The 127,688-nt window shown below is 44.8% G+C and overlaps 3 protein-coding genes and 1 non-coding gene across 6 annotated transcripts; 3 read left to right on the top strand and 1 right to left on the bottom strand.

Annotated features, from left to right (window-relative positions):
* The first annotated feature begins 4,321 nt into the window (after positions 1–4,321).
* Positions 4,322–43,485, top strand: ZHX1 (zinc fingers and homeoboxes 1). Of its 3 annotated transcripts, XR_005016999.1 has the most exons (5): positions 4,322–4,669; positions 12,204–12,320; positions 20,789–23,638; positions 24,025–24,121; positions 26,161–27,759. XR_005016999.1 is itself a non-coding variant. In XM_036830162.1 (4 exons), the coding sequence occupies exon 3, from the start codon at positions 21,014–21,016 to the stop codon at positions 23,633–23,635; it is 2,622 nt and encodes an 873-aa protein (XP_036686057.1). In that variant the 5' UTR covers positions 4,322–4,669; positions 12,204–12,320; positions 20,789–21,013; the 3' UTR covers positions 23,636–23,638; positions 43,397–43,485. The 3 variants fall into 3 exon arrangements, 2 of the variants coding, with proteins under 2 accessions (XP_036686057.1, XP_036686056.1); XM_036830162.1 differs by lacking the exons at positions 24,025–24,121; positions 26,161–27,759 and adding an exon at positions 43,397–43,485; XM_036830161.1 differs by lacking the exon at positions 24,025–24,121.
* On the top strand, positions 40,284–64,516 carry C17H8orf76 (chromosome 17 C8orf76 homolog). Its single transcript, XM_036830163.1, has 6 exons — positions 40,284–40,457; positions 43,397–43,492; positions 44,201–44,344; positions 48,704–49,161; positions 59,787–59,919; positions 64,193–64,516. The coding sequence occupies exons 1-6, from the start codon at positions 40,341–40,343 to the stop codon at positions 64,388–64,390; spliced, it is 1,146 nt and encodes a 381-aa protein (XP_036686058.1). The 5' UTR covers positions 40,284–40,340; the 3' UTR covers positions 64,391–64,516.
* A 13,298-nt stretch (positions 64,517–77,814) lies between these two features.
* Positions 77,815–98,898, bottom strand: FAM83A (family with sequence similarity 83 member A). The gene is made up of 4 exons (XM_036830720.1): positions 98,419–98,898; positions 88,443–88,610; positions 86,694–86,818; positions 77,815–78,349 (listed from the first exon to the last, which is right to left on the bottom strand). Exons 1-4 carry the CDS (start codon positions 98,896–98,898, stop codon positions 77,815–77,817), a joined length of 1,308 nt encoding a protein of 435 aa, XP_036686615.1.
* A 17,586-nt stretch (positions 98,899–116,484) lies between these two features.
* TRNAM-CAU lies at positions 116,485–116,557 on the top strand. Its single transcript has one exon. It is a non-coding gene; the product is annotated as a tRNA-Met (tRNA).
* Positions 116,558–127,688: the final 11,131 nt, after the last annotated feature.

Here is a 127,688-nt window from a genome sequence, read left to right on the forward strand (position 1 = left end):
TCTGCTAAGACTTTAAAAACGGACGCAAAGCGAACACATATATATGGAATCTAAAAAAAAAAAACGTTACTGATGAACCTAGTGGCAGGGCAGGAATAAAGACGTAGACATAGAGAATGGACTTGAGGACACAGAGGGGCAGGGTGGGGAAGCTGGGGTGAAGTGAGAGTGGCATGGACATATATACACTACCGAATTAAAATAGATAGCTAGTGGGAAGCAGCAGCATAGCACAGGGAGATCAGCTCCGTGCTTTGCCATGACCTAGAGAGGTGGGATAGGGAGGGTGGGAGGGAGGCTCAAGACGGAGGGGACATATGTATGCATATGGCTGATTCACTTTGTTGTACAACAGAAACTAACACAGTATTATGAACCAATTATAATCCAATAAAGATCTATTTTTTTTAAAAAGTTACATTTGAAAAAAAAAACAAAACAGACGCATTGCATGTTCTCACTCTAGTATTGCTTTCTAGTTGGCTGTTCCCCTAGAGTTATTTGCGTCCTAAGATTTTAGGTCAAAAACTAATACACTTAACCTTTTTTGCAGAAGTAGTGTTGACATAGCCACTAACTTTTTGGTGGAAATAGAGTACACACCAATGAATGACCCAACCCAGGTGACACCATGATTTTTTTAAGTGCATCAACATATTACTCTCTGAATAAATACTGGGAAATCAGTTTTTCCTGTTTTTCTTGCTTTGCATCTATAATCTTTATATATGGACTTATGCTAGTTACAGAAATAGGGGAGGAGAAGAGTGGGGAGGGCACTTACCAAAATACTAACTTGTTAACAAAATTAACTTATTTTTACTGTTCTTATCAATTACATTATTTTCACAAAACAAGCACTAAGAGGAATAGGAAATGACTTGACCCTAAATTGACTTTGAAAGTTTGTGCAATCTGAACTAGCTTTAAGCAGGAATGTTTTTGTTCACCTTCTGAATGTAGCCATTAGAGGGACTTCCCTGGAGGCACAGCGGGTAAGAATCCACCTGCCAATGCAGGGGACACAGGTTCGATCCCTGAACCGGGAAGATCCCACATGCCGCGGAGCAACTAAGCCCGTGCGCCACAACTACTGAGCCCACGCACCGCGTCTACTGAAGCCCGCGTGCTCTAGAGCCTGTGCTCTGCAACAAGAGAAGCCACCACAATGAGAAGCCTGCGCACCACAATGAAGAGTAGCCCCCCGATCAGCGCAACTAGAGAAAGCCCGCGTGCAGCAACAAAGACCCAAAGCAGCCAAAAAATAAAAATTAGAAAAAGAAAAATCGTTTGAAAGTAGCCATTAGAGAGAATAGTGGGAGTATTTTACTAGGGCTAAATTTTCAGGTTCACCTAGCTCTAGTTAAAAGTGTCTCAGTTTGATGTCTTTTTGGCTGATCTGTTTCATGGTATCATGTTTTTCAGAAGACATTTTCACCAAAAGTAGAAAAAGGAAAAATAATAACAGAAGGAAACAACTTCAAAAAGTAGGGTTGGAAGTCTATTCCTCTTCAGATGACACCAGTGCTTAGAACTTTTGATTCAGAGCTTTTCATTTCCTACAAATATTTTTTTTTCACTGTTCCAAAGGTAGAAGTGGCTCTGAATAGCAAAAATTCTGTGCTTTTTAAAACCTGCTGGACAACTTCTCATCTCTAAGAGTACTGAAGTTTTGCCACACCAGACTGTGTATGACAAATCACAAAACATATGCATAAAGAAATCTAGACTCTTCTAATTGTGCCGATCCGTGGGTAAAAAACTTACTTCTGGAGCCACAGAGCTGTTGAAATCAGTCATATTTACAATTTTTACAAATGAGTTTATTTTAATAAAAACAAGTTACTCTGTGAACATGATCTCTAAACAGATTTATGTGGGCTGGCACAATCTGCTATGCTAAACATATATTCATATGGCTTAGGTCTACAACCAGTTTTTTGGTTTTGGGGTGTTTGGGTTTTTTTGTTTTTTTGTTTTTTTGAGTGGTGATGATAACAGTCTTGCTTTGTACAAGGATACAAATAATTGGCAGCAATTCAGCTAAGGGCACTGTTCTCAGCACTGAGCTGTTGAAATTGTTTTCCTGGACAGAACTGCCCTCTGGGCATGGCCCTAAATTGGGAGGACTCTGGGCTGCTGGCACTGGGCAGTGAACCAGGCAGACAGCTTATAGAGGGAAGAAGGTGACTATAAACTGATGTTAAAGAAGAGGAGGGGGAGGGGGAGGAGGAGGATGGGTGGGAGGAAAGGAAGAAAGGAAAAAAGGGAGGGAGAGGGAGAGAGAGGAAGAGAGAGGTGAGATTTATATTCATTAGTCCATACCCTTAAAGGGGTCTCTATGTATTTCTCCTTGATCTTTCTGACTGCCCACCTTGCTTGAGGTTTTTATGCTCATGTTTTTTGCTTGGTTGCTAGACTGTAATCTCCTTGAAGACAGAAATATTGCCTGACTCAGCTTTGCATCTTCCACAGTGCCTGGCGTACACTGGTGCTCAAAAAACTAGTTGTTAAATGCATGAACAAAAGAATAAATTTCCATATCTAAAGCCTTTCCTTTCCTTAGAGATAAATCCTAAGTAGTTCTCAGTGGGCACAGCAGTGCCCCTAGGGGGCATATTGAAATTTTGTTGGGGCAGTTTTTGTACTGTAGTTCTCGTATTGGTGCCAGTTTTTCCATAGTGAAAAACATATTATTATTTTTATTGATATTAGTATAGTATTTTTAAATAAATTTATTTATTTATTATTTTTGGCTGTGTTGGGTCTTTATTGCTGCTTGCAGGCTTTCACTAGTTGCGGCGAGCGGGGGCTACTCTTCGTTGCGGTGCGAGGGCTTCTCTTGTTGCCAAGCACAGGCTCTAGAGCGCGCGGGCTTCAGTAGATGTGGTGCATGGGCTCAGTAGTTGTGGCTCGTGGGCTCTAGAGCGCAGGCTCAGTAGTTGTGGTGCACGGACTTAGTTGCTCCGCGGCAATGTGGGATCTTCACGGACCAGGGCTCCAACCCGTGTCCCCTTGCATTGGTAGGCAGATTCTTAACCACTATGCCACCAGGGAAGCCCAATATTAATACGGTACTTTAAAAGACATTGCTTTCGCTTATTTCACCTTTGTATTATTAGAATATTACAGTGTTTTCTTGCAGATAGTTTACATTATCAATAAATTTAATTCCAGGAGAGTAAAGTGGTGTTAAATTTTTGTTGTGTTGAGTAATATACAGGGTGTTGAGTATGGCAGGATTGAATACCTACGTTTACAAGATTAAGCTTTGCTTGCTTCTGCTTCCACACGTTCTAGGATTCTAGGACGAAACATGCAAGTAAAAGGAAGCTGGTGTACATTGATTTCAACCATCAGGCTTTCACTTTAAGCAACTGCATGTTTTAGGTTTCATGTGGCTCAATGGAGCGCTGTTGTCAAAGCACAGAGGGTCCATGACTGGGATGGGGGCGGGGAATGAACATCAGGGCACCAGAGAGTTCTCACACGTCCTGGCCCGTGAATCCATGCAGAGTAGCCTGGAGGGTGAGACGTTTCTCTTTGCTTTGGTCTGTATTTTTCTCCATTTTAAAAATGATGGGGGTGGGGGCTGCAGAGGGAAGGAGAGAGGTGGGAAGGGGCCATTTTCCCCAAAGCCTGGGTCCTTCGCTGGCCTCTGCGGGGCTGGTTCACATTGACGCTATCTGGATTTGAAGACCACAGCTTGAAAAGAAAACCCTCCAGAAGAGTGACTCGTAAGGGGGAAAAGGAGGGTTTTCGGGGAGCAGAGGGCGGCTCCGTCTTGCACCGCGGTTCGAAGTGAGGTTGAACCGAACTTTTGCTGTCAGCGAGTGGAGCGGCTGCTTTTGGTGGAGTAGGAGGCGAGAGGAGGCGGGACAGCAGTTGACAGGAGGTGGGGCTTCGGGGTAGAATCGAGAAGGGTCTCAGGAAGGCGGGGCTTCTGTTGACAGTGGGGGCGGTCTCCCGCCTAAAGGGGCGGGGCTTGGATCGTACTGCCGCCAAATGGGGCTTATGATGACAAGGGGCGTTTCTCACGATCTGGCGCTGAGACTAGAAAGGCGGAGCGCCCAGAGGGCAGGGCCACAACTAACAGAGGGCCGGGTGCCTTCTGGATTGACCTGAGTGAAGACCAGGCTTCTGCCAGTAGCGGGCGGAGCTATCACCGGCAAGGGGCGGGGCCACTTCGAGACCTGGAGAAGGCGGGGCTTCTGTTGACAGAGGGCGGAGCTTCCGTAGACTGGGGCGGGGCTTCTGTTGACAGAGGGGCGGGACGGTTCCCTACCTCCCGCCGTGAGGCAGAGGCCCGCAGAGGACCGGGTCGAACCCCAGGGGAGCAGGAGGGTCCGGGAGTGGAGAGCCAGACGCGGAGCGGGGTGGGGGCGCGCGGAGGGCGCGCGCGCGCGGGAGGGCGCCGCCTGGGTCGGCTCTTCCCCTCCCCCCGCTCCCGCCCCCGGTCGGCTGCTGGGGCGCGCGCCTCGCCTTGCACCCCCACCCCCGACTCCCTACGCTCCGCGGAGTTCGCAGAGCTTCCGAAGCCGTGAGCCGGCCCGCCGAGCGGTTCCGGGTGTAGGGTTCACAGGTCAGAGTTGACTCCCTGAAGAGTGTAGCCGGTTTGAAATGCAAGATGGCGGCGGCGGGGCTCTGAGAGGCGCGGCGGCCCCTGCAGGTAGCTGCGCGAGCGGGCTCCGCGACCAGCGGCCCAGGGCGTCCGGGGCTACGGGTGGGAACCGGCGGCGCAGAGTCCGCGGCCGGCGCGGCGGGCCGGACGGGGGAGGGCGGCCCCGGGGCAGAGACCCCGGGGAGCTAAGCGCGCTCGGCGCGGCGGGTGGCCGGGCGGACGGGCGCGGGGCGTCCGAGGGGCAGGGACCCGGCCTGCCTGGTCCGGGATCGCCGCCAGGGGACAGACCCTGAGCCTCCTTTGCGCTCTCGGGGTCTCTGCGGCCGCGGAAGGAGCTGGGGTGGGCTCTGTAAGGGGAAATTTCAGCCCCCCTGCCTACGAGAGGACTGAGCAACTTGGGATTGTTGAAGGAAGTGAGGACTGGGTCTCCCTAGAAGGGGGGCAGGCGCCGCAGGGATGGAACACCCCAGCAATGTTGAGGGTCCTAGGGGAGGTCGGGAGCCCTGCCCTGCGGGGGCGTGTGGCCTCGTGGGGACTTAGTCTCCCTGAGAGTCAGGAGAGATTCTCTTGCTGGAGCTGAGCGCACTGGTATTGGGGTTGGAGCCCGGAGAGATCCTTCGGGGAAGGGCTGTACCTCACTTCGGGGAAGGCTGGGCACCCATTTCGGGGCAAGACTCAGAGCTGAGTCCTTAAGAACTATATTAGCTTTTGAGGGAGCCCTGGGACTTAGGGAGAAGTAGATTAGAGAGAATGGAAATGTTATCCGTCCCTTTCAGGAGGGAGAGAGGGAGGCTGACCATGGACCGCTCCAAGCCTTAGGGCCTGAAGGGAACAACCTCCCGGTCTTTGCAGGGAATGAAGGGCTAGGAAGGAGCTGTGAGAGGAAGGGGGTCTAATGGCAGTAAAGAAGAACCCTGGCGGATGCTCTTTCCCTGTGTATTTACACCGAAGTTCTAGGAAACGGGACTTGAAATTCTTTGTTTCAATACGTCCCTCCCCACCTCTCTGTGGGTAACAGTAAGGGAAAAGCAAAACCCCGGAGAAGAAGAAGGAAAAAAAAAAAAGATAAATAAAAAAAAATACAAGAAAGAAAGAAAAAAATAAAGAGAAGAAAAAGGTTCCTTTGGATATCCTTAGCTTATGTTAGTGCAGGGTCAAGCTCTGGCGGGTTTCAGTGAGAGACTCGGGTAGGAGAATTAGGAAGCGGGAGAGGGGATGGATAGAGGAGGCATATGGGGAAGAGATTGGGCAGAGCGGGAATTCCACAGGGCTTTTCTGTCATCTCACCCCAGCTCTGAAGAAAAACATGAGAAGAGGCTAATCTTTGTGGGGAGAAAAAAATGTCAGGAAAACTAACTGATAGAGAATTTGTAATGTGTTTAGGTTGGGATTGCATGTAACTTGAAGGGAAGAAGCAGTTCTATTGGAGAGTGAGAGGATAGCAAAAAAGGGAAAATCACATGATTGGGAAATAGAGTAGTTCCCAGTTAGGGAGGAAGAAGCAGCTTTATCCCAGGAATAGTGAGTATTTGTTGGGTTGGAGTATATGTTTGTGCATAACCTACATGAGTGCACCTTAAGATTTGTCGGTATTGGTCATTGTTTCTCAGTCTTTGTCTGAAAGCTTTAACTTGTGTTATATGGTGCTACGTGAATTATCCTTGCTTCTGAAAAATTATCCTGAAAAAGTCGTTTGTCTTTATGCCCGTGGTGAGGATGAACAGGATTTGGTGTTAACAGAGATACTGACCCTAGCATATCCCATAGATTTTTTAAAAAATTTCTTAAGTAGCAATTCTGACTCTTGATTTTAAGCAAAAGAAATGTGAGTGCTGCCAAAAACAATAATGCTGTAACAGGATATAAAAGAAAAAGGGCTCTCATGAATATTTTTTCCTCTTAGTTTTTCCCTTCTTACTCTAAGCATTTTAGGGCTAAGCAGACTAATTTTGTGCAAAATAAGTTGTCAAACCTTGGGTCCTTTCAATATAGAATTGATAGCATTTCATTTATCAAGGACTCTTTTTGTAGAAGAATCTCTTCAAATGCTTTATTTAGTGATCAGGATTAAAATGAGAAAAAAAAGAATTAAAGTAAGACTTGGGTAACTGATGACAGCTCCGATTCATACAGATTTCTTGAACCATTCTAGTATTTTTTAAAAGAGCTTTAACGTCTTCAATAGAAGTGTTTTAAAAAACACATTTTAAGTATAAACTAGTTTAGAGCTACATGTTTGGAACATTGTTATTCATGTGTGCTGTTCTTTGGTTTCCCCAAAGTGCACGTAAGTCGAGTTTTATATTCAATTCTGACCAGATTAGGCTGGGTGAACCAGAAAGGCATTGCTGCCAGATGGTTTGAAAATATGCTAAGGCTGAAAACATAAATGTGCCTGTGCCGGTGAGCGCTCATTAGTAGATGTCTCTCCCTTATAGTGAGCTGATTATTTCACTGGATTGGAGGACAGTTCATGAATGATGCAGCAATTATTTCACCTTTAATGATACTTGTGTTATAAGTTCTTTTTTTCAATAAATGTGAAAAAAAGTTTTACAATTATTTTATTAATGAACTTGATAGCATAGGTGAGGTGGCTCATTTTGGAGATTTTTTCCCTTTTGTTATTATATTTCACATTGAGACTGAAAGGTGATGTTATGATATACTATACATTTTCCTTCGTGTAATGTTAAATAGGCACAAAAATGTGATATTTGGGACTTACTTAAATGGAAGTACTCTTAAAATTACTAAAATGATTACAAGTGTAGCTGAGGAAATAACCTTTTTATGTGCATTGCAGCATTGTGGATTTGGGCTCAAAAGACTCTACTTATTTGAATATTAACAGTATTGAAATTTCAGTGCCTAAGCTAGTTTTTAATCTAATATCATATTCAGTCAATTCAGGGAGGTGTCCAGAAATATCTATTGCACTGTTTGTGGTAATGGCCAGTATAGCACATTCACTTTTATGTCTAAATTTTTTCTAACTTAAAATCCTCTTAAATCATCCTATGTAATTTCAAAAGTAATTTAAATTACATTTATTTGAAGGGAAAAAAACTATGGTACTAGCCTTTGAGTAATAGCCAGTGTTTCCCTTATATTATTGTATCCTGTTGCTCTGATACATTAACAGTTGTAGCCCGTGAGTAACCAGATTCGCATGACTGAGCTGCTGATTAAATTACTAATCAGGATATACATTTGCATTTACATTTTGGAGATCTGTATTTTATACAGTTAATTTTTTTAAATATAGACTTTATTTATTTATTTATTTATTTTTTGGCTGCGTTGGGTCTTCTATGGCTGTGCGCGGGCTTTCTCTAGTTGCCGAGGGCTTCTCAATTGCAGTGGCTTCTCTTGTTGCGGAGCACAGGCTCCAGGCGCGCAGGCTTGAGTAGTTGTGGCTCGTGGGCTCTAGAGTGCAGGCTCAGTAGTTGTGGCCCACGGGCTTAGTTGCTCTGTGGCATGTGGGATCTTCCCGGACCAGGGCTCGAACCCATGTCCCCTGCATTGGCAAGCGGATTCTTAACCACTGTGCCACCAGTAAAGCCCTATACAATTAATTTTTAAAGTAAATATTTATGTAAATTTTTATGTAGGTTGCCAGGTTTTGGTCTTAAAGGGTACTTAATCTTTTCAGTTTATATAATCTGTATCCCATAATGTATTTGAAAGGTATAACGATGGTCTTATGTACCTTTGGTTTAAACAAATATGATGATATACTTTGGAAAAGAAGTATATATGAGCAGTTTAAGAGTGACGTTTATTCAAGGGAGTAAAAACTGAGTAAACCACTTTTTATACAGGATTTTTGTTTTCAGTTTTAAATTTATATTTTTAAAAAGTCATATTATCAAAGCTTATCTAAAAAATTAAACCATTAAAGTGATAGACATATCATATACATATTTATCATTTAAAATAAAATAACTTTGTCATTAAATTTTAGTGATTTAATATTTCCCTTAGGACTTCTGACTCCCTTTTTCCCCTTCCTAAAGGTCTTTTTCTTTTTTTGATTGTTGTGAGGAATGAAAGGACATAGGAATATTCTGATATTTCTAAGCACTTCACTCATATTTATGTTTTTCTTCTTTACTAAGTTTATTCCCTTTTACCTTCCGATATTGTGAAAAAGAAGTTTGTTAAAACTTGTCTGGGGGCTTCTCTGGTGGCGCAGTGGTTAAGAATCCGCCTGCCAATTCAGGGAACACGGGTTCGAGCCCTGGTCTGGGAAGATCCCACATGCCGCGGAGCAACTAAGCCCACGTGCCACAACTACTGAAGCCTGCGCGCCTAGAGCCCGTGCTTCGCAACAAGAGAAGCCACCGCAGTGAGAAGCCCGCGCACCGCAACGAAGAGGAGTCCCCGCTCTCCACAACCGGAGAAAAGCCCACGCGCAGCAACTAAGACCCAACGCAGCCAAAATAAATAAATAAATAAATAAAATAATAATAATAAAAACTTGGCTGGGCTTGGACTCTACTTGGGAGTGGGGGTTGGGAAAAAAAGAACACTCTCACTGTATTACTATAAGATTTACATCAGAAGTTTGCGAGTTCTATGAAACACCCCTTAAAACGTGTCACATATTAGTGATTCATCTTGAAGCTAAGGTCAGAGGAACTATGTGCATGTTGGGGTGGGGGGTATAAATTATGATTGATTAATGTCTACCTGCTAAAGCCAGCCTATTCTAGCATTGCTTAATATGCTCAGAGGTATGAAATGGAAAATAAAATGGATTGTTTTGTAGACTTTTAAAATATTTTATAATGTTTCAACATTTAGCAAATTGTGTGTGTGTGTGGTAAGAACTCCTAGGATTTCGTCTTTTGACAACTTTCGTATATAACGTAGAACAGTGTTAATTATATTTATCATGCTGTACGGTACATCCTTAGTACTTATTTATCTTATAACTGCAAGTTTGTACCTTTTGACTACCTTCATCCAATCCCCCCTCCCCCAAGTCCTGTACCCTGCCTCAGTAACCACAAATCTGATCTCTTTTTCTATGAGTTTGTTTGTTTTTTGAAGTATAACTGACCCAGAACACTATGCTAGTTCTCAACATTTAGCAGAATTTAAACAGAGACTTTCTTTGTTGTATAACTTAGTTAATACCTTAAATAAGAGTCAGAAAAATCTAATTGCGGACTTACTATGGGCCAGGAAATAGTCCAAGCACTTTACATGTGTTATTTCTTTCAATACTTACAGCAACCCTATTAAATAGGTACTATCATTGGCCCCATTTTACAGATGATGGGGCTATGGCACAGTCAGGCTAAGTGGCTTATCCGGGACCACACAGCTAGTAAGTGACAGAGCTGGGACTTGATGAACCCATGCACTCTGGTTCCAAAGCGCAAATTCTTCATCTTTATTTCCAGTCCGTCCTCTACTGCCAAAATAACTGATCTGTTTTATTACATAATGTATGTGGTTGAGATGACTTATTTAATTTTCGAAGTTCACTCTGTTCCTAAATTTTAAAAAGATACTTTGAATTTGAGAGGTGTCCTAAAGTACTCCCAGTATCAGGAACTGAACTAACACCAGGCAAGTATGCTTTTCATCCAGAAATACTGAGGAACTCATTCGTTGCTCCTCTAGTTGCCTTGTGCCTTTGCATGTCTTGGCAGCTCTTCTCAGAGACTCTGGTTCAGTAAAACATCTTGCAATTACTGTGTGATTTAAGAATGGATTCAAATAGATTACCAATTTCCTATAATATTAATAATTCATTTTGGAAAATAACCTCCCCGCTTTGGCAGCTGTTTCCTATCCTCTCTTCTAGTCCACATCTTGTAGATGGATGGCTGAGGAGTGTCAGAACAAGGAGGTACCAGGAAATGAAATTGTAGAATCCCAGGCTGCAGACAGAACAGAATGCTCCACTGGGTCTACCAAGAAAATGCTCTTTTGCTTTTCATGAAAATAGTGTAATTATTCAGCCTAAGCTTTAACTTACCCTACAAGTATTTTACTAAAGGACTGATATATTTACATGATTTCTTGATTTAAGTGGGCTCTTCATAAGCAATGCTAGAATAGGCTGGCTTTAGCAGGTAGACATTAATCAACATGCACCCCAACACCTACCCCAACATGCACATAGTTTCTCTGACCTAAACTTCAAGATGAATCACTAATATATGACACGTTTTAAGGGGTGTTTCATAGAACTCACAAACTTCTGATATAAATAATCTTATCATAGTAATACAGTGAGAGTGCTCTTTTTTCACCAACCCCCCACTCCCAAGTATAGTCCAAGCCCAGCCAAGTTTTTTTTTTTTTAACTTTTGGCTGCGTTGGGTCTTTGTGCCTGCGCGCGGGCTTTCTCTAGTTGTGGCGAGCCGGGGCTACTCTTTGTTGCGGTGCACGGGCTTCTCATTGCGGTGGCTTCTCTTGTTGCGGAGCACGGGCTTTAGGCGCGCGGGCTTTGGTAGTTGCAGCACGTGGGCTCAGTAGTTGTGGCTCGCGGGCTCTAGAGCGCAGGCTCAATAGTTGTGGCACACGGGCTTAGCTGCTCCGCGGCATGTGGGATCCTGCCTGACCAGGGATCGAGCCCGTGTCCCCTGCATTGGCAGGCAGATTCTTAACCACTGCGCCACCAGGGAAGTTCCCAGCCAAGTTTTAACAAACTTCTTCATAAAGTTGTATGTAATAATAGCAGGAATCAAAGGATGAGGTACTGAGGGAAATCATCTTCTTTAATATTCATTCACTATGGTTTTCAGAGTTTCAGTGCTTAAAGAACAATAACAAAAATGCTTCAACCCTTCAAAAGCATTATTTACTTTTATTTAATAAGACAAACAATTATAGTTTTTACTTAATTTTCCTGACTGGTTTAACAACTGTGAATAATATACCACAACATTTTTAGACACAAATCTGAGTTTTCAGAGAATTTTCAGTTTGCTTGATCTTGTACCATCTAATGCTTCACAATGCACTGATTGACAAACCAGTTAGTAGTAGCTTTCTTACAAAAATGAAATAACCACCAGTCATTCTATTAGATATACCATATGTTTAGGGGTAGAATACCACTAGTTTATTTAAGTAGTATTGGCATGTCCCCAGCATTAATGATCCACTTCATTTCAATTAATACGTAGTAAATTAGGGTACAAATATCACTAGGCTTATATGTAAACATACAAACACACACCGCCTCCCAACTCTTAGTTTAACTAAGTTGTCTATCGTAACTTTTGTGTACTAATTTTTTACAATCCCCAGTTTCTTCATCCCAGCTTTCATATTATAGACTGCATATATTCACCTTTTGAAAACTTTTATTGAAAATAGTACAATAGTGACTTGGTTGTTTTATAAAATATAAAGATATTTTGAAGTATAGTTTTCAGTTTTGAATTTCTTACTAAGATTGAGTTTGGCATTTCGATGATTCTTTTAAAAGTTCTGTGAGGATATGAAATTTTTTAAAAATTACATTTATTTTTAAAAAGCCAAGGCATAAGCTTAAAGTTTCCGAATAAGACTGAATCGTATCTAGAATAATAAAGCGATATTACTTTTCTTGTAGGAGATGGCAGATAGGTACTTTGGACCTGTTGGTAATGATGGCCTGAGCTAAACATCTCCTAATTTGAAGGGACACCCTTCTGTGTCAAAGAACAGAATGCGGAGGAAGCTATGGCAAGTATGTGTTTCATCGTTTTGTTATGGTAAAAACTCAGATACTGAATGTGCTCACTTAATATAGTGATACTATATTTGGCTAAAGTTTTAAAAGCTTTTCTTAAAAAAGCAGCAGATATATTCTTAACTCTTTTTTAAGAAATGTACTTTCAAACTTGAAAAATATAGAAGTATTGTCTGCTTTAATTTAAAAGGAAACAGCATCACACTTCATAATAAATCTATGTGGTATATTTAGAATTGAGTTTTCAGTCTATTCAGTACATTTGCTGACATCCACTGTGTATCAGGCACTGTACCAGGTGCTGTGGTAATAGTGGTGAACCAGACAAATGAAGGTCATGAGGGTAGAGACCTTTTCTGTGGGGAAATTGATCTAGAAATTTTACTATTCTTTTGCCTATATCCAGAAAAATTCTTCAAGACTTACAAGAACAACTCCTGAAAATATGTTTTCAGTATACAGTTCTCTAATAATAGTTAATTACAATTATAAAATTTAAGATATTAATAATTAAATACTTTGATTTAGGTTAAGCATACCACTATTTAAATATTTGAATATATTTGTACATAATTACTTTTATATTTTATCTACCTGATACGAGTTGGCTTTTATCAGAAGCATTAGATTACATACTATACTGTTGGAAATATTTATTTAGTCCAATTGTTATTGTATATGATTCCAGAAGGTACTAGGAAAGATTCCATAACCATTAATATGGTGGTTCACTTACATTTTTTGTGTTCTTACAAGTTGACATTACCAATACTAATTACTATTATCCTTCAAAGTATTTTTTTAATTAATTAATTTTATTTATTTATTTTTGGCTGCATTGGGTCTTCGTTGCCGTGCGCGGGCTTTCTCTAGTTGCGGCGAGCGGGGGCTACTCTTCGTTTCTCTGCGCGGGCTTCTCATTGCGGTGGCTTCTCTTGTTGCAGAGCACAGGCTCTAGGCGAGCGGGCTTCAGTAGTTGTAGCACGCAGGCTCAGTAGTTGTGGCTTGCGGGCTCTAGAGCGCAGGCTCAGTAGTTGTGGCGCATGGGCTTAGTTGCTCCGCGGCATGTGGGATCTTCCTGGACCAGGGCTCGAACCCGTGTCTTCTGCATTGGCAGGCGGATTCTTAACCACTGCGCCACCAGGGAAGCCCCCTTCAAAGTATTTTTAAAAATTGAATGATTATGTCCTGAGTGAAATAGGTAACAGTTACTTTATTTTATAAATGGGGAAGATAATGTAGAGATGAATGGCTTTTCAGCCTTTCAATGATAATCTCACTTAGAATCAAGAATAGCATTCTTGTGTAGATTGTCTGTGAAAGACTTAATACACTTCCTTGAGAAAAGTAGGGGAAAATTATTTTCAGCGGAAAATTACTTTTGGATCCTATTCACAAACTTGAATAATAAAGACAGGAGATTTCATTATAGGGCTAGTTTGTGTATCACTCTCATTATATGTTACATACCGACCTACATGCCAGCAGAAGGTGGAACACCAAGATGTTAGTGTCCTGGAGACCATTCAAAAAGACATTTCACTCCTCAAATCTGGAGTCAGAGCTTACCAGGAGAAATCTGTCCAGCTTAGATTCTTCTTTTAATCTTTAGCAGCGTTAAAGTTGGCTTTCTTGAGTAGAAAAAAAACAGGTAGGATAGAGTTTCTAAACCTTTAAGCCTTAATTAGCATTAGCAAAGGGATCTTCTGAAATTAGATAATCTTTGGCCACAGTTTCTTAGATGCTACTACTTGGATCATATTCACTCCCGTCTGTATTCACCTTGATCTTGAGTTTTTATTATCTTGAGACCATTTTGGCAATTTTCTTGAGATTTATCTCTTAGGTAATAATTCTAGGTTTCAGTAATTTTTACAAACGTTTGTTGTGGGTACAAATTTGGGTTGACAAATCGCTCATTTTTGTTTTTGAGAACTTGACTCTTGTTTCTAAATATTTTTATATTTTAGCTTTGAAAAATGCCTCAAGTGTGTAAAGACCAAAAGAAAATTTTGTAATTAAAAAAAGTATCCTCTTGGACACCTTTTTTTAAAAGAACATGGTAGATAGCATTTGTTTTAATTTGAGTCCATTATTCTTTGTTCCTACTATTATTTCAGGCATTCTGTGATTTTGGTGGATTTGTGACTTTTAGTTTGAATACAAACATGTAAAAATAAGTATTTTCAGCTGGCTAAACAGAACTCTGACTCAGAGAGGGAGAAGTGAAACTAAATAGAATACAGAGTCCTAAGAGTTCTCAGTTTATGTATAAATACACATTTCAAAGGATTCTTAGTTTGTATATTTTAGTTGTCCTAAGAACAGTTTTACTTAGTTGGTACTACGTTAAAACTACCACAGTACTTAAAAATTATAGTTATCTTCTAAATGTTCTTATTTGACCCAGAATTGGCCTAAAAACAAAGTTTGTTTTTATTCGCATAAAATCTTACCAAAATAACATGCCTTTGTGGCTAACTAGGCCAATAAACTGTTAATCATTTAATTTAAAGTACAAGACAGCCAGAAAAATAGAGGCTTGGAAATTCAGTGTAGCTATGGCCCTACTTATAAAATTTTTTAGACTTTTTTTTTAGCACTAAGCATAGAATTTGAAACAATCCACTAACTTTTTATAGTGTATTATATTGAGAACCTGTTTTTAAATCTCTTTAAAAATATAGAATATCATTAAAATATAGTTTTCTCTTATAGAGAAATAATGATTCTAAGTTCAGATTTGCACTTGCTATCTTTATAAGAACTGTGCCTTTTCTTCCGCATTCTACTGCAGGACTAATTCTTTGAATGAATTTATCATCCTTGTTTCATTTTTATATAGTCTACAAATTTAGATATACACTATTCACACATAAAACTGATTTGTTATGGTAGAATTATAGATATTGGTAAATATTTGTTGAATATCCATTGCTATATTTTAATAAATAGAGTGTTTTATATTTGAGCATGTTTTCATATTCTAGTGACTAAGGTAATTTTATTAGTAAGGATTTTACCAGTGAAAGTACTGTAAAGCGAGCACAGTTGTTCTTTATAGCTCCTCTATAAATGAGTGCTTAATGGAGTAGAATGTATGTTATAATACACAATACACATATATTTTAAAGCTTTTTTTTTCCCCAGCAAATATTATTGGGGACTTCATAGGCACTGTGTTTGGCCCTGGGAATAGTGGAGAGCTAAACAGACATTCTCTCTGACCATGTAAGAAGAACTACTTTTAGAACTGCTCCAGATTTTTATTCTGTGATGAAATAAATTTTGCTTTCACTAAATGCTTTTCTGCAGAGAAAATTTCATGTAATTATTTTCATGAGTTAAGAATCATGAATTGATTAAGGAGCATCCTACCCTCAGGAGAAGAACCAGTGCGCAGATAGAACCATGGAAATTGGCTTGGCCTAGATCTACACCCTGGAGATTATGTGTGGTCTTGCGGGCTCTTAGAACCAGTCTGACTTCTCTACTGTGGGGCAGCAGCCCCCAAAGATGTCTGGAATACCCCTGAATGCTGTACATACTCAGATTCTTCTTCTTCCTGAAGAAACCTTTATGTAGCACATGTTTTTGCTTTAAAAATAGAAAGTAAACTTTGTTTCCAGCTTGAGACAAATGACCATAGAAATATTTTAGTCTATTTGCAGTTTTAAGGCCTTGAAACTATTGTTTGTTGTATTTACAGTAAAGCAATGTCATAACAATATTAAAGAAAACTTGTAAATACCACACATAAAAAGATTTCACCCATAATCTCATGTGAAAATTTCATTTTTTATGTTCTCATCTAGTCTTTGTCCACATGCATACATATTTTCCCATAGTTATTTTATAATCAGTATACAAATTTTGTTCTGATTTTTAAAAATTTAACAGTAAATGGATACTTTACCATATTCTTTAATTACTTTTTTGAATATCATTTTTAATGGCAGTGTAATGGATTTGATCATTTTTTTTTTAAACGTATTTCTCTACTGAAAGATTAACTGAAAATAGCGTTCAAACAAAATTATATTTACAGTGCTGGATGCATTTAGAGCATAATTTTTTCTTTTATTGGCAGACTTCACTTTAATTATGTTTTAATTGCAAAGCCACCTAGCTCCTCAACTGAACTCTAACCCTCTTTTATAGGTAAATAGTGCAAGCTTCTGCAAATTGATTTTAAGCTTTTTTGAGTTGACTTTCAGAGGGAGGATGAGATGCCTGTCAGCTAATAGCAATGTCTATATGGCAGTTTTCCTGTCTCAGCCCCACTGCACTGTAATGACGAAAGGAGATGAATTGAAACCACACCATGGAAATTCTTATTCTGTATTTTTAACCCCTTTTGCTTTTTCGTTCAACTTGTGTGCCTTGTCAGCTGATTATGTTGCTTGAGAGATAGAAAGAAAGAGAATAATAGTAAATAAATGGTATTTATCCATTCCCAAAAGAATTTTTCAGGGACTGGGGGAGAAAGCATTAATTAGGCACCTAATGTATATCAGAGTGTGTGAAGCATTTTTATTTGATCAGCCTCTGAGGTAGGATACCAGTATTCTTATTTTCTCCAGGGCAGCCTTCTCTGCTTCTTTTCTAGAAGCCTCCTGTAATGTGCTTATATAGTTCCCGATACTTCCTCTCTCACTGCATTGATCATAGTTAGTCTAAGGAATTGTTTACTGCCTGTTTTCCTTGCTCAACTGCTAGAACCTGGCAGACCAGAGATGATTTGTCCTGGTCACTGCTATAATCCAAGTGCCCAACACAGTGCCTGGCACGTGGTTGACCTTCAACAAATAGTTGTTCAGTGGATTTGTTGAACTGAAGAATTTTGGTTTTATAGGTGAGAAAACTGAGGTTGATATGAGGTTGATATTGGGTAACTTTTCCAGTCACCTAACTACTAAGTGACAGAGGAGACTCTAAAACCTGTGGTTTTACCCTATATCACAAAGCCTCTGTGAACTTACCCCCTGGGCCTGGGTTTCTTCTTCCATAAAAAATGGGACGATTGTACTGAGGTCCCTGCTTCCCCCCCAAATCATGACTTTATAATAAGGACCACGAGGATGCCCTTGTTTGTGCTTTGATTTATTTTTAGGTTATATACATAATAACAGAACTGAGCCATTGGACCAAATTTTGAGGCTCTTTTGGGAACTCTTAGTCTCCCTTTGGAAATATGTTAAATAATATAGTGACTCTGGTTTGTTAGCAAAATGTGAGCAAACAGTTTTAGAAGTGAAGAGGAAAGAGTATTTCTCAGGTCTATGTAGTTGAGTATAGAAGTAATCCAGGTTGAGGCAACCTAGGATACTCAAAATAATCAGATTTTTAGTCTTTTGCATTACTGAAGATTTTTTTTAAGCCTTTCTTTTAAGTAGCTTATTTAAATTTAATTATAATTTTAAAATTATACATTTAATTTAAAATATTTAATTTAAATAAATTTAATTTATAATTTTAAATTTTCGAATTCCTTTCAAAGACCAGTACTTTCAAAGGAAAAAGCACAATTGTGTGTATATATCATTAGATAATAATATATGAATATTTTGTAATTTTCATGACTTTAGCAAAAAATATTTAAGCTTTTAAAATTTTATATCTGTTTCAGTTCTTACAAACTGACCATCCTGAGCTAGTGAACTATAAGGAAAAGAAATAAAAGTAATAATTTCGTAGCATATTCCTATTTTTATACTAGATAGGATAAAAAGTAAGAAGTTTAACCGAAGAGCTAGAGAACCAGAATAATAAAGGGATTTTAGCTCCTCAAGTTTCTCTTCTGTATCTTTTTATTAGTATGGGTTACTCTGTTCTACTCCTGGGCGCTCCAGGCCTGCCTTTTAGAGTGAAACAACCTGAAAGGACACATTAAATTCACTTTAGCTTTCACATTTCACTTAGCACTGGCAAGCTGAGGATTTTTGATGAAAGTATTTACATTTTTAAGGCAAAGGCTTCAGACACATCTCAGAACCCATCAGAGGTGGGAGTAGGGATTGTGGGGTCCGTGGGATGGGGTCAGGAAGTAGTTTAGCTTCTATACTTCTCCGACCAGTGGCTATATTCTTTAATCAGTTTTGCACTTGGGCTTCTCATAGAATTTTGTTTGAAGAAAGGGCTCTCCTGCTTACAACAAGAAGTTTGAAAACCACCACTTTCAGGAAATGTAGTTTCAAGAAAAACCCCTCTATCTTTGACTTCTGGCTGTTAATATACCCTAACTAAATATAATCTAAGATTCTATGAGAATAGCAGTCACAAAATAGCTTACTCCCCTGCCTTTCAGCAATTCTCCTTCACTGTCAAAAATGTGGGTGCTGCTCATTTGTTACTCTTCTGCTTGAAGTCTTATTTGAGGAATTCCCTGTTTCTAATGAGGAAAAAATGATCAAAACAGTGGTGTTCCCTATTGAATTGAGTAGGAGAGATGGTATTATCTTAGTTTATAACATTTAGTTAAGAAATCGTTTTAAATTTCAGTGATTTCTTTATTTTCCCTTAGAAATCAAAGATTTTTTTATAGAAAAAAAAAAAAACACTGACACTTTTGAGAGTGGGGTTTGGACTGTTGATACCATTATTATTACTAAGCTGATGCTCTTTATTTTGTAATATGGGAAATCAGGACATTTAGTCCGACTTTTGGTCCAACTTTCCATCTGTTGCTTGGATCCATCAAATGGATATGTAGTATATATTTGAATAATCCCAGTGAGGATGATCTTACCACCTTCAAAGGCAGGACATTCTCTCTTTGGACAGCTCTGTTTCCTAAAAATGTTTCTCCCTTTACTGAGTCATGGAGACCTAGTTTTGCTATAATCTTTGAAATAAACTTTTTCTCCTCATTCAGCTAGGACAAGGATTATGCTAGTAAATGAAAATAGTTCCAATTTGTGGTACAAAATAAGTGATACCACTTACTGTATTCATTTTCATTTGGTTTAGAATTTAGAAGCACACCAACTTTGATTTAGCATCAAAATTGTATTTTAACTATTTTGGGTACAAAAGTATTAAAATGTATTTGTATGAGCATAATTCACTTTTTCTTGATGATTCAAGGCCATTCTTGTGAATTTCAGCTACGTTTTCCATGGTGATGCCCTTAGGGCATTTTGAATTTTACAGGACTCTTTTTCTATTCATTCTAGTTCAGGTTGGAAGTAGTTTTGTGTGTGTGTTGGGGGGAGGATCTTAGTTCCCCAACCAGGGATTGAACCCCGGGCCACAACAGTGAAAGCACTGAATCCTAACCACTAGACCACCAGGGAACTCCCTAGTTCAGGTTAATAAGCATTTAGTGAGTCTCTACTTCCAGGCTTCTGTATGCAAAAGGAGATATAGAAATGTATGAGAAGTCAGCCAAGATAGCTCAGCTGGGAGAGCTTAGATTGAAGACATAAAGGAAATTGCCTCCATCCAGAGTTTCAGGAGCTTTGCTATGTCTCAAAAAAGCTATTACTTTAAAAAAGAAGGAAAAAATGAATAAGGAAACTGGAGGTTTCGGGACAGAAGTGTAACATTCCTCTGGTACAATATGGTAAGTGCTAGACTAGAAAATAAACCGGGGAGGAGGTTGGGCTGAGCTAAGGGGAGAAGGTGATCTCTCAGGCAAATCTATAGAGAGGTCATCACACCCAGTGCACAAACAAGTGTCCTGGCACAAGGAATGGCCTGCACTGAGAGTCCCTAGAATAGCAATCGTTTTTGCTCTGTGCCTAAAGCATAAGGAAATAGGAGTCAGGAGGGAGATGGTAGGAAATTGAGGTTGCAGCCAGGATGTGAAGGGAACTACATGTGGCTTAAGGAGTTTGAATTTCATTCTTTCAGCACTGGGGACCCATCATAAGCTTTAAGTCAGGAGACTGATACGATTAGATATGTTTTATCAATTTTGATAGCATTGTGGAGAATGATTAAGATAATGTTTCTGAAACTTTGATCATTTATATTCTGCCTTTGTTGCTTTTGCCATACTTGGGCATGCTTTTGGGATAAGACAGACCAGGAGGAAGAAGCGGGCATAACTGATGGATTGAATTTCTTATATACTTAGTGGTCATAGTCTTGAGTATCTGTGGCTGCTTTTATAGTTTTAAAGTTCCTCCCCTGTTAACAGATTATCATTTCACATTGATATTAGTATGCCTGCCGAAGCAGACTCTTTTTCCCCCTTCCCTTCCAATATATAGCTGGCTAGCTGAAAAATCCAAATAAACAAGCCCGTGGGCTGACCCATGAGGTACAGTACATGACCTTGAGTGAGTTGGCTTGGAGACATCTATTTTGATCCTTAGAGGACTTTTTTCCTGGTCTGGTCTTATTCTACATCTTTATAACTGAGCTCTCCAACAACTTCATGTAAGTGAAATATAACTGTAATTTGTTTAATAGATCATAATCACTCATTTAAAAACATTTTTTAATTTATCTTAATGTAGGTGATTGGAGTTGTGCTTCAAAAATTTCAGCAGTTCAGCAGTATTTTATTTGCCAACCATAAGCTCTTTACTTGATAGCACCATGAAAAAGCTGCTAATGAGACTTGTTGAGCACAAAGACAGACTTGAAGAACCAAAAGCCATTGTTTTCAAATGAAGAATACTGAACAGTTTTAAGCCCCAATGCTTTTTAATCACCACTGAGATTTCCCCCGTAACATCAGAATGGCAAGCAGGCGAAAATCCACAACACCCTGCATGGTCCTAGCCAGTGAACAGGATCCAGACCTCGAGTTGATATCAGATTTGGATGAAGGTCCTCCTGTACTTACACCTGTAGAAAACACCAGAGCAGAGAGTATCTCAAGTGATGAAGAAGTTCATGAATCCGTGGACTCTGACAATCAGCAAAATAAAAAAGTTGAAGGTGGCTATGAATGTAAATATTGTACTTTTCAAACTCCAGATCTAAATATGTTTACTTTTCATGTGGATTCAGAACATCCCAATGTAGTGCTAAATTCATCCTATGTTTGTGTCGAATGCAATTTTCTTACCAAAAGGTATGATGCACTTTCCGAGCATAATCTGAAATATCACCCAGGAGAAGAAAATTTCAAGTTGACTATGGTGAAACGAAATAACCAGACAATCTTTGAACAAACAATAAATGATCTGACTTTTGATGGTAGTTTTGTTAAAGAGGAGAATTCAGAGCAAGCTGAATCGACAGAAGTTTCTTCTTCAGGAATATCTATCAGTAAAACTCCTATCATGAAAATGATGAAAAATAAAGTGGAGAACAAACGGATTACAGTTCATCATAATTCAGTTGAGGACGTTCCGGAAGAGAAAGAGAATGAAATCAAACCAGACCGTGAAGGAACTGTGGAAAATCCAAGTTCTTCAGCTTCTGAATCGAATACAAGTACTTCCATTGTAAACAGAATACATCCAAATACTGCCAGCACAGTTGTGACCCCAGCAGCAGTTCTTCCTGGGTTAGCACAGGTTATCACTGCTGTATCAGCTCAGCAGAATTCCAATTTGATTCCCAAAGTCCTCATCCCTGTTAATAGCATTCCTACCTACAATGCTGCATTGGATAACAACCCCCTTTTGCTTAACACCTACAACAAATTCCCTTATCCAACAATGTCAGAAATTACTGTTCTTTCTGCCCAAGCAAAATATACAGAGGAACAGATCAAGATATGGTTTTCAGCCCAACGTCTAAAACATGGTGTTAGCTGGACTCCCGAGGAAGTAGAGGAGGCGAGAAGAAAACAATTCAACGGAACAGTCCACACTGTACCTCAGACCATAACTGTCATCCCCACCCACATTTCCACAGGGAGTAATGGTTTACCATCCATCTTACAGACATGCCAAATAGTTGGCCAGCCAGGTCTGGTCCTTACCCAAGTGGCTGGCACGAATACCTTGCCAGTAGCAGCACCTATAGCCTTGACAGTGGCAGGGGTTCCAAATCAAACAAACGCACAGAAAAGTCAGCTCCCGGCCGCTCAGCCTACTGCAGAGACCAAGCCAGCAGCAGCAGGAGCCCCATCCTCTCAGCTTGTAAAAAATGAAACCGCAGTGGCGAACCCTGATGCGTTCGGCGTTCGGGCAAAAAAGACTAAAGAGCAACTGGCAGAATTAAAAGTTAGCTACCTAAAGAATCAGTTTCCCCATGATTCCGAAATTATCAGACTTATGAAAATCACAGGGCTGACAAAAGGAGAGATTAAAAAATGGTTTAGTGACACAAGGTACAACCAGAGAAATTCAAAGAGTAATCAGTGCTTACATCTCAACAATGATTCCTCCGCCACTATTATCATAGACTCCAGTGATGAAACCACAGAATCCCCAACTGTTGTTACTTCACAGCAGAAACAATCCTGGAATCCTTTTCCAGACTTTACTCCCCAAAAGTTTAAAGAGAAGACGGCAGAGCAGCTTCGTGCCCTACAGGCAAGTTTTCTCAACAGCTCTGTACTTACAGAAGAAGAATTAAATAGGTTAAGAGCGCAAACCAAACTTACCAGAAGGGAAATTGATGCTTGGTTTACAGAGAAGAAGAAATCAAAAGCTTTAAAGGAAGAGAAAGGAGAAATAGAGGAAAGCAATGCAGGTAGTTCCAAAGAAGAAACTGGAGAAACTTCTCCTGGAGATGAGTCTAGTGCACCTAAGTCAGGGAGTACGGGCAAAATATGTAAAAAGACACCCGAGCAGTTGCACATGCTTAAAAGCGCATTTGTCCGAACACAGTGGCCGTCGCCAGAAGAGTATGACAAATTGGCTGAAGAAAGCGGGCTTGCTAGAACAGACATAGTTAGTTGGTTTGGGGACACCCGTTACGCTTGGAAAAATGGAAACTTGAAATGGTACTACTACTATCAAAGCGCCAATTCAAGCAGTATGAATGGTCTGTCTTCTCTTAGAAAAAGGGGAAGAGGGAGACCCAAAGGAAGGGGAAGAGGAAGACCTCGCGGGCGGCCCAGAGGAAGCAAGAGAATGAACAACTGGGACAGGGGGCCGTCCCTCATCAAATTTAAAACTGGAACTGCAATACTTAAGGATTATTACCTGAAGCACAAATTTCTTAATGAGCAAGACCTCGATGAACTTGTTAACAAATCACATATGGGCTACGAGCAGGTCAGAGAATGGTTTGCTGAAAGACAGAGAAGATCAGAGTTAGGTATAGAATTATTTGAGGAAAATGAGGAGGAAGATGAAGTTATTGATGATCAGGAAGAGGATGAAGAAGAAACAGATGACAGTGACACTTGGGAACCCCCACGACATGTGAAGCGGAAGCTTTCTAAATCAGATGACTGAAATGTAAGTTGTTAAGCTGCGTGTGCACTCACCAACCACATACATTTAGCACAGTCACCTTGTATTTGTCATCGTCACTTTTGACGGATTTTTTCTAAAATAGTTTCTCTTATGCCTCATAAGAGGACTAGGTGCCATGAGTATAGCCAAGAGATACGATTATCATGTGTAGTCTGATTCTTGTGATGGTTATGTTTATTTTGTAGAGTTTAATGTTGCCTTAATTATTTTTTATGTGAAATGTTCTTTACTTTGTTTTAAGGGAAAGTTACCCATTCTCTAAGAAGGAAGACTGGTGGGCGGGTTGGGGATTCACACATACTAAAGATAACTAAAATGTATTTCTTGCAACCCTCCTTCACTAAAGCTTCATTTTTTGCCTGTTTAAGGAAAGAATTCAAAAACGAAAACTAAAAAGAAGGGGAAAAGTATACCGAAGGAAAGACTTACCACAGGGGTGAAGATTGCTCAGTTTTAGGAAACTAGGTGAAAATGGCTATCTCTCTTTCTTTATTCATTGTATTGCCCCCCAAACTATTAGATTTTTAACTAGAGTTTAAAATGCTTTAAGTATTAAAATTATTCAATTTTTTTTCTATTAAAAGCCAAAGGTCTGTTTTAAGCGATATATAAATTCATGTTTGCTTAGGTGGCATCTGTCTTTGAAAACTGTGATATAAATTATTTCTGTTTTAGGGATCAGTGGTAAATAACAAATTTTATATTAAATTAACTCAATTGCCTAAAATGTCTTTTCCTTATTTGATATAAAACAAACCTGCTACCAGCAGAAACACATTATTAAGTTAAAAATATCTCTCTGTAGGCATAAAAGTGCAAGTATATATGCTTTAAATTTGAAAGGTTTGGCATGTTCCTTAACTCTTAATTCTTTTATAGGTTGGATTAATTAAAATTTCACTGTAGTTGCAAATCCAGATACCTGATTTGGAGTTAGAACTTGAATTCTTAATACTTTTGGAATTCAGTAGCATAGTTTGCTTCTTTTCTACTCTCTGTTTTGGAGTGTTCTAGGATAAGACTGTACTTTTTTTAAAAACAGTGCAGTTGTCATGAAGTGTTTGTATCTGTCCATCAGTAGTCCAAAAGCACCTTGTTGTCAGAAATCACTGCAGTGTTCTCAAACAGCAGGGGAGGAAAAGAGGCTTAGACCCTCATCATGTGAGCATATTTATTATACTTACTTCCATAGCTTTTTGCATCCCTACCCCATCTGCTACTTTTACGCTCTCTTATTCTGCACAGAATTTCTTTAATTCCCCCATGCCTTCCTCCCTGGTTTTATTTAGTTTTAACAGTTGTTTATAGAGAGCTTAATATGTACCAGGCACTATTCTTATTGCTTGGCAGTAAGCAAGATATTCTTTTTTTCCAGATATTCTTTTCATTAACAGGTTTTTTTTTTTCAGGCAGAAAAACAGATGAGACTAAAAATGCACCTATTTTAGAATGAATCTTACTCCAGGTTATAGAGCATAATGTATCCTTGTGAGTCACAAGAAGTTAAACAGCCTTGTACGGCTTTATCCTGAAACGCAGCCCTCCATTTCCTTATGTCAGAAATCTTCAGGACAGGCTTTTTTCTGACCCAGATGCAGAAAATATTTTTTACAGGCTTTTTTTTTGTTGTTGCTAAACACAAGAATGTGCACTCGGCCAAGATTGAATCAACAAATTTGTTGCTGCAGTGAATTGTTGTCATTGTTGTAGTAGTAATCTCTGCAGTGATTTTGGAGGAAGTTGTAATCTCATTCTAAAAATAATGTGAATTTTGTCGTACAGCTTAGTTTGACCTTACTTTAAGTTTGTGTGGATAATTCGTAAGTTATATATCAATATGCTAATGGACACTATGGTCAGAAAATTCACACAAAGCCATGCATGATTTTTAAAAAATTGTATCGTATATGTTATACATGTACTTTTGTGGTACCTATATTGGCATGCTCTAATTTTAAAATGTGCAAAAGTCTAAAATTATAAAACCCATTAATTAGCAAGTTATCATTGGTTTAACAAAATAATTTTTCATCTTATAAAAGGATTCACTGTAAATTTCCTCTAAACTGTTACTTCTTCATTTAGATACGGTTTAATTTACCAAAAAAAAGTAACCAAAACCTTTCCAAAATAGTTACTGCAAAAAAGTCATAAACACATATGTCTTTTGCACAAGCTAGCCCCGTATATAAATAGAAAAAAATACAAGTCTTTAGATTTCATAGTCTATTATGAATACAATGAAATATATACTTCCTACTAATATTTTTTTATAAATTATTACATGTAGGTAAAAAATGTCTATAAGCAAATCTGGTATATGCAGAACATATACACTGGAGTTGCAAAATCTGCATTACACAAGATACATGTGGCAAGTGATCTCAGGATTAATAAGCGAATACAGAGGATGTATTTTAATCGTTTTTGTTTCTAAAAGTGGTAAATGTTAAAATATGGTTATCTTTAAAATTTTAGTTTTTTATTATGTTTTTCTTTTATAGCTGCCTAAAACGTTGGAGGAGAATCAATTCTTCAACTCCAGATGTCTGGTTTACTGTGAATGGGCCCAATCTTTGATGACACTGAAAACGTTTGGGGGCATACACAATCTCAAAAAATAGGATCCAATACCCAAAAACAGTGGGACTCAATGTTGTGTCAAAGTTAAACTGCTGCAGACGGCAGAAGTCCTGCAGCGCACACAGGACACTAATTAAAACAACTTGTAAGAAGTCACATTTCAATGCAGTGCATTTTTATTCTGATATGATGGAGACATTCTGATTCTTAGACTTTCTGAGGGGGTTTAATGACCACTAGAGCTTGTCCTCATATTCTGTTCAGCTTAATACTGTATGTCTTGTAAGATGGGCCTTATTGCCTGTATTCTTTGATATATGATTAAGATTATAGCTTTGAGTGACCAAACATTTTACAGAGTAAAACTTGTTTGAAGCAGGAAAAAGAAAAATCTGATTTATTTCTGTGTCTCATTTCTCAGGCCCTGCACTAAGATTAAGGAGTTGTGCCTGGGTTTATGTAATTTCAATGTAAGTGAAAAACAGGCTGTGGACATATGTTGGAGCAAGAAGGTTTTGTGGTATCATTGGCGCTTAATGATTGGATCTTTCATTGAACACATTCATGGATACCACTATTACTACTTGTAATACTCTGTTACTTTTTTTCATTAGAAACTGAATTAGCTTTTTCTTAAACCCAACATAATCAGTACTGAAGAAGGGAAAGAAACTGGCATAAGAATTTGGATAGGGTGAAACTCTGAAATAAATATTGTACCAAAAATGTGAAAAAGAACCTGTAGTAAATATTAACTTAGTGTTTTCTTACAATCGTATAGAAATCAGAAATTTTGTACAGGTGTCAGATCAGAATTTTCAAGAATTATCTTTTGGTGAAATTCTTTGTGTAACAACTTCAATGAATAAAGAAAAAAATTCTGAACTGATCAGAATGAGTTAAAACTTAGCTTTTCACTTATGAACATGGCAGTGTTCACTGTTAACTCTTGCCATTTCAGGAGACTGAAAGTTCCTCCTAACTCAAACTTTGTAAAGACCGGTGCTGTTCATTTGTGTTGAGAAGGACCCTTTCCTTTGTGACTATAGGACCATTTTTCAAAATGTGCTTTCTTCATAGAAGAAATGTTCAGTTTCATTAGCTTTGGATTTTAAAATGTTTTTCTGAATGACCAGATGTAGTGGGCTTGGCCAGTTTATTTTATCTAATTTAATGAATAATAAATATTAAGCTCTTGTTTTTACCTAAATGTTTGTCATCTAATGAAAATGTTATGAAAAAGCCTTGACTATGCATGCTGCTTTCATTTTTATAAACTTTTCATTTTTTAACTATAGCTTTATTAGTAATTCCAAAATGCTGCAATTTAGCTTATTTCTTCATTCAAACAGCTGGCTTTGTGGGTGGCTTTTTCATACTACTGTTAACTTTTTTTAAGAGAAGCAATGTAAAGGCAGTAACGATTTAATGCACTAAACTGTTCTTTCTTTTACACGTTTAAAAACTTCTTAAAGCACTCTGTATTATAATGATTAAATTGCTCCCTTTTTTAAATCATTGCTAATGTGGTCTGAGTTTTGTTTGACAATAATTTTAATGTTTTCAAAATTTGAAATGTCAAGTATTGGAAATGAAACCTTTGAATATATTTATATTATGTTTCCCTTGCAATATGTTAACTTTGTATAGCTGTAAATAACTATTAGTAATTTTCCCCCAGTCTCTTAAGACTTGACACTTAAATCTGCTCTGATGTTTGCTAGCTTTTAAATATATTTATTTGACAGAGCAAAGAACCCTCTTCTCCTGGTTAACTGTGTCCTTGAATACAAAATAAAAGTTAGCAGTGATTAGTAGTTTTCAGTGATTTTTTTTCATTTTATTAACTGAATTTTCAAAAAATTATGGTAAAATATAACAAAATTTGCCATTATATCCATTTTTAAGTGTACAGTTCAATGGCATTAATTATATATACAGTGTTGGGCAACAGTATCCACTATTTCCAAAACTTTTCATCATCCCAAACAGAACTCTGTAACTGTTAAGCAATAACTCTCTATTGCCCCCTCCCTACAACCCCTGGTAACCTTTCATCTACTTTCTGTTTCTATGAATTTGCCTATTCTTGATATTTCAAATAAGTGGAATCATACAATCCTTGTCCTTTTATGTCTGAATTATTTCATTTAGCATAGTGTTTTCAAAGTTCATTCATATGGTAGCATATATCAGAATTTCATTCTTTTTTTATAAATTTATTTATTTTATTTATTTTTATTTTGGGGGGGCTGTGTTGGGTCTTCGTTGCTGTGCGTGGGCTTCCTCTAGTTGCAGCGAGTGGGGGCTACTCTTCATTGCGGTGCGTGGGCTTCTCATTGTGGTGGGTTCTCTTGTGGCAGAGTATGGGCTCTAGGTGTTCGGGCTTCAGTAGTTGCGGCACGTGGGCTCAGTAGTCGTGGCTCGCGGGCTCTAGAGCACAGGCTCAGTAGTTGTGGCGCTCGGGCTTAGTTGCTCCACGGCATGGGGGATCTTCCCAGACCAGGGCTCGAACCCGTATCCCCTGCATTGGCAGGCGGATTCTTAACCACTGAGCCACCAGGGAAGCCCTCATTCTTTTTTATGGCTGAATAATATTCCAGTGTGTATGCCCACGTGTGTGTGTATTCATCTGTTTATGGATGGACACTTGGGTTGTTGTCACCTTTTGGCTAGAAAAATGCTACAATGAACATCAGCATACAACTCATAATGTGAGTCCCTATTTTCAGTTCTTTTGGGTATGTACCTAGGAGTGGAATTGCTGAATCTTAGGGCAATTCTGTGTTTAACTTTTTGAGAAACCGTCAAACTGTTTTCCACAGTTGTGTGTAGCCATTTTACATTCCACCAGCAATATACAAGGGTTCTAATTTCTCAGCATCCTCACCAACACCTTTTATTTTCAGTTTTTAAAATTATTGTTATCACCATCCTAGTAGGTGTGAAGTGATACCTCACTGTGGCTTTGATTTGCATTTCTCTAATCTAATGACTAATGATGTTGAGCATCTTTTATGTGGTTACCGACCATTTGTATATCGTCTTTGGAAAAATGTCTATCCGAGTCCTTTGCTAAGTTTTTAATTGGGTTGCCTTTTTGTTGTTGAGTTTTAGGAGTTTTTCATATATTCTGGATGTTACACTCTTATCAGATACACGATTCGTAAATACAGTCAATCCTCATTTACAGATTCTATATATGCAGATTTTACTCGTTAAAACTTAACTGTAACCCCCGAATCAATATTCATGGCACTTTAGTGCTCATTCATGTGCTTGTGCATAGTGGCAAAAATATTTGAGTTGCCCAGTGTGTACATTCCCAGCTGAAGTCAAAAAAGGTGACGTTTTGCCTCTCGTTTCAGCTCTCAGACTGCAAAGAAGCATCCTTTTTGTAATGTTTAGTGCCACTTTAAAAATATTTTTGTGTTTTTTGTTGGTGAGTTCACTGTTTAAAATGACCCCCCAAGTGTAGTACCAAAGTGTTGTCTAGCATTCCTAAATGCAAGAAGGCTGTGGGGTGCCTTGTGGAGAAAATGTGTGTTAGATAAGCTTCATTCAGACATGAGGAATAGTGCTGTTGGCCGTGAATTCAACGTTAATGCATAAACAGTATATATCAATATATATTAAATAAGGTGTCTTTAAGCAAAAACACATAAAGCAAGGTTATGTATTGACTGATTGATGAAACTTATGACCAGAAGATCCCAGGATCTTTTTTTTTAATTAATTAATTAATTAATTTATTTATTTATTTATTTATTTATGGCTGCGTTGGATCTTCGTTGCTGCGTGTGGACTTTCTCTAGTTGCGGCGAGCGGGGGCTACTCTTGGTAGCGGTGCGTGGGCTTCTTATTGTGGCGGCTTCTCGTTGCGGAGCATGGGCTCTAGGCACACGGGCTTCAGAAGCTGTGGCATGCGGGCTCAGTAGTTGTGGCGCACAGGCTTAAGTTGCTCTGTGGCATGTGGGATCTTCCCCGACCAGGGCTCGAACCTGTATCCCCTGCATTGGCAGGTGGATTCTTAACCACTGCGCTACCAGGGAAGTCCAGATCCCAGGATCTTAACCCTAGGAGCATCTGTTCAGTATTCGTGGTGACTTTATAGAACATAATTACTGTAAGTAATGAGAATTGACTGTACTTTATCCCCTTCTGTGGGTTGTCTTTTTCACTTTATTGATAGTGCACACACAAAAATTGATGCACACACAGTTTTAATTTTGGTGAAGTCCAGTTTATTTTTCTTTCTTGTTGCTCATGCTTTTGATGTCATATCTGAGAATCCATTGCCAAATCCAAGGTCATGAAGATTGACCTCTATATTTTCTTCTAAGATTTTATGGTTGTAGCTCTAATATTTAGGTTAATCCAGTTTGAGTAAATTTTTGTATATGCTGTGAGGTAGGGGTCCAACTTCATTCTTTAGTATGTGGCAATCCAGTTATCCCAGCACCATCTGTTGAGGCACCTATCTTTTCCCCTTTGAATGGACCTGGCACCCTTGTCAAAAACCAGTTGGCCATATATGTAAAGGTTTATTTCTGGGCTCTCAGTTCCACTCCATTGGTCTATATGTCTAGCCTTATGCCAGTACCACACTGTTTTGACTATTGTAGGTTTGTAGTGCATTTTCAAATCAGGAGTACGAGTCCTTCAACTTTCTTGTTTTTCAAGACTGTTTTGTCTATTTGGGGTCCCTAGCAATTCCATATGAATTTGAGGGTTGGTTTTTACATTTATGCAAAAAAAGTTTTTGGAAGTTTGAATTATGAATTATGGAAGGAATTATGTTGAATTTTTAGATTGCTTTGGGTAGTACTAACATCTTGACAATATTAAGTATTCCTATATATGAACACAAGATGTCTTTCCATTTATTTAGGTCTTATTTAATTTCTTTCAGCAATGTTTTGTAGTTTTCAGTGTACAAGTCTTTCTTTCACCTCCTTGGTTACATTTATTTACAGGTATTTTATGCTTTTAGGATGTTATTGTTAATTGGAATTGCTTTCTTAATTTCCTTTTCAGATTGTTCATTGGTTGTGTATAGAAACACAACAAATTTTTGTTTGTTGATCTTGTAACCTGCAACTTCTCTGAACTTGTTTATTAGCCCTAGTAGATTTCTTGTGGATTCTTTAGAATTTTCTATATATACGATCATGTCATCCATAAATAGATGTTGTTTTACTCCTTTCCAATTTGGATGCCTATTATTCTTTTTCTTGTGTAATGGTTCTGGCTAGAACTTCTAGTACTGCGTTGAATAGCAATAGTGAAAGAGGGCATCCTTGTCTTGTTCTTGATCATAAAAGAAAGCTTTCAGTCTCACCATCAAATATGATGTTCTCTGTGGGTTTTTATTAAATGCTGTTTATCATGTTGAGGAAGTTCTACTCCTAGTTTTCTAAGAGGTTTTTTTTTTTAATTTATTTATTTTATTTATTTTTTGGCTGTGTTGGGTCTTCGTTGCTGCACGTGGGCTTTCTCTAGTTGCGGCGAGCAGGGGCTCGTTTCGTTGCGGTGCGTGGGCGTCTCATTGTGGTGGCTTCCCTTGTTGCGGAGCTTGGGCTCTAAGTGTGCAGGCTTCAGTAGTTGTGGCAGTTGGGCTCAGTAGTTATGGTTCACGGGCTCTAGAGCGCAGGCTCAGTAGTTGTGGCAGGCAGGCTTAGTTGCTCTGCGGCATGTAGGATCTTCCCAGACCAGGGCTCGAACCCATGTCCCCTGCATTGGCAGGCAGATTCTTTTTTTTTTTTAATTTTTTTATTATTTATTTTACTTATTTATTTTATTTATTTATTTTTTGGCTGCACTGGGTCTTGGTTGCTGTGCACGGGCTTTCTCTAGTTGCGGTGAGCGGGGGCTAGTCTTCATTGTGGTGCGCAGGCTTCTCACTGCGGTGGCTTCTCGTTGCAGAGCACGGGCTCTAGACTCACAGGCTTCAGTAGTTGTGGCTCGCGGGCTCTAGAGCGCAGCCTCAGTAGTTGTGGTGCACAGGCTTAGTTGCTCGGTGGCATGTGGCATCTTCCCAGACCAGGGCTCGAACCCATGCCCCCTGCATTGGCAGGTGGATTCTTAAACACTGCGCCACCAGGGAAGCCCTCTAAGAGGTTTTATCATGAAAGAGTTTTGGCTTTTGTCAAATGCCTTTTCTGCATCGATTGAAATGAGCTTACTTTTTTTCCCCTTCGTTCTGTTAACATGATGTAGTACATTGATTCATTTTCTTTTGCTGAGTCGCTCATATTCCTAGGATAAATCCCACTTGGTTATGGTGTGCCATACTTTCGATATGCTGTTGTATTCCATTTGCTAGTATTTTGTTGAGGATTTTCACACTAATATTCATAAGGGATATTGGTCTATACGTATCTCTTCTTGTGATGTCTTTATGACATATGGTAAAAGTATGTTTAGTTTTGTAAGAGACTGCCAAACTACCCTCCAAAGTGGTTATACCATTTTGCATTCCCACCAGCAATGAATGAGAGCTCTTGTAGCTCTGCATTCTCACCAGCATTTGGTGTTGTCAGCATCCTGGATTTGGGCCATTCTAATAGGTATGTAGCGGTATCTCACTGTTGTTTTAATTTACATTTCCTTGATGACATATGGTGTTGAGCGTCTCTTCATGTGCTTATTTGCCATCTGTATATCTTCCTTGGTGAGATTTCTGTTAAGGTCTTTGGCCTGTTTTTTAAATCAGGTTTTTTTTTTCTTACTGAGTTTTAGGGGTTCTTTCTATATGTTGGATAACAGTCCTTTTTTAAAAAAAATTCTATTTATTTTTTGGCTGCATTGGGTCTTCCTTGCTGCATGCGGGCTTTCTATAGTTGCGGTGAGCGGGGGCTACCCTTCAGTGTGGTGCGCAGGCTTCTTGTTGCAGAGCACGGGCTCTAGTTTTGTGGGCTCGGTAGTTGTGGCTTCCAGGCTCTAGAGCACAGGCTCAGTAGTTGTGGCACACGGGCTTAGTTGCTCCACAGCACAGGGGATCTTCCCAGACCAGGAATCGAACCCGTGTCCCCCCTGCATTGGCAGGTGGATTCTCAACTACTGTGCCACCAGGGAAGTCTCTGGATAACAGTCCTTTATCAGATTTGCCTTTTGCAAGTATTTTCACCCAGGCTATGGCTTGTCTTCTCATCCTTTTGAAACTGTCTTTCACAGAGCAGAAGTTTTTAATTTTAATGAAGTCCAGTTTATCAATTATTTCTTTCATGGATCATGCCCTTGGTGTTGTATCTAAAAAGCCATTGCCATACGGAAGGTCATCTTGGTTTTCCCCATGTTATTTTCTAGGAGTTTAATAGTTTTGCATTTTACATTTAGATCTATGATCCACTTTGTGTTACTTTTTGTGAAGGGTGTAAGGTGTGTGTCTGGATTCTTTTTTTTTTTTTTTTTTTTTGCCTGTGGATGTCCAGTTATTCCAGCACCATTTGTTGAAGACTATCTTGAAATACAAAGTACCTTAGTGGAATTAAGCTCTCTTTCTCCTAGACTTCCTTTGCACTTTATATTTCTCTTAAGGGGTTTCATTACTTTCAATCTTGTATTATATTCAGGCCCTTGTTCATTAACTGTTTTTTACACAGGTACACAGCTGCTTTGACTGAAATAATACATTTATGCTATTCCTTCTGTCTGGCTTGTTCTTCTGACGTCACCACCACCGTTGCTGCCCCCTTGAGGCCTCCCTCATTCCCTTCCTGCTCTAGTCAATACTGACTGCTCCCCCACATCTACCCAACAGGTCCTGGTTGACTCTGTATGTACATCTATTTCACTAGCTTATAGCACTTTGAAGGCAGAAACCACATTTAAAAAAAATTTTTTTAAGCTAACATTTATTGAACACTATGTGTCAAGCACTGGATTGACAGAGTTACATGATTTATTTCAATCCCCATGGATGATCCATGAGGTAGATATTATTATTACCCCCACGGTATAGATAAGGAAAGCAAGCCTCACAAAGGTTCAAATTCACATACCTAGTAAGTGTTGGAGGCATCAAACCTGAACTGTCTCCAGAGCTCTCACCCTTAACCACTGCCTCTAGTGCCTAGCCTTGTCGTCACAAAATTGTTGCTCAGTAAGTGTTCATCAAATTGCACTGAAGATTGCGAGTTTGGGAGCCAGGAGAGAAAAAAGCAATGCCGGCTGGTTGTGCACATAGCCGGTGTTGGCAGGCAGTGTTTGTCTTTGGGGCAACAGCCTGTGATACTGGAATGAAATGATCTCAGCAAGAGACAGTACACTCCACAAGTCCTGAGAAAATTTCATTTGGCTCAAGAGTTGCTGACCTGAATAAAAGGGCATGAAATTGAGTTTTGTAAAGGGAAAGAGGAAAGAAGCCAAAATTCAGCTACAGAGTCAGATCATATGACAACTGAGGGAGTGATGGCAAAATAATGCGACATCATGGGCACCAGACACAGTAAATACAATAAAATACAGCCAAGAAGCTTACTGGTACTGGCCACTTGCCAGATTCTGCTCCCCCAGGTCACTGTCTCCCAAAAAGGAGTGTCATCTGGGACCTACCAGGCTGCACTGAATCGATCTGGTTGTGCCTTACACACACACACACACACACACACACACACACACACACACAGGCATAATGATTGATTGCTTAGAATGAGTTCCTCTAGGATTACCTTTTTTTCTCTAAATTAGTGTTCTCTTTAAATTTAACCTTCAGTTTTGAGTCTCTTAGTTGGCTGCTGCATCAAATGATTCTTTGGTTTTACAGGTTGCCTCCCAGTGATGGCAGATGGGATCAGCACAGCCCCAGGTGCTAGTTGCTAATGCCTATAAAATACCACCCACCCCCAAAAAGGAGAATCATTTAACAGTTCTTTGGACTTCATCTTCAAAAGTAGCCAAAGAATTCAAGTGACAGGTTATCCCAGAAAATCTTTTGCAGTTAGTGAAGTTATGGTATAACTAAGAACATTCAGAATACTACACACAGAGTTTAGATGATCTTGGTATAGTGGTAGCACAGCAGTGATTATAAAATGTAAGTAACATGTACATGCTCTGTTGGGGGAGACTAAAGGGAAAGAGGTGTTCAGCCTAGAGAAACATTTCTCAGTGGATTTCCTATGAAGTCAATGTGTCTTGGGTTTAACTTTGAAATAAATTTAAAAATTTAAAAACTGGAAAAAAAAATACAGCCAAGAAGCTAGTAAGATGCAATACTTGAAGTTTGGGATCATTAGATCATTCGTTCATTCAATAAACATGTGTTGCGCACACGATTTGCTCCCTGCCTGGCTACCCGCTCTCCTGTCTCAGGCCACACAGCAAGCTCTCCTGCACGCTCGCCCGGCCTCAGCACCGTGGCTCGCTTCCCACTCCTCCTTCTTGCCTTGCAGTTTTTCAGATACTCTTGCCCCACATGTCCTCTTGGCCAGCTCCTTCTCTTCACTCCAGGCTCAGCTTTTCAGAGGCACCTTCCCTGGCCACCCTACATGAAACAGTCCCTTATACATCGTCCCTCAAATTTTCTTTGTAGCGCTTAACATGGTCTAAAACTACCTTGTTTGTTTACTTCCTTGTTTATTATTTGTCTGCCCACTACAACTGAAGTTCCATGAGAGCAAGGATCTCACCTGTCTTATTTATCACTGTATCCTCCACTCTTAAAACAGTCCTTGCTTATAGCAGGTACTCAATAAATTTTAGTTGAATCAATGAATGTACCTACTATAAAAATTTACAGAATATGGGAAATAAATGAGCAAGCTTAATATGGTAATATAAATTAATAAATACTCGAGAATTAGTGGGCTGGAACTCATGACAGTAATGGAAGGGTATGCTTTGCTCAAAAGAAACAAAAAGAGATGGAAAAGGAGGAAAAGCAAAATTTACAAATATCCATGGAAGCTGAGAAAGGGAGGTCAGAGGTAAACTGCTTGGGTAAGAAAAGGATAGGAAGACATGTGATTTCATCATGGAGGATGTTTTACACCTGCTAAGCCCTGTTATTCTCTATCCTAGCACTTTGACACAACCTGTAATTAAATAATTTGCTTGCTTGCATGTTTATCACCTGTCTTCCCCACTTTAATTTAGGCTCTTTGAAAGCAGGGACCATGGGTGGTATCCTCAGCCCCTGGCACAGAGCAGGCCCTCAGCAGTATATTGGGTGGCGCACAGAATGCAGAAGTGAATACTATGGACCAAGTGTTTCCCTAGAGGAGGAGGGGACAGTGTACAGGGGAGAGAATTCTGTGCAAACAGCTAATGATTAATCCATTCAGCAAACAGAGTGAGGGCCTACTGGGTGCCAGACACTGCTCGGTGCTACACAGAGAGAGAATGACCCAGTCCCTTCGAAGAACGAGCTCACAGTCTCCTGCAAGTGATGGACAAGTGAGCAAGGGCCAAAAAGCGAGCTTGGACAAGAGCTATCCGGGATGAGAAGCGCCCTGTTAGAGGAAAGCACGTGGCGCTATGTGAACCCAGATAGGGGCCATGTAGCCCAGACTAGGGGATCAGGAAAGGCTTCCAGGGAGTCAGCCAGATGGAGGGCACTGGGAGGGGCTTTCCTGACAAAGGAAATGGTGAGCCGGAACCTGGTAAGCAGGGAAGGTTGCAGGATGAGGGAAAAACTCAGGGAGAAGAATCTGGGAGGCGGAATCTGGGTAGGACCAGCCTGGGTGTAGAGCAAGGATTCAGTTAAGGGGATGGGGAAGAGGCGGGCGGGGATAAATTTTCAGGGGTGATGCACGTGTTCATCACCTTGACTTTGGGGAAGGTTTCACAGGTGTATACTTATATAAACTCCTCACTTTCAATGTGTGACGTTTATTGTTCCTCAATTATACCTCAATAAAGTTGTAAAAACTAAAACACTAAAATAATAATAATGAAACAGTATTGGTTAGGTTGGCAACAGGTTGTAGATGGCTTTGATTGCCTAGCTAAGGGGTGCGTAGTTAGAAAGGTGTCAGGCTTTGGGCCAGGCAGGAAAGTGCTTTGGGCCAGGCGGGAAAGTGCTAACCTCAGATACCCATCTTTGAGGGCTGGATAAGAACTTCCTCTGGCTCCCTCTTGCCTCACAGAAGGTCTGTATTTCTGGGCAATTCCAGAAATGCTCTGAAGACAACCAGTCTTCCCACCTTTGATTAAAGTCCATGGTCAAAGATGATATTTTGGTGTTCTGCAGGGGAGTACCTTTGAGAGGCAGAGGTGGAAATTGAGAGCAGCCCGATACTGGGAGGGGCGTGGAGGACTGCAATTGCTAAGTATAGTGAGAACAGTCCTATCCCTGGAAGCACCCCTAAGAGTGATGTGCTCAGGGCCTCCCAGCCAAGGCCAAGGCAAAGATCCCAGTGGTTGTAAATCCTGTAGACATCTATGTCTATTTGGCTTCCCTGTCGCCTCCCAGCCCCACAGCCTCTTCTGAGCAACCAGCAAAGCTCCAGAGCCTTCAGCTCTTTGAATGGAAGTAATAACGTCTAATTCAGAGAGAGAGAGATTGTGAGGATTAATTAAAATAAAGCTTATAGGTTGCCCATAGCACAACCTAGTTCATCATAGATGCTCAATAAATGTTCTCCCCTCCCCCACTCATAGAGAGGACATGAACATGTGACTTACAACTGAGAAGTGCTCCTGTCTGCTCCTTCTGCCATTTCTATCCATGCAACAGGCATTGATTGAGCTGCTCTGGGCCAAGCCCTGTCTGGGGGCTGAGTTTACAAGAGTGAAAAAGACACAGTCTCCAATCTCCAACAGTCCACGGTGTGATTAATGCCACAGTGGATAGAAGCATGGGGAAATTACAGGAAAGACGAAGGCGGGCTGCCTTGAGGAGGTGATAGCTACCTTGCCTGGGGGAACTCAATCACACCCCTCTATCTAAATTCAGATTTTTATAGATACAAATCTATAGAAATCAACTTTTATCACTTTTATCACCATCCATACCATTTTAGATGCTTACAGAACTTCCGTTGACTCCCTAACACCTGGCATTTCCTAGGTATGTGAGATGTATTTAACAGTTACAGAGTGCTCTTCTATCAGTTTACTCTCCTCTTTTAAAAAAGTATTCCAGGGCCTATCAATTGAGGTGGTGGTTTACAACCTGGGGTCCCAGACCCCGGGTCCTCAATAGTGATAGGGGTCTTTGAGCTGTCTTCATTATTGCCAAAGACCCAACATCAATCACGTTTAACCTTTCCTCAGGCTTCCCAGGGTCCTTTGGCAGTTACTTCTTTGCTTTCATAGAATCCTAACACACAGCGAGGCAATGCTGATAGGCTCAGGCTGGGCAGAAGCTTGGATTGGCTGTTATACAGGATTTGGATTCAATTATTTTTTTAAAGGAAAATGAAGCAAGCATTGGTTAATAAATGCAGTTTTATTGCATACACAAATCCTCCACTACTCTGGGGGAAAATAACTAAAAGGGTTCTTAGTGGTAAAAAAGCTGGAAACCCCTTAGCTCAGGAAGCCTGAGTTCAAAGAACTATTTTTTACCTGTAAACTGCCCTTCCATGACTTCCTGACCATTTCAGCAAAATATCTACCTGTTAGTTGTTGGGCCAGGAGGAGGTCAGACCTGGGGGCACCTCAGAACAGGAGAGGGTGGAAGTTCCAAAACCAAGGAGACTTCAAAAAGAGAAAGCTGAATAAAATCTCCCTGCCTGCCTTTGCTTTGCTCTTTGCACTTGGAACAGGAATTTTGAATGAACATGTATTACTCACTCGCTATCTGACAGGCACCTTACATGCATTATTTTAATCAATGCCCACTTCACGGATCAAGTCACACAGTTGACGAATAACTGAACCAGGACCATGAATCCAGACAAATCTGGTGCTTGAGGCCCTTTGACACTATGCTGTATTGCCTTTTGTTAGGACAAGGGCATATTAGAATTAGGGCAAATAGGTTTACCTTCTTTAGACTTCATTGCTTCTCGGTGACAATATTATGGATACCTTTTTTTCCTTCACTTTTTTATAAGTTCTAAATTTTTCCTAAGAACTTTTTCTTAATGGCCTTTCTATGGATGGATTCATCAGTAGTTAATGTCTGGAGGCTGTTCTGGTGGAGCTTTCCACCAAGGATATATGAGCTGATTCTAGATTTGGGGAGTCATCAGCAGAGAGACGGATTCTGAAAAATCGGGGAGTGAATTAGGTTCCCCTAGGGTGAATGTGTGGAGTAGAAATTTGGGTTGAGGAAAGAATCCTGGAAGACAATTGGTGGAAGAGAAGCTGGTGAGAGTGAGGAGAAATAGGAGGAAAACCAGAGAAAACCTCCATGTCTATTACCTGCTGTGTAATATGGCACAGTAATACTGTGCTGTGGAATACTGGCCGGTATTTTGTCAACAATCTCTACCTTCTTGTCTCAAGGAACATCTTGAAGGTATAAGAACTCTAGTAAATGTTGGTGTTAGAATTCTGGGATTTAGTGTTTTTCTAGGCAGAATTAATGCTCCCTGATGGAGTCCCCAGAGTAAATCTCCATGTTCTCTGTTTTACAAGTGCGTGAATTACTGTACCCTGGTCTTTATTATTGGTGTGTCTCTTCTATGGAGACACGGGGGTATTATTGACTCAATTCTTTTTTTCCCAGCTCTTTGCCACGTAATAATTGATCCTGAGCAAGATACGTAACCTCTCCAAGCCCCAGTTTTTAATGAGAATCATCGTGCAGTTCAGAGGTTGTTAGGAAAGGATACAGTAAAATGGAAGGAAAAAAAAGTGCTTAACACAGTGCTAGGAGTATGGTCAATAGTGAAAAACTGGTACCTACCAGTTTTGAACAGCTACCCTGAAGCTAGTGCTTTTTGATGCGTGCACGTAAGGATCACTCTGTCCATCTCCAGAAAAAGAGAAATCAAGTTCTGTCCTCGCGTCGTGAACCAGATAAAATCTCAGCTCAACGACTCCCAACTTGCCGTGGGCCAAGTCCCGGTCTGGCTCCCGCCCAAAGACTACAAGTCCCAGCATGCCGCTCGCTGGGCCTCGACGGCCCCGCCCCTTCCGCGTTGGCCCGCACGTGAGCGCCGCTCTAGGCACCGCCTCCTCTCGATGCGCCTGTCCTGGGCGCGCAATGGAAACCGGGTCTTGGTTGCTTGGCGGCGAGTTCGAGGACTCGGTGTTCGAGGAGAGGCGGGAGAGGCGGCCTGGACCGCTCGCGTCCTACCGCGCCAAACTCTGCGAGCCGCAGGTGAGAGAGCGGGGCCTCTCGGCCTCATCCCAGCCCCCGGGCCTCGCGCTCCCGTGTCCCGGCCCGACAGCGCTTCAGACGCCCCAAGGCCGCGTGGCCTACCCCCGAACCCAAACCCTCCCGGCACGAGTCCGGCCTCCCTACGTCCACGCGGACTCCCTGCCATCCCTTCCCCAACAAGAGCCCCAGCCGACTGGGCCCGGCCCCCTCTGCCCCCGAGGGAATCCCCGCGCCGTCGGCCATCAACGCGCACCTGGCGTTCGGCCGGCCGGTCTCCCCGAGGCTCGCTGGCCTCACGCCCCTGTTCTAAAATCTGTAGTAGCTCCCGTGGACCTTCACTGCTTCTGCTGCCGGGCAGTCAGGGCCCCCAGAAATCCAGCCACTGCCCACTTTTCAGACCTCGGTGTTGTCTGCTCCCTTAACCGTGACGTCCCACCCACGGGCCTGCCCTTGTTCACTGAGTTCCCCCTGCCCATGTTAACCCCGTTCAGATGGTCACAATCGTTCAATTATAGACATTTCTCAAGGCGCACCTTAAATGCCGCCTCCTCCAAGAAGTCTTTTCTGATTCCCCCTTCCAACTACATATTTTTTGTTTTGACTCCTTTTCCCTCTTTTACCTATTAAAGCAATTGTCAGTATCTCATAAAACTCTTAGACCCAGAATGCTTAACGATCACAGGAGCGTGCGTGCTTTATGTCCTCCGCAGTGCCTAGCAGTTTTTGTTCATAGTGGGAACTCCGTGAATATTTTGAATAAGTAGAGTATTAACCTGGTATTCTTTCATGTGTGTAAATCTCATCTCACCAATAATAATTCCTTTTTATCAGATAGTGTTCCAGGCACTGGGCAGGGTTCCTTTACACGTATTGTCTCATTTTTCCTTAAATCCCTTGTACTTACAGATGTCAGGTTCTCAGAAATTACTGAATTGTATTTTTGTTTTATTTCACTTACATTTTCTCCTTGCCACATGCAGTCTTTCAGAGCGACCTTTAGTACTTGATTGTGTAGACTAAAAGCGGGGAATGGGCTTTCAAAGTCATGTGGTACCGCATTAAAAAGCCATGGGTGTGAGATAGGACCCTTGCATTTAAGCATTGGCTTTACTGGTTGCCTTTCAAAGTGTCAGTTCCTTATTTGTCATTTGAGAAAAAATAATGTTTGCTGGCTCACAGGCTTATTGTGAGAGTGGAATGAGATAATACTTTGCCAAGGTGTGGTATGCTGTATACTTATAAAGTAAAATCCAAAAATCACTCGTCTTTAGAATTTATTTGGTAAATGGTAACTGCTCATAAATTCAGGCCTCATTCAAGTCCTCTTGGTTTCCGCAAGTGTAAAACCAGGAGTTTGGGTTAGAAGATCTGTGTTCCCTGCCTATTTGGTGTGGGACCAGGTGTTTGCCTTACCAGCACTTCCCTTCTTAGTCTCACCCTTGTTAACAGCTTTTCCCTCCTACTCTTATCAGAATGGGGTATTTAAAGCCATCCCCATCTGCGCTCTTGCGTTTGAAAGCCAATTTTGCTTGATTATTTCCCAGTAGGATGATGAACATTGGATGGAGGTTTGCAGTTATTCAGTTATTGTTCAAGAACTTGGAATTGGCTGATAATCTAATACAGTATGTGACTGGAGAGCAATAAAGTGCAAAGAAAAATTATGGGTTCAGTATATAGGCTGTTGTTGAGTTACACAGTACTTCAGGGAGAACAGAAAAACAGTGGTTGCTAGCTTTCTCCACAGTGATGGATCAGGCTAAGGAGGGAAGCGATATTACTAATTAACGATATTGCTAATTAACAGGGGGGCAGTGATACCCAAGTAACTCTTTTAGAAATAGAACCAAGAAATTTTGATGTAATGGTGGAACCATCACAAATGCCGTTACGTTTGAATTAATAATAGTGTGTAACTGACTTTATTCAGCCTCAGTGTGTTTTACTCTGAGTAAAAGGGAGGGTGGGGAACTTTCCTGGGGGCACAGTGGTTGAGAATCCGCCTGCCAATTCAGGGGACACGGGTTCAATCCCTCATCTGGGAAGATCCCACATGCTGCAGAGCAACTAAGCCCGTGTGCCACAACTACTGAAGCCCGCGTGCCTAGAGCCTGTGCCCTGCAACGAAGAGTAGCCCCCGCTCGCCGCAACTAGAGAAAGCCCATGCACTGCAACAAAGACCCAATGCAGCCAAAAAAAAAAAAAAAAAAGCGGTGGGGGGGGAGGATGAGATACTTCTTTGGAGCTGAAGAACTGGCACACAGAGTGCTTTTTGTCATTCCTGTTTTCTCATCTTAACGTTCTTTATGCAATAATCAAAAAAGATCTTTCTATCCATAGGGTTTAAATCAGTAGAAAAGTGAATAAAATATTCCAGATGGGCATTTCCTGAGACTTTTCTCCTACAGCACTTTGGCATTTGATTGCACAGAAGCCTCCTTTCAGCCTTCATTTCTATTTCCTCTTTGCTTCGATTCTACTTTTGGCTTTTACACTTTCATAATAGCACTATAATGACAATTCTTCTTTTCTATGTCCTCTCCATAAAGAGTTGTCAGTCGCTATGCCATCCACCCTAAAAATTTCTCTGCAGGAAAACATCTCAGTCTAAAGAACCATCGTGAACTGTGCTAGTTAAATGTAGGTTCCCAAGCATCACAACCCCAAATTGAAAATGCTATAGATAAAACCATATACTTTTGTGTTTTAGTAAAGAGGTATCGTATTATTGGTGTATTTATTACTTGTGATAATTTTCATAAAAACTGGGCCACCATTAAAATTGTCATTCTTCTTTGTCAGATGTTTTCCTGAGTCTTATCCTGAAGAATTATGTCTTTTTTGAGGTTTAATCAATTATATATGGGAAATTGCTTCTGAGTAGGGAGTGGAAAAGTGTAGTTTCATTCTCTATAATATGCTGTTTTCACAATTTCTAGTGGTTTTATGAAGAAATGGGGAGCAGTGATGATGTTGAAGCTCTGACTATCCAGAAATTCAAAGGGGACCTGGCCTACAGACGGCAAGAGTATCAGGTAGAATTTAACATATAGAAGATTACACCACTTGAAATGGGCTTTTGTTCTGTCTGTTACAGTATATTTAAATAACAGTATACTAAGTTATGAGTGTGTTGTTTGTGAAGGTGAATTTAATCTTTTGTGATATGTGTTTGTAATCTTAGAATCCCAAGTTTCTAGCTCTGTATAATTTGTTTTGTTTCCTGTAACTCCAGTATAGAGAGCTTGCTGGGATCCTTGTAGGTCTGTTTCCCCAGGTTCTATATCTCCTAATTATGTGGGAGCCTCTAGTACAGATACCTCATGGGGCCACAGGAACAAAGCACCCTAAAATGTGTAAGAAAAGGAAAGAACTAACAACTAGATGTCAGCTTGCTTTATTTAGAGACTTCATGTCATCTTCACAAGAGTCTGGTTGTTATTTTGCTGATGTGAAAAGATTATACAGCAAGTTAGTGGCAAACCCAGGATTCAAATTCTGGTCTTTTGGGCTCCAGAATGCTTTATTTATAGTCTCCAGCCATTTCTTCTCTACCTTTCAGAAAAAGAGTACTGACTAAAATGCTCCAGTCTTCCTTTAGTTCATTGTAGGGTCAGTTATAACATTACCTTCTGCCTAGGAAACACATCACCCCCATGACTGAATTCTTTTTTCTATTGTGTTTTCTGCCTTTCTTTTCATCCCTTCCCTTAATTTTCCTTTATTTAACAAATATTTGCCAGAAAGCACTGCAAGAGTATTCCAGTATCTCAGAAAAACTGCCATCTACGAATTTTGCCATGAAAAGGGATGTCCAGGAAGGCCAGGCTCGGTGTCTCGTTCACCTGGGAAGGCACGAGGAAGCCCTGGAGATTGCTACAAACTTGGTGAGTGGTTTCTGTGCTTATTTCCATTTGCTTCCCTAGGATGGCGGAATCATTTATTTTGTAAAAAACAAAACAAAACAAAAAACAACTTCTTGCAGCTAAATCTGTGGGTTTGGATAAGCAGAAGAAAATTGTCAGTGGTGGAAGAACTTTATTATGATGAACAGTTTGGAGGTCTAGACATAATCATTTGCTTGTAATATTTTTTTCCTGTGTTATGCTCAAAATTTTTCATTGCCTGAAAATCTCACTTGCAAAGGTTTTTTTTGTTTTGTTTTTTTAATTTTTGGCTGTGTCGGGTCTTAGTTGCGGCATGCAGGATCTTTCATTGAGGTGTGTGGGCTTCTCTTTGTGGTGTGCAGGTTTTTTCTCTTTCTAGTTGTATCACACAGGCTTCAGAGCATATGGGCTCTAGTTGAGGAGCGTGGGCTCACTAATTGCGGTGTGCGGGCTTATTTGCCCCGCAGCATGTGGGATCCTGGTTCCCTGACCAGGGGTCGAACCCACATTCCCTGTACTGGAAGGCAGACTTTTTAGCACTGGACCACCGTGGAAGTCTCACTTGCAAAGGTTTTTACTCTTGTTAGGAGTAAATACTCAAGAGTGGAAGGATTATCAGGGATCTGTTTTCTTCTTTAGGTGTTTTGTTGTTATTTAGATTTTTATTTTCCAAAATTTCTACAATGAACATATATTACTTTTATAAACAGGAAAAGAGTTTACCAAAAAATAACTAAATATCATACTAGGCCAAGCTTAATCCTTTTTATTCTTAAATGGAGTCTGCAGAATTTTTTTAAGGAATTTAATAAAAGCAGTTTTTTTTGCAATTCTAGATTCTGCTTGTTTTTGTTTCAGATTAAAGCACCTACGGTTTTTAATGTAAATTTTATATGGGGACAAGTCTAAGTCGACCAGTCCTAGTTTATAGATGACTAGTTTTCTTCCTCAGAGGGACTTAATGAGGCACTGAGGCTCTGATCTTGAATCCTGTGGATCTCGTTGACCAGAGGTCAGCCTGAAGTATGCATGCAATTGAGTTGTCCTCCTCCGTCTCATTAACTAAGAGAAATCCCACAATTTGCTTGCCGGGGTTCATTGCATAGGATTTCAGCCTCTTGCAGTGAGAGGAACCCTTGGTGGTAATTGTCTTCGGAACATGGAAAACAGCTGTGTTTTATTCGTTCTTTTTCTCCCCTCTACTAATTGGGGGTTAATTCTTAAGCTGGAAGATAAGATTACCCTGTTAAGGAAGCACATGGCATGAACACAGTGAACTTGGCGGGGTTTAATAGTGGTCAGTCTCCCTGGTCTGAAAATTAACAGCAACTTCGGTTCTTTCAGTTGCTTTTTCTGGACATCAGTCACCTGTCCTTCCTCACTGTTCTGCTCTCCCATCGCCTCTCTCTTCGTCACATCTCCTGCATATCACTGTTGTGCTTTGTCTTCCCCGCCTAGACCACCGAAGGCAGCGACAGGTAGATTCGTGTCAGGGGCTGGACTGGCTCTCGGGTTCCTTCTAGCTTAGTGAGTCTCTGCTGTTGTGGCTCAGAGAAGGATTTGTTGCTGGCAGATGCCATCCGGAGCTTGGGGTGGTTACCAGGCAGGAGGAAGGACCAGTCAGAAGACCCTCAGCTCCTCTGTCAGGACTTTGAGAACTAGTCCCTGGGCTGCTGGGCACCCTGGTGGGCAGGAGTGTTGGGGAAGAAGTGTCAGCGTAGGCTGCTAATAGGTCTCACCCCTTTCTTTGGGTCTCTTCACACGATCTCAGTGGACCCTGCCCATTTGCATGGTTTTCTCATTTCCTGATGCCCTGTGTTTTGTTTTCTTTTAAAAATTTCTTCCCTACTTGTAGGCCCTCTTCTTCTGTGACTCGCTCTGGCCCATTTCTGGGTTTTGTCCCCGTGGTTACTGTCCCCTCATGCTCTGTGGTGGGACAGGTCGTTATGCAGCACTGAACAGAACAGACCGTGAGTCTTGGAGTGCCCAGCAAGATGTGAACATTTTATGCTCACAACTTCTACTGAAGTTTATTCACCTCTCTTTTTAATAATTTTTGGATAAAATCTGTAATGGAACTTATTTCTTTATTTTATTTTAATTTATTTAATTTAATTTATTTTATTTTATTTTATATTTTATTTTATTTTATTTTAATTTTATTTAATTTTAATTTTATTTTATTTTGCCTGCCAACGCAGCCAAAATTTTATTCTTCGTTGCTGCGTGCAGGCTTTCTCTAGCTGCGGCGAGCAGGGCCTACTCTTTGTTGCAGTGCACGGGCTTCTTATTGCAGTGGCTTCTCTTGTTGCAGAGCACGGGCTGTAGGCACGTGGGCTTCAGTAGTTATGGTGCACGGGCTTAGTTGCTCCACATGTGGGATCTTCTCGGACCAGGGCTCGAACCCATGTCCCCTGCATTGGCAGGTGGGTTCTTAACCACTGCGCCACCAGGGAAGCCCTGGAACTTGTTTCTTAAACAAATAGCTTAAACATCTTATAGCGGCTGATAGGCTCATGTGATAAACTGTGGTAAGGAAACTGCTTTTTGACAGTTACTTTTTTTTTCCATTTATCACTTCACAAACATTTATTTCAGTCTTACCATGTGCGCAGTTCTGGGTTCAATGCCAAGGAGACAGAAAACCGTGTCCATACCCTGCCCATACATTGCTGACCTAGTGTCTAGTGGGAGAATCCTAAGCCAGCTAACACGCATCAGCTCTTCTGAAGTACCTTTTTTCTGTGACTTCTAGTGGGACCAATTGTAGCTCTGCTACTTACTAGCTGTGTGACATCAGGCAGCTTATCTGACTTCCCTCTTATGACTCAGTTGCCTCAACTATAAAATGGGGATAGTGGTAGAGTCTATTTTAAAGGATTATCATGAGGATTAAATGAGTAAAGCACTTAGAATAGTGTCTGGCATATGGTAAGCACTCTGTAAATGTTAACTATCGTCATCATCATTGCATTATAGAAGGAGTTGCAATATTCTGGAACACAAACTCGTTTAAATGGAATTTAGTTTCCAGAGAGTTCTTTACTAGTTAGGCCATCAGAACCAGCGCACCAAAACCATGGTCTGCGTGCTCCACCCTACCCCACCACATACTTGCTTCCACAATCTGAAAATGTTTGTAAACAGTATAGAGCACTATAGACTGTAGAGGAAAGGTAGCGTTTGCTGTAGGTAGTTTATACGTGTTGCTTTCACTATTATAAATAAAAAACATGAAGATGTATTACTCAACATTTATTACACATCTGCTATGTCTGAGGTGCTGTGCTCTCTACTAGGAATTCAGCACTGAACAAAAACTCTTCTGGAACTTAATGGTCTCTGGGGAAGGACAGAATACTGAACAATAGTAATAATAAAACCAGATCAGATCTGTCATCGGGAAGGTATAGTATGACTGAATAGGTTACATGGGTCTTTATTTCCTGTCTTTTCACTCAATATATGAATATTTAGAATCCTCCTCAAGCTTTCACTCACTGGTCAGCCAGTTTCTTCCAGCTGCATGCTGGGTAGTTTTACTCATATTTCTTGCTCAGTTCTATGCAGGGGCTTGATCTGAATACTAGTAGGCAAGGTTTTCCTTAGACTTAAAATGAACTGAATCTCTACAGACTTTAACTTAGAAAAAGGAGGCTTGTTTCCCTAACCCACAGGGCTTTTGCCATTTGGCAAGTTAGGCAAGAGGTGGTGGCTCTGATTAAGGAGACTTGAAAAGGATTTTCTGATCAGAAGGAAACCAAGCAATCCCCTCCAGCCAGAAATAATTGGCCCTGCTAATAGTTACCAGAGAGGGCATTTGGATTCAGTTACGATGCATCACGAAACACTGAGAGCTGCAGGGCCATCCTGTTTAGGATGTCTAGGCCAAGTAAAATTTGGAAATAGAGTCCATTTGAATCCTCAAGGAAATTACGATTTGGATTTTTAGAAAGCCTGGAATATTAAAATGGAGCCATTAGCCCAGGGTATAAAAAAGTTGGCTTGGGTCTTTCAGATATCTGGCTGAAGACAATAAAGATTATAATACAAATGGAAACTAAACTGACACAGAGGCTTTTGGTACTGAACTTTGCCAGGCCACTATCACCTGGATTATGTGACTGTTGTGACATTAGGGTGTTTGGGAATGACTGGTGATTATTTTGTTAGGTTAGTTTATATTTTTCTAGGTTTATGGTTTAGAAATGAGATCTATTGAAAAATATTTAATTCACCCTACTTGTGTGGCTACTTGTAATTTATAACATGTACAACTTGGATTTTTAGGCATCTTCATTTTTATATGGGCAACATTCTGTAGCTTAAACTTCCTAATCTTTTTTATTTTCTCCTTAGGAAAATAAGGCAACTAACACAGACCATTTAACCACTGTGCTCTACCTCCAGTTTGCTATTTGTTCAAGTTTGCAGAACTTGGAGAAAACAATTTTCTGCCTACAGAAACTGATTTCTTTGCATCCCTTTAATCCTTGGAACTGGGGCAGACTGGGAGAGGCTTACCTGCATCTGGAGCCAGCGCTTGCAGCGTTGCTTGCGTCATCTCAGAAACAGAACAGTTTCACCTCGAGTGACAAGGCTATCAAATCCTCCTGTCCCCACTCAGGAAAAGACTCTCTTTTGTGTTTCCCTGAAATGTTGCCCGAGAGCTCTGCGTTATCTGTGGAAACGAGCAGTGGTAATAACCAGAAGAATGAGAAGGCTTTTAAAAATATGCAAAACTGTATGGCAGAAGAGAGAGCAGCAGTGTTGCTAGAAACTCAGATGAAAGCCTGTGCCTCCTTTATACGAACCAGGTAAGCTACGAGTGCATTCAACACACATGGTGCTAAGCTCAGAGTAAAGGTTTTATTTTTCTAATTTTAAGCTTCTAAAAATTCTAGGCTACACACTTAGTATATGTTTTTGAGATTTTTCCCATGGTCTAGATAGAATCCTTTGAATGCGTCCTTTTAGTATGTAAAATTTAAAAGCAAAACTATGTTTGCTCAAAAATACAATTTGTATCATCACTCAAGATAAAAGGTTAAAATTGGCAGCCGTTAAAATTAGGAAAGAAAATTAAATGTATAAAACATTGACAAAGGGGGAAGCGATATATATATATATTTTTAACATCTTTATTGGAGTATAATTGCTTTACAATGGTGTGTTAGTTTCTGCTTTATAACAAAGTGAATCAGCTATACATATACACATGTCCCCATATCTCTTCCCTCTTGCATCTCCCTCCCTCCCACCCTCCCTATCCCACCCCTCTAGGTGGTCACAAAGCACTGAGCTGATCTCCCTGTGCTATGCGGCTGATTCCCACTAGCTATCTGTTTTACGTTTGGTAGTGTATATGTCCATGCCACTCTCTCACTTTGTCCCAGCTTACCCTTCCCCCTCCCCGTATCCTCAAGTCCATTCTCTAGTAGGTCTGTGTCTTTATTCCCGTCTTGCCCCTAGGTTCTTCATGACCTTTTTTTTTTTTTTTTTTTTTTACATTCCATGTATATGTGTTAGCATACGGTATTTGTTTTTCTCTTTCTGACTTACTTCACTCTGTATGACAGTCTCTAGGTCCATCCATCTCACTACAAATAACTCAGTTTCATTCCTTTTTATGGCTGAGTAATATTCCATTGTATATATGTGCCACATCTTCTTTATCCATTCATCTGTTGATGGACACTTAGGTTGCTTCCATGTCCTGGCTATTGTAAATAGAGCTGCAATGAACATTTTGGTACATGACTCTCTTTGAATTATGGTTTTCTCAGGGTATATGCCCAGTAGTGGGATTGCTGGGTCGTATGGTAGTCCTGTTTTTAGTTTTTTAAGGAACCTCCATACTGTTCTCCATAGTGGCTGCATCAATTTACATTCCCACCAACAGTGCAAGAGGCTTCCCTTTTCTCCACACCCTCTCCAGCATTTATTGTTTGTAGATTTTTTGATGATGGCCATTCTGACCGGTGTGAGGTGATACCTCATTGTAGTTTTGATTTGCATTTCTCTAATCATTAATGATGTTGAGCATTCTTTCATGTGTTTGTTGGCAATCTGTATATCTTCTTTGGAGAAATGTCTACTTAGGTCTTCTGCCCATTTTGGGGTTGGGTTGTTTGTTTTTTTGATATTGAGCTGCATGAGCTGCTTGTAAATTTTGGAGATTAATCCTTTGTTCGTTGATTCGTTTGCAAATATTTTCTCCCATTCTGAGGGTTGTCTTTTGGTCTTGTTTATGGTTTCCTTTGCTGTGCAAAAGCTTTTAAGTTTCATTAGGTCCCATTTGTTTATTTTTGTTTTTATTTCCATTTCTCTAGGAGGTGGGTCAAAAAGGATCTTGCTGTGATTTATGTCATAGAGTGTTCTGCCTATGTTTTCCTCTAAGAGTCTGATCGTGTCTGGCCTTACATTTAGGTCTTTAATCCATTTTGAGTTTATTTTTGTGTATGGTGTTACAGAGTGTTCTTTTTCATTCTTTTACATGTAGCTGTCCAGTTTTCCCAGCACCGCTTATTGAAGAGGCTGTCTTTTCTCCACTGTATATTCTTGCCTCCTTTATCAAAGATAAGGTGACCATATGTACGTGGATTTATGTCTGGGCTTTCTGTCCTGTTCCATTCATCTGTATTTCTGTTTTTGTGCCAGTACCATACTGTCTTGTTTACTGTAGCTTTGTAGTATAGTCGGAAGTCAGGGAGCCTGATTCCTCCAGCTCCGTTTTTCTTTCTCAAGATTGCTGTGGCTATTCTGGGTCTTTTGTGTTTCCATACAAATTGTGAAATTTTTTGTTCTAGTTCTGTGAAAACTGCCATTGGTAGTTTGATAGGGATTGCATTGAATCTGTAGATTGCTTTGGGTAGTATAGTCATTTTCACAAGGTTGATTCTTCCAATCCAAGAACATGGTATATCTCTCCATCTATTTGTATCATCTTTAATTTCTTTCATCAGTGTCTTATAATTTTCTGCATACAGGTCTTTTGTCTCCTTAGGTAGGTTTATTCCTAGATGTTTTATTCTTTTTGTTGCAGTGGTAAATGGGAGTGTTTTCTTAATTTCACTTTCAGATTTTTCATCATTAGTGTATAAGAATGCAAGAGATTTCTGTGCATTAATTTTGTATCCTGCTACTTTACCAAATTCATTGATGAGCTCTAGTAGTTTTCTGGTAGCATCTTTAGGATTCTCTATGTATAGTATCATGTCATCTGCAAACAGTAACAGCTTTACTTCTTCTTTTCCAGTTTGGATTCCTTTTATTTCTTTTTCTTCTCTGAGTGCTGTGGCTAAAACTTCCAAAACTATGTTGAATAATAGGGGTGAGAGTGGGCAACCTTGTCTTGTTTCTGATCTTAGTGGAAACGGTTTCAGTTTTTCACCATTGAGGACAATGTTGGCTGTGGGTTTGTCATATATGGCCTTTATTATGTCGAGGAAAGTTCCCTCTGTGCCTACTTTCTGGAGGGTTTTTATCATAAATGGGTGTGTTGAATTTTGTCGAAAGCTTTCTCTGCATCTGTTGAGATGATCATATGGTTTTTCTCCTTCAGTTTGTTAATATGGTGTATCACATTGATTGATTTGCGTATATTGAAGAATCCTTGCGTTCCTGGGATAAACCCCACTTGATCATGGTGTATGATCCTTTTAATGTGCTCTTGGATTCTGTTTGCTAGTATTTTGTTGAGGATTTTTGCATCTATGTTCATCAGTGATATTGGCTGGTAGTTTTCTTTCTTTGTGACATCTTCGTCTGGTTTTGGTATCAGAGTGATGGTGGCCTCGTAGAATGAGTTTGGGAGTGTTCCTCCCTCTGCTATATTTTGGAAGAGTTTGAGAAGGATAGGTGTTAGCTCTTCTCTAAATGTTTGACAGAATTCCCCTGTGAAGCCATCTGGTCCTGGGCTTTTGTTTGTTGGAAGATTTTTAATCACAGTCTCAATTTCAATGCTTGTGACTGGTCTGTTTATATTTTCTATTTCTTCCTGGTTCAGTCTCAGAAGGTTGTGCATTTCTAAGAATTTTCCCATTTCTTCCAGGTTGTCCATTTCATTGGCATATAGTTGCTTGTAGTAATCTCTCATGATCCTTTGTATTTCTGCAGTGTCAGTGGTTACCTCTCCTTTTTCATTTCTAATTCTATTGATTTGAGTCTTCTCCCTTTTTTTCTTGATGAGTCTGGCTAATGGTTTATCAATTTTGTTTATCTTCTCAAAGAACCAGCTTTTAGTTTTATTGATCTTTACTATCGTTTCCTTCATTTCTTTTTCATTTATTTCTGATCTGATCTTTATGATTTCTTTCCTTCTGCTAACTTTAGGGTTTTTTGTTGTTCTTTCTCTAATTGCTTTAGGTGTAAGGTTAGGTTGTTTATATGAGATGTTTCTTGTTTCTTGAGGTAGGATTATATTGCTATAAACTTCCCTCTTAGAACTGCTTTTGCTGCATCCCATAGGTTTTGGGTCGTCGTGTTTTCATTGTCATTTGTTTCTAGGTATTTTTTGATTTCCTCTTTGATTTCTTCAGTGATCTCTTGGTTATTAAGTGTATTGTTTAGCCTCCATGTGTTTGTATTTTTTTTTTTTTTTTAATACAGAGAGTCCAAAGGCCCCCATGTCAGCTAATTTAAATTTATTTATTTATTTATTTATGGCTGTGTTGGGTCTTTGTTTCTGTGCGAGGGCTTTCTCTAGTTGTGGCAAGTGGGGGCCACTCTTCATCGCGGTGCGCGGGTCTCTCACTGTCGCAGCCTCTCTTGTTGCGGAGCACAGGCTCCAGACGCGCAGGCTCAGTAATTGTGGCTCACGGGCCCAGTTGCTCCGCGGCATGTGGGACCTTCCCGGACCAGGGCTCGAACCCGTGTCCCCTGCATTGGCAGGCAGACTCTCAACCTCTGCACCACCAGGGAAGCCCCTTGTGTTTGTATATTTTACAGATTTTTTCCTGTAATTGATATCTAGTCTTATAGCGTTGTGGTTAGAAAAGATACTTGAAACGATTTCAATTTCCTTAAATTTACCAAGGCTTGATTTGTGACCCAAGATATGATCTATCCTGGAGAATGTTCCATGAGCACTTGAGAAGAATGTGTATTCTGTTGTTTTTGGATGGAATGTCCTATAAATATCAATAAAGTCCATCTTGTTTAATATATCATTTAAAGCTTGTGTTTCCTTATTTATTTTCATTTTGGATGATCTGTCCATTGGTGAAAGTGGGGTGTCAAAGTTCCCTACTATGATTGTGTTGCTGTCGATTTCCCCTTTCATGGCTGTTAGTATTTGCCTTATGTATTGAGGTGCTCCTATGTTGGGTGCATAAATATTTACAATTGTTATATCTTCTTCTTGGATTGATCCCTTGATCATTATGTAGTGTCCTTCTTTGTCTTTTGTAATAGTCTTTGATTTAAAGTCTATTTTGTCTGATATGAGAATTGCTAGTCCAACTTTCTTTTGATTTCCATTTGCATGGAATATCTTTTTCCATCCCCTCACTTTCAATATGTATGTGTCCCTAGGTCTGAAGTGGGTCTCTTGTAGACAGCATATATATGAGTCTCATTTTTGTGTCCATTTAGCTAATCTGTGTCTTTTGGTTGGAGCATTTAATCCATTTACATTTAAGGTAATTATCAATATGTATGATCCTATCACCATTTTCTTAATTGTTTTGGGTTTGTTATTGTAGGTCTTTTCCTTCTCTTGTGTTTCCTGCCTAGAGAAGTTCCTTTAGCGTTTGTTGTAAAGCTGGTTTGGTGGTGCTGAATTCTCTTAGCTTTTGCTTGTCTGTAAAGGTTTTAATTTCTTCGTCAAATCTGAATGAGATCCTTGCTGGGTAGAGTAATCTTGGTTGTAGGTTTTTCTCCTTCATCACTTTAAATATGTCCTGCCACTCCCTTCTGGCTTGCAGAGTTTCTGCTGAAAGATCAGCTGTTAACCTTATGGGGATTCCCTTGTGTGTTATTTGTTGTTTTTCCCTTGCTGCTTTTAATATTTTTTTGTTGTATTTAATTTTTGTTAGTTTGATTAATATGTGTTTTGGCCTGTTTCGTCTTGGATTTATCCTGTATGGGACTCTCTGTGTTTCCTGGACTTGATTAACTATTTCCTTTCCCATATTAGGGAAGTTTTCAACTGTAATCTCTTCAAATATTTTATCAGTCCCTTTCTTTTTCTCTTCTTCTTCTGGGACCCCTATAATTCGAATGTTGGTGTGTTTAGTGTTGTCCCAGAGGTCTCTGAGACTGTCCTCAATTCTTTTCATTCTTTTTTCTTTATTCTGCTCTGCAGTAGTTATTTCCACTACTTTATCTTCCACGTCACTTATCTGTTCTTCTGTCTCAGTTATTCTGCCATTGATCCCTTCTACAGAATTTTTAATTTCATTTATTGTGTTGTTCATCGCTGTTTGTTTGCTCTTTAGTTCTTCTAGGTCCTTGTTAAACGTTTCTTATATTTTCTCCATTCTCTTTCCAGGATTTTGGACCATCTTTACTATCATTATTCTGAATTCTTTTTCAGGTAGACTGCCTATTTCCTCCTCATTTGTTAGATCTGGTGGTTTTTTGCCTTGCTCCTTCATCTGCTGTGTGTTTCTCTGTCTTCTCATTTTGCTTAACTTACTGTGTTTGGGGTCTCCTTTTCACAGGCTGCAGGTTCGTAGTTCCCATTGTTTTTGGTGTCTGTCCCCAGTGGCTAAGGTTGGTTCATTGGGTTGTGTAGGCTTCCTGGTGGAGGGGACTAGTGCCTGTGTTCTGGTGGATGAGGCTGGATCTTGTCTTTCTGGTGGGCAGGACTGCATCTGGCTGGGTGTTCTGGGGTGTCCGTGGCCTTATGATTTTAGGCAGCCTCTCTGCTAATGGGTGGGGTTGTGTTCCTGTCTTGCTAGTTGTTTGGCATAGGGTGTCCTGCACTGTAGCTTGCTGGTCATTGAGTGGTGCTGGGTCTTGGCATTGAGATGGAGATCTCTGGGAGATTTTCGCTGTTTGATATTATGTGGAGCTGGGAGGTCTCTTGTGGACCAGTGTCCTGAACTTGGCTCTCCCACCTCAGAGGCACAGCCCTGACACCTGGCTGGAGCACCAAGAGCCTGTCATCCCCACAGCTCAGAATAAAAGGGAGAAAAAAAGAAAGAAAGAAAGAAGACAAAATAAAATAAAGTAAAATAAAATAAAGTTATTAAAATAAAAAATTTAAAAAAATTATTTAAAAAAATTTTTTTTAAGTAATTAAGAAACAAAAAACGGGGCTTCCCTGGTGGCGCAGTGGTTGAGAATCTGCCTGCCAATGCAGGGGACACGGGTTCGAGCCCTGGTCTGGGAAGATCCCACATGCCGCGGAGCAACTAGGCCCGTGAGCCACAATTGCTGAGCCTGCGCGTCTGGAGCCTGTGCTCCGCAACAAGAGAGGCCGCGATAGTGAGAGGCCCGCGCACCGCGATGAAGAGTGGCCCCCGCTTGCCGCAACTGGAGAGAGCCCTGGCACAGAAACGAAGACCCAACACAGCCATAAATAAATTAAATAAATAAATAAATAAAAATTTAAAAAAAAAAAAAAAAAGAAACAAAAAACGAACAGACAGAACTCTAGGGCAAATGGTAAAAGCAAAGCTATACAGGCAAAATGACACAGAGAAGCATACACATACACACTCACAAAGAGAGAAAAAGGGAAAAATATATATATATCGTTGCTCCCAAAGTCCACCTCCTCAATTTGGGACGATTCGTTGTCTATTCAGGTATTCCAGAGATGCAGCGTACATCAGGTTGATTGTGGAGATTTAATCCTCTGCTCCTGAGGCTGCTGGTAGAGACTTCCCTTTCTCTTCTTTGTTCGCACAGCTCCTGGGGTTCAGCTTTGGATTTGGACCAGCCTCTGCGTGTAGGTCGCCCAAAGGCCTCTGTTCTTCGCTCAGACAGGACGGGGTTAAAGGAGCAGCTGATTCGGGGGCTCTGGCTCACTCAGGCCGGGGGGGGGGGGGGGGGGGGGGGGGGGTATGGATGCGGGACGAGCCTGCGGCCTCAGAGGCCACCGTGACGTTGCACCAGCGTGAGGTGCGCCGTGCTTTCTCCCGGGGAAGTTGTCCCTGGATCATGGGACCCTGGCAGTGGCGGCCTGCACAGGCTCCCGGGAGGGGAGGTGTGGAGAGTGCCCTGTGCTTGCACACAGGGGAAGCGATATTTTAAACAAGGAATTTTTCACTCACATTCCACAGAAAGCTACCGAAGAAGGAAATCTGCTCGTGTTTTCAAATCACTATTAATAACGCAAATAAACAACGTTTAATTCATTCTACAGGGAATTCCCATGGTTCAGGGACTCCCATGGTTTTGGATCCATAGTGTATATAAGAGTTTAGGGAAAGGGGAGAATACACTAGACCAGTTCTGTAATTTATGAGAGAAACAGACTCTCTTAGGTCTCAGATAATACCAAAAAACGTGGCATTGGGTTTTGGTTTTTTTATTTTTATTTTTTTTAAACTCTGAAGAATTCAAGAAGTATTGATGTTAACAGTGAGTCTTACTGAAATCGGTATCTATTTGGCAGATTTTAAACTTCTTTCAGAAGATGTTTATTTAGCATTGCCTATATCACTTTAATTCAGAAGTGCATTGAACGACAGCTGGGTTCCAGGCACCTGCTGGGGCCTGGGATCATAAAGATCATCAAAAAAGAGTCCCTTTCCTTACACTACTCAGTGTATTGAGGAGAACATATGTGCAGTCAGTGACCGGCAGCACAGGTGCTAAACAGTGTGTCAGTGGCAGAGAACCCTTCAGGGACCAGTACCCGGGACCTGTGCAGAGTGGCAGGAAGAAGGACCTCCACAGAGGGAATGGGGCTCCTGGGAACATTTGTCAGTTGTGTAGATGAATGTGTACTCGATGCTGTGTATACATTATTTCATTTTAACCCTCACCACTCTCTGGGGTAGATGTTGGGATCCCAGTGTACAGACTGGGGAGCTGATTTGGAATCATGCCCAAGGTGGCGCAGCTGTGAAGTGCTGCCGGGATCTGGACCCAGATCTTTGACTCCAGAGCCTGTGTTCTTGCCAGGATATCTTGCGAGAGAGAAAGCACGGCCCAAGGAGTGGAAGGGCTGGCGTAGCATGGTGGTGTCACGTGGTCCGGTGCAGTGAGAGCAGCTTTGGTGGCAGGAGCCCGAGAGCTAGGCTGTGGACCCCGAGACCAGAACAGCATCGTGAGCAGGAGGCAGGACCTTGGAGTCAGATCCCAGTTTAAGGAACCTAATAAATCGTTGTTATTGAGGGAATAAGCCTGGGCTTGCGTGCTTGCTCGCTCACCATCTGACCTTACACAAATTACTTCACCTCTCCGATCTCCAGTTTCCTCATCTTGACAGATGGAGAAATGGGAGAAATGCCTACTTGGTGGAGTTGTGAGGTTTAAAGTATCTGAAGCACTTATTGTAGTATGCAGTGTGTGTAAACATTTGGTAAATGTTGTACTTCTGCTGTTTTGTTTTTATTAGCATGAGGCGTTAAATGTCATCTTAAAGAGTTTGGTCCTTATGCTGAAGGTCTGAAGAGTATTTAAATGTTTAAGTGGTGTGACAAGAGCTCTGATTTCGAGGGAGATCTGGTGGCTAGGAGGACGTATTAGAGGAAGGAGTTTGGATCCAGAGACAGCAGGGAAGGGGCTGTGGACTAATCGGTGGATGGTGCCGAGGCCCTGACCTAGCACAGTGCGGTGAGAATCAAAAGGGGAAATGGATGGCACTGAGGATGGAACAGACAGGACTTGGTGACGAGCTGAATGTGTGGGTAGGCCGGGGTGGGGAGGGGAGGACAGAGGAGTCAGACAACCCTGAAGAGTCTGCCTTGGGGGTGAGGGTGGATGGTGGTGCCTCCGCTGAGACAGGACAGGGCGGGAGAGCAGAGCGGATCGAGAGTGGGAATCCAGCTGGAGTTTTCCATTAGAAGTGGGAGCTGAGCTCAGAAGAAGGGAGGTAGAGGTTGAGGAGCTCCAGGAAAGATCAGCGATCAGATGGAGTGAGAAGAAGCTTTGAAGGCGAGAGGTCTTGTGAGACCTTTGAGAAGGCAATTCCATTAGCAATGCGGTGACAAGGCAGATTGCAGAGGACTGAGGGTGAATGAACATGAAATGGAGGCAGCAAGGGTAAGCAGTATTTTCAAGTAACTTCAGAAGCAAGAGAGAGAAAGCAAGGACATAAAGAGGCCACGTGTGTAAGTGCCTCCAGAGGCCAGGTAGGTGATGTGAAGAGTCAGAGTGAAGGCCAATGAGGTCATGTTCTTTTATAAAACTCCAGCGGCTTCCCATTGCACTTATGTAAACTCCACGTTTCTTTCCGTGTCTTGCAAGGGCTTATGTGAGTTGGCCCTGCCTGTCTTTTTCTCCTCTTTCACTACAGTTTTCTTCTTGGCTGTGTTCTGGCCACAGAGATGTTCCTGATTTTCAGACTCGTCAAGGTGGTTCTTATGTCAGGGCCCCCTTCCCCTGGCCAAGCCCTCTTCCCCGACATGTTCTTGTGGCTGGCTCCTCACCATTTGAGCCTTAGCTTGAGTGGTAGCTCAAAAAAGCCTTCCATCACTGCCCCATCTGAGGTAGACGCTTCGTCCACCCTGTCTTGAATTTTTGTTTCATCACTGCCTGAGATGATCTTATTTACTTGGGATTGCTCTCCTTCTGTTCCTTGAGGCCGAAACCTGTCTGTTTTGCTCACCAACATCCCTCAATGCCTAGAGTAGTGTGTGGGGCATTTCTCAAGGCAGGAAATGAGTGAACAGGAGAGCTGAGTGCTTCTGGATGTAGCAGTGAGGCCTGAGGGGAATTGGGAAAATCTACAGTCAGCATTTTAGAAAACAATGAAGAGAAGGAGGCGTGGGAGGAGAGCAAGAGGAGGCCAGGTCATGACCGTGATGGGGAGATCGGGGCGAGCCGGTTGCAAAGTGGTCATCAGAGGGTCATCGAAGGTTTGGCCCTGCTGCGGGTAATTGAAGCGTGCTAGAGATTCTGTTTAGTCCTTGAGGTCAGGTAGCCCTGGGTTCAGGGAGACGGAAGGGTCATAGAGCACTGACTTCAAAGAGCTACATCCTGACACTTCTGGGGAGGAGCCTTTGATTGGGAGGTTTGTTCTTTTCACTCTGAATTGTTTGTGCTTTCAATCTCTTGACTTCTACAGGAAGCTCTTTTTGAGGCTTGCTCTCTAAAGATTCCTTTGAGAAGTTTTGGTCTATGAATTTTAGAAAAGATAACTCTCCAGTGTAAAGTTGGGCAATTCGTTGAGAGTAGGAGCTTTAGGGATTCACATGAAGGTGAGGACCTTCTCTTTAGCCGAGTTGGACTCACATCCAGCCCAGTTGCAGTGCTGTGTATGAGCATGTCCTCACTGCTGTCCTTTATGTGAGCCTACACATTGGGACTTTCTGTTTTTCAGGCTTTTGCTTCAGCTCGCCCAGTCTCAGCAAACATCGTTTGCTTTGGAGAGGAACTTAAAGACTCAGCAGGAAATTGAAGCTAAAATGAAAGGGTTCAGCTTCAAAGAAGACACTTTGCTGTTGATAGCAGAGGTGAGTGTGTTCTCTAGGGTTTATGTGAAACAAAGTATCATAGATATTTTTCCTGGCTCGGAGACCATTTTTTAAAAAACAGGGCCAAATCGCATCTTCTAAAGGACTTCTGTCTCCCTCCTTTACGTGCCTTTTGATCACTTAACCCCCGAAAGCGGCCTCTTCATCCTTTCTGAGCAGTAGCCTGCTGTGAGGCAGGGGCTGTGTTTCGTTTACTTGTCAGTGCTTGTTAGTACCTGCCTGCTTGAACATCAGAAATGCCCCGTAATTGATTTGTGAGTGCTGAATAAATGAATGAATGAGTGACTTGACATTTGGGCGGCTCTTTTGTCTGTTTTTTCTCCTGTTCGTCCTCAGAACAGCCTGTGGGATGGGGGGGAGCTGGAGTGAGGCTCATAGAGGCTGTGACTTGCCTAAGGTCAGATTTTAAGTGGCAGAACTAGTTTGGAACCCATCCAGCTCCAAGTCCATTTTCTTTCTGCTCCACCGTGTTACTACTTTGATGGTTGCAGAGAAATTCAAATGTCAGGTTTTTTTTTAACTTGGTCTGTGGTAATTTATGCCTGAACTCAGATAGAGTGATTGCTGGAATAGATAGCTCTTTGGGGCCCCCCCAAAATTTAAAAATGTCTTATCTTTTCAGCTGGATTTTAAGTTCCTTATAAGTAAGACATCCTTACAAGATGTCTTAAACATCTTCATGTTCTTCCCCACGTGTGACTAGAATAGTAGTCCTCTGCCTGGACAATGCATGGGAAATACCTGCGTTTAAAATAGCTTTTTTAAAAAAATGTCTGGGCCCTCTTTGGGATGATAATGTGCATTTCATTTTGGCTCTGTTACTTTTACTTAACATTGTGACATGAGCATGACCCTGTATACTTTTTTTTTTTTTTAATTAATTACTTAATTTTTGGCTGTGTTGGGTTTTCGTTTCTGTGAGGGCTTTCTCTAGTTGCGGCAAGTGAGGGCCACTCTTCATCGCGGTGCGCGGGCCTCTCACTATCGCGGCCTCTCTTGTTGCGGAGCACAGGCTCCAGACGTGCAGGCTCAGTAGTTGTGGCTCACGGGCCTAGTTGCCCCGCGGCATGTGGGATCTTCCCAGACCAGGGCTCGAACCCGTGTCCCCTGCATTTGCAGGCAGATTCTCAACCACTGCGCCACCAGGGAAGCCCCTGTATCCTTAAGTATTTCTTAATTACATACTTTTTTCTTTTTATAGTTGTTTTATTTGAATTAGGGTCCATATAAGGTCCACATACTGTGTTTGATTCTTTTGTCTCTTACATCTCTTTAATTTTATAACAGTTCGCCTTCCCCCTCTTTTTTTTTTTTTTGGTGATAAAAAATATATCTAACATAAAATTTGCCATCTTAATTGTTGTTTAGTGTACAATTCAGTGGCATTAGTTACATTCACGGTGTTGTGCAACCACCAGCACTGTTTCCAAAACGTTTTCATCACTCCAAATAGAAACACTTTAACCATTAAGCAATAATTCCCATTCCCTCTCCCCCACCACACCCCTACCCCAACCTCAACCTCAACCTCTGGTAACCTCTAATCTGCTTTTTGTGTCTATGAGTTTGCCTGTGCTAGATATTTCAAATAGTGGAATCATAGAATATTTGTCCTTTTATGTTTGGCTTTTTTCACTTAGCATAATGTTTTCAAGGTTCATCCATATGTATCAGAACTTCATTCCTTTTTATGGCTGAATAATATTCCATTGTGTGTGTGTGTGTGTGTGTGTGTATGTGTATATACACACACACCCACACACCCCACATCCTGTTTGTCCATTCATCATCTGTTGATGGGCACTTGCATTGTTTCTACCTTTTGGCTTTTGTGAATAATACTGCTATGGACATTGGCATACAAGTATCTGTTTGAGTTCCTGATTTCAGTTCTTTTGGGCATCTACTTAAGAATGGAATTGCTGGGTCGTCTGGTAATTCTGTGTTTAACTTTTTGAGGAACTGCCAAACTGCATTTTATTTTATAGGCTGATATTTTTACCTAACATTGTGGTGTGATCATGACACTGTATCCTTAAATATTATTTGAGTACATAATTTTTAATGACTGGATAGTAGTCCAGTTACAGCTTTTGATGAGCTATCATTTATTTACTTAAGTCCTATATTGGACATTTAACAAATGTCCAATATAGGACAATATAGGTAATATTCAGTACCGATTTTAATAAGTCTTTGCAAAAAAAAAAATCAGTTTTTGTGTTTGTTTTAGAATAGATTACTGGAAATAGAATCACTGGGTTAAAGTATATGAACATTTTAAAGCCTCGAAGCATGTTTCCAAATTGTCATTAAGAAAGATTGGTTCCGGGAATTCCCTGGCAGTCCAGTGGTTAGGACTCTGCGCTTTCACTGCTGAGGGCTCGGGTTTGTCCCTGGTTGGGGAACTAAGATCCTGTAAGTCATGCGGTGTGGCCAAAAAAAAAAAAAAGAGAGAGAAGAAAGGTTGGTTCCGTTTATATATCCTCCAGCAGCATATGAGAATACTGATTTTCCTTCTCCAAACCTAGGTATTAGGTTGAACCATGTGAAATTGTCAATATTCAATCATTTTGACCATAAAACCAGAATTTTATATTGAACAACTTAATGTTATTACTTTTTAAAATCTGTATTTTCATTGGTAAAAATAGCGCTTTTTAATATTACTGTTGATTTGATTCCTAATAAAATGAACAATTTTTTCACACATTCATTGGCCATTTATATTTTGTGAAATACCTAGTCATGCTTTTTCTTCGTTATTCGTATGTTTCTGCTTTTCTTATTAATTTTAAGAGCTCTCTCTACGCTAGGCTTACTAACCTCTTATATGTTGCAGTATTTTCTGAAGTTTATGATACTTTTGATATATAGAAGTTTAAAATTTTTATTTGGCCAAAGACTTCTGCAGATTTTTTGACACCTGTGAGTGATATACCTGCCGAGCCCGCTTTTTGGAATATTGCATTGTTTGAGTATTACTATTATTCAATTCTCTCTCTTTTTTTTTTTTAATTAAAAAAAACACTTTTGGTGTTATACCCCAGATTTTAAAATACTGTATTTCACTGAGTCCAAGCAGTCATCAGTTGTTAAGAGGCATAATTATTTGATGTGCCACTGAAAGAAAATAAGATGCTCTTTACACTGTGACACACCAGTGGTTATAAGATACATCTTGATTTCAGAAATGTTAAAATACAAAAACAAAAATTGTCTTTGAATTGATGAAAATAACCTGGCTTAATAAATCCTGACAGTTGCTGTTCATCCCGTCAGCTCTCACCTCAAACAATAAGTAGTCTTTGAAGATTTAAAGCCATTGGAACCCGTTCTTTGAGTGGGTTTCTAATCCATTATAATTTGAGTATTCATGGACACATAGGACCTCAGGGTTTGTAGGAAACCTAGGGACCATCTAGTCCAAATCCAAGTGACAAATTCCCTCTACAACATCCCTGCCAAATGGCTCCCTAACTTTTCATGCTGAATCGTGGGAAATGTTTTGGGACTTAATTTTAGTTCACTGTCCTTACCAAAGGTGGGCTGATCACTTGACGAGTTCAGATGCAAGCTTGTTACGAACTTAACTTGGTGGGTGTCTTGTCAAAGAGAAACTAACGCAGAACCTGGACCTGGATCTGACCAGTAGGGAGCAGTATTGTGCCTTCAGAGTGCGGGGCATGCTCTTAAGTCCCTGGGGTTGCTTTGGTAACCTTTCTGGAGGGATGGAGTCTCTCTGGATCAGGAAAGTGTGGACTCAGCTACTTGCTGCTCGACTGTTTGCTGCCTTTGATTTCTTTGGAGAACTTCTAAGAGAAGGGATCTGTGCTCTCTACACAGCAGCAGTTACATTCTGTGCAAACTCTGCTTTTCTGTCATTTTACAAGGAGGGAGGATCCCTCGCGGTGCATTCTTGTCAGCTGAAGATGCTCTATGATATAAGAAGGTTGACTCACTCCCTGTAGCCTGAATGGTACTGCTGCCATGCTAGTGCTTTGGTGATTTGTTTACTCAGGGAAAGATGAGACTGGAAGTAGGGGATGTTGTACAAATGTGGTCTTGGATCACTGCTTCTGAATAAACATCTTTTCGATATGTTGAATTGTTAGAGTTGTCCCATGGCTGCTAAAGAAATCCTTCTGTACGAAATCCTTTACGCTTGATAAATAGCATGGTCTTCATTCCGTGTCTGCTTCCCCTGTTATTGGGACAGGGTTGTTTTTTTTTTTTTCCCCTCCTACTGCAGGTTATGGGCGAAGATATCGTCCCAGAAAAAATAAGAGATGAGGTTCACACAGAGGTGAAGTGTGTTGGCCCTGCAGCTCTGACTGCCTTGGTGATCGCGTCTTCGAAAGAATTTGAAGACAAGTGGTTCAGAAAGATCAAAGACCACTTCTGTCCCTTTGAAAATCAGTTCCATACAGAGATACAGATGTTGGTTTAGTGGTCCCTTTAAAAACAGAGCAAAACATCTTGTATTGTATTAATTGTGCTGGTTTACTTCAGACAGAATCCGCTGCTAATCATGGAACATACTGAATTAAAAACAATTATTTATGTCTTATAAAAATGGCTTCTCTCCCAGCTTATTTCTACTGTGTTCGGTTTTTTGGTTTTTTGTTCTCTTTTTAGGTTTTTGTCATTCACTTACGTGAGGCCTACTGCCCCTTTAGAAGATAATCTGTTGGGAAAGTGTATAAAAGAGACTTACAGATTTTATTGTCTTTTAAAACAGTTATTGTATTATAATCAGCGATGTAAGCATCTACGTTGTTTAGGTGAATTCATCAGGAATGACCAAGAATGCTGCAGTGTGATGGTAAACCATTTCCAGGAAGGATGTGTCGAGGTCTGCGAAGGCTCTGAGACTTTACCACACCTGTCAGCCCACGCATTAACCTGCCAGTGTCATAGATGCTGCAGGAGACTTGATTACTCGTGGCCCAGGGAACAGGATAAGCTTCAGCATATTTGTATCAGTTCCTTTGCCTCCAAGTCCCAGGGCAGGTAACACATATGAGCCCAAATGAAAGAGTGTACATGCAGTGGGGTGCGTTATAGGAGAGGAACCCTGAGCTTAGGAGACGCAGATCCTTTATAATGAACAGTAAGCAGGCCTGCCCTGTGCTCCAGGGGAGAACACTCTCTCTTTTTTAAGGCTGTTTGCTTTGCAAGCATCGTTGAGAAGACAGTCTGGAATGAAGGGCTGTAAGTGCCTTCCTTGCTCACAAGATGTACAGAAACACGAGACCCATGGAGCTCTGTCTCACGTGATTACCCTCTCCTTTCAGCCACACAGATTATAATCAGTATAACATCATCTTCAAATGCAAAAGGCTTAGTTGAATTATCTGGGTGGAAGAGCTCCCTTATGAGAAGTGAAATTTAGTAATAGACCAAAAACTTTGTCAGGTGTTGTCCCACATAGCTTTTTTTTCCCCCATGGTTAATATTTTATTTTCTTTAAAAATGTTTATGCCTTTGTAAATTATTATAATTACATTTCAATGTTATATTCTTTTTTTTAACATCTTTATTGGAGTATAATTGCTTTACAGTGGTGTGTTAGTTTCTGCTTTATAACAAACTGAATCAGCTATACATATACATATATCCCCATATCTCCTCCCTCTTGCGTCTCCCTCCCACCCTCCCTATCCCACCCCTCTAGGTGGTTACAGAGCACCGAGCTGATCTCCCTGTGCTATGCGGCTGCTTCCCACTAGCTATCTATTTTACATTTGGTAGTGTATGTATGTCCATGCCATTTTGTCCTACTTTGTCCCAGCTTACCCTTCCCCCTCCTCGTGTCCTCAAGTCCATTCTCTAGTAGGTCTGTGTCTTTATTCCTGTCTTGCCTCTAGGTTCTTCATGACTTTTTTTTTAGATTCCATATATATGTGTTAGCATACGGTATTTGTTTTTCTCTTTCTGACTTCACTCTGTATGATAGAGTCTAGGTCCATCCACCTCACTACAAATAACTAAATTTCGTTTCTTTTTATGGCTGAGTAATATTCCATTGTATATATGTGCCACATCTTCTTTATCCATTCATCTGTCGATGGACACTTAGGTTGCTTCCATGTCCTGGCTATTGTAAATAGAGCTGCAGTGAACATTGTAGTACATGACTCTTTTTGAATTATGGTTTTCTCAGGGTATATGCCCGGTAGTCCCACACAGCTTTTAATTTTTTTTTTCTCAGTAGAGGGAAGAAAATTCCAACCCTGGGCAAAAAGATGAAGTCATCAGGATTTCCACTTCACCAGCTCGTTTCTCCCTTTCCCAGGCCCCTTCCCAAAACAGACGAAGGTCTGGTTTTGTTTATAGTTTGAGACTGTTTTAGTATGAGTGAGAACATGACTAGCAATTGCAGGTTTAGTCATTTATCTCTAATGTGAAACAAAAGACTTTGTATATTTAACAGGCATTTCAATTTTTAAGATCCATTAAAAAGTATGGAAACCCCTTCACCACTCCCCACTGCCCCCCATCCCTTCATTGAGTCATTAATAATCACTTACTGGGTCCTGTTAGGGGACAGGCATTGTGTGGTTGCCGTGGAGACACTGGTTACTGTGGAGTTTATGGTCTAGTTGTGGGTGGCCTGCAGGATAGAGCCCAAAGGGACCGTGGTTGCCAAGCCCCTCACGACACAGCCTTCGGCTCCCAGGGGCTTCTCGTCTTTCCCCGCTCCCAACCTTTGAATGTGCCCTATTTGTCACCTTTAGGCTTTCAGGCCAGCAACTCAGCCTGGAACCTCTCCCCACCCACTGCCCTCATGTGGCTAATTCGTATTCGGCTCACAGGTCTCCACCTGGTATTCGGCTCACAGGTCTCCACCTGGTTTCAGCTTCCAGAAATCTTGATCCCCAAGCGGTGGTAGGTTTTGCGCTGTGTTCCTTCCCTGCTCTTTGACCCCTGTATTGGCCCTTATTATGCTGTCTTGTCATAGCCTGTTTGTTTTCCATGAGACGCTTTAAACTTTGTAAACTCAGGGACTAGGACTGTCTTGTTCATATTTGTATCCCGAGGGTGGAACACCTGGCATCTCGCCAAATGTTTGTGGAGCAGAATCACTGAATTAATTGGCCAGCGTCTTTGTTTGCACAAAAGGTTAATGCCCCAAAGGTCTGACAGTGCTGAGGCAGTCCGCTCAGAAACGTTGCCCATTTCTCTTTCTGTAGCTGAAACCCCTTCCTCCAGTTCATCTAGGCCTCCTGGATATGCCCTTTTCTCTCTTAGCTTCTCTAGGTTTCCCGTCTAATCCTAGTGCCCTTCTAACTTTGCCCAGACTTTTAGTTTGCAGCCCCTTGGCTTTCCTCCCAGACCCACTATCAATGCTGTCGTGCACCGCCGAGTGGTCCCCGTGGATCTGCCCACACCCTCACTCCCGCCCCACCTCACTCTCCTGGCAGCCGCGCGGCCACCCACCTGAGAACCCAGCCTCCTGTACCTCGATACCCCAGCTGTAACGCAGGGCAGGAAAGGGCAACCCAGGAAGAATGGGCATCTCTGGGTGTCATCACACACAAGTCATCTTGATCATTTCCAGCACAGATGGTGAAGGTAATTAACTGAGCAATGATTATGGTAAAGAAGTCTTGAGCCTGCCTCGTAACCCCACCCTCTTGTTGATGAATGAATCACTCAGAAGGTGAGCAAATGTGAAGCACAGAGATGTCTGTCTGCCCTCCAGTAGGTGGGGTGGGACCCAAGGGCAATTCTTGCCTCTCGTGACTCAAAAGGCCTGTCTTCAGTGTTTTCTCCCAAGGGGGGGTGGCCATGCCCAGAATTTGAGCTGATGAGAGTCCTTTGTCTTTTATATTCTTACCCCCCTGCAATCTTATACTATAGCCAAAGAGATCTTATACAAATAAAGATTGCTCTCAGAGTCCTTCAGTGATTTCCCCGAGGCCTGGGAGGCCCCGTGTGGTCTGGCCCTGGCCCACTTCACCCCAGCTCACTCTGGTTTCTTCTCATGTCTTTGAACTCGGCAAGTGTCCTCCCACCCAAGCCCTATGCCCATCCAGTTACCTTTACTTGGAACACTCCTCCCTGTGGTCCCTCAACCCTGCCATAAACTTGCCCTTCCTACAGATCCCAGCTCAAAGGTCACTCTCAGACAAGGTGATTCTGAGTCCAGACTTGCTCAGGTCCCCCCTTTAAATGTCAGAGCGCCTGCTTTTTTATTCCCCCCGCAAGGTGCTTAATGGAATCGTAATTGAATATTCTTTGTATGAATCCTCCTCGCTAGCTCATAAGCTCCGGGACTGTGTCTCTGGTTTGCCCCTTCATGGCGGAGCTCAGCTTCCTGGACATGCCGTGACTTCTGCCCAGTGCTGCTTTCCTGGAGCCCCAGGCACTTGAAGAGACAGCCTGAAGCCCGCTGAGCCAACAGCCAGTGCCTACAGAGCTCCACTGCCAGCGCCACAGGTGTCCCCCCCGCCCCGGCCTGTGAGGTACCACATTCTACAAAGATGTGCTTCATTTTAGGAAAACCTAGGCTAGAAATCTCTCTGAAACAAATCCAAGGCCGCTGTTTATAAAAATGATTATTTTAAATAGCAGCTTTCTAGTGCTTTTGAAATTTCGTCTATAAAAGTAGTTTATACACGACTTTCCAAGGTCTTAATCATGAAAACAAACAAGCAAACAAAAACCAGAGAGGATTATACAAAAGAATCCAAAGCTCGAGAAACAGTGGTCCTGATGAGGGGCAGCCTAGGGCTGCCCCAGTCCTGTCTTTGTGATCGAAGTGTGTCCACCAGGTGACTTTGCTAATGAGGTCAGAGAAAAAGGACAGGCATTTGTCTGCTTGGGGCTCACTGTTCCTTATCTTTTCCTCCTTCCTCGGCACAGAATGACTTGGTCACCTAAAACTTTGATGTTGTGTCTGCTCAGCCCTTGAGCTGACGACCACCCTGCCCCCCATCTCTGGGAACCTGGCAGCCATATTTGTCTTCACTGACCCAAATGATGGGAGAGAGGAAGCAGGGTTTACCTGACCTAAGCTGAGCCAATCAGAATCTCCCCTAGAGATGTAGAAATGAGTCTTCTCGTGTCTGAAACTGGGTCAAAACCGGGGCATGGCTGTGTTTGCCAAATGGACTGGGGGATAGAGCAGGTCTGCAGAAAGAGAATGAAAGAGATGCCCAGAAAGGGGCAGAGGGACAGTCTCTGTTCTGCTGCCTCCTGATTCCAGGCCCTTCCTGTTCTCTAGGCCCAGCTACAGTCTTGGCTGAGACCTCCACGAAACACCTGGAGTGAGGTAGGCAGAATAATGGCTCCCGAAGCTGTCCTGATCCCCCAGGGTGTCCTAACCTGTGAATACGTTAGGTTACAATGCAAAGGGGAGTTAAGGTTGCTTATCAACTGACCTTAAAATAGAGAGTATTATCCAGGTGAGCCCAGTGTAGTCACTGAGATCTTAGCAAATGGAAGATGGAGTGTATTAGGACTTGCCAGAGAAACAGACCCAATAGGTCTGATACAGATATATGTGAGAGGAGATTTTGTATAGGAATTAGCTCAAGTGGTTATGGAGGCCAAGAAGTCCCACCAGCTGTCTTCTGCAAGCTGGAGAACGGGGAAAACCAATGATACCATTCAGTTGAAGTCTGAAGGCCTGAAAATCAGGGGGCTGATGGTATAAGTCTTGATCTGAGTCCAAAAGCCCGAGAACCAGGAGTGCCGATGTCCAAGGGCAGAAGGTAGATGTCCCAGCTCAAGCAGAGAGCGCAAATTCATCCTTCCTCTGCCTTTTTGTTCCATTCAAACCTTTGACAAATGGATGATTCCCACCTGCACTGGGGAGGGTGATCTTACTTAATTCACCAGCTCAAATGCTAATCTCCTTCAGAAACACTCTCAAGACACACCCAAAATAATGTTTTACCAGTTATCTGGGCATCCCTTAGCCAGTCAAGTTGACATAAAATTAACCATCACACGGAGGCAGAAGGAGTGGGTCAGGGTCAGAGAGATGCTGTGCGGCTGGCTTTGAAGATGGAGGAAGAGGCCATGGGCCAAGGAGTGCAGGCGGCCTGTAGAAGTTAGAAAAGGCAAGGAAACAGATTCTCTCCTAGGGTGTCCAGGGGGGGAACACAGCCCTGCTGACACCTTGATTTTAGTCCAGTGAAACCAATGTGGGAATTCTGAACTAGAAACTATAAGGTGATACATTTGTGTTGTTTTATGCCATGATGTTTGTGGTCATTTGTTATAGCCGCCATTGGAAACCAATATACAAAGTAACCTACCCATAAATTAAGATTGCTTGAGCTAGTTTCAGTATCTGCTACTTGCAACCAAAGAATCCTGGTATGGACCACTTGGGTCCTTTCAATCTTGGTTTTAGAATAAGACATTGTGTCTCAGAAGGCTATTTCTTTTTTAAATGACATTCTTTTGTAAAACCTTGATAGAGCATCGTTGTAGGAGATATCAAAGATAAGACACAACACCTATTTTTTTTTTTTTTTAGAATTTATTTTAGGCATCACCTTTCTCCAGAATACTTCCTGTCTCTCTAAGTCTCAGCTTGGATCCCTTTCTACGTGCCCCCTTAGTACCCTGTGCTTAGCTTACCTGTGACATTCCACCTGTGACACGTTTAACTTTTCTGTCCTTTTCATTAGGTAGTGTGCTACATGAGGATAGTGACAATGTCTCCTTTATCTCTGAATCAGCAAACATAGCCCTTGATACATAATCAACCCAGGGCAAAAGCTGAATGATTTTACTGACAGTAAGGCAATCTCTATAGAAGCTGGAGGGAGATGAGACTTTGAATGGAATCCCTAGGGAGAAAGACCACAGAATTGCTTTATCCTAAACAAAAGGTGCAAAAGTTTTCCTACTCAGGTGTGATCCACAGGTGAGAGAGAGATTGTAAGTAAAGAGTCTAAGCTTTGCTATGAACAAAGACTGCTAGGTGTGCTAGAGAACAGTAAGGTTGACAGAGAACCAAGGACTTAAGGTCGTTTCTCATGCTTTGCATGGCTAAAGGGGATCAGTTTTCTCCTAGTAACTGAGGTTTTTTTGGTTTTGTTTTTTTAAAAAAACAAAGTTTCAGAATATCATTGATCTGTTCTTATAACTGGTGTTAGTCTTCAGAATTGGAATGACTTGAATCAAATGGTAAGGACTTCATTTCTGATTTCATTAGTAATTACCAGGAATTCATAATTCTGTCTCTGGCAAGTCATCTAATAGAGCCCAAGTTTGTGGAAGGGCCTTGGCTTGGTATCATGGACTGAAAAAGCTTGAGAAACTCATCTTTTTTTTTTTTAATTTAATTTAATTTTTTATACAGCAGGTTCTTATTAGTTATCCATTTTATGCATATTAGACAACACCTATTTTCAAGGAGCTTCCATCTCTAGTAGGCGTAATAGGACGTCCACATAAGTGGCAAATAAGGGTCAGGAGGGAGGACTTGACAGCGCAGGAGTGCAGAGGAAGGGGGTTTTCATGAAGGTGGTAACATCTGAGCTGGACCTGGTGGGGGGCGGGGTTTGTAGCAGACTCGGCAGAGAATGGAAGGCAGGCCTGCGAGGTTTCACAGTCGAGGGATGAGAGCAGTCAAGGCCTGGAGGACATGAAGGCTGGTCATCCAGGTTAGCGGGTGTGAAGGGATGTGGTGGGTAATGAGGCTGGGCAGGTAAACCAGCATCAAATTCTGGATGATCTTGAGTGCCTGGTAGGGAACTTGACTTGGCGTGGGATATACTGAGCTATGAAAAGTCTCTGAGCCCGGGAATGGATGGTTTAGGGTTGTGCTTTAAGCTGATAAAGCTGGTTTCACTTCCTGCGTGTTAAACAACCTTTCAGCTTTGTGCAATATGTGTTTTCTGGGTCTAGGAGATAATGAGCACTAACGTGGAGGGTGGAGGTGAACGCAAGTCACCGAGATGTCCCAACGCTTTGGGGAATTCACACTGTTGCAGAGTTTGTTACCCTGAAGGGCTTTCCCACCTAGAAAAGGCCAAACTCTTGACAGCTTTGCCCACTGCCCCTCCTGCCTTGTGCGCAGGTGAGTCCTCCTCACTTTCAGGTCTCAGCTCCGTCTCTCCTTTGCCCTCATTCCCTTGTAGACCCAGCAAACCACCGATCAGGGAACTGCAAACGCTGGAGGCAGGGAGGCTCTTGGCACCATCACATAAGCCCTCTGGGAGCTGGGACACTGCTGTTTCCACCCACGTGGGCTGCCCAGCCCCTGGCATACTGGGGGACAGGGTGGGGGGCAAGTGTGTGGTTAAATACATGAATTCAGGCCCTTTGGGAATGGAAGCCAGGGCTGGCCTCCAAGGACGGGGGATAGAATCATTCAGCCAGGGGACTCTGCACTGGATGCTGCTTCATACCGTGCCCACAGGGAGGGCTCCCAGAGCAGCAGTGCTGGCGCGCCTCTCACAGGAGCTGCGCTGGGAGGACAGCACAACTGTGGGCGTTGGGGGGAAAAATCGGGGAGCCGGCCCTGGGGCCTTTCCACTTTAGGGCCACCATTCTCGAAGAACAGCCGGCCACCAGAAGCAAGCACTGGCTCTGCTGGTAGAGGGGAGCAGTTTGTATCGAGAAGGGCCATCTCCGGAGGCCCAGCTGAGGTGACGCAGGTGTCTGCTGTCCTGCAGCGGGGCCGGGGAGTGTGTGGGGGCGGAGGGCGAGCAGCTGCAGGTGGGTGTACAGAGCCGGGGCTCCTCTGGCCACGTGGGCCGACGTGGGAGGCCTGCCTCTTAATGCCTGCATTGTGTTCCCCTAAAAGGCATACGTTGAAGCCCTAACCCAGTACCTCAGAATATGACCGTATTAGGAGATAAGACCTTTAAGCTCCTGGCACCAAAATCTGTATTAGTCAGGAATCTCCAGAGAAACAGAACCAATAGGATGTGTGTATCTACAGCTGTATCTGTATCTGCATCTCTGTATCTGTATTATCTGTCTATATCTATAGCTACTTATGTACAGAGAGATTTATTATGAGGAATTGGCTCACACAGTTATGGAAGCTGACAAGTTCCAAGACCTACAGGTTGAGTCGGCAAGTTGGAGACCCAGGAGAGCCAGTGGTCTAGTTCCAAAGACCAGCAGGTTCAAGCCCCAGGAAGAGCCAGTGTTTCAGTTTGAGTCTGATGGCAGGAAAAACCTATGTCCCAGTTCAGAGGCAGTCAGGCAGGAGGAATTCTCTCTTACCTGGGGGAGAGTAAGCCTTTTTGTTGTATTCAGGTCTTCAGCTGATTGGGGAGGCCTACCCACGTTAACAAGGGCAATCTGCTTTACTTACACTACCATTTTAAATGTTTATCTCATCCAAAAACACCCGCACAGAAACACCCAGAATAATGTTCAGCCAAATACATGGGCACCCCATGGTCCAGTCAAGTTGACAAATAAAATAAACCATCAAAAGTCCATAGTTTGTCAGCTTCATCTCCTTAAGTTCGTAATCCAATTTGACTGGTGTCCTTATAAGGAAAAGAAATTTGGACACACAAAAAAAGACACTAGTGATGCGTATGGACAGAGGAAAGACTACCTAAGCACACAGCAAGAGGGTGACCATCTGCAAGCCAAGGAGAGAGGCCTCAGGAGAAGCCAATCCTGCTGACACCTTGGTCTTGGACTTCCAGCCTCCAGAACTGTGAGAAACGTCTGTGGTTTATAAGCCACCCAGTCTTTGGTATTTTGTTATAGCAGCCCAAATGGACAGGTCCTCACCATTTCTGAAAAGTCAGGGGAGAGGCCTGGCTTGTGCTCTTCAAGATCACAGGGAAAATGAGGTTCAGAGAGCTTGGGGGTTCCTCGTTAGCAACCATTTCAGTGGGTGCGTCTAGAAACTCTGTTCTCAGAGCCCAGCCCACCAGCCTAGAAGGTGTCTGTGTGAATTTGCCTGGTGTGGTGAGCAGGCAGTGGAGGAAGGTGGCCTTGGCAAGCACGCTTGTGAGCGCTGGATTCCAACCTCCCCTCATGTTTGGCCTTGTGCACACGCTGCAGCCTCATGCTGCGGCCACCTCCTCTGGGCCTCTCCGTCCACTCAGCCTGGCACATCATCGTGTGGACACCGTCACTCACCACACCCTGCAGAGGAGTGAAGTATGGAGCCCCTGGGAGGCAGCATGTCTATCTCAGTGGATATGCAGTGAACAACCAGGAAAAAAGGTCGTTTATACTCGTACATGTGTCTGCAATATTTACATTCTCTGATGACAGTTTTTCTGACACAAATACGCTCTTCAGGAGGAAGCTGAGAAAGTGAGTGACAGTTTCTCTGTGTCCAACAGCTTTTTGGACCGAGTCCAGAAAATGAAGCACGTGAAGATGCAGCTCTGGCACTTCTAGGCCGGGCCAGCAGAGCCAGCAGAGTAGAGGCAGGGAGCCCAGGTCAAGGTGAGGGGGAGTGCCGGTCATCCTGGGGTGTCTGAATGTTTGAGCCCCTCAGGAGCAAAGCTCCTTGACCAGTCAGTTAGCAACCATTGTGTGCGGGACCATCCATGGGGGGCCTGCAGAGATGCCCTCGGCCTCTTACCGGACAGATAGGGAGATAAGAGATCAGTGTCTGGTGAGGACCAAATGAATGCCACAGATCATTTCTAGGAGAGGGAGGCCTGGGGGGAAGGGATGGTCATTCCAGTCAACACCCCAGTCCTGGCTGATAACCGTACAGGTGGGTAATAGGATCCCTGATCCCTGGTTGGGGACTGTGGTTCCACCGTGTCCCCCCCCCTGAACATGACCATCATACAATTTCTTTCATTCTCTCACGTTCTTTTATTTTTTGGCTGCGCCTCACGCAGCTTGTGGGATCTTAGTTCCCCATCCAGGGATCGAACCCGGGCCCTCGGCAGTGAGACCGCGGAGTCCTCACCACTGGACCACCAGGGAATTCCCATTCTCTCTTTTTTTCACGGTGGTGGTTCTCGTGGGGGCCGCCCCCAGCTGACTCTGGCGTTCTCCAGGACAGATGCGAGGCTGGGTCTCTTTGCCTGTTGCTGAAATCTGTTTGGCACACGGTGGGCACTCCACTGCTGTCACTGAATTTCACACTGTAGGAGAGACTCTGTACGTCTCAGGACGGCCCCCAGCAGGCAGGCCTGCCAAGGCAGGTGCAGGTGTGAGTCCCGCCTGGAGCAGAATTAAAGCTGGGGCAAAACTGGGTTTGGGAGGATTGGAAACTTGGATAAGGACTTGGCTTTGGCTTTCAAGCACTGCCTTGCCAGGTGTGTAAAAGCCACGTAGTCCCCTGGTGGAAATGGTGTTTTGGGACAAGAGCCCAAGGCTGGGGGCCCTGGAGAGTCCAGTCCCACAAAGGAACGGCCCAGCCTCCCATCAGTGGGTCCCGAGATTTTCTTAGTGAGGCTAGGCTGGATCATGGTGCAGTAAGAAACAGCAAAAGTTTATTTCTTGCTCATACCACTTAGCCAGTGCAGGTCAGTGCGGTAGGCATGTCCTGTTCTTTGTAGGCTCTTAGGAACCTGGGCTGGTGAAAGGGGCTCCATCTTGAGGTAAGGCCATCTGCACCCAAGTGCTTAAAAGCCTGGAAGCAGTCCTCAACACTTCCGCTCGCATTCCACTGGCCAAAGCAAACCACACCTAACTTCCCAGCCGGCTGGGATCACGAGGAAGTGACAAGGTGCTCAGAGGAGGAAAAACAATACTCACAAACCCCTAAGACGACTGCAGAGGGGAAACTGGCCGGTGGAGGAGGAGGGCTTGTTCTGGCTGCAGGCCCCCTGTCCACCCAGACTGAGCCGGACGCAGGGGCAGAGCCCATCTGTGGAGCTCTTGGCACCCCAGCAAGCTTTACCTTCCCAAAGCTTTCTCGTCAGGCTGTGAAATCAAGCTTAGGACACTCCACAGCCCTGGTCATTCTAACATCATGACGGCCGTCATCAGGACTGGGGCTTAAAAAACTTTCAGGAGGGGCTTCCCTGGGGTGCAGTGGTTAAGAATCCGCCTGCCAATGCAGGGGACACGGGTTCGAGCCCTGGTCCGGTACGATCCCACATGCCGCGGAGCAACTAAGCCCATGCGCCACAACTACTGAAGCCTGCGCTCTAGAGCCCGCGAGCCACAACTACTGAAGCCAACGTGCCACAGCTACTGAAGCCCGCGCGCCTGGAGCCTGTACTCCACAACAAGAGAAGCCACCACAATGAGAAGCCTGCGCACCGCAACGAAGAGTAGCCCCCGCTCGCTGCAACTAGAGAAAGCCCACGTGCAGCAACAAAGACCCAACGCAGCCAAAAATAAATAAATAAATAAATAAATTTATTAAAAAAAAAAAACCTTCAGCAACCAAAGGGCTTTTGTTGTTATTGTTGGATTTTCAGGAACTAAGGAAGAAAAAGGTGAAGTGAGGACAGAAATACAGTTTAAAACAAAAGCAAAGATGCCTCTGCCTCTGCCAGGAGTGTTGGACAAATACAAACAGGGCTGGGCTGCAGGGAGATGCCCTCTGCAGAGCGCCACTCGGGATGCCATGTGCGTCAGGATTCAGAGGCCACCAGGAGGAAGGATTGTCCTCCCAGCCTCTGCAGCAAAGACAAAGCTTCTGAGCCGGAGAAGGGCAACAGGAAGACATTTGCTGAGACGACTTGGTGGCGGGGGAGGACATGGAAACCCAAAGACGTGTGTGGGGCTTTTGCCCCTGCTTCTCTTGGACTGAAACAGCCCGGGTCGCATCCCTCCCCCCAGCCGTACAGCCTTGTTCCTTAGGTCTTGGGTTACCTGTCACTTCTCTGGGAAGTGTCCTCTGGCCTCCCCAAGCTGGGCTGGCTGGCCCTCCTTTGTGGTCCCTAAGCATCCTGTGTTCTTCTTTCTACCCCAGCAAGGCTGTGCCCTCAGGATCTATTACCACCCCAGGAACAAACAGGATGTGCTGTGACTCTGAGAAGGAAAGAATGATGGGACTGGGTGCTGGTGAGGGTGAAAGCCCAGCATTCCTGCTGCAGGACGTCAACAAGCCAGGTAGAGGGGCCTGGATCTGGAGGTAGCTGACTACACCTGGGGGCTGCAAGGTCAATGCGGGGTCCTCATTGGTTGCTCAAGGCTGCCTGAAGCACCACTGCAGGGCCATTCCCAGATCTGACAACTCAGGCCCCTGGGATCCAGCCCAGACTCCAGGGACCTCCAGGCCAGCCCAAGGCTCTTCAGAGCAAAAACCTGAGCTGCCAAACTGCCTTGTCCATCTCCATCCCCTAGATGCCTTGGTTTGCTCCACCCTTGGTGGCCACACTTTCAATCAGCCACACACAACTTACAGTGGCAGGTTCTGGGGCCTCATCCCTAATTCATCGGGCCAGGGATACTCTAGTATTATGCTCCGCAAGGGAGGAGGAGTTTCCCTCCCCTCCCAGAAACATCTAGAATGTCCCCATACTTTCTCCTGAATCTGTCCAGAATCTCTGGGGAGCGGACCATCCCTGGGCACTGGGACACACAGGAGTACCTTGGTCACACCCACCCCCTGCCTCTCAGTGCCTCAGTTTACCCATATGTAAAACTTGGGCTGCATCAGCCACTTCTCACATTACAGAGATTCGGAAAATGTTAATATGAAAGCACTGGCTGCTCTTTGGAGAATGGGGCTCCATTTTCATGATTTTGTTCTCTAGCTCCCTGCCCCCCACCTCCCTGGAAACTTCTGGAATGTGCTGCATAGGCCGTACTAGAGAGGGGAACCAAGGGAAGTGTGGGGGTCAGCAAGCGAACGGTCTGAGGCCTGGGAACATTCAAACACAGGCAACGGTTTCGTCCAAGTGCCTTTAGTTCGAAGGGCCACTGGTTAAAGTGGGGTCCTTGAGCCAGAAAATCCAGGAATGCCCAGCTTTGGCCCTGGGGAGGTGAGCTGGAGGAAGGGACCCTTCAGAAATTCAGGAAGGCCTGTGGAAAGGGCCTCCGGGTGTGGGCCACCCTGGGCACCAGGCCAAGCTGCTCGACCTGCAGCCGCAGAGGCCTGTAGCCGTTGAGGTTGCTGTAGGGAACAGACAGGCCATCATGGGGCCTCTGGGAGAAGTGGGCCTGTGAGGTCAGGGCCCCCCAGGGGCCGTGATAGGGCTGGAACCTGGGGGCCAGAGGTGGGTTTGGGGCCAGGGGGCTGCCGGGCCCCGAGGACGTGGACAGACTCCGGTTCTGGGGGTTGCTGCCTGTCGACAGGCTGCTGAAGGGGTCGGAGGACGCGCGGTCGCTGGTGGAGTGGCTGCTGCCGCTGAGGCGGCCAGCTCGGGGGCTGGGGGCCGCTCTGGGCTGGAGGGGGGCGGCCAGCCCGGGCGACTTGAGGCCCATCACGGGCTTGGAGGCGGCGTAGAGGTGGCGGAACTCCTCGTCAAACAGCCCCACCGCCTGGCCCGTGAACTTGGAGAGGATGTTCCTGTGCACGTGTCCACAGAGCCAGGTGAAGCTGGAGGCGAGAGGAGAGAGTGAGGGGCAGGGATGGGGGGGCCTCGGGCACCCTGCTCCCGCAGGGTCACGAACGCGTGCCCACCGCTCCTCCGCGCCGGCTCCTTCCACCCGGGCCAGAACGCCGGTTATCCCCTCCCACAGATGGGAGAACTGAAGCTCAGAGACCAGCAAAGGTTTGCAGGGGAGTAGTTAAGATGCAGAGTGAATCCGGGCCTCCGGTCAGTGTTCCCTCCCGGTGCTCAGATTGGCCCTTAGAAGATCCCTGTGGAGGCACAAAGGGGCCGAGTGCCAGTGTCCCCAGTTCTGTGCTGATGTGAGTCACCCAGCTGCTGGGGCCTTAGCGGCTCCACCTGTGACAGGTGTGACACCTGCCTCTTCTAACCAAATAGCTTAGCAGTCTGGGGCTGCTCCCTGGAAGGAAGGGCTGTATTTCCATGAAAAGCTAAAGGGTGTAGCCCAGTTTTCAGGCAAATGGGCCGGAAGGGGTGCGAGTGGGAGGGAGAATCCTATGCTCTTTGGGGATGGAAAGGAGAACACAGGGTGAGCCCACAGGATGGGAAAGATGCCACATCAGTGGGCTTGCCCAGACACCCACGGGAGGCCGCCTTTAAGCAGAGGCCTTGGCCTTCCCTCTATTTACACGTTTTAAATGGAAACAAAATGTTCAAGGCATTTGTGTGTTACCTTTTATGATTCCCTAATTTAAATAGATTCCTTTCTATCTCTGATGGAAAACTCCCCTCATCACCCCACTCCCCGCAAAAAAGCCTGGTGGCAGCACAGAAGACCCACCAGGAACATCATTTTAGAGATTCCTGGGTCTCTAATCCTGTGGACCTAGGCGTGGGGAGCAATGGGGACAGCATGGTCAGAGGGGGACAGGGTCACTGTGGGGGACAGAAAGGACCCAACCAAGAGTCTCAGCCTCCAGCCCCCAGCCAGCATGTCTTGCCACCAGAAGGTGGGCCCAGCTTCTGGAGTCCCCTGCCCTGTGAGGCAGGGCAGGGCCCACGCAAGGCTGGAGCGATCCTGGGAAGAACAGCCAGGCTTTGTTTAAACCTCACCTTCTGCCCAGGAGCCACCCACGCACCCCAGAGAGGTGAGCAGCTCATGCCGTGCCTCTGGCCAACCAGATGACGGGGAAGGCAGCAAACTCTGGGACAGCCGGACTCTTGGCTACACGAAGAAATCAGTCGCCCTGTGTTCTTTGGAATCAGGCTAGGTTAGAACAAGCAACTGCATGCTTTCTTAACAAAGCAGGTCTAGGGGACTTCTCTGGCGGTCCAGTGGTTGAGATGCTCCGCACTTCCACTCCAGGGGTCACGGGTTCGATCCTTGGTCAGGGAACTAAGATCCCTCCCGCCACATCCCCCCCCACCACCAAAAAAAAAAAGGCAGGTCCAAAGGTGCCCGGGCAGCTTTTCAGGCCTCCATGCACCCTCTGTGCCCCTGTGTCCCTTGTGTATCCCTGCACCACCTGAGTGCCACCCCCCTCACCCTGCTCACTGCTCAGGGGTGTCCCTCCTTTACACCCCACATGTCCATTCATCCTGTGCTCTAGCTTTTACACTTTCTTTTATCACCACCCATGGTAAGAATTACATTTTATTTTTATTGCTTTTTTGGCCCTTAAGTACAGAGAATTGATTTAATCATAATTTTTGGCTCAAGACCCACTCTCATCATTGATCTGTTAATGACCCATTTACAGCTTTATTTTATTTTTTGGCCACGCCAAGCGGCTTGTGGGATCTTAGTTCCCTGACCAGGGATTGAACCCGGGCTCTTGGCAGTGAAAGTGCAGAGTCCTAACCACTGGACCACCAGGGAAATCCCTTTACTTAGTTATTTTAAATAATCTAATAAGCACCTATGAACCCATCACCTAAAATAAAAAGCTAGCATTTTGACAATAACCAGCATCTAAGCACACGGTCCCTCCTAGGAACCCATTCAGTTTCCCCAAAATAGAGGAAATCATCACCCAGAATCCTGTGTCATGGTTCCCATACTTTCCTTTTTCTATAGTAAAAAAAAGTTTTCTATATTCTTGAAAGTACCGTCAGCCCTCCGTATACTCGAGTTCTGCATCCAACGATTCAATCACAGATGGAAAATATTCAGAAAAAATTTTTCCAGAAAGTTTCAAAAGGCAAGACTTGAATTTGCCCCATTGGCAACTATTTACATAGTATTTACATTGTATTAGGTATTATAAGTAATCTAGAGATGATTTAAAGTATTCAGGAGGATATGGGTAAGTTATATGCAAATACTACACCATTTTGTATAAGGCACTTGAGCATCCTCAGATTTTGGTATCTGTGGGGATGCTAGAACCAATCCCCCACAGATGCGGAGGAACAACTGTAAATATTTCTATTTTAGTTGTTTTTAACATATATCTTTGGGGATTAACCTTTGGGGATTTTTTTTTCACTTAAATATTGCAGTATATCCATGTTATCTCTTGTTGCTGTACTTCACTTGTCTTTGACTGTTGTATGATATTCCACTGGGGGCTATATCATGGTGTATTCATGCATTCTCTCATTGATAGGCATTTGGGTTGTTTCCATGGTTTTTCTGTTGTGACCAGTGCTGCAGTGAACACTCTTATACCTATCTTCTACTGTCCTGTGGACCCGTTTCTCTTGGAAATACACCTAGGAGTGGAATTGCTGGATAAAGCTAGGTGAATGTTCAGCTTTAGAGAAAATGCCAAACTCTTTCCAAAGTCACTGTACCGATTTGCAATCCCATCAGCAGTGTAGAAATTTGTAAACGCACTATTTGTTTTGTCAGGCTTCTTACTGGCTGGCCAAAAAGTTTGTTCAGGTTTTTCTGTAAGATGCTATGGAAAAACCTAAATGAACTTTTTGGCCAACCCAATTTTTTTTTTTTTTTTTTTTTTTTACTGAATAGGTATAAAATGGTAACTCATTCTAGCCTTGATTTGCATTTTCCTGATCACTGAGGATGCTGAACATCTTTTCGTGTGTTTCCTCCCCGGTGAAACGCCTGCTCTCACCTCTCCCCCCTCGCCCACACTTCCATTGTGCTGTTTCTTTTGTGGTTTGTGGGAGTTCATTGTGATTCTTGACACTAATCTTGTCAGGGCATCATGAAAACCTGCTCCCAGTTTGTAATCTGACTTTTCACATTCTTTGAGCTGTCTTTGAGGGAACCAGAGTTCTTAAGTGTAATACAGTCAGATTTAGCAATCATTTATAGTTAATGCTTTTTTGTGTTCTGTTTAACACAGAGGGGTGTCTATGTTAAGACACCTAATCCTCATCCTAAGGTCTAAAAAGACATTCGTCTCTATTTTCTACTAGGAGTCTTAAAATTTGTTTTTGACATTTAAGTTCTTTTAATCTATTAGGAGGTGATTTTGTGTGTGTGCACGCATGTGTGCGTGTGTATGTGTGAAGTAGAATCCAACTTTTCACATGGAGAATTTTTTTTTTCCGGTTTCACCTTTCCCCACTGCTCTGACATGCCCTGTCATGTGGGAGTCTGTGTCTGGGCTTTCTCTTCTGTTCCATTTGTCACTTTGTGTGTGTCCTTCACCCAATGCCACATTGTCTTGGTTACTACAGCTCCATCTGGAAGGACAAGTCCGCCCTGCCTGTTCTTCTTCAGACTCATCTTGGCTATTCTTGGAGAAATACATTTTACTGATACACTGTAACCTACTCACATACACAGATACATACATAAATAACCTCACAACAATCTCCAGAACGTCCTTTACCTCAGTGTGCTCTGATTATTTTCTATCCTATTTCATTTTTGAAGAATTCTGGGGATCATCCACTAAATCAATTTCATAGACAGTGATGCACACTTTCAAAAATTGTATTCCTCTAGCCGTACTGGATGGCCAGGACCTAACATGAACATCCATTCATTCAACAAATATTTATGGTCATGTATAAACATACCGGCACTGTATTAACTGTACTTCCTGCCAGGAAGCAATAGAAAAGAAAAGAGACCCAGCTCAGGCCCCGACATCATCTTTCTTAAATCTTGGCTAAACAAGTTCACAGAAAGGGTCTCTAGGGAATGATCTGGAAGCTGCCTTCGGCAAGATGAGTTAGCAGGATAAAGACAACAGGATTGAGCTGTCCAGCAAAGGGAATAAACAGCAGCGAGTGTAAAGACCCTGAGGCATGAAAGACCTGGGAGGACGCCAGTGCGGCTGCAGCACAGAGGAGGGGAAAAAGAATCCTGCTAAGACAGAGGCCATGGTAAGAAGGTGGATTTTTTTTTTTTCCCCCTAGGAGCAATGACATGCATTGAAGGATTTTAAGGATGGAAGTGACTTGATCTGGTTTGTGTTTAAAAATCTTTCTGTTCCTGGTAAAGCCCAGGGTGGCAGCAGGGGTCAGGGCAGGAGTGGACTCAGGAGCCGGTTGGAAGGCCATGCTGATACCATGCTGTTACTCATGCTGTTCCAGCTGCCTGATTACGCACCCTGCCCCCGCCCCAATCTTCTTCATCCTCCAAGCCTCAATCCAACCTCCTGGACCTGCCAGCAGAAGTGGGAGTTCCCTCCTGGCTGACCCCAGAGCACTTTCTTAGCTCATGCTGATCTTAGAGCACACACCCTACCACACCCTGTGGTCATTCATCTACATTTCTTGACGAGAGAGAGGAATTCTGTGTCCCCAGCATGTGGCACAGCACCTGTGCTGGGTAAGACCCTCAACAAGAGCTGAAATGTTGAAATGCGCACCCTCCCCACTCCCACCCCCGCGGCTCAGCCAGAGAAGCGGACAGAGCCCTTCAGTTTGGGAGAACTGTGTGCAACCAGAGGGAAGGGCCCAAATATCTGAAGCCCAGAGACAGGTGTACTGAAAGGATGGGGTGAAGGCTTTTCTGATTGATGTTTTGTTTTTATTGGAAACAGCTCTAAGGGTACCAGGGAAAAGGATCCTCTGAAAGGCTGGCAAACAGATCACCTTTGAATGTTGAGAGCAAAAACATTATAGTTGTTCTGCCCTCCCTCCAGAAGCTGGATTCTCCACAGTTCGCAGGAATGGCCCGGTATGTCTTCAAGCCCACTGCCACCCTCCTCCTGGTACCTCCCATATCAAGCCCAGCCTGGCCTCAGCAGGCGCTAGAGAGCTGGAGATCCTAGTCAAGGAAGCTGGTGACCCTGACCCAATCACCTACCCTCTCTGTGCCTCAGTTCCCATCTGTCAGAAGAATAATGCCTCCCTCAGAATGTCACGAGGATTAAGGGACTTCCCTGGCGGTCCAGCGTTTCGGACTCTGCACTTCCACTGCAGGGGGCATGGGTTTGATCCCTGGTTGGGGAGCTAAGATCCCGCATGCCGTGCAGCAAGGCAAAAAAAAAAAAAAAAAAAAGTCACAAAGATTAAATCCTTAGTAAAGGTCTGATCGCACCTGGCCCGGGGCCTGGCACAAAGCTCAGCAAGGTGGTTATGCTTCCTTCTGCCCCTTCCAGGGGCAAGGCCACCCCTGCATGATGAGCTCAAAGGGCAAATACAAATGAAAACTGAGAGACTTAATTCTCCTTATTGAAAATAAGAGAAGAGGCTTCCCCCTCTTCATCTTCTTTCAGAATTTCTTTCTCTGTCCTTTTCAAATGTATGGAAATCTTTTTAATGGCTAAGTAAGCCACTTGCCAGTCGCACAACTGGTTGCTCAAAGATGGGGAAGGGGAAGTGACCGCTTAGTGGTGGAGGGGCTGTGGATATGCCACCCCCCCCCCCCCCCCCCCCCCCGTCTATGTATGCCGCTCTGACAGAAGATGTTACTTTGAGCTGAAGGAATTTGAAAAGCAGGTTCAGGAAGGACTCTCTGACCTCCCCCTTCTCCCTGACCTCCCCCTTCTCCCTGAAGCCAGTCACAAGGCCCTCATGTGAGAGATGCCCTCCCTGTACCCAGAGGAAAGGAGCATCCTTATCTCCAAGGGCAGGGGGACTCAGAGGGATCCGAATGGACCGGCCTTTCTCTGTTTCCCCCAGTAACTACCCTTAGCTCTTCCCTTTCGTCCTATCACGTTTTTCCATGACTGTCCATTCTTCATCCAACCTCATATAAAAACACTCAGGTTTAACCATTTCTTTGGGTCTTCATTTCCTTTTAAAGGCTCCTGTGTCACGTAAAACTTGTATTAAATAGATTTGTTTGCTTTTCTCCTGTTAATCTGTCTCTCACCAGTCCATTTTACAGGGCCCCAGCCAGAGAACCGAGAAGGGTATTAGGAAAAAGTGTTTCCTGGGACTTCCCTGGTGGTGCAGTGGTGGCACGGGACCACTGCGCTTCCACTGCAGGGAGCACAGTTTCGATCCCTGGTCAGGGAATGAAGGTCCCACAAGCTGTGTAGCCGAAAAAAAAGTTTTTCCTCCCCGTCCAATGGGTGCGGGGTTTCTTTGGGGGGCAATGAAAGTGTTTTGGAACTAGATAGTGGTGATGGTTGCACACACTGTAAATGTACTACATGCCTCTGAATTGTACATTTTAAATGGTTAATATATGTTACGTGAATTTCACCTAATAAAAAAGAGTGCGAGAATTCCTCTGCTTTGGTGGACCCCCTCCCTCCAGGCTTGGCTCCTGGGGTCTGGGGCAACTGCCCAGGCACAGACCTCACCCTTCGCCTCCAGGTGGTGAACTCGGTCTAGTGGTGCTTGGTCAAGGTCAGAGGTCAAGGTCGGAGGCGTGATGTAGGGTTTTAGGCTGAGCTCCCGCCCTGAGCTTTATTTGCTTGCTGCCCAGAGGCCTTTGTCCCTCTCGAGGGAAAGAATCAAAGGCTGATAAGGTGGCTTTGGCCACTTGGGGAGGGGAGCTCAGCCCCACCTCAGCCTCTTACAAACAACCGAGGGCTGGAGACAGGGCCTGAGAATCAGAAGCAGGGGGACTCCATTTTCCACAGGTGCCCCCGGATGGAGCAGAGGATGAGGAGAGAGGCTGTGGGTGGAAACAGATGTGGGCTCAGTGACCCCCGGACGCTGGAGGTGTCCCCTCCGGCCTGCCTCGTCCCTGAGCCCCTTCCCTGCACACTAGTTGTAAAACCTCAGCTCTTTCCCTCACAGAGGGACAGTGCCTCCCAGCTTCCTTTACTGCAGCCTGTGAGGTGGACGCCACAGGCCCTTCGCACAGCTGAGGAGAACAGGCTCAGGAAGAGGTGGAGATGCGGAGCCAGAGAGGGGCACCCTGGCGCCGTCCCAGGCCCCCTTCCCTCCCCTGGGTTTGTTATCGGTTACCCGCCTAGTTTGAGCGGAGCTGCAGGAGGGAGCCCCATCCTGTTCCACGCCTGCAGCAGGCCTGGTCTGTATCTACTAGGTCTCTACATAGCTGGTGAGTGAATGAAGGAACAGAGAGGTGCAGTGACTTGCCCAAGGTCACCCAGCCAGGAAGCTGCAGAGCTGGGAACTTGAACTTAGCTCATCTGGCTTCTAGGCTGGGCTGCTGCCACTTCTGGTCCCTAGCACCAGCCTGAAGTCCCATTAAATTTGGAGACACTTCTGACAGGGAAGTGGAGGAGGGGCCAGGAAGCTGGTGGTCAGGGGCCACAGAGGGTGACGCTTGTAATCTTATCTAGGACATGGTGACAGCTCAGCAAGCCCTGGCAATTCTGAAGTGAGAGGAGGGCTGTCTCGGTGCTCTCCAGTCTTCTCAGGGCCCACACACCCTCTCCCCCAGCCAATGTGGTGTCGCCCAGGCCTGCTCTGCTGGGCAGCCCTTCACGACCAACGTCTTCTCAGCCCACACCCTTTCAAGTCTTGCCTATTCCATGTCCCTTCCCTTGGGGCTTTGGCTGGCTGATAGCAACCACTTATTGAGCACCTACTGTGTGCTGGGAGCTACGCCGTGCTTTGCAAATTTTATCTCATTGAGTCTTAACAATAGTCAGCAAGGGGAAGTATTGTTATCCCCATTTTACGGATGAGAAAAGTGATGCTAAAAAGAATTGCACACTTTAAATGGATGAAGTATCTGACATGTGAATTACATCTCAATACATTCGCTATATTAAAATAACCAAACATTTTAAAAATAAAATGGGGCCCCCATACACAACCAAACAAATCACATGGCTTTAGAATCACACCTGAGAGATCTGAGGAGGGAAACAGGATTTTATGTCCTATTGCCATGCAAAGGGAAACCAAGGCACTTGGAAGTGTCTCCCTACCCCGAAGTGCCCCCAGGAAGGGCCCAGATTTTCCCCTTTCGCCCAGGCTGGTCCTGCCTCTAGCCTCGTGTATATGATGAGTCCCCAGCTGCCCCGGGGGTTGCTGGTGGGCGTGTGGGCCTTGGCCTCCGCAAAGCCCCGACAGAAGATGAAGCGCAGTGCTCACCTGTACGATCCGCACAGGACGTATCTCCAGTCCGAGATGATGAACTTGTCCTGGATTTGGCCGGCGAACTTCCTGCCTGATTTGGCACAGTACACCTCTCCTTCCACGCTCCGGACAGAAACATTCTGTTGCAAGGGAAGTCAAGGTGTCCTCGCTAATTGTGTATCCAGAGATACGCACTTGCCTAAGAAAACATCTGGAAGGATGCTCGCCAAGAGTAAACGGGTTATTGCTCGTTGGTGAGATTGTGGGCCATTGTTATGTTTTCCTTGGCTGAATTTTCTAAATTTTCTTCAATGTCCTGACATTATTTGAGTAATGGGAGAAAAACAAAAGAAGAAGAAGAAAAGGAAAGAAAGGGGAGATGGTAGAATTCAAACAAAGCAGAAAATAGAAGGAAGATGAGGGCCTGGTGTCCACAGAGCCCTCCGTCCAGGCTCCCATGGCCCACAGAGGTCTGGCAAGCCCAGCCTTGCCCTGTAAGTGGCTTTAGTGACATGAGTCCCTGACTCCAGGCTGGTCAGAGGAAAGGCCCAGTGCAATCGGGGGGGCGGGGTGCTTTGTGGAGACCTCAGTGGACCCTAGATTGCTCTAAGAAAAGGTGTGGCCACAACCCAAATTGTGGCCCTGTTTGTCCCTTTCCTCCCCAGCAGCACCCGCTGCTCTAGCCCTCAAGCCAGCACCCCTGGAAGCTGAAGAAATGAAAGGGCAGGTGAGGCAGGGGGATGTCAGAGGCCGGCAGGACGCTCCTGGTGCCGAGCATGCCCACTGGTAGCTGGGCGGGCTCTGGGAAGGGGATGCCCAGCGCCTCTAACCACTCCTTCCAGCCTCTCCACAAGCTCCGGGGGTGGTGGGAACAGGGCCACGTCCTGTCCCTTGGTGCAGCGGGTGTGGGCCACGAGGACAAGGCCTGCACTGACTCTCTGGACCTGTTTCGATGGCCTCGTGCTGAGGCCGTGTGATCCACGTTACGTCAAGCGGACCCAGCAGTCGGGGGACCTGAGGCCTGTGGCGACCGGAGGTGCCTGGACTCAGCTGCATCCCGGTCAGTGTGGAGGGGAAGGGAAGGAGGAAGGCGAGGAGGCTGGGGTCTCCTGAGGCTGACCTGCCTGAGCTGGGGGGCAGTCACCAAGGAAACCACCTGTCAGCTGTTCAGCTGGGTCTGTTTGTGAAAGCTGTGGGCGGTTTCACGTTAGAGCTTGAATTAACTGCCCCAAATTTGCCGTGACTAAATGAACCCTCATCTCTGGGTTTCCCTTCTCCTTGCCGGAAGAAGGAAGTGAGGAGTTTGGTTAAGTCCAAGAGAATCAGCATCCTGTTGGAGCCATGGAGTCCTAAAGATGCATCACACAGGTCCTGGATGTCTCCCTGCCCTGGAATTGCAGCCACTGGGTCTCCTCAGCTGAGGGGAGAAAAGGCAGAGGTCGGGCCCCTTTATCCTTCCCAGCCCCCAGTGGATCTGTGTGAGCTCAAAGGGCTATGAGCGGGAATGATGGAAATCTCTTCCAGGCCAGGTCCTAAAGACATCCCTCGGAATCCTCCCTCCCTCTCCCTCCCTGTCACTATGTCTCGGGGGCCGTGTATTCCTTATGGTGCAGCTACAAGATGAGGGAGGGCCGTCTGAACTGGACTTTGAGCAAGAAAGAAACGTGTATTATGTTAAGCCATTGAGATGGGGGCATGCGTTACCACAGCGTAGCCTATTCTATCCTAACACAAAATACCTTTTACACTGTTACGGGACCCTACCTTGAGGTGACTGTCAGAGACCTGGGCTTTGTCACACATCTCCTGGAAGAGCTTCACGCCTCCCTGGTCCAGGAGCACACAGACGAACACCCCGCGCTTGTTGGCCGCCTCTAGGATGTCACAGAAGATCTCCACGTCCGTGAACACATCCATCAGGATGGCCAGGACCTGGGCCAGGGCAGAGGGGTCGGACACCAGAGAGTCAGGGCCAGGTGCTGACTTCTTTCAGCCAAACTCCCTCAGTCCCAGCCGGCCTGGGAGAGCTGTTCCCTTTGCCGCTGCGCTGGAGCGGGGAGGGTCTGACAGGGCAGGACTCAAGGAGGGGTGCAGAGCTGCAGTGCGGCCCTGCCTCTGTCCTGGGGCCACCTCTCCAGCCCCACCCCAGATCCTCTGGCCTCTCCACCCACTGCTGGAGTGGAGAGTGCGGAGGAGAAAGGGGAGATAAGCAAAAAGAGGAGGCAGAGGGGGGAGATGAGGCCAAGGGAAGGTGGCCTGGCAGGGTCACAGGAGAGGGACAGATTTAAAGTCACAGGCTCTCAGCCATTTGGAGCTTTAAGGCACTCTAGGGCCACTGGCTTTCAAATGTTTTTAAGCCGTGGAATCCTCGCCTCAAACAAAATCGCTGTGGAGACCCCAGGGGATATAAACTAGACTAGACTGAGCTGCCCCAGTGGGATGGAGAAGGGAGTCCGGCTCAGCCAGCAGGTACTGCATCCTCCATCACAGCAGAAACTTGGGGGGTGGGGGGCCCTAGATACCCAACAACGGGGAGGGACGTATGTGCTCCTGCCTGCCAGGCACCCGTTCCTCCTCCTCCTGCCAACAGCACCCCAGGCTCACTTTATTTTATTTTTGGCCACACCGTGCGACTTGTGGGATCATAGTTCCCCAGCCAGGGATAGACCCCGGGCCCCCTGCAGTGGAAGTGCCCAGTCCTAACCACTGGACCGCCAGGGAACTCCCCCAAGCTCACTTTAAGGAATTACCTCTGCTCCACCATCCATGTGCTTTGGGTGGAGTTACTGCCGTGCCCTGGATTGGGTGCGGGGGAGGCACACTGAAGCCAGGCCACTGGCCACAGGGATTGGCCCAAAGGAGGTCACATGACATGTTTTCCTCATGGGAGTCAGCCCAGGACTATTGCTGGGACTCCTGGGGAAAGGAGGCATTCCTTCTACTGGGATTGCTTAGCTAGTGGATTATAAACTACAGCTGCTGGCAGCCATCTTGCCTCATGTGAGGACAGCCTGCCTGAAAGCAAAGCCGGATCTGGAGAAACCAGGGCTAAGAGGTGGAGACAGATGCCCAGCAGCGTCCTTTCAACATCTGGTTTCAGTTAACCCTGAAGCCAATCCTATGCTTGACTTGTCCACTGAGGATGTCAATGCATGGTCCTCTTCTTAAGCTTTTTGGGGTTACTTTCTGTGATGTTGTGACTTATAATAAGAAATGTATATTTGGTCTTCATATCAGTTTCTGACACAGAGCTCCTAATACCCTTGGAATTTCCAAGGTGATGAGAGCTGAGAGCAATAAAGGGGTCTTTTGTTATGTTAATGAGGTGACTTTCAGGCCTAAGGGCATTGGCACTTAAGGATGCAGGAGCTCTTTGCCAGGAGAACCGACCTTGTGATCAGAGGGTTGGAACTCTTAGTCTAACCCCACAGCCTCTGGTGGAGAAGGGAGGAGCTGGAGGTTAATCAGTCACCAATGGCCAATGATTTGATCAATCACGCCAATGTAATGAAGCTCCATAAACACCCAAAAGGAGAGGGTTCAGAAAGCATCTCGTTGTTGGACACGTGAGGGTTTAGGGAGATTGGTGGACTCAGAGAGATGCACTATGCATCTCTTCCATCCGGCTGTTCCTGAGTTATATCCTTTTATAATAAACTGGTACTCTATTAAGGAAAACGTTTCTCTGACTGCTCTCAGCCACTCTAGCAAATTGATCAAACCCAAGGAGGGGGTTGTTGGAATCTCGAATCCGTAGCTAGTTGGTCAGAAGCACAGGTGACAATCTCGGCTTACGATTGGCGTGAATTGAGTTGTAGGACACCCAGCTGATGTCCAAGAATTGCTTGGTGCTGTGGGAAAGGCTCCCACACAGTGGAATGGAACAGAACTAGAACTTTTTGTCACTCAATCAAAAGTCCTTCCTAGTACCTAAATTGTGGTGTGTTGAGAAGTGGATTATTAGGCACAAAATGATAGCATGTCCATTATGATTGCCAGCAAGGGAAGGTGGTGTACAGATAGATGAGTGCAAAGCCAAAACTAACAGTCATATTTGGATGGGGGACTATGGCGATCTTTTCTTCAACATTACCTGTAATAATAATGTTCAACCACTTTTCTACTAATTACAATAAATTTTTTTGACCATCAACATCTGGGAAGTAGCAAGGGCAAGAATAGTGTCATGGGGCTTCCCTGGTGGCGCAGTGGTTGAGAGTCTGCCTGCCAATGCAGGGGACACGGGTTCGAGCCCTGGTCTGGGAAGATCCCACATGCCGCGGAGCAACTAGGCCCGTGAGCCACAATTACTGAGCCTGCGCGTCTGGAGCCTGTGCTCTGCAACAGGAGAGGCCGCGACAGTGAGAGGCCCGCGCACCGCGATGAAGAGTGGCCCCCGCTCTCCGCAACTGGAGAAAGCCCTCGCACGGAAACGAAGACCCAACACAGCCAAAAATAAATAAATAAATAAATAAATTAAAAAAAAAAAAAGCCTTCCCTTCCTCTCCTCTTTCAAAAAAAAAAAAAAAAGAATAGTGTCATGGAGACAGATGAAGGAGATGGCTGGTACCCACTCGGCGCTGACTTTCTGCTCAGTTGATGTGGGTGTCTGGACAGGGGAGGGAACTGCGAAGAAATTGCTCACCCTGGGCTAGAGGTCACTAGAGATGTTCTAATAGTGAGGCCCATGATCCTTTAGAACCATGGCCCCGTTAACACACAATTAAGTATATGTGCACATTTAAGCTTATGGCACCAATAAGGTCCTCTCTCCTGAAAGATAAATGCCTCCTCATCCAACGTATTGGCAAAAGAGACAATTCTCTCTCCCCAGGAGGTCAGTAAATCCTCCCAGTTGTGTTCCAGTGAGTCTTTGTTGTCAGAGACAGGGCTGGTAAGCAGGTGACCGATTGACAGAGAAGGGGAGAGGTTTGCAAAAAACCCAGCGTCCTGATTTAAGCGATGCTTGGAAGGACAGGCTCATGATATCTAGGTTTATCTTGTTTGCCTCCTTTTGGGATTGCCTCCCAGCTGGATCGATTCAAGGCCAATAACTTCTTCCATCCCCTACGTGGGCGTCCTACCCCACAGGGTGTAGTGTGTTGATCAATCAGGTCCCAAAAGATGTGTCCGCATCCTAACCACCAGAACCGTGGATGTGACCTCATTTGGAAAAAAGGTCTTTGCAGATGTAATTAAGATTCTCAAGATGAGATCATCCTGGGCTTTCTGGTGAACCCTAAATCTAATGACAAGTGTTCTTATAAAAGACACTCAGAGGAGAGAGAGGGAGAAGAGGATAAGGCCATGTAAGGACGGAGGCAGAGACTGGACTTCTGTAGCCACAAGCCAAGAATCGCCTGAGCCACCAGCAGCTGGGAGAGGAGGGAAGGATCCTCCCCTAGAGTTTTTCGAGGGAGTATGGCCCAGCTGACACCTTGATTTTGGACTTCTGGCCTCCAGAACTGTGAAAGAATACTTATCTGTGTTTTGTTTTGGGTTTTTTTTTAAGGTTTTTTGGGGGGGTTTTTTTGATAAATTTATTTTATTTTATTTTTGGCTGCGTTGGTTGGGTCTTCGTTGCTGTGTGCAGGCTTTCTCTAGTTGTGGTGAGCGGGGGCTACTCTTCATTGCGGTGCGCATGCTTATTGCGGTGGATTCTCTTGTTGCGGAGCATGGGCTCTAGGCACGCAGGCTTCGGTAGTGGTGGCACGTGGGCTCAGTAGTTGTGGCTCGCGGGCTCTAGAGCACAGGCTCAGTAGTTGTGGTGCACGGGCTTCGTTGCTCCGCGACATGTGGGATCTTCCCGGACCAGGGCTTGAACCCGTGTCCCCTGCATTGGCAGGCGGATTCTTAACCACTGTGCCATGAGGGAAGCCCTTATCTGTTGTTTTGAGCCACGAAATGTGTGATAATTTGTTATGGCAGCCCTAGGAAACTAATGCAGAGCAGTAGCACATAATCCAGGGGAAGAACGATCTACTGGGAGATAGGGAACTTTAGCTCCAGCTGTGGTGCTAGTGGAGGCTAGCTGAGTGCCTTCGGACAACTCAGTTACCATCTCTGGGCCTCAGTTTCTTTACCTATAAAACATTGCACGATAGAAGAGCATTAGCTCTCATGTAAGTTGGGTCTAACCGTAAGCCCAGGTAATATAAACGGAAGCATATGCAAAAGTAAAGTGCGTAGTTAAAATATGATTGTGATTTTTATTTGCATTATTCTTGAGCAAGTGTGGATAATGTTAGAATAACACCATGAGAGAATAACAACACCATGTTGTTTTAATTCAGGTTATGGGAGAGGGTTAAAATCAGTGCCCACACCACTATGGGCATAAGAAAGAAACAGAGTAGGGTTCTTGTTAGGGCCAATCAGATGGCCCACCCCAGAGGTGTGGGGTTGGCTGAGAACGGGAAGGAGATACTTCCCGTGCTAAGGAAGGAAGTTGGCCTGGGAGCGCTGCCTGGCCGGTGGGCTCTGGGAATCTGGAGTTTCAGTGAGATGGTGGGGCCCAGCCAGGGGGCTGCTGGTCTGCTAGGGTGATACCCACAGACAGGGGTCATTCTGCGGGGACCTCAAATCCTGGCTGAGAATCCCTCACTACCTGCCTGGCAGACGTGAGTTCCTCATGGGCTGGAAATCCTGCTGCTTTGGGAAGGGCAGGGGGCAGGAGGGGAAAGAGGATTTGGGTCCTGGTGGGACCACCAAGCATGCTGGGGCCAGGTGTTGGGGGCACTTAGCACCCCGTGGCCCACTCTGTGCTTCGATTGCTCCTCTTCCCTCTTTCTCTCCTGTGTGCTGATGCCCCCTTTTTGAGCTGGCTTTTGCTGGATGAGTAATAACAGCAGCAACTCTTTCTCGAGCACCTACTCTCAGCCGTATGTTCGTCCCCTGTAACCTTCACAACACCGTTACCCTGGCTTCCCGGGTGAAGAGCCAGGAGTGCAGAGATGTTAAGTAACTTTCCAGAAGCTGGAATGCGAGGGGATGCCCCAGACCCCAACCCAGAGCCATGCTCCCAGCCAGTCTGCTGCAGGCCTAAGAGAAGGACTCTGATCTCTGTTTACATCAGATACAGGCTGTCCCTCCTCTGCTTGTGGGTTAGGATGGGCCAAGGAGGGAGAGTCAAGCCCTGGGAGGGTTGGGGGACCCCAGAGAAGAACTCAAAGAGAGTGTGGACAGAAGAAGGGAAGGGGGCCCAGGTGGACCCCCCCCCCCATCATCTATCTGCTGACCACAGTGCGGGGGAGCCAACAGCCCTTAAAAAGGCCGCAGTGAGAGGACCATCCCACTGCAACCACATGCTCCCACCTGCTTGTGTCGCCTCTGGGTGTGCCGGTGCTCCCCTCCCTCACTGCCAATCTGGAGCAGTGACAATATGCCAGCGCTGAGCCCCGGCTCCCAGAGGGGGAGAGGGACCTACTCTAGGGAACTCCCGTGGGAAGGGAGACAGGCCAATCACAGATCCCAGGAGGATGCCGGGGGGGCAGGGAGCACCTCTGCTGGCCCTTGTGGGCTGTCCCACCCCACTCTGGCGGGACCTAGATGGGACCTGGGCTGGGTATAGGCACTCCGTTGCCCGGAGACCCCACGGGCCTGGCAGGCTGGACGCATCTCTCCCAGGTCTGCCCGTCCCTCGGTGGCCCTTGTCGGGGGAACAACCGGAGACCTCGCCCTGGGGACCCTGGTGGTGTTCGAGGTCCCTGGAATCCCAGTTGCCAGGCATGGGGCAGACCTGCTCATCAACTCCCTGGGGGCGCAGTAGGGGTGGGGGCAGGATTGTGCAGTTCCTGCTCAGATTTCTTGCTGTGTCCCGTCCCTCCACCCTTGTCCCTTGTTCAGCCGCTCCCAGGGCAGGGGCTCGGCCTGAAAAGGTGGTCCTTGACACCTAGGGGTGGGGGGAGCTTCTTTGGGACCTTCTCACAGCTGCCCCCTTGGTCCTCTGCATGCTCCCCCCACTCTCCCCCCACCTCCCCAGAGAACTGAATAGATTTTTCTCTCTGCAGTGAAAGGGAGAGGGAGAGGGGATCGAGCAGGGACAGGGGGCTTGCCTGCTCAAGTTCTCCAACTTTTCGGTCTTGGGACCCCTTTACACTCTTAAAAATTACTGAGGATTCCAAAGAGCTTTGGTTTATGTGGATTGTAACTACTGAGACTTGTCAAATTAGAAACAAACTGAGAAAATTCTTAATGTTTATTAGTTATTTTAAAATAACTAATATTCCTTACTTAAAACAATATTAAGCCCATTACATGTTAACATAAATAACAATTTTAAAGCAAAAATAACTATACTTTCCAAAACAACAGCAAAATGGAGTGAGCAGAATGGCATTATTTTACAGTTTTGCAACTCTCTGTGGTGCCTGGCTTACCAGGAGACAGCTGGTTCTCACATCGGCTTCTGTAGCAATCTGTTGTGATGTGTTGTTGGGAAGGAGATATATAAAGATAGTCTGGCCTCACACAGATAAGTGGTTAGAAAGGGCAGGACCTCCCAGACCCATTGGAAGGGTTTTGGAACTCTCAGGGATCCTGGACCACACTTGGAGGATGGATAATTCATGTTTTTTGTTTTCTGTATTTTATGACACTTTGACATCCCAGCGCCAACTGATAACTAGAGATAACCAGCACCTTGACTAGGTGCAGCCTGTGATACGCTGACCAAGCAATCCAGAGCCATGTCCCAAGCCTCCTTTACCTGACCCTCCAACATCCAGACAGTATTTCCCTGCCCATCCTAAATCACCCCAGTGCCAGCTATGGGACAACCAGGGACCATATGTGGCCCAGAGCCTGCTAGAATTATTCAAAGTAGCCAATCCTAAACTGTTCACCTGGCCCTGCCTTGCCTTTCCTGCAAAACCACAATAAAGGCTTGTGCCTGTGTGTTCCCCTGGCTCCTTCTGCCTCCTGATGGACCCTGGTGCTCCCGGTGTGGCCCTGCATGGTGTGTGGTGCCTCCTGCTTCTAGGAAACTGTGAGTAAAAACCTCTTCCTTCCTGACAGTCCTTTCCACGTCTCCCTACCTCTAGGTCATCCAGACCTCTCACTCCTCTTGACGTCTGCATTTGACACACCCTAGACCTGGAATTCCTTTACGTCCCCTCTCTGCCCAGCAAACTCTTACTCAGCCTTTGAGACTCAACTCAGAGGCCACCTCTTCTGTGAAGCCTGCCTTAGTCACCCTCCCCTCTGCTCCCCGGCACAAAGCATTGCTCAAGCCCAGCACTGCCATCCACCAGTGTCCCCTCTCTTCCCACCTCTCCCCTAAGGGCAGGTGGCTGGAGGGAGGGAGGCCTCTTGTTCTGCTCTGCCATCCTGGGTTCAGGGCCTGACCAGTGAATTCGGCTTTGTGGAGTAGAGGAATGAGAGCGTGAAGGGAAAGAGGGAGAACTCCTGCTCCCTAGGGAACAGAAGCTGCTCCTGGGAACAGCCAGCAGGCTGGGTCCGTTCGTTCCCCTCTCTTCTCTTCTCGAGGGGGCTGAAGCCACAGGAGAGGGAGAAGACAAACCCCCTGTCCTCCCTCTGTGTGGACACAGCCTACTTCCATCTACAGCCTGGGGCTGGGGATCCAGCCCCCGCTGGCGTCTCTGTGGGAACAGGTCACCGGTCACTCCTGAGCCCTCTGTGTGTGTGTGTGAGTGTGTGTGTGTGTGTGTGTGTGTGTGTGTGGTGTTGTGTGTGTGTGTGTGTTGTGTATGGGAGTGGTATTGCAAACTGCCTGCCGGAGTCTGACAGGTAACAAAATGGGTGAAGTTCATCACGGCCTGGGACAACAGGGAGTGGTGGGGACTGCCGCAAAGGTGACCCACCCAAAGAGGTGACCTCAACTCAGCGCCAACAGAGCCAGGTCTTCCGACTTGCCAAGAGGAGCTGGAAATTCTTACTTTCAGGTGAAATCTTCTGGTTTTTAAGTGTTGTCCTAAATGTGCAACATACTGTGTTGATACAGCAAAGGTCAGCAGCAAGCCTCAAGGCCGCAGAGGTGAAGAGAGGGAAGTCTCTCCGGGTGGGGTGGGGGAAGGGGAAGCACTCAGCCGGGGGATGATGTTTCACAAGCCCCAACCTGGCTTCTTTCCAGAGAGTCTCACTCACCCTTTGAGCTGCAGCTGCGGTTGAGAATTTCGCCAACACCATTGGTCCCACCCCTCAGGAGAGCACTGAACTTCAGCACAGCGACCAGAGGTAGCACACTTAGGAACAAGCCCTGGGAGCTGGAAGGGGCCCCTTAGTCCAGTGTGGGATCTGGGGCCTGGGGGGGTCAAGGGACTTGCCCTGCGTTGTACAGCCCACCCCAGGCAAGTGCGGGCGCTCCTGGCTGCCTGCCTGAGCCCACCTGTCAGTTCCTGATGCTGCCTCGCCAGGGAAGCATGAAATGCTGCTCTGAAGTAGCCCAGCAGCGTGAAAAGCCAATACTCCACCCCTTGTCACCTTCTATTTTATTCTCCAGAGCTCCACTCCCTCCCTCCCCGTTTGAGCACAGCTTCCCCACTCCTGGTGGCTTCTTCTGGAGCCATGAGATTACACACACTATTAGACATGGGAGGGGATTCTGTCATGAGAGTGGGATCTCAGCAGAAAATGAGCTTAAATATCAGTTTGTTCTTTTCTGAATTCTTTTAAATGTAACAAAATAAATCATTTTAGTGATGAGAGAGACTCTTTACAGATGACAAAGCCCTTTCCTTGGAGTCCACTCTCACCCCTGCCCCTGCAGCTTCAGGAGGGTGGGGGGGCACCCACACCCCTGTGCTGAATGGTCATTTTGTGCACCTGGGTAGAATGATCTGGAGTCCCTCCCCATTCCCCGGGGGAGCAGGCAGCCCCTATGGGCCCGCAGTTCCAGGAGCATTGGGAGAACTCCCGACCAAATGCCAGACCGGTGCCTGAAATTCTGCCAGCTAAGCTCTGGCCTTGAAGGATTTTTCTTCTTCTAAAGCCACTTATTAAAATGTAAACACTCTGGGGAGGGAGAAACCTTCTCTGCTGCCTCCTCTGTCCTCTGCCTGACCGCAGGTTGGATTCAAGCGCTGCACTGAATTTGTGGGCAGACAGGTCTAAGCCGAGCCTGAGAGGAAACGGGATGAGTTTGTGTCCCAGTGGAGTGGCCCCTTCATTCAGAAACACAGAAGTGAGGCACCTCGCCTAGCCTGGGGAACTCAGGAAAGGCTTCCTGAGAACGGGACTTCAGTGCTGGGTCCTGAGAAGGAGTAGGTGTTAAGGGAAAAGCAGGGAAGGTGAGGGGGCTCCAGACAGAAGGAACAGCATGTGCAGAGGCCTCAAGACAGAACCTGATGTGTTTGAGAATCTGCAGGTCACTCAGGATTGAGTGGCAGGAGGTGGAAGAGGAGCTGGAGAGGTCGTGAGCCATGCTACGGAGTCTGCTGGTCCCACTGGGGGCAACTGGGAGCCACTGAAGGCTCTAAGCAGCGAAGGGACCAAGTTAAATTTGAAGTATAGAAAAAGTGTCTACAGCAGCTTGGAGACTAGGTGGTCGGGATCAAGATGGAAGAGGAGGGTCAGATGGGTGTTGGTGGCCGGGACCCAGATTGTGACAAATGGGATCAGGAAGTCAGTGATCTAGGGCAAGGCAGAGAGTAGCATCCCTGGTTCCATCCTAAGCTCCAATCACCTGGACCCCATCCCTTAGAGCAGGACACACACCTCTCTCCTTTCCTCCACCAGTCCCCCCACCCCGTGGCCAAGGAGACGCAGACTCCGCCATCGCTACCTGGCTGGTCCGGGTGATGCAGCGGCGGATGAGGTCCCTGATGTTGTTGTGCTTGTCCGTCTGGAAGTACACGGTGACGCTGGACTTTTCCTTCAGGTAGGGCTTCTCGGCTGAGGCCCAGGCATGCAGCAAGGCCGGCTCACTGCCCTCTGAGGCCACAGGGAAGTAGGTACTTGATGGCAGGGAGCAGGAGTCGAGTCCCTTGGAAGCTGCCTCGGCCCCTCCTGGGGGCTCCAGGGCAGAGGGGGGCTCCTTGGCCTGGGCCTGGATGTACTGGGCCTCCACCGAGGACAAGAAGTCCACCTCGCCTTCCTGGCTGAGCACCCGCCAGTAGGCCTCGGGACCCCCATCCAAGAGGGCATCTGTGGCCAGCCGGGCACTCTCATTGTCACTGAAGTCAGCCCTGGCTTGCCGGACCCACTGGCTCTTGACATCTTCCAGGCGTTTCTGGAGCTTGCCCACGTGCCTTGCCCGGCTCATGCTGCCCGGTCCCTGAGTCGTGTGGGGGGCAGCTGGCACCTGAGCTCTTCCTGATGTCAGGGGCAAGCGGGCCACACCACCCAGGAGGAGCGGGGCTCACAGCACTTCTGGAAAGCACCCACTCCTAGCACTGGTGTGCGGCCAGCATCCAGGATTACCTGCTCCAAGGTAATCCTGCTCTCCTGAGCAATGCTTCACAGGGATCATCACCCACTGCCAGGGGTTGGTTTATCTCTGAGCGACACCCGCCCTGCCCGCGGGCCAGGAGGGCTGGCTCTATCACGCCTGGGCACACTCAGCCCTGGGAGACTTCTTCTCCTCCCAGCAGCCAAGGTGAGCTGGCTTTCCAGCTTGTTGTGCAATTCTCCCGAGACCCTCAGGCCCCATTTACAAAGCAAGCAGCCTCTCCCAGCACCGTCACCGCTGTGCCTCAGGTCCCCTCCTGTGCTCCTCATTTCAGACGCCAGTTGGTTCAAAGACAATTTCCCTGATGGGCCCCTGAGATCTGCCATCCATCCTGTCCCCATGTGAGGAGGGAAGCTGGATGCCCGCCAGGCAGAACTGTTCACCAGGCACTTCTTCTTTCTCTTGGTAACACCCCAAGTTCCCAGCCCTCCCCGTTCTCTGGGAAAGCCTTCTCTCCCATCTCTCTTCCCTTATTGTGTTTGCAGTGGTCATGCTTGAACAGAACCCCCAGAGAGGTTCCATTTCTGGGGCCAGCGCTGATCTGCTGGAAGCGGCGGCTGCTTGGAATACTGTCTGGAGAAGAATCTTCGGCTGTGTCCGGGCCCACGGACCGATGGGATCAGTCTGTCTCGGTGCTGGTGGGCAGGTGGCCGCAGGCGTGTTTGAAGTAGATGAACTGCTAAGGGAGAAGCCACATTTTCTTTCCAGATCAGGGCATGGTCAATTCCATGTCAATGGAATGCAAAACCTAGAGTCCTGATGTTACTGAATCAGGTCTGACTGCTTGACGCTCAAAAATCAATATTCCAGAGAGAGACAAAAGTTGGTGAAAAGGAAAGCTGCCTTTAATCAGAATGCTGGCAATGTGGGGAAATGGTGGACCCAGTGTTCCCCAAAAACCACCTCCCAAAATTCTGCTCAGCCATGAAGTTTGTAAAGGGAAAAAGGGAAGTAATCTCAGTTAATCACTGAGATCGGGGGTCAGAGTCGTCGCCATCCCTCACTGTGTGCAGGCTTGTGTGCAGGCTTGTCGGCTTCTTGCGATTCTTCTTTAGGTGCTATCTTGTTCACACAGTTTGTTCGTGAGATTGCTGAAAGAAAAGCTAGGGAAGAGATCTGGTCATCTGCTGATTACTTATTCTTCATTTCTAATTTGATCTATGGAAAGAACCAACAGATTAGACGAGGTGTTGTGTGATCAAAAGATTTGAAAGGTGTGCTAGGGCCGGAGGTGAGTAGAGCATGGGGCGCCTGGTTTGAGGTTAGTGACAAGACAAAGGAGCCTCCTGCAGAGAGCTCTTTCCTGCCAAAAGCTGCTTACACTGACTGCCTTTGATTGGGTTCTTCCAGAAACAGACTCTGAGACTAGGATTCGAGTACAAGTAGCTAACTGGGAGGTGATCCCCAGATGCTCTGATAGGGGAGCAGAGGAGTGAGACCGGAAGGGGAGGAAGCTGCTCGGGGCAGGGTATGTGGGTATGTTAAGGAGCAGGTCACCATTGTGGACACCTGGGATTTGTGAACATCTGTGGGAACGTCTGGGCTCCGGTCCTGCCGGGGACCTCCAGGAGATGGTATAGAATACATCTCAGATTTTTCCTACCCAGAGGATGAGAAAACCGCAGAATCCATCTACCAACCCCCACCGATCGTTGGTCGAGGGCTGCTTCTGGGGCTGCATTAGTTCCCCAGCCCTACTGGCCGGTTCTGTGGGCTCACCAAGCACAGCCCTGGAGCCCGAGAAAGCCTGCAGGCAGAGGTCGCAGGCGCATAGGACAAGCTAACGAGGTAAGAGCGGGGCCCTGACAATATCCGCTATGAGAATTATGGCAGGAAACTAGGATTGAGTGGTCTTCAAACAGCTGGCACGTGGTAAGAGCCAGATGCCTCTCTGCGGCATATCTATCTACTCTTTGGAGGAAAGTGCTATATATAAGCATCTGTAACCCCACGAAAGCTGTGGAGTGAGGCTGTCTGGAAGTAGAGCAGTGTCTTTAAACACACAGTCCAAGAAAGAGAAAGGGGATTTAAAAGGGGTTTCTTCTCTTTTGAAGGATATAGAAGGAATCTAATTCAAGACCTCAGGCACCCCTCCCCTTATTCCACTTTATCTCCTTCCACAGGGCCTGGAACCTCAATGGGGACAAACCTAATACCCTCTCTGTCTTTGGTGCCCCTGGCTCCACGCCCTCTCCCTTCCGCCAGCTCCTGCTTGTGCAGATTGACTTCACTTCTTGCCCACATTCTCCTTGGACCTTCCCTCCTCTCCATCTCCTCTGGGTCCTCAGCCCACTCTCCGATCTGTGTCATCAGATCCAGTCCCCAGTCTGGTGAGGGGATAATAATCCATGGGACTTGTGCTGGCTCACTCCGAGGCGCAGAAGCTGTCAATGGCTCTCAGTTGCCTGGCACGTTGAGTGCCGAGTCTTGAGCCTAGCCTTTGAGGCCCTGCGTGTCTGTGATCTGTGTGAACGTTGCAGCCTGACCGCTCCTTCACTTGGCCGTCATCGAGTCCTCCCTGCACGCTGGCTTTCTGAGCTAAGGGGCACATGGAGGACCAGGCTTCACTTCACAGATGAGGTAAGCAAGTTTCAGAGAAGGTGAGTAACTTGCCCAGCTAGTAAGTGGCAGAGCCCGACACAGTCCCTCCAAAGCCGATGCACTTTCCACTGTGCCAAGCTTCACTCTCCCTTCCTTTCCCCTGTCCCTTTCCACTCTCAGAACAATCCAAATCCTCTTATCAGTTCCAGAAATTGTGTATGGGAGAAGGACAGAAGTGGGTAGATGTTCTGGGGTTCATCTTTCACCTGGGCCTGATTCTCTCTGTTAGATGAATAAGTGACGGGAGGTCCCTCTGAGACAGAGGCAGGGCTCCGTGGCCTGTGGGGACCATTTTCACTAGTCTACTTGCACAGTAGCTATCTTTTTTTTTTTTTTAAAGACTCTTTGAGTGGAACTTTCCCCTCAAGCTGCTGGAGGAAGAAGAGCCCTGCTTCTCCTGTCCCCAGCTCCCTGCCCTTACGCAGACCCCAGGGACTCTGTCAAATCCTTTAGAATAGACAGCAAATGCAGTCTATGTGTGCTGTCCCATCTTTGCCCCCGTTCCTGCACTCCTGGCAGACGTTACTAGTTGATCATAGAACTTCCTCCCTATGAGCTGGGAACCATGCCCTCACTGCTCTTTATGGGGCTCAAAGAGAAGTTCTCACCTAGAAGGAATCTTGGATGTACTGCAGCAGTACATCCAAGAGGTACTGATGAGAAAACCGTACATCCAAGATGTACTGATGAGAAAACCGTACATCCAAGATGTACTGATGAGAAAACTGTAGCCCAGAAAGGGAAAGGGACTGTTCTCAGAGTCACACAGCTAGCCAGTGATTGTCATCAGCGTTGGCCCTCCCCTCCTCTGCAGCCCCAGCCATGTGAAATGTCATCATTCCTGCTGGCTCTGCTGGCTGAAATAACAAATTTCTCCCCTGGGATTGCACTTCTGGACCAGGAAGTCTGGCCAGCTGTTGAGCCACATTGTCATACGTTGAGAAATCCTTATGAAAGAGCCCTTGATTCCAGGCACTGTGGATTATGGACCACTTACTTCCCTTCTTCCATCCTGTGACCTGAAGTGTAGTCTCTCTGACTCATGGGGACACTGATGATGAGGTAAAGGATGAGAAGCCAGTCTCCTGTTAGCAAATGAGTGGTGTGTGGGGCTTCCTGAGAATTCCATTTATCTAGGGCCATGGTTCTCAACAGGGGGCGATTTTGCCCATCTAGGGGGGGATGTGGCAGTGTCTGGAGACATTGTTGGTTGTCAAAGCCTGGAGGGATGATGATGCCACTGGCATCAAGTGGGTATAAGCCAGGGATGCTGCTACACCCTGCAATGCACAGGACAGCCCCCACCATAAAGAACTATCTGGCCCCAAATGTCAATAGTGCTAAGACTGAGGAACCCTGGCCTAGGCCCGGGGAATGACGAGTGGAATGACTGGTCCTCGCCCATATAGGAGGTCCAGTCCCCTGCCTTTGCTCAGCCCGCCCCCTCAGCTGGAAGTCCTTGCTTCCCCCAACACAATTTATTCAAATCCTTCTCTGCATTCAAGGTCTCTTCCGATTCCCATCTATGGGAGGGAGCCTTTCCTGACTATTCCTAAGGAGCCTTAACTGCTTCTCTTCTGAGCCTACAAGGTGCTTCTAGAACTTGTCTCAGTCAGTCTTGTACTAGTGATGGGTGCACTTCCCATCTCCCACTGCATTTAATTCCTTGAGTGGTGCAAAGTCAAAAAGCTTCCATGCCTTTGGAATCAGGCACAACTGTGTTCAGATTGTGCCTGTGATCATATGTGACCTTGGGTAGGTAACTTAGAGGACCTCCCTGAACTTCACTTTTCTGTCCATATAACCACAGAACAGTTTCGGAACACGTCCTAAGTACCAGGTGCTATTCTACGTGCTCTACGTGTGTAAACTCATTCAATCCTCACAGCAGCCCTGTGAGTAAGTGCTATTATGACCATTTCTGTTTCATGGATAAAGGAAACTGAAACACAGAGGTTACCTGACTACCAACCAAGTTCACTGGCCGGGAAGTGGCTGCTCCAGGAGCCGCAGACGGGTGGTCCGGTCCCTCTGGTAACCACGGTGCCTTCTGCCTCCTTCACGGGATGAGCCTCAAAGGGTGTGAGATCTAAGGGAGAAGGCCTGCGTGATGAGTGGTCCAAACTTGCCCAGTTTCTGCTCTGCTCTTCAGCCTAATACAGCACCAATATACCTTCCAGAACATTGTCGATGTTCTATGATACACTGCGTCCTGGCACAGCCCTGCAGTGTCTTTGTAAAACCGAGGCACAGGGAGGTTAAGTAAATTCCTCAAGGGCCCAAAACCGCAGAGCCTGGGTTGGGTTTGTCTCCAAAGACCTGGCTCCTGTCTGCACCCAAATTCTGTAATTGCTGGTGTAAGTGAAAATCTCCTCCTTTAGACTGTGAGCAATTTGAGGCGGGGGATAGGGGACAGGTTAGGCACGACTTAGCTTCCCCAGCGCCTTTCCCACTTTGGGGCTGCACGTGGTAGGCATTCAATCAATGTTTGTTAGGTGAATAAACGGCTCAGAGCTCCTGGGGCAGAGGCCCACTTACACAGGCAGAAGGTACTCAAATAGGATTCCAGAGCTTGTCTGTGGGGCAGCCGGGGGCTGAGAGCTTGGGCTGTGGGCCCAGGAACCTGGAGGAACAGGGTGCCTGTTTGACCTCAAGGAGCACCTGCCAGCCTCTCCCTGCCACATCCCCATCAAGGCCTGCAGCAGCAGGAAAATTGTACACTTTCATTACGCAGCGACCCAAGAAGTGCAATTAAGTTGAGAATTAGTTGGCATAATTAATTAGACGGGTAAATAGCTCCCTGTCAACACCAATCAATCCATTCTGCATATAATCAGCTCAGTGCAGGCAGGCCGGAGCTCAAGCAGCTGCTGCTGCCGCCGGCAGGCCAGGGCCTAGGGTGGGAGCAGAAATGGGACAGGGTGTCCAGCCAGGTACCCTAAACCCAACCCACCCCCAGGTCCTCCTACAACTGCTTTTCATGGGAGCAGCCTCCTGGCAAGTCCATCTTTGGCACCCAGCAAAGCCACAGCTTAACTCCCAGGAAGCCACAGCTGCAAAGTCCCTTTGCTCCCTCAGGTTTCCTACTTTTGAGTTCCCGGTCCATTGCTTGAGGTTTCTGACATGCATAAAAACCACAAGAGCTCCCTTTTTTTTTTTCCCCCTTTTTTTGGCTAATAAATTTGCAGATGCTTTTTTAAACATTAAGGTATAACTTAGATGCAGTAAAATTTACCCTTGTTACTGTACAGCTTTATGAGTTTTGAGGAATGTGTACAGTTGTATAACTGTAACCGAGCAGGACCCTACAGGGTCTTCCTGGGACAGACCTCCCCACATCCTCAACCTGCCTCTTGTGTGTAGAAAAACTTTAGCTTCCTGGGCCTTCCCCGAGTTCCAAAGAATAAATTTAATCAGAGAAGTGATAAAAGGCAAAAGCAAAGGAAAACAGTCAAGCAAGACAAAATAATAATTTAGCCATTTTTTAGTGGCTAAAGTCAAGGACATCTAACTCCTCCTCAAGGACTATAGATAATATTGAGCCATGTCCTTTGAGCCATTTAGCAGATACTGAAACCCCCATCAGGTGGAAGGGTTAACTGTATGCTGCCCACAAGCACATAGACCCCAGATCAGTTGGAACCAGAAGGTTGATGATGTTGACTCCTGATTACCTCACCACCAGCCAATCAGAAAAATGTCCACGAGCTGACCACACACCCTGCAACCCCTCTCCCTCATCCTATCTTTAAAAACCTTTCCCTGAAAGCCATTGGGGAGATCAGGTCTTATAAGCAAGCACTAGCTGCCTGGACTCCTTTCTTGGCGCCCTGCAATAAACGCTGCCCTTTCCTTCACCACAACCCGGTGTCACTGGATTGGCTTTACTGGGCGCGGGTGAGTGGACCCAAGTATGGTTCAGTAACATAACCACCAGCATGATTAAGATCTAGAATACTTCTATCACCACACAAAAAAATCCCCATTCCCTTCTGTAGTCAACTGCTTCCCCCACCCCCAGCCCCTGGCAACTACTGATCAGTTATCTCTCCCAAAAGTTTTACCTAGGGACCTCCCTGGTGGTCCAGTGGTTAAGACTCTGCCCTGCCACTGCAGGGGGCATGGGTTCAATCCCTGGTTGGGGAACTAAAGATCTCATGTGGTGTGGCCAAAAATAAAAAAAAATAATAATAATAAAATAGAGAAGTTTAAAAAACAAAGAACAACAAAAACCTCAATATTAAAAAAAAAAAAAGTTTTGCCTATTCCAAAATGTCCTATAAATGGAATCATACAGTGTGAGCCTTTTGAATCTGGCTTCTTTGTCTTAGCATAATGCACTTGGGATACATTCATATTGTGGTGTGCGTCCCTGCTTAGCTACTTTTTATGGCTGAGTCATGTTTCATTGCATGCATGTACCACGTTTTGTTTATCCCTTTCCCAGTTGAAGGACATTTGGTTGTTTCTAGTTTGGGGCATTTATGAATAAAGCCACTGTAAATGCTCATATAGAGGTTTTTGTATGAACATAAGTCTTCATTTCACTTAGATAAATACCTAGGAGCAAGATTGCTGGGTCTACGGTAGGTGTATAGATAACTTTATAAGAAACTGCCAAACTGTTTTCTAAGATCCTGTACCATTTTACATGCCCACCATCCATGTAGGAGACTTCTGGTAGCTCCATATCTTTGTTACTGCACAGACTTTACAAAATGATGACATCCACTGCTGGTGACAGCAGGGCCAGCTACATAATTTACGTGGCCCAATTCAAAATGAAAATGTGAGGCCCCTTGTTTCAAACAAAAGGAAAAAGTGCCATTAATGGTATTAAAATAGAAAGTTTTTTCCTTTCTTCTGTAGTCTTTCTCTCATCTTCTCATGGTATTTTTTAAAATTTGCTATTTAATGTTTTAAGTGAAGAAAAACTAAAATTAAAAATTATTAGCATGAACTTTACCATTTACCACTTATTTTTATATTGTGCAATGCCATTTTTTTAAAAGACTTTATTTCTTTCTTTCTTTTTGGCCGCAGCTTGCAGGATCTTAGTTCCCTGACCAGGGATCAAACCCAGGCCCATGGCAGTGAAAGCGCCAACTCCTAACCACTGGACCACCAGGGAATTCCCATGTGCAAAGCCATTATAAATGCAAATACGAGAGCTTTTAACTTGTATGTAGAATCACTGAAATTACATGGTCTGTATTTCATTTATACATGCGTATATATTTTGTTCTTATCGGAAAGTGGAAATGCTGCAGGTGGCCAAATGGTCAGAACCTGCCCAAGGTGGCCATTGGGCTGCCAGGTGAATCAGGGCTCTTCCTCCGAGCTGGGCTGGGAAACTCTTCCTCTGGTTTTTTTCTTCTGAAAATAACTCTATTGGCTTTTGCTTTTGTTTTGTGAATATTACGGGCTCATTATAAAAATTTGGGGAAAACAAGCAAAAATAAATAAAATGAATTAAAATGAAAGAAAAAAATCAAACATCTTCCATAGCCACACCATTAGACATCGTAATTTTTTTAATATAAATTTATTTATTATTTATTTATGGCTGTGTTGGGTCTTCGTTGCTGCACGCGGGCTTTCTCTAGTTGCGGCGAGCGGGGACTACTCTTCGTTGCGGTGCGTGGGCTTCTCATTGCGGTGGCTTCTCTTGTTGCGGAGCACGGGCTCTAGGCGCACGGGCTTCAGTAGTTGTGGCACGTGGGCTCAGTAGTTGTGGCTCACGGGCTCTAGAGCGCAGGCTCAGTAGTTGTGGCGCACGGGCTTAGTTGCTCCGCAGCATGTGGGATCTTCCCGGACCAGGGCTCGAACCCGTGACCCCTGCATTGGCAGGTGGATTCTTAGCCACTGCATTGTAAGTTTTAACATTTTCTTGTGTGTTGTGGCAACAGTGTAGATTAGATCCTGCAGAACCCACTGCAATCTCCCTCTCATGTGCTTTCCCATGGCATCTGGGAAGCTCAAAACTCTTTTTCCCAGGCCTCCCAAAAGCAGAGCTCTGCATGGAACCCACGCTCTGACAAGCAGCAGCATCCTCACATGACTTGGAAGGTTTTTCTGTGGCAGCAGCTTAAGCAGACAGGAACACTGCTGCTACTCCAAGGCGTCAGAGGTGGAGAGCGGTGGCAGCAGGAAGGCTTCCACTGGAACAGTCCGTGGTGGGGCTGGGCATCTTCCTGGCTGGGTTGTTTTCTGTAGCATCCAACTGTGGTTCCCTAGGCCTCCTGGGAATTTTGTAGTGAACTAAGACTCTGGCAACAAACCCCTTTCTACTTAACCAGTTAGAGTGGATTCTGTTGTCTGCAATGAAGAACTCAGCCTTTGGGTCTCAGCTTAACTTTTATTGTCTCCTTCATAGCACTTACCAAAATATGGAATTGCCTTGTTATATATTTGTTTACCTACTTAGTGTCTTTTAATGAGGAGGAACCAGTTCTGTCTTGTTCACCACTTTGATCCCAGTGGCTATCCCACAGCAGCACTTGGTAGATATCTGTTGGGTGAAATAATTGGTCACCTTCCAGCACCCCCTACCCCAAGAGAGAGCAGAAACACTAGCCTCAGCCACTCCTGTGGACCAAGTGGGCTGTATTCCCTCTATGTGTACAACTGATCCCCCCACCACTAACACTTGCTGATTGCTTCTTTTTGCAGAGAAAAGCAATGTTGTAGAAGATTCCCGCTCGCACCCCTCTTTGTCGCTAGTGACTTAAAAAGACTATAAGGATGAATCAGCTCACTGTGGCCAACTCCCTGCTCCCCTTCAATGAGCAAAGCCCTGCTCTGTGGTGAGTATATGTGTCTGTGTGTGATAGCTGGGGACAGATTTCTGAATAGAATAAGACCCACAGACTCAGGAGGGCAAACATTATATCATTCATTCATTCCACAAACACGTACCAAGTGCCTCCTAGGCATGTATGTGCAAGGTGCTGGAAGGGACCCAGACCTCCCGGTAAATGCCCCTTTGTAATCAGACTTTCTCCTTTTGGCCATCAGACTGTCACCTAAATTAGTTGAAGTCTCTAAGCGTTAAATTATGAGCCTGATAATGCAACTTTGCCATGTGGTTGTGCAATTTCAGGTACAAACCCTACGTTTGAAACACAGGTGCAGGAATAGATGTTAGTGACATGATCTGAAAGGATTACTGTGCAAGCAGCCCAGCCCCTGGATGCCTGCCAACTTCAGGCCAGAACCATGACACCCATGAGCTCTGTGATGAAGGTGGCCTCATGGCTCTGCATCCCAGCACAGCTTGGGGTGCCAGGACATATACCGTGACCTCTGCCATTGCCATTACACCTGTTGGAACTGTGGGCAAAACCACTGCCCTGTTCCAGGTCTGAACCTGGAAGGGGCAGGCCCAGTTCCTTGTGGCCCCAGGGCTGCTGGGACCACACCTACCACCACCTGTCTCACCTGTCAGAGGGGGTGGAGTGGGAGGGCCCTGAGAGGTGAGTGCTGTAACCCTTTCCTCTCCTCTGGCTAGGGGACCTTGCTGTATGTGGAGCATGGGAGATGGACCTGAATGTGTTTCTGGCCAGTTCATGGAAAGGCCTGCTTGGTTATTGAAATCAGAGCCTGCCCATCTTTGGAACTAGGAACGAGGTCTTTGATCAGGCTAAAGTTTGGGGATCTAGAAATGAACCCACTGCAGCGTCTGCCCTCAAGGAAAACCAAGCAAATACAGTAGAATGCGAGAAGCCTTTTGTGTCATCATCAAATGCTCAAGGGCCCACCATGGGCTCTGCACAGCCTATAGCATGACCCCCGCTGTGGCCGTGCCTACAGTCCAGTGGGAAAGATGGCAAATGAAACGTCATGACATTGAACTGGGGTGAGTGTTGAGGTCAGAGGAACAAGAGCCAGGAGCGTACAGAGCGGGAGGCTGACCTAGCCTGGGGTCAGGAGGCCTCTCTGAGGTCACGACAGGTTGGAGGCATTAGCTGGGGGAGGTGGGAGGGAATGGGTGCCCCAGGGGTGCAGGGGTTGGGTGTGTGCTGGGGGGGCAGGGAGGAGTGGGAAGAGGTGAGCTCCAGAGGTCAGACCCTGGTGGGAGGGGGGACGGCAAGAGGACCTCGGTCTTTATCTCATGGATGTGGGAGCTACAGAAGCTGTCACGCGGACGGAGAGAAGGCCAGACAAGCGTTTTCTGTGACGGCTGCCTCTGGCCTCAGTGTGGCAAGAACACAGCCCCTCAGGGAACATCCTGGCAGTCAGGGGCGAGGCCCTCTTCCTCCTGAGTGCCCTGTCAGCACGCTCAGAGCAGTGACTCCCGAAGAAGCTTCCAGCAACAGGCTGACTCACGCGGTGGCGGCCGCTCGCCCAGTCAAAGACGGAGCTGGAAGGGCCGTGGCCTTGTGCTGCCCGGGACAGACGACAGAGACGTGCCGGCTGCTCTCTGCAGGGCGTGTCTGAGGAAAACCTCCTCCTCCCGCCCCACACGCGGCCTCCTCAGCCTCCCTGGACTTGCCCAGCTGGCTGCACCCTGGCTTCTGGCTTGTCACAGCCAGAATAACCAGATGAGACCTGTGGGCCCGCGGCCAAGCCCTGCCACGTTACCGAGTCCTGGCTGGGAAGGGGCCAGGTCTGGGAAACCTCTGCCTCCTCCCAAAGCACCATGGGAGAATCCACGCCCCAAACCGGTCCCTTCTCTCCAGCCTCCTTCCTTCCCCAGTAACCTTTCTCCTCACTTAGCCTCTTGACTCCCTCTATATTTTCAATTTTTATTTATTGACTTTTGTAAGCAGAGGGAACTGGAAAGGAGCTGAGAGTCACAGTGAGCATGATTCTGAAGCCCACTCACCCCGACTTCCCTCCCACTGGACCAGTGACTGCAGGGGACTGTGCAAAGACCGTGGGCTGTGGTCAGGTCGGATGCCACCCACAATCTGGCTGTGACCCCTGCCAAGCAGATGGAGACCATGACCCGTGGGGGAGGATGGAAGTGCAGGGAGAGGTCAGGGGTGAAAAGAAAAGCTCTTAACAGCTGCAACTGCCCTAGTACAGGCAAACGCCCAGAACCTCTGGTCTTCACGCTCGGGTAAATGGACAATTCCTCATGTGCTCCCTGTGGGGTGAAACAGCAAACCCACCTGAATCCAGGACAGAACATATTTTTCGGCTGCCCACAAGCTCCTCAGACGTCCATTGTTAAAGGTGTACAAGAATGTTCGCTACAGTAATTGTTACTGATGGGAAGAATTCGATGTTTCTAGAATTAGAAGACCTAGAGCGGCTTGGGCTGCGAGGACAAAGTACCACAGGCTGGGGTGGAGGGGTTCAGGGGTGGGTGGGGCTTAAACCATGGTAATTTGTTCTCTCGCAGTTCTGAAGGCAGGAAGACCGAGATCAAGGTGTTGGAAGGGTTGGTTTCTTCTAAGGCCTCCCTCCGTGGCTGGCAGACGGCCACCTTCCTTCTGAGTCTTCATCTGATCTTCCCCCGGGCAGGTCTGCATCCTAATCTCCTCAGAGACAGTTTCACTGTGGTTACAAAGAACGAGGAAGATATCTATATGTATTGACAGGGAAAGAGTTCCCAGCTTATTGTTACGTGGAAAAAGTAAGTCACTGGACAATATGATACTGATATCAGTGGTTCCCTCTGGAGAGGTAACAGGATTGGGGTAAGGGTGGGGTGAGGGAGACATTTATATGTGTAAGTCTGTGCAGAGATTGGATTATTGTTCTCAATTCTTCATTCCCCTCCTTGCCCTGGCTTTGCAGCTTTTCCCCTGTGGGCTGGGTATATTTCCCTGGCCCATGGATGTTGAACTTGGCCAGGTGACTTGGTTTGGCCAATAGAATTTGGATGGAGGTGCCCAGAGCAGAGGACTTAAGTGTGCTTGCTTGGTATAGTTTGGTCTCTCAGGCTTCTGTGTCCCTCAGTGAGAAGAAGGCACCCCAGGAAATGGCTGACCATGAAGACCACGGTCTTTAAGACTGACCAATGGAGACCATGAAGACATGACAAGCAGCGCTGAACCCAACCACAGCCTGGCGCTAGCCCAGCCGACAACACACCTGTGAGCAAGAAAAATACATGCTTACCTGGAAAACATTATGCTGAGTCAAGTAAGCCAGACACAAAAGGACGAATATCGTATGATCCCACGTACATGAAATATCTAGAAAAGGCAAATTCACAGACAGAAAGTAGTTTAGAAGCTACTGGGGAGGAGAATGAGGGGAGGAGAAGGGAAAGGAGGTTATTACTTAATGGGCACAGAGTTTCTGCTTGGGGGGATGAAAAGGTTTTGAAAAACAGATATCATAGTTGCACAACATCACAAATGTACTTAATGCCACTGAATTGGACACTTAAAATGGTTAAAGTGGTAAATTTCGTGTTATGTATATCTCATACCACAATTTTAAAAAATAATAATGTAATATACCAAAATACATTGAATTTGTACACCTTACTTTTTAAAATATTTATTTATTTTTATTACTTATTTTCCCTTAGGCTGGGTCGGGTCTTAGCTGTGGCACACAGAGGTCTTTGCTGAGGTATGCAGGATTCTCTCTAGTTGTGGTGTGGTGGCCTCAAAGCATGTGGGATCTTAGTTCCCCTAACCAGGATTGAACCCATGTCCCTGAATTAGAAAGCAGCTTCTTTACCACTGGACCACCAGGGAAGTCCATGAATTATCACTTTAAACAGTAAATTGTATGGCAGGAGAATCATATTTCAATTAAAGCTATTCAAAACGAAACCCACATTGTTTAAGCCATTAAGTTTTGGGTGATTTGTTAAGCAGCACTTGTGCAGCACTAGCTGACTGATACAGTACGTACGCATGTGTTTTATAATGAGCACATATTATTTGTGTAATAAAAATATGCAAAATCAGAATTTATCGGGTTCCCTCCGAACAGGCCCCTCTTTTCTGTTTTCCTGCCCAGTGGTGGCACCAGGGCATTTATGGACATTGCTCCTCTAAATTTGGAGTGACACTTTGCTTCTCTCTTTATTCTTGGCAGTAACTCAGACCCAAGTCCTGGCCGTTCCTGTAGACTGTGTCTCCACTCGGCTCTGCAGCATCTCCCAGAACATGTTTTCATCTCCCTAGGCCTGGATTGTTTCCTGGCTTCCCAGGTGGTCTCCCTGCCAGGGTCTATCCAGGCCATAGGGGAAGAATAATTTGCAACCTGTTTCCAGTACGTTACTCTGCTCAGCCAGCCCTGAGCCTGCCTCTCAACATACACACACACACACACACACACACACACACACATGCTTTTCATCTGTAAAGAAGGCTTACGAAAGCCTCTGCTGCCCATCAGAACAAATCTAAGCCCCTCAAATGTCACCTGGATATGCACCTCAGGGGTACGATGTGATGATGTCCCAAAATTGATCAGCTGGAGAAAAAGCTGCTGTAGGCAGTCGGGCCTCTGCTCCCTTCCTGTCTCTCTTTCACATCTGTTCTTCCTCCACCTTCAGGATTTTATGGAAGATGAGAAAACCTCCAGTGCTGCAAACAAAGGGAATGTTCAGTTCAAAACATTGGTTTAGAAGTTGAGAACGTGAAAGACTCTAATGACTAATTGTTGTGGCTTCTAATTCAAAACTGAAAGAGGACATACATAACCAAGACAATGGATAAGAGATGATTGTTTAGAATATAGCTCAAAATTGTTAAAGGAATTGAGTTTTAGTGTCGACACAAAGCTCTTTCCATCCTTTTTTATTTCTTCATGTGAACAGAGTGTCTCAACACTTACATCTATAAATATGGAAAATAGGAACAGAATTAATGCTGAATCCCATCTCATTCTAGAAAAAGGGACTAGCTAGCCATGCAGACATGAATTAAGTGGGATTAAAAAGTTGTATCCATCTCATGGATATTTGTTTCAGATTTTCCATTTAATAATTATTCTTCAAAATCATAAATATATTTATGATTTTTGATTGTGTACTAACAAAAATAGTGATATGTCAATTTAGAAGAAAAATATGACACAAAACCTTATGGTCACAGGAAACAAAATTTTCAATTTATGTACATATTCTTGCTGCTGAGAGGCAAGTTAGGGTGCTCAATAACAGACATTCAAACATAAACTATTATATGAAGATAAAATTCTGGGGGTGGGAGTATAATGGAAATATGAGTTCTGGGGTGAAAATAAATGTAAACTTAACAAATGTTAGAGAAGCTTATTCATGTGTATTTAAAATAGATTATGGTTTGTATGGAATCCATAAGGTATTTCGATTTCATTGGATGCCTGGTTAAAAAAAAATCATACATGCAGTTTTATTTTTAGAAAATCAGCATATACGGTCTACTGGAAATTACATCCTTTGTAACTGAATTTACAACGAAAACGTTTAGATACAAATTTAGCGTTAATCGAGGAGGTGTGTAGACGCTTTTCAAGATTATTGTAGGAGGTGCACGTGAGGAAACACTTGAGGAAACTGCTGCTGGGGGTGACGGATGTGCTGGTGAGAGCCCCGCGCCGTGGTCCGACTCGGGACGGAGCCCCGCCTGGCATAGCTACGAGCCGCTCGAACTTGGGTAGGTCGCCCAGCCTCTGTGAGTCTGCGTTTGCGCCTCCGTACGTGTAGTGCAGCGGTAACACCGACCCCCTCCGGGTGGTCTACCCCGGGAGTAAATGAGCCGCCGCCGTGAAAGCGTTTAGCCTCCATTCAGCCAAGTGAGGGGGGGAGGTGGGGAAGGGAGAAGCAATCCTGGAAGGAAAAGGGGATCCGATTGCTCAGAGCAGGTGACCTTTGACCTGGCTGAAGAAGGGCAAGGAGGAGATGCCGGCACAGAAAAGGGGCCTGATACGGGAAAAACCGTGTCAGGCGGAGGGAACAGCCCTCGCGAAGGCGTGGAGGTGGGAATTGCTTGCTCCAGGAGCCCCTGCCCCCAGCCCCCGGAGGGAAGGGACAACCTGCCTTCACCCCGCCACGGTCACCCATCACTAGACGAGACTGGGGGTCGCCGCCTGCAGGAGCCTCTGCGCCTGCGACCCTGAAGGGCACGTAACACCGACCACTGAGCCGTTTATTTCGGACTCAGGGCGCAGCCAGCCGTCGGTCCCTCCACCGCATCCAGGAGGTGCTCAGTGGGGCTTCTGTATCTGGCCAGATTCTGCCGCAGCTTGGGCTTCCTTGAGGCAGTAAGGAAGTCAGTCAACGCTCCCCGGGCCTGGAGACCTGGGTGAAACTGCCGCGACGCTCCCGGTTTGCCGTTCTCGGCGTCCCCGGATTCCTCCGTATGTGTGTGCTGGGGGCGGGATCCCTCTGCCCGGGCCTCTGTTCTCCCGCACCTGCCGGGCGGTCCTGGGGCCCCAGCGACCTTAGCCCGGAGCACACTCCCTCGGCCGGGTTCTCGCAGCGGAGCGTGGGAGGGAGAGCTCCCCCAGGGTTGGGTAAGTTGCATTCAATCTGCGAGGCCCGGGGTCCAGGCAACCTACGCCGTCCGCGACTCCTCCTAATGAGACGGGAGGACGCCGTAAGGCGCCCACCCCTTGTCTGCACCGACCTCACTCCCAGGGGTCTCTCTCCAAATGATCCGCGCTCCCCCGCCCAATGTTCTCTACACCAACAACCAGGAATTCTGGTGCCTGCTCTTACGATAATATTATTTTTTACCTTCTTACGCTGATGTTGCGAGTTTCCCCCTTAACATCCCCCAATTCTGGGTGATTTAAAAAACACTCCCCAACACTTCATAATGAAACATTTTCAGATAAACAGAAACATTGAAACAATTGTACAGTGAATATTCGTACACCCACCTCCTAGACCTACGTTAACGTCTCACTGCTCTCGCAGTCTCCCGAATCTCTCTCCACCTCTCTGTCTTTAGGTCCATCAGTCTATCAAACCGTCTTACCCTTTGAAACACTTCAAACTTGCAATCGTCCAAAGCCCTTCTGTTAGCCTGTCGTTGGCTGGAGTTCAGTCTTAGTTTACATTTTTTAAGGTAAAATTTACACAGAGCGAAAAATACAGATTTTAAGTGTGCCTTCCTCTGGTTGATTTTAGATGGTACGTGGAAGAGTGCTTTTTATTTTAATATTTATTTTAACGTGTATTAGGAGAAAAATAAACACCTGTTTTCCACTTATAATAGTGACAAAGTTTCCTTTAACAATGAATGTATTTAAATGAGCTGATATAAAGGGCTGTGGGTAAGGGAGGGGAGAGGGCTCCCAAGATGCTGAGGCTGCGACCCGAGATGTCGTTTCCAGAGCTGCGGACGCTTCTAAGAAGAGTGGTCTCAGCCGCCGAGCTCCGGGCAGAGATGGAAACTTGGGGCGTCATAAGAGGCTGGGCACCGGACTGGATCTGGGGATCTGCGGTGGGGCCGGAGTAGTGTGCATTGTGTGTGCGCGTGTGTGTTTTCAAATCATTATGCATGTGCGCCCCGACACCAGTTGTTTGAGGCTGAGAGTGTCTCTGTGAACGCAGCACCCAGCACAAGGCTGGGGACACGGTAGGTGCCCAAGCAGTGTTTCACGAGATCACGCATGTGCAAACGCTTTGTAAACAGTCTACAAAAATAAGAGTTTACAACAGCAGGGCACATGGGGTCCGACAAGCCGCAGTGCTTGTTGATTGATAAATAGACCGGCAGGCGAAGGAAGACCGGAGCGGCGTGGCCGGTTCAGCCAGGGCCGGCACTGGGGCCGGCAACTCCTGTGTCGGGGGTCAGGGACTCAGCGGAGAAAATGAAAACGTGGTTTTCTGAGCATGCGCACTGGGCCGCCGCAGCAGCCTCATTATCTTACTCCGGGAAGCGCCTGCTAGGTGCCTCGTTAGCGCAGTAGGTAGCGCGTCAGTCTCATAATCTGAAGGTCGTGAGTTCGATCCTCACACGGGGCACGATACTTTTGTTCGCTCCAGCTCCTTCACTAGTCCTAGAAAGATAAGTTTTAGCTGCTTGTGAGGGGACCTGTAGACCCTGGGCGTCCGCGCTTTTCCGCCCTGGGGTCAACAGCGTGTTGGCATAGCCAACCCGAAGTACCGAGGCGGGGCACTTTCGTTGATAGAAGATACCACTTTTCTGCTCCGCCGCCCTGCCGGCTCCGGCGTTCTGGGCCCCGGTGGGAGGACTGGAAGGGAGGCTGGCGCCTGAAGATGGGGCGGCAGGGGGTGGGGGATGGGGTGTGGGCACGTGAGGAAGACTAGCGCGCGGCGGGCTGGGGCCCGGGTGAGCCCCTCGGGAAGATCCCCACTCTCACCACCAGCGCTGCGGCCCGGGTACCCAGGAGGTGCACTCACCCTGCCGTCCCACCCTCCACCAGGTGTCCTGACCTGGCCGTTGAGCCCTGTTGGTGGCGGGAACGTGCACAGCCCTGGGTGAGGGGAGCTCGGGGTGCTCGAGGTCCGGGAGGACGCTGAGGGCGCCGCTGGCTGCAAAGCCGCCTAATGGAGGCCCCAGGGCAGTGCCTGGAACCCAAAGCCTCCTGGGGAGGGTCCTGATTATCAACACCCGGCCCCAGGGAAGGGTGGGTCTAGGCAACTGTGGGGAAGTGGGCGGCACCGTGATGAGAGGCCAGAGAGTGCACCGCGCTGAACACCTTGGTGAGGAGTTTGGGCTGCAGAGCTTTGCAGTGGCAGGAGAAGATCGGTCTCGGGGATGGGGGTGTTAGGGAGGTCATGCAGGCAGCAGCCCGGCCTAACGTGACAGGGGCTGTGCTGACTGCATCTGAAACAGTTGCTGCATTGCAATGATCACCCGTGAAATTTCTGATAATTCAGTCATTCTGAACAGGCCAAATAGCAAATTAAATTGAGATGTGATGTAAAAGGGAAGAACCTTCGTATTCTGTTACAAGTTAATCACTAAACGGATGTTGCCTATAAGCTTAAATTATACATAATGGCCCATCTCTGGGAACCCTGCTTCCCAGGTAATAAGCATTAAGCTGAAACACCTTTGTTTAACTCGCAGGAAACATCCTGACCAGGTCCACCTGTGCACGACTGCAGAGAGGAAGAAATGAACACATCCCCTCAGGAGGCTGATGGGAACCAGGAAGTGTTTGACTTTACTCCCCACCCCAAACACACACTTTTAGTATAAAAGAAGCCTGAATTCCAGCTCAGGTAAGGTGGTTCTTTGGGATACGGGTCCACCGTCTTTTTGGTCTGCTGGCTTTCTGAATAGAGTCGCTATTCCTTGCCCCAGCAACTCGTCTCTCCATTTATTGGCCTGTCCTGCCTTGCTACTCCTGGCTAGCTGGCAGTTGGGGAATTTGGGGGTAAGGCCCGGCAGCTGCTGCAACCGCTTGTCCTGAGGATCTTCCCTTCAAAACTCCCCGACGCTGCACTGAGTGCCCCAGCGCTTGGCAGTTGGAGCAAGGAATCAACATTTGGGAGCGGACAGGCCCCGCCGTACAGTGGGGTAAGTCACTCCGGGTGTGTACAGCCAGGAACTTTATTTCCTCTCCATTTGGGGTTTGGGGATTTTTCTCCGGAATAAGCCAATTTGTATTTGAGTTGGGTACCCTGCTGGAGAGAGGAAAGAGTTGTTGGACTTTTACCTGATTTGTGAACTGGTTCATTTGTTTCTTTGGATGCTAGCATTTGTGTTTGCGGTTTGTGTTTTGCTCGTCTTGAAATTCTGTTTTTAAAAATGGGAAATGTTTTGGGGAAAGCGGGTGGGGTGGTGGTGGTGGTGGTGGTGGTGGGATGAATTGGGAGATTGGGATTGACATGTATACACCAATATGAACCTGCTGTATAAAACATTAAATTAAAAAAAAAATTTTTTAAAAGGAAATGTTTCAACTATCCCTAAAGAAAGTCCTCTGAGGTGCATTTTGGATAAGTGATCTGATCACAGCTATGAACCCATGGGTGAGGGGAAGATGATATTTTATTGTAACAATGTGTGGCCACAGTACCTGTTAGGATCTCCACAAGGGGTTTAGGCAGGGTTATCTTGGGACCCTGTGCACAATGTACTGCTACCCTTGCTGTGTTAATTACTTCATTTATGGTCTCCTTATGGTCTCCGGTGTCATTGGTATATGTAAAACCTCAAGACCAAACTTGAGGGTTTACTTAGGATTTTCTGTTTGTCCTTTGCGTTTTTCGTTTCATTTTGTTTGGTACTATTTCTCCATTTACAGCCAAATCCGTTTTGTGATACTTAAAACTTCTACTGATGTCAAATGGAGGAAAGGAACAGAAAAAGACAAAACCAAAACCAAAACCTGTCTGTTCTTGTCCAAGAGAGGGACATTCCCAGGAAGAAAAGAAAGGTTCTACTTGGTTCCTAACATCACCAAAAGCTACAAATAGAAATAGAAGTGTCTTTTCCATTAATATTAGTAAAAAGGTTTAGCCATCTAGACAGGTGACCTTGATTTGTCCCATCTGCTAGAAACCCAATTTGAATCTAACCTCTTCTGTTACTGATGGGTTTTACACTGTTGGACCTGATTCATGGCTGAAATTTCAGAATGGTAACCATGAGGTCCCTGTGTTTGTGTACTTGTACATGTGTTATAGATGTGTGGCATTGCCAAAATTAATTTGTAAAAGAGCTCTATTTAATTGGCTTAAAGGAAATTAAGCACTCATATAAATACTCAAAAATAAAAGAAACTGGCCAGAATGAATTTCGGGTTCACATGATCTAGGAAATATTCAGTATTGAATTAATATCTGGTATTAATTAGCTTGAACTTGTTGGTTTGATTAATACATACATGTCTTTAGAGTCATCAACATTAAGTATAATACTTTTATTGTACTTAGGTTTACTAGAAATGAAGTAAGACCTTATTATTCCTGTTACAAAGTTTGTCAGCAAGAAAAACAACAATATGACAAAGATTTTAAGTAAATAAAATAGAGGTAAATGAGGTAAGACTTTAAGGTAGACTCTATAGGAATAATTATGTTTTGGGAATGTCTATCTAAAATAGTCTCTACAGATTTTCAAAATTTAAAACTAAACTAAGTTAAATTAAGAGAATTCATTGACTGGGTCATTTCGAATAGGATAAAACATTAGAACATTAATTTCTGGTCAGGTCTAAATTTACCTACTTTTGCCCTCTTAGGAGAGGAAGACTAAAGCAAAACTTTGTCAATCAGGAAATTCTGGTATGACAAAGAGTTTACAATTACTTGCTTTTTGGTTTTCACTAAAGATTAAGGTTTTAAGGTTAAGAATTGTGAAGGAAACACTTCAGTATGCAAAGATAAGGGATGTGTGTTTTCAGCAAAGAAGGTATGAGGAATGAAAATGCATTTTGTTAAAGGGAAAAGGGTGGTTTTGTCCTAGAGGTGGTTGTTTCTGAATGGAAAAGAAAATGAGGAACAGATTAACATGGATACAGAGAGTTGTGGAAGGTTTGTGGAGGAGGATCACTGAAAGAATTTTGTGCATAGACAGGACTGGCTAACAAGATTGAACCTAATTAAGAAAATGAATCTTAAAGGTAAGGTGGTACAAAACCTGAATTTGGTTCTCTAAGAGGACAAAGTTTTCTTAAAATATTGAACTGCTTTTTTTTTTTTAATTTTTGAATTTTATTTTATTTATTTATACAGCAGGTTCTTATTAGTCATCCATTTTATACACATCAGTGTATACATGTCAATCCCAATCGCCCAATTCAGCACACCACCATCCCCACCCCACCGTGGTTTTCCCCCCTTGGTGTCCATACTTTTGTTCTCTACATCTGTGTCTCAACTTCTGCCCTGCAAACCGGTTCATATGTACCATTTCTCTAGGTTCCACATACATGTGTGAATGTACGATATTTGTTTTTCACTTTCTGACTGACTTCACTCTGTATGACAGTCTCTAGATCCATCCACGTCTCAACAAATGACTCATTTCGTTCCTTTTTATGGCTGAGTAATATTCCATTGTATATATGTACCACATCTTCTTTAGCCATTCGTCTGTCGATGGGCATTTAGGTTGCTTCCATGACCTGGCTATTGTAAATAGTGCTGTAATGAACATTGGGATGCATGTGTCTTTTTGAATTATGGTTTTCTCTGGGTATATGCCCAGTAGTGGGATTGCTGGATCATATGGTAATTCTATTTTTAGTTTTTTAAGGAACCTCCATACTGTTCTCTATAGTGGCTGTATCAATTTACATTCCCACCAACAGTGCAAGAGGGTTCCCTTTTCTCCACACCCTCTCCAGCATTTGTTGTTTGTAGATTTTCTGATGATGCCCATTCTAACTGGTGTGAGGTGATACCTCATTGTAGTTTTGATTTGCATTTCTCTAATAATTAGTGACGTTGAGCATCTTTCATGTGCTTCTTGGCCATCTGTATGTCTTCTTTGGAGAAATGTCTACTTAGGTCTTCTGCCCATTTTTGGATTGGGTTGTTTGTTTCTTTAATATTGAGCTGCATGGGCTGTTTATATATTTTGGAGATTAATCCTTTGTCCGTTGATTCATTTGCAAATATTTTCTCCCATTCTGAGGGTTGTCTTTTCGTCTTGTTTATGAAGAAACAACTTTTAGTTTTATTGATCTTTGCTATTGTTTTCTTTGTTTCTATTTCATTTATTTCTGCTCTGATCTTTATGATTTCTTTCCTTCTGCTAACTTTGGGTTTTGTTTGTTCTTCTTTCTCTAGTTTCTTTAGGTGTAAGGTTAGATTGTTTACTTGAGATTTTTCTTGTTTCTTGAGGTAAGCTTGTATAGCTATAAACTTCCCTCTTAGAACTGCTTTTGCTGCATCCCATAGGGTTTGGATCGTCGTGTTTTCATTGTCATTTGTCTCTTCATTGTCATTTGTCTCTTCATTGTCATTTGTCTCTTCATTGTCATTTGTCTCTTCATTGTCATTTGTCTCTAGGTATTTTTTTGATTTCCTCTTTGATTTCTTCAGTGATCTCTTGGTTATTTAGTAATGTATTGTTTAGCCTCCATGTGTTTTGTATTTTTTACGTTTTTTTCCCCTCCTGGATCATCTTCACTATCATTATTCTGAATTCTTTTTCTGGAAGGTTGCCTATGTCCACTTCATTTAGTTGTTTTTCTGGGGTTTTATCTTGTTCCTTCATCTGGTACATAGCCCTCTGCCTTTTCATCTTGTCTGTCTTTTTGTGAATGTGGTTTTTGTTCCACAGGCTGCAGGATTGTAGTTCTTGCTTCTGCAGTCTGCCCTCTTGAACTGCTTTTTGTAATAGATTGTGAGCTTCTTTAAATGATCTGTATTTGCCATTGAGATCTTTTATTATCACTGGTTAAGTGAATGAGTATTGTTTCACAGTGACCTATGATTCTGTTTGACCAAGTGTTTTAAAGCTTTTTGACATTTTTGACAGACTTCCCAAAGATCAAATTCTAACTGAAGTTCATTTGACCTCTAGCTAACTTTGAGGTTTTTCATGGGGTCCCTGGAACACCTCAAATTATTTGTTTCTCTCCATTTCAGAGAGAGGAGTATTAAACTAACTAGGCTTATTTGGTATGTTAAGTTACATGGGAAGCATTGTCAAATAAGTGGTGATACAGTCTAAGTTTTATCTTATGGGTAAACATTATTAATATGCACATTCTAGAAACTATATGGAACTCCTACAATTCTGGTATATCCTAGTAAATGATATTGGTCATGATTTTAGTAATTATCTTAAATTGTTGTATGTCACAGCAATAACCAAGTTTCTTTTCAATTGCACTGTAATCCCAGTTGGTTGATGCCAAAGCAAAAAGGCATCCTTTCAATGGTTAGAGATGATCAATTGCTATCTGTGGTTTTACAGTGGCTTTTGAACACCACTATAGCTCTTTTGTGAGGAAGCAGGAAGAATGATGAAGTCCTTTATGTGCAAGCATTTGTGTTATTACATCAGGGAAAATAAGAAGGGAAGGGAATAAGAGTGAGGATACGTTGCTTCAGACCTTAACTGCTCCAGCTCAGCTAGCTGTCCCAATCTACTCTGGCCATTATGCCCAGTATATCCACCCTTTCCACCACCTTCCATGCCTGTCTAGCCCCAGTTCCTGACACTGGGGCTCAGGACTGCCCTCCTTCTAGGGGTCAATTAGAAAAGCCTGTGTTAGCTTCTGGGGTACAAGGACTTGGTCTGATGATCACCATCTAAGACCCAACAGTGTATCCAGTTTGGGCCAGAAGCCACTCCCAGGGCGGGGCGGCTTTCCATTGCTGTTATCTCATATAGGGGCTAAATGCAAACAACCAGCCAGCTGGGTTTCTCATCCTTCTTTAATTGGAAGGATCACAACCCCTCCTTTATAGGAAGGATCCTCTACACACGAAGCCCACTTTGACAGGATCCACAGCTGAACCAAATTAAGACCACAATGAGGGAGGAATGCCCTTATTAGAGCACTATTAATTAGTATATCTTGGCAGGGCTTTGAAAAGGGGAACCAAAGCAAAAGAGTTTTGAATAAAATTAAAGAAATCCAGCAAAACAAATGAAGACCTCTCTGAATTTTGGAAGGGATTTATTAAGCCTATAGACGTCATCCTAATGCAGATCCCAAGGCCCCTGAAAATATTAGAATGATAAATTTGACCTTTTTTGGAGGGGAAGGAGGGGGCAAAGTGCCTCAGATATCAGGAGAAAGTTGCAAAAACTAGATGGTGCATTTGGAATGAACTCTTCTCAATTGGTAGATGTTGCTTTTAAAGTGTTCAACAGGGAACAACTGAGAAAAGAAGATGCAAAATGAAACACCACTTTTTGGCAGCAGTGTTGGATTCCCAGAAGGCGAGTAACCCGAAGAGATAAGCCATCACTATGGGGGGAGAAACAATGCACTTACTGTAAGGAGGAACAACTGCCCAAGGCTAAAACATAAGAAAAACAAAAGATGAGAGTCTCTAACAGGGTAGAAAGAGAGGAACACTGATGAATGAAGAGGCCCAGGGGCTCCCTTGGACTTGAGGCACCTAATACCCCACAGGAGCTCTGGGTAAAATTGACAGTGGGGAATGAGCTGATTAACTTTCTGATAGATTTCACCCTGAAGTCTTTCACCAGAACAGCTTGACCTCAGAGTCCCACCAGGACACACTTAAGCCTAGAGATGGGGCTCCTGAGAACCCCAGAAAAAGAGACAGAGCTCTCCCCCAACCCACCCACAGGTCTACGAAAAGGTAAGACCAGAAGTGTGTGCTAATGGCACCCCAGGGAAGGCCAAAAGCACATGACCAATATGAATCCTATTAAAAAGGGACGTTGGGACACCTAATCTATCCTCTGAGGTAAGAGGATCACTTCTCTCACAGATGGACCAGTCAAAATACCAGCCAGTGTATTCAGAAAAGGACAAAGAGAGGGCCAAAGAGTGGGGTTTCACTTGGGTCACACCTGGCTGGAAATGGAGTGCACAGTTTTTTTGTTTCCTGAGGCACTCTTATGCTGCAGCACATTCATAATATTACCCATTATAGGAGAGATGCCACATTACAAAGGGTTCAAATATATATATAATGGGGCCTAACAAAAGACCATCCAGCAAGTCACTCAGAATTGCATGATTTGTGCTAAAAATAATCCAAATACTGCTGTCAGAACTCCCCAGAAGGGGACTCAACATAGAGGAATCTGCCTCACGGAGGACTGGAAAATGGACTTTACTCAAATGCCTTGAGCTGGCAGGAAGTTTCAGATAACATGCTAGTGTGTGTGGACACTTTTTCAGGATGGGTGGAAGCATACCACCTGGACAGAAAGGCTCTGAAGTGGTTAAAGCCCTCCTTAGGGAAATTATCCCCTGATTTGGATTACGGCATTGCTTTCATCCTAGAGACCACAATCATCAGGAAAAACCAAGAAAATCATACGTTAAAAAGGAACATCATTAAAATATGTCAGAAGACTAATTTAACTTGGGATAAGGCCTTGCCAGTTACCCTGCTATGGACCAGTGGATCCCAGAAACAGTCTTAAATTAAGCCCCTTTGAAATACTGTATGGTAGGCCATTCAAGGTGCCTGCCTGGGCAGGAGAATCTATAAACGCTTTAAAATACCTAGCAGTTGCCAAGTACGTTAAAACTTTGGGCATTGTACTAACCTCTGTTCATGACTTGACCTCCAGCAGGCCTGCCTATCCAGCTGAAGTAGATGGTGATTTCATTGTAGCTGGAGAAGCGTCAACCAATTTGTTTAATTTTGTCCAAATAAATAGGACAGGAATTTAGTATATGTACTGAGAACCAGAACCCAAACCCCAAGTTCAATTACAAATTAGACAACAAAGTGCTAAGGAGTTTCATCAGGTTCAAATAATTGTAGATAAAAAAGGACTGACTAAAGATTCTAAGGAATAGTCATCGCCTCTGTTCAGCAGTGAGTAGCCAGAGCGATCTTCATCCCTTTTGCCACAAGACTGTGGAGTGGACATTGACAGTAGGGGATTGTAATAGGGAATAACCTTTGTATTTGATTATTAATACAAGTTAATCACTAAAGGGATGTTGCCTATACGCTTAAATTTTACATAATGGTCCATCTCTGGGAACCCTGCCTCCCAGGTAATGAGCTCAAGCTGAAATACCTTTGTTTAGCTCATAGGAAACATCCTGACCAGGCCCACATGTGAATGACTACAAGAAGGAAGAAATTAACATATACCCTCTGGAGGCTGACCGGAACCAGGAAGTGTTTGGCTTTACTCCCTCCCCTTTTAGCATAAAAGAAGCCTGAAATAACTCAGGCAAGACGGTTCTTTGGGACATGAGTCCACCGTCTTCTTGGTCTGCTGGCTTTGTGAATAAAGTCACTATTCCTTGCCCCAGCAACTCCTCTCTCCATTTACTGGCCTGTCCTGCAGCAAGCAGCAGGAGCTTGGACTCAGCAACAGAGATAGCTATAACCACCCCTTCATCTTCCAAGTCTTTGATAGCACACTGGTCTCTGCAATTCTCCACTGAGGATGTGATAATAGTTTTGGGTTAAAATCGTGGTAGGGAGGACTTTCAGAGGCCTTCACTTGGCTCTTCGTATTCTAACGACCCTTACTCAGTGGGTCATAGCACCAGTGTAGAGATTCTGCCCTTTGTCAAATATGTTTATTCCAATTATACATTCAGGTACCCAAAATCACCACAGTTGGTTTCATGGCCTTATTGCATCCACTGTAATTCAAACTGGCCCAAGTTTCCTTTTTCACCTGACCACTGTTAGCTCTGACTTTGGTGGGCCCTAGTAATTAGTGTCATTTTACAGCCAATGTCTAGTAATCCCTGAAAGGGCTGGGTGTCTTCTTTTTCCTGCCACCCAATCTTTCAGGTAAGCGCCAACAGATCTCTTTGGAAAGGACTGAGGGATTATTTGTAGCATATATATGTGTCATTCACAGCTGCAGAATCCTTCACCATAGGGACCTGGTCTTCCCTTCAATCAAGAGACATTGAATAGAAAATAGAAAACCAACAAGGACCTACTGTGTTTTAGCACAGGGAACTATACTCAGTATTTCATAATAACCTATAAGGGAAGAGAGTCTGAAGACTATATATGTATAACTGAATCGCTGTGCTGTACACCTGAAACTAACATGACTATACTTCAATTTAAAAAAAAAAAAAGGCTTTGAATCTGGGGATGAGTTTAGGTCTGGAAAATGGGTGACAGACATAGCTCTCCATTATGGTGATGTCATCGAGCAGGACCCTATGGGGCCTTCCTGGGACAGACCTCCCCATGTCCTCCACTTGCCTCTTGTCTGTAGAAAAACTTTAGCTTCCTAGGCCTTCCCTAAGTTCCAAAGATAAATTTAATTGGAGAAGTGAGAAAACACAGAAACAAAGGAAAACAGTCAAGCAAGACAAATAACAATAGTTTAGCCATTAAAAAAAGTCAGGGACTTTTAACTCCTCCTCAAGGGCTATAGATAAAAATCTGAGTCAAATCTTTTGAGCTGTTTAGCAGATACTGAAGCCCCCACCAGGTGGAAGAGTTAACTGCATGCTGCCCACAAGCACGTGGACCCCAGACGGGTTGGAACCAGAAGGTTGATGATGTTGCTCCCGATTACCTCACCACCAACCAATCAGAAGAATGTCCACGAGCTGATCACACACCCCACAACCCCTCTCCCTCACCGTGTCTTTAGAAAACCTTTCCCTGAAAGCTACTGGCAAGTTTGGGCCTTTAGAGCATTAGCTGCCTGGACTCCTTGCTTGGTGCCCTGCGCTAAATGCTGCATTTTCCTTCACTGCGACCCAGTGTTGGTAGATTGGCTTAACTGCATGCAGGTGAGTGGACCCAAGTTTGGTTCAGTAACAGTGACTCAAGTCAGGTTTGGGGCCACCAGATCTTAAGATTTCCTGTTACATATATCAAGCAACATTTTAGTAGGCTGCCTACCTATTTCTTTCTTAGGGAAAACATAATCAATTACTGATAGCCAAGAATCCCTTAATACTTCTTCTCTGCTGCCCGCAGCTGTAAATGGTTGCTTTGTAGTTAAACCACTAACACTTGGCCTCTGCTGCGTGAAATCCCATCTCCCCACTGAATCAGAAGCATATTGACGGGCGTCTCTCGCCACAGAGTTTTTCAAATTTGCAGATACTCCCTTCACTCAATGCCTTAAGAAGGGAGTGTCTTTGGGGCTGAGCATGTAGCTGGGAAGAAAGTGAGAAGTTCATACGTGATAAATCCACTCCTGCGTTCATACCTTCCCAAGCCTTCCTATGCCTTCATCTACATCACACCTGCGTCTACATCACATCAGGGATATCCTGGCATCTCTGTGTAATTAAAGAGGCCAACATTGAGTCCACGTTTCTGCCAACCAACCAAGTAAACTGTTAGAGCCACTTTCAATTGCACAAGAGTGCCTGTGATCAATTTATGGCCCCTGAGCTCCAAATTCACTCTTCAGTGCCTGCTCTGCAAAAACAGGTGAGACCCTTCAAGCCTTTCTCCTTATGGTGTGCACGGTGTTAGGCTGTCAGTAGGGGGCGCAGGAGGACACTGCAGGAGGAATGGGACTTCTCTTTCTAGCTCAGATGTGCTGTTTTCTTTATTC

Source organism: Balaenoptera musculus, chromosome 17, assembly GCF_009873245.2.
Source record: "Balaenoptera musculus isolate JJ_BM4_2016_0621 chromosome 17, mBalMus1.pri.v3, whole genome shotgun sequence".
NCBI lineage: Eukaryota > Metazoa > Chordata > Mammalia > Artiodactyla > Balaenopteridae > Balaenoptera > Balaenoptera musculus.

Excerpts from the sequence above, each read along its gene's own strand:
- C17H8orf76 (XM_036830163.1), top strand. The coding sequence starts at position 40,341 with ATGGAAACCGGGTCTTGGTTGCTTGGCGGCGAGTTCGAGGACTCGGTG. Across the intron at positions 44,345-48,703 it reads TGGAGATTGCTACAAACTTG|GAAAATAAGGCAACTAACAC; the intron begins GTGAGTGGTTTC and ends TTTTCTCCTTAG. Across the intron at positions 59,920-64,192 it reads CTTTGCTGTTGATAGCAGAG|GTTATGGGCGAAGATATCGT; the intron begins GTGAGTGTGTTC and ends CTCCTACTGCAG.
- ZHX1 (XM_036830162.1), top strand. The coding sequence starts at position 21,014 with ATGGCAAGCAGGCGAAAATCCACAACACCCTGCATGGTCCTAGCCAGT.
- FAM83A (XM_036830720.1), bottom strand. The coding sequence starts at position 98,898 with ATGAGCCGGGCAAGGCACGTGGGCAAGCTCCAGAAACGCCTGGAAGAT. Across the intron at positions 88,611-98,418 it reads GCATCACCCGGACCAGCCAG|GTCCTGGCCATCCTGATGGA; the intron begins GTAGCGATGGCG and ends GCCCTGGCCCAG. Across the intron at positions 78,350-86,693 it reads GTCCTGTGCGGATCGTACAG|CTTCACCTGGCTCTGTGGAC; the intron begins GTGAGCACTGCG and ends TCTCGCCTCCAG.